This window comes from Pangasianodon hypophthalmus, chromosome 15, assembly GCF_027358585.1.
Source record: "Pangasianodon hypophthalmus isolate fPanHyp1 chromosome 15, fPanHyp1.pri, whole genome shotgun sequence".
Taxonomy (NCBI): Eukaryota; Metazoa; Chordata; class Actinopteri; order Siluriformes; family Pangasiidae; genus Pangasianodon; species Pangasianodon hypophthalmus.
In genome coordinates, this window is record NC_069724.1 from 10,010,122 (window position 1) to 10,139,904 (window position 129,783).

General features: G+C 36.9%; 9 protein-coding genes and 1 pseudogene across 12 annotated transcripts; 7 read left to right on the forward strand and 3 right to left on the reverse strand.

Moving 5' to 3' along the window:
- The first annotated feature begins 122 nt into the window (after window positions 1-122).
- Window positions 123-2,057, forward strand: defbl2 (defensin, beta-like 2). Its single transcript, XM_034311163.2, has 3 exons — window positions 123-1,238; window positions 1,822-1,933; window positions 2,036-2,057. The coding sequence occupies exons 1-3, from the start codon at window positions 1,181-1,183 to the stop codon at window positions 2,055-2,057; spliced, it is 192 nt and encodes a 63-aa protein (XP_034167054.1). The 5' UTR covers window positions 123-1,180.
- Window positions 2,058-12,461: 10,404 nt separating this feature from the next.
- On the forward strand, window positions 12,462-16,240 carry LOC113541441 (sodium- and chloride-dependent GABA transporter 3-like; annotated as a pseudogene).
- Window positions 16,241-22,176: 5,936 nt separating this feature from the next.
- On the forward strand, window positions 22,177-27,700 carry LOC113541442 (sodium- and chloride-dependent GABA transporter 2). Its single transcript, XM_026938403.3, has 14 exons — window positions 22,177-22,355; window positions 22,454-22,588; window positions 22,772-22,912; window positions 23,107-23,200; window positions 23,370-23,502; window positions 23,722-23,856; window positions 23,986-24,089; window positions 24,196-24,320; window positions 24,437-24,549; window positions 24,644-24,781; window positions 26,475-26,577; window positions 26,673-26,773; window positions 26,913-27,083; window positions 27,213-27,700. Exons 1-14 carry the CDS (start codon window positions 22,199-22,201, stop codon window positions 27,309-27,311), a joined length of 1,749 nt encoding a protein of 582 aa, XP_026794204.1. The 5' UTR covers window positions 22,177-22,198; the 3' UTR covers window positions 27,312-27,700.
- A 5,653-nt stretch (window positions 27,701-33,353) lies between these two features.
- On the forward strand, window positions 33,354-39,425 carry LOC113541443 (sodium- and chloride-dependent GABA transporter 3-like). Its single transcript, XM_034311158.2, has 14 exons — window positions 33,354-33,571; window positions 33,674-33,808; window positions 34,010-34,150; window positions 35,644-35,737; window positions 35,828-35,960; window positions 36,148-36,282; window positions 36,401-36,504; window positions 36,603-36,727; window positions 36,828-36,940; window positions 37,021-37,158; window positions 37,981-38,083; window positions 38,186-38,290; window positions 38,856-39,022; window positions 39,305-39,425. The coding sequence occupies exons 1-14, from the start codon at window positions 33,415-33,417 to the stop codon at window positions 39,404-39,406; spliced, it is 1,752 nt and encodes a 583-aa protein (XP_034167049.2). The 5' UTR covers window positions 33,354-33,414; the 3' UTR covers window positions 39,407-39,425.
- A 24-nt stretch (window positions 39,426-39,449) lies between these two features.
- LOC113541707 (sialidase-3) lies at window positions 39,450-45,370 on the reverse strand. The gene is made up of 3 exons (XM_026938837.3): window positions 45,196-45,370; window positions 42,317-42,566; window positions 39,450-42,233 (listed from the first exon to the last, which is right to left on the reverse strand). The coding sequence occupies exons 2-3, from the start codon at window positions 42,545-42,547 to the stop codon at window positions 41,292-41,294; spliced, it is 1,173 nt and encodes a 390-aa protein (XP_026794638.3). The 5' UTR covers window positions 42,548-42,566; window positions 45,196-45,370; the 3' UTR covers window positions 39,450-41,291.
- A 5,671-nt stretch (window positions 45,371-51,041) lies between these two features.
- wdr73 (WD repeat domain 73) lies at window positions 51,042-55,698 on the forward strand. Its single transcript, XM_026938737.3, has 8 exons — window positions 51,042-51,463; window positions 51,665-51,732; window positions 52,285-52,370; window positions 52,470-52,558; window positions 53,498-53,565; window positions 53,981-54,142; window positions 54,846-55,214; window positions 55,301-55,698. The coding sequence occupies exons 1-8, from the start codon at window positions 51,411-51,413 to the stop codon at window positions 55,540-55,542; spliced, it is 1,137 nt and encodes a 378-aa protein (XP_026794538.3). The 5' UTR covers window positions 51,042-51,410; the 3' UTR covers window positions 55,543-55,698.
- A 29-nt stretch (window positions 55,699-55,727) lies between these two features.
- Window positions 55,728-61,334, reverse strand: neu3.1 (sialidase 3 (membrane sialidase), tandem duplicate 1). 3 transcript variants are annotated; one of them, XM_053240398.1, is made up of 3 exons: window positions 59,558-61,162; window positions 57,496-57,731; window positions 55,728-57,412 (listed from the first exon to the last, which is right to left on the reverse strand). In XM_053240398.1, the coding sequence occupies exons 2-3, from the start codon at window positions 57,724-57,726 to the stop codon at window positions 56,462-56,464; spliced, it is 1,182 nt and encodes a 393-aa protein (XP_053096373.1). In that variant the 5' UTR covers window positions 57,727-57,731; window positions 59,558-61,162; the 3' UTR covers window positions 55,728-56,461. The 3 variants fall into 3 exon arrangements, with proteins under 3 accessions (XP_053096373.1, XP_053096372.1, XP_026794828.3); XM_053240397.1 differs by having other exon boundaries at window positions 55,729-57,412; window positions 59,215-61,162; XM_026939027.3 differs by lacking the exon at window positions 59,558-61,162 and adding an exon at window positions 61,186-61,334 and having other exon boundaries at window positions 55,730-57,412.
- Window positions 61,335-61,821: 487 nt separating this feature from the next.
- xrra1 (X-ray radiation resistance associated 1) lies at window positions 61,822-75,967 on the forward strand. Its single transcript, XM_053240009.1, has 18 exons — window positions 61,822-61,849; window positions 61,956-62,061; window positions 64,500-64,675; window positions 64,915-64,986; window positions 65,151-65,223; window positions 66,015-66,112; window positions 67,970-68,118; window positions 68,203-68,304; window positions 68,399-68,478; window positions 68,597-68,673; window positions 68,781-68,846; window positions 68,945-69,038; window positions 69,135-69,253; window positions 70,419-70,706; window positions 71,163-71,322; window positions 71,406-71,521; window positions 72,787-72,892; window positions 74,713-75,967. Exons 2-18 carry the CDS (start codon window positions 61,971-61,973, stop codon window positions 74,853-74,855), a joined length of 2,010 nt encoding a protein of 669 aa, XP_053095984.1. The 5' UTR covers window positions 61,822-61,849; window positions 61,956-61,970; the 3' UTR covers window positions 74,856-75,967.
- Window positions 75,968-77,598: 1,631 nt separating this feature from the next.
- Window positions 77,599-86,100, forward strand: chrdl2 (chordin-like 2). The gene is made up of 11 exons (XM_026938431.3): window positions 77,599-77,797; window positions 78,110-78,213; window positions 78,359-78,452; window positions 79,587-79,732; window positions 81,004-81,097; window positions 81,248-81,303; window positions 82,037-82,205; window positions 82,994-83,182; window positions 83,305-83,481; window positions 84,423-84,515; window positions 85,501-86,100. The coding sequence occupies exons 1-11, from the start codon at window positions 77,713-77,715 to the stop codon at window positions 85,632-85,634; spliced, it is 1,341 nt and encodes a 446-aa protein (XP_026794232.2). The 5' UTR covers window positions 77,599-77,712; the 3' UTR covers window positions 85,635-86,100.
- An 8,959-nt stretch (window positions 86,101-95,059) lies between these two features.
- Window positions 95,060-109,548, reverse strand: pold3 (polymerase (DNA-directed), delta 3, accessory subunit). 2 transcript variants are annotated; one of them, XM_026938449.3, is made up of 12 exons: window positions 109,500-109,548; window positions 106,558-106,613; window positions 106,364-106,466; window positions 106,159-106,198; window positions 105,141-105,273; window positions 102,980-103,235; window positions 99,830-99,902; window positions 99,574-99,748; window positions 99,247-99,356; window positions 99,042-99,127; window positions 97,808-97,883; window positions 95,060-95,590 (listed from the first exon to the last, which is right to left on the reverse strand). In XM_026938449.3, exons 3-12 carry the CDS (start codon window positions 106,463-106,465, stop codon window positions 95,373-95,375), a joined length of 1,269 nt encoding a protein of 422 aa, XP_026794250.3. In that variant the 5' UTR covers window position 106,466; window positions 106,558-106,613; window positions 109,500-109,548; the 3' UTR covers window positions 95,060-95,372. The 2 variants fall into 2 exon arrangements, with proteins under 2 accessions (XP_026794250.3, XP_026794249.3); XM_026938448.3 differs by lacking the exon at window positions 109,500-109,548 and adding an exon at window positions 108,712-108,865.
- Window positions 109,549-129,783: the final 20,235 nt, after the last annotated feature.

The following is a 129,783-nucleotide window of genomic DNA, read 5'->3' on the forward strand; positions in this document are numbered from 1 at the left end:
AGGTGAAGTGCCTGTTTTATTCAATCTATATCACAGCTTGGATAAATGATTAGCAATTCTGTCAGATCTTAGTCCAACCTTGGCATTAGGTGTTTAAATAGATCTCATAGCATTATGCTAAATTAAATATGGTGTGTTATTAATTAACCAGTGACCATGTATAAATGTTTTTTCCTGTACTGAAAGGATTAACATTCTGTTAGTATAATAAGCAATGGACAGTTCATTGTAAAATCTGATTAAAATCTGATTAAAACCCGTCATCAATGCATAACTAACTAACTAATAACTCTTTATTCACTATTTCAGTGGTTCCCTGGAGTCTCCTCTATAAGAGTTGCCAGAACGGTTCCTCAACACCAGCTCCTGGATGGTCCACACTTACTTTTAATTGGTACACTCTATCTGCTGGTCCGTGTCAGCTTTAAATTTGACCATACTTGGTTGCAGAGTTTCTCTGCATGTTCTCCCCGTGTCTCTGTAGGTGCCCCTACACCGTGTTATTGTTCTAGTCATTTTACCTCCCAAAGGATGCCAGTAGGTGGATTTACTAAGACAAACTGAATTCGATTTACTCAGATAAATTCACACCTCTAGGTGTGAAAGAGTGTGAACATGGTACCCTGTGAGGGATTGGTATTTAATTCCAAAGTGTATTCCCACATACTTAGAGTTCCTGGGATAGGCTCTGGATCCTGGACCCTTACCAGGATAAAGCAATTACTGAAAATGAGACAGAGTGAGTTACTTTTTATTTTCTTATTTGAGATATATCACCTGTGTTGGTCAATTTATGTGTAGTATGTTAGCAGTTATGTCTTGCAACACAAACACAGCCATAAGCATACATTATAAAATGCTGCTCAATGTTGCCTTCTCATCAATGGATTTAGTATAATTTAAAAGGAGTTAGGCCTGTAAGTCATCTCCATTATCTGGATGAAATTCTTCACAGTTTAGAAAGATAAACATGTTTTCTTTTAACATTTAATTTCACATGCTTTCAGTGCTTCCTTGAATGATACCACATTTTGTTTTCGAGACATGCTTCAAAAAAGCTTGTGCATGTCTGATTAGATAAGCTACCCTGGACTCCCCCCCAGTCCCCAACCAAAAACAATATAAATGCAGAATCACTTATAGCAGCAACACAGCCTGGAGAAGTTACCGAGCTCAAACCATGCGCAGACTGGACCTAATTCTGTTTCTGTTCTTACTGGTGATCTCAGCTGGCCATAGTAGGTATTGCGTAAAATGCAATGTCAGATGATTTGTGAGTATATACGTGTCCATGTGTGGGAAAGAAAAAAAATGTTGTGAATGTTTTACAATCTTGATCTGTCCATCTGACAGAAATCTTGATATGTTTAGCAGGAGGTTATATCTGATGACTGTGAATGAACACGACTCATCATTTATTATCATTATTAAGAGAAAAGAACATGTAGCTGCGTTTTCTTCTTTAAGCTAACAGATTAATAGATTTTTCTGGTAGATTCTGCTTCTTGGATGGCATTTTGCTTATGCTAGACTAACTTTAATACTAGCTCCATATAGCTCACTCACTCTTAAAAAAAAGAATATGGGTGTAAGAAGTATGAGTGTCATTCTCTAATTAATAAACAAAAGTAATTGATTGAAGGTGTGTAAGAGGAATAAATCACTTTAGAATGCACTATTATAGGAAAATAATCAACTTTGGGGACGTAACATTAACTCGCTTTGTGATTGGCCACATCACATCATCCCATCTTTATTTCTTTCATTGTAACAGCATGCACCCATGTATTTTATTCCTTACATAGTTTATCTCTTTGTCAGCTCATAAAGCTGAGTCACATAACCGGATGTGTGGCTACAGAGGACTCTGCCGGCGTGTGTGCTTCACCCGAGAGTACAACTCAGGTCATCATGGCTGTCCTCACAGATACAGGTAATGTCCAAATACCCTGAAGGCTTTGTGTTGTTCCTGAATGCTTGAATTATCACACTAAGCTTGAAAAGTCTGATTGTTTTTACCTATATCTCTTTGCAGATGCTGTGCTGTTCGATCTTAGCAAATACCAAAAAAAAAATATTGTGTGACAGAAAATCAACCACCAAAACAAACTGAAATTTAAGGAAGATTTTTGTACACAAAGTATTTGCAAATATAAAGAACATCACTTTGAAATCTGCATTAAATTGCTTGTCTCTGTTATGTGTGTAAGTACCATTTGGTCTTTCAAGGACCCAAAAATTGACTTAAAAACAAATATCACACAGTTTTAATGTAAATAAACAGGACATAAAAAGATTAGAACAACTCTACATAGAGAATAAAACACTAGGGGGCATGCTATTATAGGAAAATAATTAACGATGGGGTGATATGATACTTTCCAACACAAAGCAGAGTTTTGATTACCACCCTGAAGCTGATTATTTGCCAGTAATTTCATGTTTTAATTATTTGCTAATAATTTCATGCTTTTTTATCTGTTTATTATCAGTCTTAAATGATGTATAGTGTCCATTATACAAGGGAGTGTGTAAGTGTGTAGAAATGATAACATATTAGAATAATTACATCGATGTAAACGGCACTGCTGTCAGATTTCAATGGCTCTGTTTGAGCTTTTACAGTTTGTTTTGTTTCTTTGTGACTGATGGGCAGGTTAATACTTTATACACCATATTACATTTACGGTGTGTGATATATTTATTACAGACCAGTAAAAACTTTTAAAACATTTTAAACAATATTTACATTTAACAATGGATTGGACACAATAGATTAGAAATCTATTTTTCATTGTTTTTAAAGCAATTTGATAAAGGCTTATGACTAAATTTTGAGTCGAAGACAAATGTAAATAGTCAGGTTAAATAATATAAAAGGTAATTAATATAAATTAATCTCTAAATCAAAATATATTTTTTTATAACAAAAAAATAATTTAGAACATCGGAAAAGCAGTGAGGGGTGCTGCTTTTTGGGAATTTTAAGTTCTTAAAGTTGTGTTCTTTCATTGTGTTAATGTCTTCATTTATTCACTCAGGCTCATTCACACATAGGCTTTAGAGTCACGGCGGACTGGGTGTCTATTCCAAGATGGCGGGAGACAGGAATAAACAAACAAACAAACAAATAAATGATTGAAGTGGTCACATATATTTTTTTAATATTTAGTAAAATGACTGTAACAGTCTAACTGTGCTGTCAATTCACTGCCTCAAGTTACTGTATAATAAGTCAGATAATAATTCATAAATGAATGTTATAATTTACTGTGCAAATTCCAACATTTGGGGTATTATGTCAGATTAAAACAAAAGATAAATACCAAGACAGTTGAACTCAATTAGCTCATTAAAAATACCTGACAGTATTTAACCAATTTTCAGTATTTAACCAATTACCAAAAATTCAGATGTTGTTTTATCCTTTATCTTCAGTATAAAGCAGGAATATCACTAAATAAAGCACTAACAAGCTCCTAATGTTGTGAAATAACTGCTGTATTCACTACTTATATGCACATTTATTACTTATAAATGTAATACATGACCCTTATACTGAAGTGTTACAAGACTTCATTATAAGACAATGAATCATATTAATCAAGTGTGATTGATTAGAAATATCCTTCTTTCATTTAAAAGAGAGCTTCTGTGTGTATCTTCTTTACACATTTAATATAAGACACATGTTAAGACACATTTTAATCAATGATTCCTCAGAATATCTAGGGACATGATGTGTTTTCTGTACAGGGGTCCTGATAAACACGACTCACCAGCCTTCCTGAGGCGCCAGCAAAAGAGACATTAACATCAGCAAAGAGATTACAAAGCACAAACAAGTATGTTTAGATTTCTATAGTGATTAGAGACGGAGCGGCCAGCGAAGGCCGAGGGTCAGGATATTATAAAAGTTTTTTATAAGGAATTGGGTCAAGGAGAAGACAGGCGCATATAGATCTACACAACAGGAACAACAGTCTGAGAAGTGGGAAAAAAATCCATGGAGAGATATTTTGGTAACTCTCTGACCAATCTATTAGTATCAGTTAGTGCTTAGCACTGTTGCCTTGCACCTCCAGGGTTGGGGTTTGAATCCTACTTCTGCCTTGGATGCATGAATGAATGGATGAATGGATGGATGGATGGATTGATTTTATTTCTCATTTATTAACACATATTTTGTGTGAATCGTTGCATCATTTAAAAAAAATCTTTCTGGACAAGTTTATCACGTTTATTTATATCATTTACTTTTTGGGTCATTCAGGAATTCTTGCACTCTGTAAAACTGTGTTTTGCAGGAACAAACCATTTCTCTATGGATCCACTGATCCAATCCAATCCTGAGTATTTGTATAAGACCAGGATGGGACTGAGTTGCTAGATTTTTATACATGGGTGTGGACAAACCTGTTTTTTTTTTTTTTTTTTTTTTTTTGTCTGATGCTTTTATCCAAATCAATCTACAGTTGAGAATCCAACTGGGGTGCATTTCCCAATAATGATGAATATGAATAATGAACAACTTCATGAAGGACGTACATTATGTAGGAGCCTGTTTTGTGAGGGTTTTTCATAAGCCTTAGTTATCAGAGATTTAACAAGCAACTCCTTAGTACTTCTTTGTTGACTCCACCCCAACCAAGACTGCCAAAAAGCCATGAGTCAATGGCCTGTATTAGAGACACATTATTTCTTCATTCCAAATAATGTATTCATATTCAGTTTCATCCCTAAAATATAGTAAACCTTATAAAAAAAAAAAAATAATTTATTTATGATAGCATGTAATGATGTGGAAAAAGTCCCAGTTGGATCTTAGTTGGATCTGTTTCTCAAAACATAAACAGTGTAAAGCATGATGAATGATGAATAAATGGTAAAAGTGCAATCTGAACACTCTTCAGGCTCTCACGTTAATAAATGTGGCATTTATTTGTCCTGTGAACTTCAATTCTGTACTTTCAGAAAAAAAGGATACTACACTGTACCGTTCTTTGTCAAAGGGATGGTCCCCTTAATTGTTCACCTTTTGTACTTTCATCTTTTGACTACTAGTGTAGCTTTAAAGCTTAACACATGTACACACTGCCAGGCAAAAGGTTTTGAACATCTTTTATTTTACCCCTATATCTTGTTTAAATGACCTCATTTTAAATCCTCTGAAATTTGAAAATCTTACAAAGGAATAGATATCAGTGAATGAAAAAATGTTTATTATTATTTATTAATGTGTAGTGAATTGAGAAATTTTAGAATTTACCATTTTATCAGAACAATCTAGATCTAATGTAAAGGGAAAAGACCAAAACCCTTATCATTCTAATTTGGCAATGTAGGCACATTACATATTTATATTTTACAGTTAATGCTAACACTTTTATCTGCAGGTTTAAAGGTTTCATCCTCCGAGTATGTCTGCTTTTAGTAAAGCACTCACGTAGAGTTACGTTAGGATCTGAGAGTAAGCTGTTAATAAGTTCCACAAAGATTTGGCCTGTTGCAAAAGTAATGCTTCTGTAAGGAATAAAACATTTGGGAGTGTGGTGTTTTAGGGAAAAAAATCAAGAACGGGTGGTGTGATGTGGCCCGATGCAAAGTGGAGTTAATGTTACCATCTCAAAGTTGATTATTTTCCTATAACAGCTATATAATATCCCCAGTGGTTTTATTTCTCTTATAGCACAGCAGATTGCCAATGACCACTATTTTTTATTTATGAAAAAACAATGCATCACATTTTATCCATTAAAAGCTGTATTTACTGTAGTGGAACAGCCACAAAACAAGTTATCCTGCTATCACTTGTGTTATACTGTAGCAGCTATACAGTTGCACTTTCTATAAAATGTTAAATATACATCTCCTTACAGAAAAGTGCACAAGTCCATTTTGTAGTCCATTTATCAAATTGTTACTATAGAAACAATAACTTAGAGCATTAATATAAACCTGTGATTTGTTTCGCAGCTGGAACTATTGTCACAGCTGCTGTACTAGAAAATTAATCAACATTTTTGATCAAAGAATACTATACCACAGCACCACATATCTACATTTCAGGCTACACTGTATTTATTTCATTTAATTCCATGATTAATTCATCTTTTACTGTTTTGATCAGCAGGGTGTCTCTCTTTGTAACACACTAGCCCATTGAGTGCTTTTTGAGTCCAGCAGGTGGCACCGTGAATCAGTGATGTGCTCTGACAAAATGAAAAGACAAGAATGATATAAATAATAATAAATACAATATTATGTAGATAATATTATTAAATATTAAATTACACTTGAACAACCTTTTGAAAAATTCAATGTTTTAAACCTCCTGTCAGACATTATAAAACACTGAACTAGAGGTCGACCAATTGATTTATTGGCCCAGGCAAATAAATTCTTCTCTTTTTGTCCACCTCAGGAATCATGTACTGCCTTCAAATGCAATGAAACTCCTCACAGGAAGCACTGGCACTGAAGTTCCCACGAAACAAATGGTAAGGCTGAATTCTTAGCTCTCAAGGTGCTAATTAATTTAAGCCACCATTTATAAGATAAGCACTGTTTACTCTAGCTGCTATATAATTTGGTTGATTCCTGTTGTTTGGTGAGAAAACATGATTCTATTTCATCTAATTTAATGAGTTAATTGTTAATTGGATTAACATGGATTAACCTGAACTGTGTATGTGCTCTGTATGCAACCATGATCATTCAATTCATGCTGATTTCCTCATAAAAACTCCAAACTATTTGATTGTTGCTGGTGCATGAGGGATGTTTAGTGCAGTAGAAATGTTCAAAATGTGAGCAAATGTATGGTATTTTCATTTGTTTTTATATGGCCTATGTTATCTGTGGGGAAAAAAGAGAGACACTTACAAATATCAGCTTGGCAAAAACCCATATTGGTTGATTATTACACTCATCATGTGAAATTCAGGACATATTATTTGTGTGACACAGTGTTCAAATGCCAGACAGAAAATTGCTGCAAGAGAAGCCAAATGCATTTACATCTTGAAGTGTCAGCTTTGAATAATAATTTAACTGGCAAACTACCTCCTTATGGCACTTTTTTGGTGTTTATAAAAAAAAATGATTAGTAAAACATGGTAAACATGTATTTCTTGGGCTGTGAAAAAGCAGTTTAACCCCAGCAAATATATTATTTGTTCATTTGCAGGGCTGTTTGGTAAGAAGAAAAAGATTTAATATTTTAAATTTTATATAATATAAGAGAATTTTATATACATTTTATAAGAGAACAGTCAGGTGAATACACATGCGTAAGCATTCACAAATTTCTAGCTATAAGAGGTATACACAGTCACTTAGGGGCCCTGGTAAACAAGGGGGTGATTTAAGAATGTAAGATACTATATATATATATATATATATATATATATATATATATATATATACACATACAGGGGCAAGTAGGATGTCACTTTGGGTCCCCAGAGGTTCAGAAACCACCCTCACAGCCCTGCCTGGTTGTTTTTTGTTTGTTTGTTTGTTTGTTTTTTTGTCCAAACTGCCAAGAAGTTGAAAAGCCTTGATTTAAGCTACTGGAAAGTAAGACTTTCTTATCTTTCTCAATTCATATAGTATAATCCATAAAAACAGCTAAAAACACAAACCTGCAGATTTATGATGTTATACAAACAGTAAAAGACATTAAATAAGTCCCAATGTCCACTGGATTGGATAGATTTGTCTTGATTACATTACATTAACAACATTAATATGTTAATAAGATTAAATAAATCAGTGCTGAAATCATTAACTTTGCCCAAAATATATTTGAATAACCACAAAACATTTTGGACCATAAATCCAAAAATGTGTGCCTCAAATCCAAAACAAATTAGTGTTCAGCCACCAGCGACGCAAGCTGATACTAACTTAACTGGCAAGTTAGCATTAATGGTGGCCACTTCTACAAATGACACAGAAGGCCAATCTCCAACCAGTGATCCTGCTGTGACTTTTACCATGAAGCTGCTTTCTTTTTTTGGATTGCTTCCTGATTTTGTCCCTAATTTGTTTACAGGTATGGCCAATTCCAACCCATCAGGCTTCTCTCCCCATCACAAGACAGCTACCAACCAGGGAGGGCGAATGCTATCATGTGCATTGGAGGAAGCATATTTTCGAACTGTTACTCATGCAACGTCAGGGGGTGGCGTCCCATTTTATCTAGGCATTATATTTGTGAGTTTTTTAAAATTACACTTAAACAAGACCTTTTGAAAAAGCAATGCCACTTAAAGCAAGACCACATTGGGTTCCACTCCTGTCAGCCAAGAACAAGAATCTGAGGCTAGAACTATATATATATCAGGTGTTTTTGTGCTGCTACCACATGATTGGCTAAATGGATATCTGCATAAATGTGCAGGTGTACAGGTGTTCCTGTTAAAGTGCTCTGTGATTGTATGTAAATAAAAGGGTTCTGATGGCTTGGGGAAAGAAGCTCCTCCTTAGTCTCTCAGTCCCGGCTATGTGGTTGTGTAGGTGTTTACCAGACCACAGCCATCAGAATGGTTTGTGGTTAGGGTGTGTGGGATCCTTTAAAATCTTTCCTGCTCTGGTCCTGCACCACCTGGTGTAGATTTCCTGCAGGCTAGGCAGTACTAACCTGGTGATCCATTCAACTGACCTCGTGACCCTTTGCAGGGCTTTGCAGTCCTCAGCACTGCAGTTCCCATACCAGGTGGTGATGTTCCCAATGAGGATGCTCTCTGTAGTGGCAGTGAGGAAATGTTAAACTTCCACAGCTGACACAGATGGTAAAGATGCTGTTTCACCTTCTGTATTGTAGTAAAAGTGTGCAGAGTCCATGACAGGTCTCTCCACTGGGGTCCCGTTGATCGTAAGGGTTGTGTATGTCCTCCCTTTTTCCCTTTTGAAGTCCACAACTGGTTCCTTAGTCTAACCAGTTTAGGAACTGGTTGTTGGCCAGGCCCCACTGGGACAGCATTTCCACTTCATCCACATACTGTAGGCCTTCTCATCATTGTTACTGATCAGGCCTGCCACCACAGTCTCATCTGCAAACTTCATGATGGTGTTGGATTTGTGTGTGGTTACACAGTTGTGTGTACAGAGAGTACAGAGGAGGTCTTAAAACACAGCCTTGGGGAGCTCTAGTGTTGAGAGTGGGGGTGTTTTAGGTGAAGCCTTCTACTTACCTACCAAAATTGTGCACATCGGTATTCAGACCTCAGATCTAAGTAGAGCTTAAAGCAGTACTGTGAGCAAATCTTTGCCATCAGGCAACTCATGAAGGAAAGAATTCACAGTTTTCATTGCCGCTTTTGATTGTGTGCATTGACCAGCATTATTGATAACATTGAAAAATTGAACATGTCCCCAGGAAGAACATTTATGTCAGCTAGGTGGCGATGGGAAGAAATTGGCATCCACAGCCAAAATTCTATGAGAAGATTCTGTTCCCATCAATAGTTTGCGTTGCATATTAGATAATAGATTGCATATTAACTTTATTCTGATATTCAATGCCTCAAGATATACAGTATAACAATGCCAAGTTTCCTTAAATTTGAATGTGAACAATCAAAAGATGGCATTTGAGTTTTCTGAGATCTCAGACTGAGATGGTTATGGTAAAAGCAAATTGAAGAATGGGAGAAGTAGAGCAAATGACAGCTGCTGATAAAGATTTGAGTGAAAGAGGCCAATGGAGCAATAAAGTGGAGTTTCTCTTGGCTGTAGCAGGAAATATTATTAGTCTGGGCAACATCTGGAGATTCCCATACCTGTGTTTTAAAAATGGAGGAGGTAAAGTTTTGATGGAAGGCAAAGTGATTGCATTAAAGACATCTTAGCAGACATGTTTGATTGAATAATCTCCTGTAAAGATTGTTAAAATATTTTTTTCTTTGTGTAGGTGCATTATTGATACCTTACATTCTGTTTGTTGTGACATGCGGTGTGCCACTCTTTGTCCTGGACATTTGTATTGGCCAGTACACAAGGCAGAGTGCAGCAACATCCTGGGGAAGATTCTGTCCATTAGTGGAAGATAAACAATATATCATATTTACTCATCTTTGCTGTCAAAAATGCTCGAAAATGTATTAAGGTAATTTAAATAATTTGGTGATAGAATCAAAATTTTAGCTTAGTTACATTATAAAATGATTGCACTATGCATAAGCAAAGTTGTATTAATTACAGTTTTGTGAAATTTAAATTTTGCACTACCACTTTAACATTGGGTAATCTTGGCAGGTTTCGGTCATGGAGGCTATATATTTTCACTGTATAGCTGCATTAGCTACAATATCGCCCTGGCCTGGGCTCTTTTCTACCTCATCGCATCTTTAAGCTCCCAATTACCATGGATCGATTGTGGTAATCTCTGGAACATAGGTAGAATAAATGACTGAGAGATGCAATTGGACTAGAACTGGGTGCCCTTTCGATCAGGAATATAGTAAATGAATTCCTATCAAGCAAATTAAATGCATTTAATTGGAATGATCACCATAATAAACCTAGAGTACCTCCTAGATGCTAGCAACTGGAAAGGTCTTGTCAGATTGGTTTACTATATATTTGTACTATTAGAATTTCATGTTGTTCAACTTTCATGTTTGTCTCTTGCATTTTTCCACAATTTCCCCCAGTTTGGTCAGCTGCCAATTACCTACCCAACAGCTAGCTGTCCTCTATCACATGCCGGCTACCAACTGGGGAGGGTGAAGGCTCAGACATGCTTCTTCCAACATGAATGAAGCAAGCCAGCCACATCTTTCAGCATAACACACTTATAAGAAAGTGCTGTCTGCCGTCATTAACATATATGCAGAGACTGCAGAGGTGCGTGCGCTACTGAGGACCCGAGACTCCGCCTTCAGAGCAGGCGACAAGGTGGCCCTAAGAACAGCGAGGGCCAAACTGTCCCGGGCCATCAGAGAGGCAAAGCGCACACACGCTCAGAGAATCCACAGCCACTTCAAGGCCAGCGGAGACACACAGCGCATGTGGCAGGGCATCCAGGCCATCACCAACTACAGGATATACACACACACAACTGAGCATCCTCCATCCTCTCTGCAATTTTTTTGCAAGTTTTTGCACATGTTTATGCTGCTACATTATTCATTATATTATACTGCACATAGGCTGCTACTCTATGTTTACACTGTTTCAGCTACTTGTATTGTACTCTTGTAGTAGTTGCACTATTGTCACTAGGTTCACTTTAAACAGAACTGTGTACTGGTCGGCGCTGCACTGGGACTTACTGTGCCCACTGTCTGTCCCAGTAGTCATTGTACTGTCTTGTACTGTTTTGTGCTGTCTGCACTTGTGCACTTTATGTATAAATTATGTAGTCCCTTGTAGTTCTGTGTTGTTCTGTGTTTGTCTTATGTAGCACCTTGGTCCTGGAGAAACGTTTCATTTCACTATGTACTTGTATATGGCTGAAATGACAATAAACTCCACTTGAACTTGAACTTGATATGGGCCCATAAGTGTTGCTGTGATTGACAGGGCAGAAATAGTATGCCATCCCTCTCATCCAGACAGCATGGCCAATTTTGCCTTTATCCTTTCTGGCAACAGATGGCTGTGGCAATATCAGAGTCGAACACTCAATCACCTGAGGATGGGTTGCCACTTGTGCATTTGTGAGCCTTAAATTGTCTCTTGTTTTTATGTTACATAGTGTAACGTTTGAATACCTTTTTTTTTTTTTTTTCCGCTTCTTCAGTCCACAATTTATATCCACCTCAAACACAGCTATTAAAAAGGAGGGAGCTAGACCTAATATTTTGGACTAGTTTCAAGTCTTTTGTGTGGTTTTTTAGTTGTAATTAGCTTTTTGCTGAAACCTGTCCTTTAAAGCAGCAAGTTAAAGTAAAAAACCTTGCGTGACTATTAGTCTGAAGTTAGCAAGACGTCTAAAAACACCCCGAACAATTCATGTTCAAATTGCATATGTATTTGTTTAGGACGTTTCAAGTGAATTTAAAATATTGTTCAGAATACAGATTGCTTGACTTAATTCATTGCTTGGGCTCATGTTGCTGCTGCTTAATATGCTATGTTACTGTAAGGATTGGGGGAGGGTTCCAGTGAAGGAGGGAAAATGGCACTGGAGCCTCTAAGCCCAATAAGAATCTGTGAACATCGAACTCTCTCTCACATGCACTCAAAGTCTCTCACGTACTATCAAAGTCTCTTTCTCACACACTAAAAATCGGTCTCAGGGACGCTCGAAGTCTCTCTCACACACTGTCAAAGTCTCTCATACATTCAAAATCTGTCTCACGCACACACAAAATCTGTCTCCTGCACACTCAAAGCCTCTCTTTTGTGTCTTGTAAGTTAGGTTTGATGATGTGTGTAAATGATTTGGGTGTGTGAGAGAGGTTTGATGGTGTGTGTAAGAGGGTATGATAGTGTGTCAGAGAGGTTTGATGGCGTGCGTGAAAGGTTTGATGGTGTGTGTGAGAGAGAGAGAGTATGATAGTGTGTGAGAGAGGTGTGATAGTGTATGTGAGAGTGTATAATAATGTGTGAGAGACATAAAGTTTGAATTTTGTCTGTAATGGCCTCTCATAACATCAACTTAAGCAGCTGCATGAAGTGACACTGAATATGAGGAACTGTCCCTGCTAAATATTGACACAACTTTTGAATTTAAGTTGCTGATTAAGAGTACAACACATTGAAATTAGATGCTACAGATTGCATTTAAGGTATTAAACCTCTAATTGTCTGTCTTGGTCATTTATATCTTTCTCAGGAAGTGTATTTTACAGCCATCTTTCCATATGTAATGATGATAGTGCTGATGTTAAGAGGTCTAACTTTACCTGGTGCACTGCATGGTATCCAGTCTTACCTGTATCCACAACCCTCACGTCTCGCAGACCCACAGGTAGTGAAGTCATGGCAATTACTTTTCTAGTAGTTCAGACAAGAAATTGTATGTCAAAGTCCAGATTTGTCACAATGCATTAAAACATCTAAACTATAGATTTCCATCATCTGAATATCACATAGGTTTGGATTGATGCAGCAACGCAGATTTTCTTCTCCTACAGTTTGGCATCAGGTGTCCAAATTGTACTTGGAAGTTACAGTCATTACAAAAACAATAGCTTTAGGTGAGCTCCCAGCAAAGGAAAGACAATAATTTCAATGTTTTTAATGTCCACTTTTATTCTGAATATTAATCAGCCTTCTGATATTTGTATTGTCTTGTAGAGACAGCATTTGGCTGTGTGTGCTCAATAGCTGTACTAGTTTCTTAGCTGGATTTGTGGTCTTTTCTGTCCTTGGCTTCATGGCAGAGAAGCTGGAGGCTGATATTGAAGATGTAGCACTTCCAGGTGGTTTTAACAAGCACACATATTAGAAAATCTCCCAAATCACAATTATTATGTACCGTAACAAAATATAAAAATGTGAAAATCACAAAATCACATGTAAGTTTGTTTCCTTCTAAAAGTCCAGGTCTGGTGTTTATAACCTACCCTCAAGCAGTGGCAATGATGCCTCTGCCACAACCGTGGTCAGCCTGTTTCTTTATTATGTTTATTTTATTGGTCCTGCATACCCAGGTAATGCTGGAAGCTTATGAGATTTTATCTTTTAACTTTTACACTTTTGCATTTCAGTGGGAAAACAACATTACTTCTTTATTTATCTGCTTAGTTTGTTGGAATTGAGCTGTTCGTATCATCAATCACTGACATATTCCCCACTGTGCTGCGAAGGCTCTATAAGAGGGAGCTCTTCCTGTTATCTTCTGCACTGCCTGCTTCTGCTTTCAGATTTTTTTAACAAACCAGGTAGTAATATATAAGCTAATCCCAACTACAGCCACCCTGTAATGATGACATAAGCCTGGTATATAACTTTAGTTGCCACTTTATTATGTACACTTACCTTCTACCTACATTCATTTCATCAGGTAGACTTAGGTGCATCTTGTAGGTATAGAATAACTGACTGTACATTGTAAAAAATTGAGGGTAAATTTTAGTAATTTACTGGCAACAGGATTGCAACCATAAACAACCATAACCATAGACATATTTACAGTAAAGAAATGTAAAATCTTATGTAATATAAAATAATACATAATCTGGGGGGCACGGTGGCTTAGTGGTTAGGACATTCGCCTCGCACCTCGAGGTTTGAATCCTGCCTCCGACCCTGTGTGTGTGGAGTTTGCATGTTCTCCCCATGGTTCGGGAGTATCTTCCGGGTACTTGGTTTCCTTCCCCAGTCCAAAGACATGCATTGCAGGCTGATTGACATTTCCAAATTGCCCATAGTGTGTGAATGGGTGTGTGATTGTGCCCAGTGATGGTCCTCCAGAGTCCAGATGGATAGGCTCCAGGCTCCCCCCCTCCAACCCTGTGTAGGATAAGTGGTATAGCGAATGGATGGATAATACATAATCCAGTACATTTGCTAAATTGGCTGCTGCTTTTTTAAGAAGTGAATCACAATTGATGGAGGATCTTGGGTCTTGCTTAAGGACCCAACCATAGCAGTTTGACAGTGCTGGGATTTGAACACACAACTTTCTGCTCTGTAACTCAAAGCCTTAACAACTGAGCCAGCACAGCTAGCACAACTTGCTTGTATTGACTGAATTGACTGGTGGTGGTTGAATCAATGCAAGCTAGTGGCTCAGTTGTTAGAGCACACTCTCCAGGGGAATGTCTGGCTGGAGATGTCTAAGTGTATATGTAGAACAGGAATTTGTATGGAGGTAGAGGCGTATGGTAAGTGAAGACCAGACTAATGGCAATCCAAGTTACTATACCTTTGCTTGACCAGTACACTATAGGGATGTGGTTTTTCAAGCCTTGGGAGTCCTAATATGATTTTTTGCTAACAGATAACTCAGAGGGAAAGAGTGAACAGCCACATTCTCCATCATTAAGTTCCCAGCATTTCTTAATAGCCAATACTTGTTCTGGGAATAAAGAGTAGAGCCTTCCCTGGATGAAGGAGCAGAAGGCTCCTGGAGGATAGTCCCAGCAAGGTTTTATGGGTCTTTTGCATTGATCTGCAGGAAGGTGTGTGAAACCTTATTGGAGCTGGGGGATGTTCCATGAGATCTCTCATGCCATGTCAGTCAGTCCATCTAGGGTAAGATATGGGGTGTTGAAAGTGAGGGCAAACTCTACAGCTGAGTAAGCAACAGAGAAAATAGGGATACAGTTTATTTGAAGCATACCTGCTGTTGGATTCAGGTTTTTTTTTCTTAGTGTTGTTTTGAAGCAGGATGTTTAGTAGCCAGGGTGTTATCTTACTAGTGTAACTGCACAGATGTCAATTGCTACAACTGCATTTTTCATTTTTGAAAATTTGTTATTCTTCCTGTTCTTTCTCCACAGGGAGGAGTCTACATCTTCCAGCTAACTGATTATTATGGATTTAATGGTGCTTGTTCCTTCTTCGTGTGTCTAATTGAAACACTAGTAATTGGATGGATTTTTGGTATGTGTTATTGTCCATTTTGATACAAGTCTTTATAGATATGAATGTAATAAAAGTAAATCTCGCACTTTTTGAATTTCACTCAAATCAGGAGCTGAGCGCATGTCTGATATCATCGAGGACATGTGTGATAAGCGGCCCAGTGCATTCTTCAAATACTGCTGGTGTTATTTCACTCCACTGATGTGTCTTGTAAGTTATTCATCCTAACATATATGTATTGCCAATATACACATTTTATACTGGCAAAACTTCCATAGTGTATTATACTTCTTCCTACTTTTGCTCATTATAATCAAAAACATCTGTCAGTTTCTATCACTTACTCAACCTTTTCTTTGATTAAAGGGATCCTTAAATTTTACCTGGCAAAATATAAGCCCCTCATGTATAACAATGTTTACGTATATCCAAACTGGGCTTATGGTCTTGGATGGGTCATGAGCTTAATTTCCCCTTTGCTGGTCATTACATGGGGCTTGGTGAAGCTATACACTCACTCAGGAACACTAAAACAGGTAAGACAAGATAGTTAACGTATTTAACAGTTTTTTCATTGACATTTGGGTAGAACCTATCAGTTACATAATCCGTAGAATAAAATGTGTCAATTGTTGGTTTTCTTTCTAAACAGCATTTTAAAAGTCTGTGTACTCCAGATGACAAACTTCCTTTGACCTGAAAGCAACGAGCACAGCTGCAGATGAATGAGACTCCAATGGCAGAAATTTGATGACCACATATTTATCCCATAAAACAATAACATTCATATCAAAAATATTCATATAATACAATAACTCAAACATTTATTTACCCTTTATCTATCCTCTACACTCATTAGAAAACTTAGCTTGTAGATATACATTGAAGATCAATTCATAGGTATACGTATTATTACTGACTGTAGCCCCTGTGTCCTTATGCACAATTTTTCAGTTCCATCCTACCCTCTCCTTCAATATTATAGGAGGTACACCAATGTTAACTAGCAAATAAAGATGGTACCTGCTCAAAAACACAGCCCTATGTTTTTAATGATATTTCTCTGGTCTATGTTGGGCCCTATTTTCTTTTATTTCTCTCAATTCATATTGTTCAATCCACAAAAATTAAACACAAACCTACAGGATTGTTTTGTTTTGTATGGGTTTGTCTTGAATATTTAAACAAGATGAAACTATTGGTGAAAATCATTAATTCAACCTACATTATGTTATTTTGACATCATTAGATCAAGATCTCAACTCTTCTTTGTTTTTTCTTTTATACGTAGTTATCAAGCTTTACTATATAACACTCAGTAAGGAAAAGCTTTAACCAGATTAGTTAACAAGTAGTCTCTAACAGTCAGTGAACTTTCGTGTAATTTCAGCATTTTACTAAAATCTGATAAGATGTACCTTTATTGATCCCCCGTAGGGGAAATTTAGGTTGACACAGCAGCACAAGTAGGAGGAGTAATATCAAAGAAAAGAATTTCCATAAATACCCATACATCAGAAGTAGTATAAAATAAAAATAATAGAAATAATAGAAACAAATTGGTAACTATGTAGGAGTGGTGACTATGTAGGGTCTGTAGTTCTACATGCTTAATTCAGCTCCTTAAACACAGCTCCATTAACTAGCCAGTGCCTAATCTGTAACAATTACAGATTATAATTAAATGCACATGATATTATACAATTCATGAAATTTTCTACAGAGTTACATGTAGGGTTAAAGAATAAATGTGTACCTCAGTAGCCACTGTAGCTAAACTATATGGCCAAAAGTTTGTGTGCACCTGACCATCACACCCATTGCCATGCTGGAAGAGGTTTGGGCTAAGCCCCTTATTTCCAGTGAAGAGAACTGTAATGCTCCAGCATACAAAGACATCCTAGACAACTGTGTGCTTCCATCTTTGTGGGTAAAGTTTGGGAAAGGCTTACATATTGGTGGGATAGTCAGGTGTCCACATACTTTTGGCCATATAGCATAGCTATCTGATTATAAACAGCTTACATTTATAAAGTAGAAATCAGTTAATTAATTTATAATATAAGAATAAAATGACATGTTGTGTTGAAATGGGAAACTAATCAACAACAGAATGTTGTAATGTCGCCCAACATAAAGTGGAATTACGGTTACCATCCTAAAGTTGATTGTTTTCCTGCATGTCCTGAAATGTTTTATTCCTCTTATACCGCCAATGATTACAATTTTTTATTTGTTAAAGAATAACATGTCATTTATATGCATTTATATATAAAGGGATATAAATTATGTTATTCTTTGACTGCAAAGCAAGTTAGTTCCCACTGTCACATTGTTACGTTTTAACAGCTATAAACAGTTGTTTTCAAAGATTTCAGAATTTAACAGCATTGTGGTATAATGGTAATGGTCAGTGTGCAAGGTTGCTGCTGAGATACAGCCTCACTTCCTTTTTGGCAGCTTTGCCATCTGCTATGTTGGCACATTATGAGCAAACTGTTTGGAATATCAAGATTCTTTTGCTAATTTCTGTCCACATTGGTCTGAAGATGTTGTCTGCCAAATTTGGTATTGATTGGAAATAATTTGTTGGAGGCGTAGCTAAAAAAACATTTTTTACAAAGATGGTCGACTCAGAGTACACTTGAATTTCAGATGTTGGTGTGTGTTCACTTCAGCGTACTCCAGGGAATTACAGGAAACATGAACTGTGAATTTAGCCCAAATTCTTCAAATGATATAAGGAACAAAAATGAAAGTTGTTACAGTTCTTGACTACAAGGTGGCGCAGTCACGAAACTTCTTGGGTACATTTGGGGTGTCGTATGGAAGATACTTATCAAGTTTCGTGATATTACGTTAATGCATTGCTGAGATACACCCTCACGTCCTGTTTTTTGCATTTTCCTGATACCATGTTCCATTAAATTTCCACCACCTGTATGCTGTCACAATTGATTCAGCTAAGCTTTCAGAAGATGAAAATAAATAAACTGGGTCAAAATCACTGTTTCCATATTGAGCTATGAGATGGCAGGAGAACTATCCATCTAAGTGAAATAAATGTTGAAGGTCATCAGTGCCAAATTTTTACCTGCAATCCCAATTTTAAATAAAGCTGCAGGCAGAGATTAAAGGACCAAACATTTTTCTGCCACCACCCCTTAGGGACAGATCAAAACCCTAAGCCATTTTGCCTTTTTACTTTTATATCTAGCATTTGTTCCCAATAAGATATACTAAATCTGATGGCAATACGTAAAGCTATTGCTAAGATATTGCCACACTTCCTGTTTTCAGTAGCCCTTCCAAGTTACAAATGAAGTTTTACTAATTTATGAATTATAGTGCCCTCTAGTGTCATGGAAAAGAGGAGACGTGGAAAAGGTGTTTTTGAAAAAAATTCAAAATGACAGAAAATTCAGTATAAAATAAATTAACATCATGTGATACATTAAACTTGGCATAATGCAAAGAATTAGAGAAAGGTGAAATAGAGTTTCTATGACATTACATAGACGTTGTAGGTCTGAGTTTGCTCTGTTGCTAGAAAAACTGCTGATAGAAAAAAAATCACATTTACCTTACATGTTCCTTTTTGAACAAATCATTATTTAGCTTATTATTTATATTTTTGAACAAAGTAACAAATGCATAGGAACATTCAAACAAATTCAGTATTAAAAATTAGCTGCTAAATATCTAATTCCATTCCAAATTCAGTATTAAAAATTAGCTGCTAAATATCTAATTCCATTCCAAATCTATGACTCTGTTCATTTGAACCATTGCCACACCTCATTCCAATACAGTGGCAGCAGACTGAGGAATGATCATAAAAATGCACACTCTGGCAGCTTTATTTCCTTTTGCAGCAATAGATGTGTTTTGATCAATTTAAGATATGTTCATAGGAACATAGTGATTGAAGTATGTTTGGATCTTGTATCTGCTACCATCGCTGGCAGCAACTTCGTTCTTTTAAATAATAAGAGTGGTGGCACACTCCAGCTTCACATACAAAATGGGTACAGCTGTGTAGAATATTGACTAGCTTTTGATGTCATCACTTTATTCTAAAAAAGTACATGTACACTGTTGGCTTACATAACAAGACTGCGATTGGAACTCATGTGGGCCCTACATGGACATGCTGGCTAAGATACCCGGAGGTTGTGCTGCTGTAGCCTTGGGAGGCTGTGGATGATGGAGAATTTGGTGATGTGGTGACTAGAACAAGTGAGATATAGGGGTATTTCTTCCAAATGGTTGTCCATCCATGGCCTAAACATGAAAAGGGAGTGGTTGTAGCTCTATCTGGTTTTCCTTGGTCCCTGAAGTTCAGGGAAGTCCCTGTCAAGCAGTGCTGAAACAATAGTTTGGGTGTCTGAATGATGGTGAATGACTCATGATAAATGGTGTATCTGGAAGAGGTTGTGCTGTTTCAGTGTATCAGTGTGTGGTCACCGGAGGGGCATGTCAGACACTGGCGATGTTATGTGTTGATGCACCGCTGTTACTGTTGATGCTCCTGCATTATTCTGCCCTGAACAAAAACATGTTTAATATTCACCACAATGTCAGGCAATCAACAAACAGGCTGAAATAGGGAAATAAGAACCAATGTGAATAGGCAAACAGAGGTCAAAATCTGGAAAAGCTATCAAAGAACAACCTTACTGTCTATGTTCTCTACATGGACAAAATTTCCTGCTAAGCTCATTGGATAAACTATTTCTGATATCTCGATGGGCAACATTTATTTGCACAAATCCAGCATGTGTTAGAAATGCATATTATGCTAAGTCCTAGTTGTTGTTCCTAGTCTCAAGATTCCATAATGTCTTCATTATTTGATTAGGAGAGTTCCAGTTTCCTAATCGCTCACTTGTTCGTCACTGTGATCTTTGGTTTGCTACAGATTTTGACTGTAAGTCTTAGCAGGTCTGGGATATGTAACAATGATTACTGAAATCAAAATTTTTTAACAATCAATAATTTATGTTTGAGGTATTTTTGATAAAATACTTATGCTGTTATACTTATGCCAAGGGGAAAAGACATACATCCAATGATGTGGCACCAATATGGATTTTTTTAAATCAGATGTCATGCCATGTAACAGGTTTTTCCAGGACAGACTAATATTTATAACTAAAAACCTATTTCCAAGCCCAATCTAGGTTTATTTTAAATTTATATTAATTATATTGTTCTACCTCATGACCATTCAAGTACCCAAAAGAAATAAAACAGTGATGTTAGTGTTGAGAAGTACTTAGAAGTAATTGGCTTTATTGTGCATCAAGAAGCAAGATTATTCTCCTACCAATATTAAGTTGCCTAGCAATTCTGAAGATCATAGGCATTGTTCAAGTGCACATTCCCCCTGTACTCTTACCTACTGAACAAGGTTGAGATGATTCAAAAGATGAGTTCCACACACAGCTTCAAGACGCACTAGATTCAATGCCATAGTAAAATCTGATCACCTTTGTGTGAAACGTCAACACTTACAAAGGCGACAATCAGATTGATTGGAAAGGAACACTGAGAAAATGTGGGTTTGACAAAATCAACAATAATGGTCAACAACTGCTGTCATATGCAGCATCCTGGTAGTAGGGAATAGTCTGTTCCAGCACCCATACAAACACCAGCTCATATTTTAGATTACATTTTGATCAGTTGTGGCTATTGGTCAATGTTCAAGGACGTACATTTCCAACTGTGGATGTGTTCATTATATGATCTGTGCAACAGTCTAGCTTCGATTATAGCACACAAAGTGCAACACATCTCTATCAGCAAACATTAATTCGTCACATCTGAGGGTTCCAGGATGCAAGCAGGATTTCCATATCACATAAAAAAATTAGTTCACAGCACTTGCACAGTTCAATAATGTGGAAATATCAGAAATCATCCTAGAATGTACCAAGCCCTTGTGTCCAGCCATCAATCACCAAATGCAGCTATGGATCTTTAATGAATGTTTTAACCTGATGGACTAATGAAAGGGAGATTATGAGTGGTATAGACAGCTAAATCATGGAGTTCACCAGAGGATGAAGCAGAACAAAAACTCTTCCAAGAACTGTACAACCACTAACCACCATCAAGAAAGGAAGAGAAAACCATTGAATTCATTGTTTTCATCGCATTTCAGCCTTTAATTTGTGTGCACTGGACAACATTATGGAAATCATTGAAAAATTTAGCAATGTGCTAGAAAGTCATCCATCTTAGTCTTCCTCTAAGCAATATGCAGTGGAGCAGTAGGATGAAAATCACGTTGTAAATGATCTGATGTTTACTACCGGCAGTGCCATATTCGTTGAGACCAGTGCTGATGCCACAGCCATCTACAACATCGCACGCATCGGTGCAGACAAGACCAAGGTCCTGTCAACTGAATGATTGAAGAACACTGCCCACATTGTTGGAGTCCAAATAAAAAGATTGAGATGTTCAAATAATTAGGCTCACTGGTCCATGAGAAGATTATGTTCCCAGCAATAGATGAATGCAAATAAATTTTAGTCTGATAGGCAGTGCCACAAGACATATAACAATTCCAAGCGCATTTCCATAAATTTGAATGTGAATAATGCAAATGCAAGTGTTACATGGAGGGTTTAAGATAGGATGGCATATGAGTTTTCTGAGATCTCAGACTCAGACATTTCCAGTAAAAGCAAGTTAAAGAATGGGAGAAGCAGACCAAAGGACAGCTGCTGATAAAGATATAAGCAAACGAGGTCAATGGAGCAATAAAGTGGAGTTTCTATTAGCTGTAGCAGGAAATATTATTGGTCTGGGCAACGTCTGGAGATTCCCATACCTGTGTTTCAAAAATGGAGGAGGTAAAGAAAGAAATACCAGCAGCCATCTCCTGTGAAGAATTTTAGAGAGTATTTGTTCTTGAAGAATCATGCCTTGTTTGTGTGACTTGACTGTGCAGGTGCATTCCTGATACCTTATATTCTGTTTGCTGTAACATGCGGTGTGCCGCTCTTTGTCTTGAACATTTGTATCGGCCAGTACACAAAGCAGAGTGCAGCAACATCCTGGGGAAAACTCTGTCCATTAGCAGGAGGTAATTACTCTATTGCATATACACACTGATACTGCCAAAATACAGGTAAATTCATTATTGTAATAGAAATAATATTGCAATAAAGAATAAGCCAGATAGGTTACATAAGCAAAATTGTAGTAATTTCAGTTTAGTGAAATTTGAATTCAGGACTGCCAGTTTAATGTTGCCTATTAATTTCAGGTTTTGGTCATGGAGGATGTGTGTTTGCATTGTACTTCTGCCTTAGCTACAATATCATCCTGGCTTGGGCTCTTTTCTACCTCATTGCGTCTTTTAGTTCCCAGTTACCATGGATTAGTTGTGGTAATCTCTGGAACACAGGTACAGTAAATGGCTGATAGATATAATGTGACAATGACTCAGTGCTTTATAGATTGTACATAAATGCGTCAGAATAAACCTAGTGGATAACAAAAGGAGAGTGAATCATATTATAATTGAGACCGACACTTTAATATGTAATTATGTACTCTGTGCATTGCCGCCTGTTATGTTTCTCTCTATGTACCTCATAGTCAATTGTGCAGAGCTCATGTCAAACCAGAACAATATGACTGCCAACAGGACTCAAAGAAATTTCAGTATTTCTGCTGTCATCGAATTTTGGGAGTATGTCCACAGAAGCACCATTTCAAAAAAAAAATATATATATACATATATATATATACATATATATATATATATATATATATATATATATATATATATATATATATATATATATATATAATGTTCTATTTTTACCTACTCCACTAACCCTTCCTCTGCTGAAAACCAGGGGGCGAGTGCTGACTGTCTCTCCAGGTATTGAGATACTGGGTAAATTGAACTGGGAGATTTTGCTCTGTTTACTGGCTAGTTGGGTGGCCTGTTACTTCTGCATCTGGAAAGGGGTCAAGTCAACTGGAAAGGTCTTGTCAGATTTATTTTGTTTTATATTTGCACTAGCAGTTTTCAAATACACATAGAATTTTGTGGAAATTTATAGAAATCTATGTAGAAACCTTATTGCATGTCAATTTGGACATTACAAATGAAAAGTAAACATTGTATTATAAATAATAAACTAATTGTAATATGTAATTCTAATTATAATATGCTTTTTTTTTTTTAAAAAAAATCTTTCTCAGGCAGTATATTTTACAGCCATCTTTCCATATGTAATGATGTTCGTGCTGATGTTAAGAGGTCTAACGTTACCTGGTGCACTGCATGGTATCAAGTATTACCTGTATCCACAACCCTCCCGTCTCGCAGACCCACAGGTAGTGAATACATGACTTTCAGGTTATCTGTCAGCAGTTGGGACAAGAGAGAATATGACAAAATCCAGATTGGTCACATGTGCATTAAAATATCTAAAAATGTGTTCTTTTTTACTGAATGTCACCCAGGTTTGGATTGATGCAGGAACGCAAATATTCTTCTCCTACAGTCTGGGAGCTGGTACCCTAACTGTTCTTGCAAGTTACAGTCCTTACAAAAATAACTGCTATAGGTGAGACCCCAAGAAGGAGATAACTGCAAAGCATGTCATGTCCACTTTTATGCTGTAGTAGACTCCTGATTGTATTAATTAGACTCCTGCTTATATTGTCTTGTAGAGATGGTATTTGGCTGTGTGTGCTCAACAGCTGTACTAGTTTTGTTGCTGGATTTGTGGTCTTTTCTGTCCTTGGCTTCATGGCAGAGAAGTTGGGTGCTGATATTGAAGATGTAGCACTGCCAGGTGGTTTTTAACATGTAAACATATTACAGAATCTCTAAAATCACATTTATGTACCTGAACAAAATATAAAAATATTAAAATCACCAAATTATATGTAATTTTCTTTCTTTTTAAAGGTCCAGGTCTGGCATTTATAACCTACCCTCAGGCAGTAGCCATGATGCCACTGCCACAACTGTGGTCAGTCTGTTTCTTTATCATGTTGATTTTATTGGTCCTGGATACAAAGGTAATGGAGGATGCTGTTGTACTTTTGGCTTTTAGCTTCTATACATTTGCATTACAGTGTGAAAACAACAAATGAATATTTTATGTCTGCTTAGTTTGTTGGAATTGAGGTGGTCATTACCTCAATAATAGACATATTCCCGACTATGCTGCAGAAGCCCTACAGTAGAGAACTTGTCCTGCTATTCTTCTGCAGTGCCTGCTTCTCCTTTCAGATTCTTTTAACAACACAGGTAATAACACACAATGTGATCCCAAAAATAGCTACAGTACTTAATTTTAAAACTACAGTGTAGTCTAACAAGTACAGTGTGCCTCATAAAGTGACCAGTAAATGTACAGTGTATAAAATTAAGCATTACTGCTGTGACTACATTCATACCAACACACTACCATGGCAGTGTCACAGCTATGCTTCCCATGAATGCTCCCTTTCCGTTAATGGATAGGGAGGATACTTCAGTGTATATTTTGGTTTGTTTGGTTTCCCTCATGTTGGTATAAAATAAGTATAAAACACTTTAATAGATGTATGTTATATAACCATGTCATCTTTGTAGATTATGATTTTTTAAATATTGTGCACAGAGCATATAAAGTGCTGTTTTGTTTAAGGTTCACTCATGCACAAGTAAAAAAAATCTAAAATTGAATTGAATGAGGTCTTTATGTGATGTGACGTGTGAATTGGCCTTTAGTATTCATCAATCTGGAATGTTACAGAACATTTTATTTAGCTAAGTTAATTTCTCTAGTTTAAACAGTGACTATGAAAAGTGCATGCATGCATGTTCATGCACTTACTAGGCAAATCCTTTATCTACATTAACTAGCCACATTAGTTACTTTAGATGGACTGGAGTGAGTAGGGTTTCAGTGGAGAAAAGAGGGTTTTGTTTCACTTCGGAAATGCGCTTCTGTACAACTGTAAGTAAAGTACATTTTTATATTCATTGTACCGGAAACACTTGTTTTCAATGACTGATAGCAGCTGGTGATCAAGAATAACACACTGGGTATGTGCTGTTATTTTCACTCACCTAGCATTGTTTGTAGACTTTTTTTTTCCTAGCCTGCTTCACTGGTTGCTGTTGTGTGCTGCTAGTATCACTAGTGAAATGCTAGGAGTGATACTTGTAAAGATTCATTGAAAGTCTGGGTTACAAGTTCAGGGAACTAGAATGAGGTGAGTATTCTGGGAAATGGTGTTTGTCTTGATACTGATGCATATGTGACAACTGGTTCCTGTGATGACTATGATGTGACTGTGGCTTAGCAGAGCATATGCATAGCAGCAAACGAACTACATTCAATATATTTTTACATACAAACTTTAGATACATGTAGTATCCTACAAAATGGCCAACAAGTATAGATACAAGGTAGGTGCAGCTAACAAAGCCTCTAATGGTAGATCTACAAATTACTTCTATTTTTCATTGCAAAATTAACCATTTATGACAAAGAAAGGGACAAAGAAAACAACACATTATTTGAAGAGTACTGACACTGGGCCTTCGTAACATTCATAAACACTGCATAAATAATTTGCAATAAGCAGTAGTGATTTATTGTAAGGCTTTTGTCAAAACATGAGATCACAGAAATGTGTTTATGAATTTTATTGCTTTGTTTTTACACAGAGAGAGAAGAGAGAGGACCCTACACTTACCACTGATTATTTGGCTGGTTTTTTTTTTAACTTAGAAGTTATTATTTTGTCTTTCAGTTTAGACACTTAAAATCTTAAATCTCACCTCACCAGTTTTGACATTCCTTTCATAAATTCTCCAGCATATAAGAGTTATGCAGTAACTATAAGTAATAAATGTTATAAAAGACCTATGTAAGTACCATTCAGATAAAATGTTTACGAAAATAGTTGCGTTTTGAAAATTCATCAAATTCCCTGTTCTTTCTCCACAGGGAGGAGTCTACATTTTCCATCTAATTGATTATTATGGATTTAATGGTGCTTGCTACTTCTTCATGTGCTTGATTGAAACACTAGTAATTGGATGGATTTTTGGTATGTGTTAGTGTCTGTTTTCCTACAAGCCTTTACCTACCAGATATGACTGTAATATAGTAAATATATCTCTTTTGGGATATCACTCCAATCAGGAGCTGATCGCATGATTGATGTAATTGAGGACATGTGTGATAAGCGTCCCAGTGCATTCTTCACATACTGCTGGCGTTATTTTACCCCACTGATGTGCCTTGTGAGTTATTCATCCTAACATTTGCCCAGGGTATATTGGCAAGACCTCTGCAGTGTATTAAATTTTTCTTTCTCTTTCTTCCATCCACACAATAATCAGTCACTTTCTCTCACTTACTCAACCTTTTTTTTGCCTTTAGGGAGCTTTCATTTTATGCATTGTGAAGTATCGACCTCTCATGTATAATAATGTTTACGTATATCCGACCTGGACTTGTGTTCTTGGATGGCTCATGACTTTATTTTCCCCAATGCTGGTCATTACATGGGGTTTGGTGAAGTTATACACCCACTCAGGGTCACTAAAACAGGTGAGGCAAGATTAGAGATAATAGATATTTTGCCATTGACATTTTATCTGTGTGTGTGTGTTAGAACTTACTGGCTGCATAACAAGCATAAAATGAAATGTAACATCTGTTGTTTTTCTTTCTAACCAGCGGTTTAAAAGCCTGTGTACTCCAGATGAAAATCTCCCTCTCGCCCGAAAGCAAAGAGCACAGCTGCAGATCAGTGAGACTCTAATGGGAGGAATTTGATGAGCACACATTCATCAATGGCTCCATTCCAATAAGAAAATATTATCCTTTTAAAAATATTATGCATGTAAAAATACACTTAGTCAAAAGTTTATTTAGGGGGACATGGTGGCACAGGAGGTAGCTTTGCAGCTCACAGCTCACAGCTCTTGGGTCTCGGGTTAAATCCTGAACTCGGGTTATTGTCTGTGCAGAGTTTTTGTGCATGTTCTCCCCATATTCGTGTGGGATCTCTCAGAGATCTCCAGTTTCTTCCCACTGGAGGACTAACTACAAAAATTTGCCCCATGTGTGAATGAGTGTGTGACTATGTGTGTACACTTTACCCCGCAATGAACGTGTGAGCAGGTGTTAAGTAGTGTCTTTAATAGAGAATGCTAATAATACTATTTAAAGCAGAAGTTAATAAATTCCTTTTAATTATATTTCTCTATGGCTTTATTATGGTCATATTTTCTGTTGTTTCTCTCAGTTTATACTGTATGGTTCACAAAAAAAAAGAAAACTAGAGAATCATTATATATATATATATATATATATATATATATATATATATATATATATATATATATATATATATACGACATTTCTTGGTAATGGCCTTCTACACACCCCAGTTTAAATGGCAGGTTTTTGTAATGTAAAAAATGAAACCAAGATAAATAGTGTCAGAACTTTTTCCACCCTCAGTGTGAAATTACAACATATAAAAAGTAAGTGAAAATAATCAGGCCTACAACCTGATCGGCACTGAACCTGGCATTGCAGGTGGCAAATCCACAAGATTGCTCCATGTCACCAATTCAGGCTGAGCTCAACCAGGTAATGTGGGTGGCCCAGTCACCAGACGCTTGCCTACAGACACGACCCCCAGCCTGGTTCCTGCCTCAGTTTTGCAGACGATGCTCGCTGTTTACAGTTCAATCTACATCCCTGTCCTCATTTATAATTACAAACTGTGCCGTGATAGAAAGTGTAATGTTGCAAGTACAGGTAGCAGAAATAAGGGTTCTCAGCAGGGTTGCTGGGCTTAATCAGCTCAACAATCCAGGAGAGCTTTAGAGCTGTATCAGACGCGTGTCACTGGACAGAAACCCCAGGGCAGACCCTCACTGGTACTGATACTGATATGGTACAGATAATCTTGAGAATTTAGTCTAGTGTGTCATAGTGATATAAGAACTAGACGTCATACCTTTTTTCCTCCTGTCAATACAGTAAGCTCCAAGGCATGTATTTTCAAAGTCCTCCCACTTCTGGGCCACAGGGCCACCCCCGGGCAATAAACAGAGGTGAGGAGATCACACACTGCTTACTTGGCAAATGTATTTAAAGATTTATTGATTAATTGACTGTCTTAATTGTACACCCACAAGCTAGCACCTGCTGTACAGCCACTCTGTTCTCCTCTCAAGCAGAACATTTTAATTGAAGTCACAGCTCTCTTTCTCTTAGATTTTTTCTCTGTTTCTCACTGCCACACACACACACACACACACACACACACACACACACTCTTCTGGTTTAAAAGATTTTATGTTTTTTTAATGTTGTTTTAATAAAATGTTTTTCCCCTGCTGGGAAAAGGCATACAATCTGCACACCATTAAAATTATCATGTTGGTTACTGATTGTGATCACACACACACATACATGCACGCGCACACACACACACACACACACACACTAACATTAACCTTATTAACCACAAGGAAACATTTTAGATCTTGATTTTTTTTTATTAAAAGCTGCCAAATGTCCCAAAAGATCAAACCTGTCAGATATTCCTATCATTGTGGGGACATTTGGTCTCCACCAAGCTATAAAAACATGCCTTCCCTCACACACATGCACACACATCACACATCCATCAGAGCATTCTTTGTGCTTTTCCTCTATAGCAGGGCCGTTAGCTCTTGAGTCACATTTACAGATTGTCATTTGCATACGACTCTGTGCCCTTGTTCTTCATGACGAGAGGAAGTGGAGGCTCTGTGTGTGTAGCAGCCTGAGGAGCTTACAGGCTTTAATGCCTCGGAGAACTGAAGATAATGCACAGGAGGAGAATGTGGCAGGCGTGTGTCATACTGCAGCAAATGCATTAACCTCTGTTAGTGCCAGACTAGTAAAGAAGATGCATCTCTCTCTCTCTCTCTCCACTCTTTGAAAAACGAGTCTTCAATGGTTCATTAGCTTGCAACAATGGGTTCTACTTTGAAATCTTTTGTTGTAGGGATCTACTTAGAACCTTTAAGCATTCCCCCATTCCCCACAGGGACAACCGAAGAACGCTTACATTGCTGGATGTGAAGGGGAGATGGTGGGAACTGGAATAAACATGATACACTGATGCTGCATTTTTGCTTTGCTGGTTCTCTTTATCTCTCCCTGTAGACTGCAGTGGAGAGCAGCTTTACTGGAGAGAGCTGCTTCTGTGTGTCAGCTAAGAGTGTAGAATACATTCATGTACTCACTCACTAGAGGAATTAAAATGCAGCATGTGTTTTTTTTTTATTTTACTTGAAACCCTACATCTCATAAATCAAATGTCTGTGTGTTGTGATTAGAGCTTGTATCATTCATTACTCACTCTTTCTCCTTGTATTTCTTGTATCATTCATTACTCACTCTTTCTCCTTGTATTTTCTTTCCTCACACACTCTATCTCTGTCCCATGATTTTATCTAGGTGTAAGGACCTGTTGAACAGGCAGTGTTTTAACTAACTGTGAGACAATGTAACATTATAAAACACTCAGTATGCAAAATTCAGGACACTGCTGCATAACAGTGTTTCTCAGAAAATAGCCACAAGAGAACCCCAGAGCATTTACTCCTCAAAGTGTAACAGCTTTGAGGAATAATTTAGCTGTCAAATTACCTCAGACAATCTACCTCCTTATGACACTTTTCTTTTTTTGTTTTTTGGTGTTTTTACATGTTCACTTGTTTTTCTTGGGTTGTGAAAATGCAGTTTATTCTCAAGAAGTGGATTATCTGTTGATTTTTTTAAGCTGGTGTTGGGTGAACAGGGAGGCACGATGGAGCAGCATGTGGCCACCTCACAGCTCCAGGAACCCAGGTTTGAGCCTGTGCTTGGGTTACTGTCAGTGCAGAGTTTCTGTGCATGTTCTCCTTATGTCCATGTGGGTTTCGTCTCACCTAGGCAGATTGGCTAAGATAAATTGCCCCTAGATGTAAATGAATGTATGAATGTGTGTGCGCATGGTGCCCTGAGATGGACTGGCATCCCGTCCACAGTATACATCCTTCCTCATGCCCAGTGTTCCCAGGATAGGCCCCTCACATCACCGCAACTCTGACAAGGATAAAGCGGTTACTGAAAGCGAGTAAATGAGTGTTTGGTAAGAGAAAAAAAGTTTTATTTGATATAATATATATATATATATATATATATATATATATATATATATATATATATATTCCAAACTCCGTTTTATATTAACAAATTTTATATAGATGAGTGAATGCACAGTAATGTCTTCAGAAAGAAAGAAAAATAAGCCTCTTCCAAGCAATATACAATGGCTCAAGCAGCTTCATGAGCATTCCAAATGATATGTCTGAAGGGGGTTTTGCATCCAGTTTGCCAGGCTGTACTACGTCTACAATACAGAGATCTAAGCCATCATGAGGAAACATTCAAAGGAAGGTGAGGAGTTCACTATAATGAAAACCATTTCATAAGCGATCTGATGTTTATTGCTGACAGTGCCATATTTGCTGAGTCCAATTGTGAAGTCACAAACATTCTCTACAACTTTGCACACCTCATTGCAGACCAGCAAACCACATCTAAAGAGTTCAAATCAAAAAGAATAAAGGTGTTCAAATATCTGGGGTCACTGGTCCAGGAGAAGAAAGTGGCATCCACAGCCAAAATTCTGTGAGAAGATTCTGTTCTCTGCAATAGTTGAATGCAAATTAACTTTAGTCTGATAGGCAATGCCTCGGGACATGTAAAAATGCCAAGTGCATTTCCTTAAATTTGAATATAAACAATGCAATTGCTACCAAGTAAAATACAGTCCCCTCCGAAAGTATTGGAACAACAAGGCCACATTTGGATTTGAGATCAAAAGATATGATTGCTCAGAATTTCAGCTTTAATGTCCTGATATTTACATCTAGATGTGTTATACAACTTAGAACACATTCTTCCTGTGATGAAAATTATTGGAATTGACATGTGTTTCTTGTTGTCCAGGTGTGCCCTGTTAGATTGGTTGTTTAAACAATTAATGATTCTGAATGTGGTTTGGTTTGAACCCTGGGTTTTGCCTGTAAAGACTGCATTTGTTGTTAAAAAGGATAAACCAACATGGAGACCAGAGAGCTGTCTATGGGAGAAGAGCAGAGAAAAGAGTGTAAATCAATCAGAGCCTTTACACAAGCTTTGGGCATAGCCAATACAACAATTGGGAATGTCCTACATCAAACAGGTCGGCCAAAGAAAACAACAGCAGCTGATGACAGAAACATTGTGACAGCTGTGAAGAGAAAGTTATTGGATGGCTAATGACATAATTTTCCCCAGGGCTTGTCATGGTGATTGGTGTTAAGAGAAAATAATCATTGATAGGGTTGTTTATTCCTCTTTTACCAGAGCAATTTGCCAAGGATTACAATTTTCTTTTTATTTATTGAAGAACAACACGCTATACTTTGTATCTGTTTGTAATCACATATAATGTTTAATGTAGAACATCCATGAAACAGGTTAGTTCCTGTTATAACTTACATTGTAACAGATCTAAACAGTAATTCCCTCACCAGCATCTCTTTTTGTTCTCTATCTTGATTTTTTTTTTTTCAAAACAAAAAAATGGAGCTTGTTAAAAAAAAAAAAAAGCTTAAAATTAAATAAACATCTCCTTACAGAAAACTTCACCATTAGAACCACTGTACTTTTTTATAATCCATTATTAGGCTTAAATTATGTGGCATGTCCACCATACAAGTCCCTGTGTAAGTAGTTACTATAGAAACAATAGTGTATATGTACAAACTAAATATTAAACTATTAAATATTACATTTTTACCTTATCAGTTTAATTTACACCAAAAATCTTGACAAACCTTATTAGCTGGGACAGTAAACCCAAACCACTTGGGACCTGATGCACGTTTAATTAAAGCATTGGTTCCCCTTTTTTTCTTTTTTTTTTTTTTTGTTCTTTATTTATTGTTTTCCTCTTTGCTCTTTTTGATTCTTGGATGCCATCTGTTGATCCACCTCTTCTATATTGAACACATTTGGTTTAGCTGGTGAAGAAAAAATACTGTATAGAAATTTCCATATTCAGCTATGAGATAGCAGGAGAACAATCAAGAGTGAAGAAAATCTTGAATTTATTTTTTCTTTTACTTTACTCTGTGCAGTAACAGTTACTGAAAATTAAAAAGCTACATAGTGAAATTTTCCACTGAATAATGTGCACACCAAACTTAATGAAAAGTTTTTATACAAGTTTATTATTTCATTAGTTCATTACAAGAAAGAGAAAGCACCTGAAATACTCATATTTTGCCATGTTTGTATTTTTCTGAAGCAGATGTCAATGCACTGTAACTACCTTATCTTCCAAAAATCATAGGTCTTTCTGTCTGTTTTCTTTATCAAATCACCAACTGATGCATCTGGTAGTATCATGAACAGTTCCTGGTATTTTAAAACAAGAAGGTACTTACTACATATATTTACAGTTAAGGAACTTTTATTTAGCTAGCTCCCCTTCATTCCTGTATGTCTATGCATACTTATTTATTGATATTGTGCTTTTGATAAGTCATACATGTGTTACAACTGCATGTTACTTCACATCATTCTTAGGAGTTGCAGTCCCCAGCTCTCATGAAGCTCCACATGCTATCTGTTTTTTCCTTTTGTTTTTGTTTTTTCTGTCTGTTTTTTATATTTTTGTTCCCAGACTGTGATTTGAATACTTTTTTGCATTGTCTGACAAATGATTTATTATATGTATTATAATATTGCATGTGTTTCTCAGGAAGCCAGCTTTTATTGTTCAAACAAAGCAAGGCATTTAGATTTTCTAGAGGTCTGTGACTGAGTCGAGTGAAGAATGGAAGAATCAGAGACCAGGACAGCTGGAAATAAAGAGCTGAGTGAAAGAGGGCAATGGAGCAATAAAGTGGAGTTTCTACTGGCTGTGGCAGGAAATATTGTTGGTCTGGGCAACGTCTGGAGATTCCCGTATCTGTGTTTCAAAAATGGAGGAGGTAAAGACCTGAAGGAAGGCAAAATGATCTAAGCAATGAGGCAACATGACTTTTTTAATGTGCCTTGTTTGTGTAACTTGTTTGTGTAACTTGTTTGTGTAGGTGCATTCTTGATACCTTACATTCTGTTTGCTGTGACTTGCGGTGTGCCGCTCTTTTTGCTGGACATTTGTATCGGCCAGTACACAAAACAGAGTCCAGCTGCATTCTGGGGAAGACTCTGTCCATTAGCAGAAGGTAATTAATTTATTGCGTTTATCCACTTATTCTGCAAAGAATGCAGGTAGAATCATTACTAATATAAATAATAGTAATTGGCGAAAAAGAATACGCCTGGCCTCCATCAACCAATAAACATCAGCTTAGTTACAGGTTTTTGACTTTACACAGAAGGATTTGCTAATGTAGTATGACTTTAAAATGATCTGCTTTTGGCAGGTTTTGGTCATGGAGGCTGTGTAATTTCACTGTACAGCTGCATTTCCTACAATATTCTCCTGGCCTGGGCTCTTTTCTACTTCATTATGTCTTTGAGCTCCCAGTTACCATGGATCACTTGTGGTAATTTTTGGAACACAGGTACAATAAAAGGCTTATTGATGTACATAGACTGAGAGTGGATGTTTTATAGATTAGAAATATGTGTGGTGGCCTGGGAAAACCTTTTGACATTTTATAAATTTTAGGCATTGCAATCTCCTGGGGTCGTATTTATAATGTAGAACAAGTTAAATGTTTGTGCATAAGAGCCACCAGTATGCACAAGAACATTGGTGTTTATTGTATTGTGCTTAGGCACAGCTGTACGCAATAGCCATTGATAAATCCCACACATTGCCACACTCAATTAACATAAAGAGACTCCCCCAAATCACCATATATAGTAAGCAACTTCATTTTAAAAAGCCCAGTAACTGGCTCATGGCACTGCTTGTTGTGGACAATAAAATAAAGATTCTGTGGCATGAAGCAGAGTAAAACCACTACGATTTATTTAGCACTTTTACAAGCTGTGGTGCCTAAAACACGTTCCTCCCTCCGCAAAGCTGCTTGAGCCAAATCTGTAAGCAAGGCATCATTCCAATCAGTCTTTAGATGTGTCTTTACAGTTTTTACTTTACACTTTGTCTGTCATCTGTCTGCATCTGATTGTGAGCACCAAAATCAGTAATTCCTGATATGATAGACAGTAAGAGGGATGGAAGTTGCTCATAATCTGTTTACCCACTATTAGACTTTTTTTTACCAATAGGCATTCCGGCAAACACATGGTCAGGAAATATACACACATGCTCATGCATGCATGCTCATAAGCAAAACCTGATAAATCACATTCTATGTAAAGAAATGTTTGTATGCATGATTTATGAACAAAACTATATGTATGCATGGTTGATAGACCAGGTCTCATGAAGCGCCACAGTCAGTCTGTTAGCGAACACTTTTAGTCCCAGAATCAGATACTTTATTTCAATGTCTTGAAGATGATGCCACATAATAAGCAGATATTGAAGGTGTTACATAGGAAAACAGCTTTTCTGTTTAAACATTGGTAGACATTTAGGTTTTCTGGTGGTCTATGACTGAGTCGAATGAAGAATGGGAGAATCAGAGCAAAGGTACAGCTGAAAAATAAAGAGCTGAGTGAAAGAGGTCAATGGAGCAATAAAGTGGAGTTTCTGGCAGCAAATTTTTTATGTATATATACTGTATTTTCCTGAGAATTGAGACAACCGTCTTGACCATTCAGGAAAACTCCAACTGCCCAAAGCCAGTTTCTACAGCCAGGTTCTAGTCTGTCTGAGACTGTCCATCACATGCCTGCCACCCAACAGACATAGAATAGGATGGCTCCACATTGCCATTTCAGCTGAGCCCAGCTGTTTTAGGTGTGTAACTGGTAACCATTGAAGGGTTTTCCCAGATCATGAACACCGTAATAAACCTATTGCACGTTCTAGCTGATAAAAAAAGAACAGTGAATCTCGTTGTCATTCAGAACAATGGTTTAATATGTAATGATGTACTTTATGGTTTGCCTCCTGTTTTATTCCTCTCTCTCTACCTATTAGTGAACTGTGTGGAACTCACGTCAAACCAGATCAATATGATTCCCAACAGCACTCAAGGAAATTTCAGTATTTCTTCTGTCATTGAATTCTGGGAGTATGTTCATAAAAAACACTGTTTAAAAATAATTACAGTCTATCATATAGATTTATCAACTTCACTAACATTTCTTCTGCTGATCACCAGGAGACGAGTGCTGAATATCTCTCCAGGTATTGAGATACTGGGTAATTTGAACTGGGAGCTTTTTCTCTGTTTACTGGCTAGTTGGGTGGCCTGTTACTTCTGCATCTGGAAAGGGGTCAAGTCTACTGGAAAGGTCAGATTTTGGTCTCCTGAATATGTGAACAAATTATTCTTCAAACTCACACAATAAGAATTATTTAGCATGATAATTAGCTGAATAATATATAAAGTAAATGATAAAAGGATAAAATAAAAAATTTTGGCATATAAACATCTTTGTAAAAGTGTGACCGTAACCTATATGATATATATTTTCTCAGGCAGTGTATTTTACAGCCATCTTTCCATATTTGATGTTGTTCTTGCTGCTGTTAAGAGGTCTAACTTTACCTGGTGCGCTGACTGGTATAAAGTATTACCTGTATCCACAACCCTCACGCCTCACAGACCCACAGGTAGTGGAGTCATGACTGTCAAATTATTTTTGTCCATAGTTGAGACAAGACACATATGATGAAATCCAGATTGGTCACATCTGCATCTAAACTTCTGCTTTATTTGAATGTCACATAGGTTTGGATTGATGCAGGGACTCAGATTTTCTTCTCCTACAATTTGGCAACTGGTAGCTTAGCTGCTCTTGGAAGTTACAATAGTTACAAAACCAACTGCTATAGGTGAGCACCCAGCAAAAAGAGATAATGATTGCAATGTTTGCATGTCTTGTTTATGCTGAATAATAACTAAATTCATGTATGTTTGTTTTGCCTTGTAGATACAGCATTTGGCTGTGTGTGCTCAATAGCTGCACTAGTTTCGTAGCTGGATTTGTGGTCTTTTCTGTTCTTGGGTTCATGGCAGAGAAGTTGGGAGTTGACATTGAAGGCGTAGCACAGCCAGGTGGTTTGCACACCTATTGCAAAATCTCCAAAATCACATTTATTATAGCAAAAACATAAAAATAAACACCCAAAAATATACAGCTTGTTTCTTTCTAAAGGTCCAGGTCTGGCATTTATAACCTACCCTCAGGCAGTAGCCATGATGCCACTGCCACAACTGTGGTCAGCCTGTTTCTTTATCATGTTGATTTTATTGGGCCTGGATACACAGGTAATGTAGGAAGTTGTCAAGGTTTTGGCTTTGGGTTTTGCGTGGCATTGTAAAAAAGTACCTCTTTTACATCTGTTTAGTTTGTTGGACTTGAGCTGATAACATCCTCTGCAATTGATATGTTCCCAACTGTGCTGCGGAGGCCTTACAGGAGGGAGCTCTTCCTCTTATTCTTCTGCACTGCCTGCTTCTGCTTTCAGATTCTAATGACAACCCAGGTAATAATACACACATGGTACACATGTACCTGATATATATACAATGATTTGCCAGTTTATTAGGTACACATACCTTGTGCTTATTCTCATTGACCATTTTACAATTTGTACCATGTACAAAAGGCATGAAAAGATGGTGAGTCACAGTAAACCACATGCTTAATCCTCTGGAGGGCCCTAAATAGACCTATGAATTGCAGGCTGAGCTTATGGAAGAACAGGTGGAGATTTAGGTCCCTTGTATGGAGCTGCACCCAGTCCATTGGTGGGAATCTGGCATGATCGCTATGGTAAAGGTTCAAAAACTGCTTTTGTCATTTGAAGACATTTGCATCCTTTCAGCCCTGCAGAACCAGTAAACCACAGGTGGATTGACTATTTGCATAGGGTTCCATGGGAATAGCAGGGATTGATATCCCAGGACACAGGGGCTGAGAGCTGTGGAAGACTGGCAGGGGAGTTTTGAGGATATTCTGCCAAATGGAGAATGTGAGCCCACTCGTTGTGGCAGTGACTCTGCAAAAACCTTCTGAATTACTCGAAGTTGTCTTCCAAGCGGATTGTGGATACTGTCTACTGTCTACATGTAATAGGTGTAAATGATAAAACCTGATTAAAAATGTGTATAGTTACATAATAATCTCTGTAGTTGTACCAAGTATAGTGTTAGGTACTATAGGTACTATAGGGTACCTAATAAACTGGCAAAGTTTTTCATTTACAAATTACTGTAATCTAATTGTAATTCTTTTTGAATTGTTTTATCAAGATGTGTCTAATGCACAGAGATCATGTTTTCATTTTATATTGTTCTTTTCCTAGGGAGGAGTCTACGTCTTCCAACTTATTGATTATTATGGAAGTAGTGGAGCTTGCTTACTTTTTATGTGTCTGATTGAAACTCTAGTAATTGGCTGGATTTTTGGTATGTGTTATTTTTATTTCATACAAATCTTCTTTTATATACTATGTATACAATAAACATAATGTAGTAAACACTCCTTATTTTGAACGTCACTCAAATCAGGAGCTGATCGTATGTTTGATGTCATTGAAGACATGTGTAATAAACCACCGAGTGCATTCTTCAAATACTGCTGGCGTTATTTCACACCACTGATGTGCCTTGTAAGTTATTTATCTTACATCTTACGCATATTCTAATATATTTTTGAAAGGAGTCTCTGGTGTCTGTGTTTTGTCAGAGATAAAGCTGTAACTTTAATTTCTTTGGACACAAAATTAAGAGAAGAAAAAAAGAGGCTGGTAAAAAAAAGTGTGGAAAAAAAAAACTGCCTCTCTTATAATACATCATCTCATTATAACTATATAATGTAACAGTATCTAAAATGTTTTGCAGCTATTCCACAACATTCACTGTGATCAGTCAATAAAAACTATGTGTTGTTCTTACAAATACAAAAATGTTAGCATTGGCAAACTGCTGTGGTATAAGGGGAAACAGTTCAGAATTTGCTCTTATAAGAAAATAGTCAACTGCAGGGTGGTAACAGTAACTCTGTTTCCTGTTGAGCCACATCACACCACCCTGTCGGTTGATTCTTTTCCTCAACAGCATGTTTTATTCCTTACTTATGCACACTGTGTATCAGCAAAACCTTCAGAATGCATTATAGTTCTTGATCATCATCATCAGTTTATCTTGCTTACTCAACCTTTCCCTTGCTTTTAGTGAGCTTTCATTTTTTACCTGGCAAAATATAAGCCTCTCATGTATAACAATGTTTATGTATATCCAAACTGGGCCTATGGTCTTGGATGGCTCATGACCACATTTTCCCCTGTTCTGGTCATTACGTGGGGTTTGGTGAAGCTATACACCCACTCAGGGTCACTAAAACAGGTAAGGAAAATTATACTAAGTAGCCTCACCCTTAACATAGATAGATAGATGGATAGATAGATAGATAGATGGATAGATAGATGGATAGATGGATAGATAGATAGATAGATAGATAGATAGATAGATAGACTTTATTGATCCCATGAGGGAAATTCTTGTGTTCTATGAAATTCTAACATATTTCATAGTTGATATTTTCTCTCATTTGATCTGTATCTTTGTATAACATACTGGTTGCGTAACAAGTGTAGAATAAAATCTCTTGTTTTTCTTTCTGAGCAGCGTTTTAAAAGTCTGTGTACTCCAGATGACAAACTCCCGATGACCCGAATGCAAAGAGCACAGCTGCAGATCAGTGAGACTCTAATGGCGGGAATTTGTTGACCACACATTCATCAATGGCTCCAATCCATACACAAGAAATTATACACATAGAAATATACTGAGTTGTCATTTTATTAGGTACCAATACATTGTAGCTGCACTCATTACTGCACTCATTATAATTACTTTATGTAGCCCATGTGTTGTTCCCACTCTAATCCATCCATCGGTGAAAAGGGACCACCATTTACATTTACATTTACAGCATTTAACAGATACACTTTTCCAGAGCAACATACAGAAGTGCTCTGTGTGCTGTACTCTGTACTCCAGCATACAATAATGTCTATCAAAAACATATCCTCATGCTAGTTAAATAGTTTGGGGGCTAAGATTACCATCAAGCTTAAACCCTGTTGGTGAAGATAACCATCCAGACTCAGGTCCCTCTTTTCACCATTTCCCTCTTAAGATATGGTTCAGAAACGATCCATGAGCTTTCGCTGTGTCGAGGTCAGACCAGGGACCAATACACAGGAATCATTATGATAACAGAAAGAGGAATTCAATTCACAAAGCAGGAATTCAGTGTCACAAAGCAGAAATCCAGCTATAAAATTTAAATTAAAATTTTCAATGTATCCCTAATGAGCAAGCCAGAGACGACAGCGGCAAGGAAAAACTCCCTGAGACAACAAAAGGAAGAAACTTTGAGAGCCACCAGACTCAAAAGGGAACCCATCTTCTTCTGGGTGACACCGGAAAGCGTGATTATAAATAATTTCTCTTTATAACTGTATACTATAGTCAAATAATGCTGTGTTAACATGAACTAGAGTATGAGCATGATTAGAGTTTTAAATTTAAGTCTATCATATCAAACTGAAGTTATCAACTGTTCAAGCTCCTCTCCATGGTCTAGTCCCAGAAATAGTCCATAAGCTGCAGGCAAAGCAACCCGCAAACAGGAAGCAGAGGCATGATGACATATCGCCTCAGTGGTATCGGTAGTGAAGACAGTGACGTTGACCATTCTTGGCCAAAATCCACAATACTAGAGGTTCTGAATTAACTGTTTATGTATTTGCTTTAAACTCCACAAAGAACTGAATATGTCCATTTACAATCCTTTTCCATGTAATCCAAGATAAACTTATACACATTAGTGTAACCACAGCAAGAAGCAGTCAGCAGGGGGCTATCATAGGATGAAGGGAAGCATTTATAATTCTGCTGTCTGTTTTCCTGTTATAGGCCTCTGATTTTCACATGATCCAAGCTCCAATACAAGCTGGGGCAAATTAATTTCATTCTTGATGTCAATTCAGTTTTGGTCACTTTTTGGTCACTGGAGTGCAAGAAAGAAAACGAAAAGTTAGTCTCAAGAAATCATTTTTCAAATGTCCATTTTAAATAGAAAGCAAAAAGAGGAAATCACATCCTGTATCATTCTGCTTAGAAATATCAGTTAAATGCACTGGACCAGTATTTCTGCACCAGTCATGTTGGTCAGCAGGAATCATGATGTAACTCCGCATGAGTAGAATGTATGCAAAGATTCGGCTTGTGAAATTTAAGCAGATTTCAACATTTATGTTGTGATTATTCTAGCATTTAAGGCATTCATAAATAGATTATCCACCTCCTCCCTTTAAAATTTGATCATTTAGATAGTAATGCTCAAAATCCTAATATCAGGTGTCACCCAGAAGTGTCTGGTTCCTCTCACAGTTACTTCCTCATGTCATGCCAGGGAGTTTTTCTTTGCCAGTGTCACCTCTAGTTTGCTCTTTAAGGATCTACATCCATATCTGGATTTCTGTAAAGCTGCTCAGTCTATTGCTAAAAGTGCTATACAAATTGAATTTAACCAAGATAGGAATTTTATTCTGATTTAGGTGCTGATTTTTTAACATCCAGATTAATACCATGCATGTACATATAGCTACTGATTGTTCATGATATCACAGAGGGAAAACTCCACAAAGGCTACTTCTTCAAGTTCACTCTTCTTCCCACACTCCATGAGGCAAGCAAAGCGATCGGGCTCCTCGCATGCAGTCAGATCTGAGTATCCATTGGGGCCGTGATGGATGATCCATGGCTTGCTCCATCCAGAAGCACTAAGAGGAGACTTATTCAGATAAACCCCAAGATCCTTTCTCTTCATTCTGTCAGTTGGATGAGAATAAAGTAGCCAGTTCTCAGTGTCTGATGTTAAGTTCTTTTGTTCCTTAGGTGCAGCAAAGCTTACCACACTACCCTGGCAGCCATAACCAGATTCTACCAGGTTCTGTGGAAATCGAAATGTACCAAAAGCCGCTCCACCGCTTTCGCTCAGACTCTCAACTCTACAACCTCTAGTGCTTCTTGCGTTGCAGTATAAGTGACTCCTGCTCTCTTTGTCAATGATCTCTGCCATCACACACTCACAAGATTCAGTACTTACTCTTTCTCCGAACTGCCATGTGGTCCCACAGTCATCACTATAGAATGCGAAAGCCTGGGACGTCGCATGTGGTGGGCAGTTATCATCTTTCATGCTCATGTAATAAACATAAGCAGGAATGATGAGTCTGCCAGTCTTCATTTGAATGCCGTGCCCAGGTCCAACAGCAAACGTGGCCCAATTTCCAATCTCATGTCCAATCACACTTTCTGTCAAGTCTGTCGTGCTGCTCCAATTCTGCCCTCTGTCCTTGCTAGTGACATAACACAGCCGAGCCTTGTTCTTACCTGTGCAAATCTGGTGATTCTCAGTGGTCTTACCCAACACACAGATAAAGAACAGAAAGAGAGTCTTAGATTCTTTCTCATACACCGCACACGGGTTCATGGTGCGATGTCCTGGCAAACAAGCTGTGCTAAGCTCCTGAACAGGTGACCACTGAAAAGAAAAATTTGCATTTCTATGAAAATGAGAGTAAAATGTTAAAACATAACAAGGAGTGTTTGCACCAGCACATTTACCTGAATGGACCCATTCTGCCGTGTTCCCCTCCTCATGAACAGGAGAGTGGCATCATGATCATGGCATGATGTTCGCTTCTCAGCAAAAGCAAGAAAGGTTTGGGCGTCATTAATGCAGATTAGAGCTGGGATTCTGTAATTTACACCACTTAGCTCTGCTCTGAACAAAGGTGTTTTCAGTGGGTGTGCTTGGAGTGTGTGGGAATTGCTTCCTGATGTTCTGTTTTCCATTTCTCAAAATTTTCTTTATCTGGAAACACAGATAAGAATCAGACTCAAGCGTAGTGACTTTCCTACTGCTGAGTCACCTAATTTTTATATTCATAAACACATTCATGAGGAAATTATACATTTACTGATTATATATCCTTTATCTGTTTAATCAGTTTCTGGTCAAGTTGTTTATTCCCAGCGTTTACATGGAGGAGGTTGGGAGGTGTTGCAGTGTATTCTGATATAATCACTTATAAATCTAAGTTAGAAACTGGACTATTCATTTATATGGGGCACTAGGGGGAGGTGCCCCCTAGTTTTAGATATTGATACAAAAAGGTTTACATGCAGGAAAGTAGAAATGGGTGATTCAGCTTTTGACACAAAGTCAGTTTAAGCACAAAATGAGACCGCATCTGTGTCTATTAAAATGGGGTCTATTAGCCCCGAATATAACTCATGTTTTGAAATGTTCCCATTTTGAGGACACCATAATAAAAAAAAACATATTCTGTGACTTATAATCATTTAGACAGACAGAAAACAAGTTTGTCTTTATGTCTGCCAAATTTCATGTGGCTGGGAATAATACTTCTGGAGATATTAAATCCTAAACAAAGCTTCCCAAAATATAAAAAAATATTATGAAAATATTATATTTTTCACGGAAGTGAAAAAAATATGATGTTAAAATACAGCCAGAATACTTTACAGACTTTGGTTTTAGGTTACATGCAACAAATAATTAAAGAATGAAAAAAATCTTAGAGATGCAGCAACAACCCTATCTGAACTGACACAGAATGACCCAAATTTTTACATTCTTTCTTAATATTCTAGGGAAAAGATAGGAAAAAGACGTTACATGCAGCAATTAAAAAAAAAAGTGTGCATCTAAACCTATTGCCAATCGTAACTATAAGAGATGAGTGGAAGCTTTTTCCACAGTGGTTACTGTAAACCCTGTATACGCAAGCTCCAGTTTCTACCTTGATGGGATTGACAGCCATGCTGTTTGAAGTGCTTCCTTTGGACAAAAAGGGACCAGGCAAAAATCTTTTGGTTGTATCCCTAATAAATACATTTTTCAGTTGTATTTTATTTTTGTAGCAGCACACTCTAATGTTAAAATGCATAAAGTCTGGCAAATCTGCATGCCCAAACAGCACTAGCCTTACCAAACCTCGGTGAACATGATGCACCGGTTTCTTTGCCTCCTTTTTATGTTACATTCTAAATGTGCCATTCATGTGCTATTGACTAGAAATACACAAATGTCTGAATATGAAACTAACTCATACTTCAGAGAAATACCACTACATTACCAAGCCAGGTCATTTGGTGAAACAAACCAGCTTTTCCTAATAAATATACTATAGGGTGGCACGGTGATATAGCAGGTAGCTTTACTTGCTCACAGCTAGGGGGCCCCCAGTTCTAGCTATGTAGAATTTTACATTCTACACTATGTAGAATTCTCACTGCAGTTTAGCGACCACCACTGTACACTGAATGAGAGCTCACATCTCACAGTGCTGAAACGCTACTTAAAATCAATGCCTTGTCTGCTGTGCTCTAAATCACAATCATGTGTAAAAATCATTCTGAAACACGTTCGGTGTGGGCAGTTATGAAAACAGGAATTACATTCGGTGGGATTCAGACATACAGAAAATATAATATTAATGTTGCTGTCTTTTTTGACAGTTACATTAAAAATTATTAAAATAACGTTAATAATAGGGGAAAATTGCACCCCTATTATAAAATCTGATTTACTCTTCTGTTTCTGTTTCTACATTTTAAAAAAATACTATAAAGAGCAGTAAACATTAATAAATGAAACAAAGTCAATATTTGGTGTGATGATCCTTCACTTTAAAAAAAAAAAATAGTAGTCTCAGGTACAGTGTGTGCAGTTTTATAAGGAAATGAGCTGTAAGTGTTACTGAGCATCTTGCAGAAGCAGACACAGTTCTTCTGGAGACTTTGACTGTCACACTTACTTCTTATTTCTGCAGCAAAACCCAGAAACCTTCATTATGTTTTTTGTCTGAAAAGTGGTCTCTTATGTAATCTGCTGCTTTCTTTACTGACATACAAACATTTTCCTGTAACATTTAATTTTGTGCTGGCAAACTAATGTTTGGAAATCTAAAATGTTTTTGTACTGAATCAATAATATAGAAGTCATAAAATAAAAATCTATAACAAAGTTTGTACTAAAAAAATAGGGTGCATAAGACTTTTGCACAGTACTGTGAGTATATATATATGTGTGTGTGTATATGTGTGTGTGTACACACCATCCAGTTTATTAGGAACACCTGTACAACTGCATATTCATGGAGTTATCTAATAAGCATGAATCTATAGTGGAACCTGCAGAGGTGGTGAATACAGCCCTGATACAGCACTGCACATTACAGTACATACCCTGCCATTTTAAGTGGTAGCAACACAATGCTATGTGTCACTGTCAGCTGAACGGTGCTATAGTTTTATTGCACTATTACACTTCTGACTGTAGTGTCACTCCTGCAGTAATAATCTAACTTTGTAACTTCTAGTACAATTTGCTAACTTTGTAACTTCGGTAATTGCATAGTGCACTTTTCTTCATATTATGTACCTTAGCTGTGAGAGAGTAAACAATTCTGCTTTACCTAATTATGGATTTCGGTTCAGTTTTCGCCTCTGCTGCACTTTCAAACCGACTCGCGGTGAGAACTTTAGCTAAAAGTTATTCCTGTGGACCGTTTCTTCACTGCCGTTAGGCTGCTGCACTTCGGAAAAGCTCACTCACGGTATTTACGCTTCGGAATATGTGTGCGCGTGTGCTTTACGCTTTACGGTAGGTCGTTAGCGAGGGGGCGAAAATGGGGGGAGAGGAAATGAGGCTCGGTCTTTTGGCTTCATTAAACACATCCTTTCGAGAAAAAAAAACGGTCTCAGTATAAGAAAATGGTAGACGTATAATATATAATATTTGTGCTTATTACACAGATAGATTTATTAACGAAAACATGCAGAGGTTAAACGAATAAAAAAAATAATAAAGTTAGCAGTGGCGTGTCTAGAGCAACTGTAGAGGCGGAGTGGGGGGAGGGGCGCTAATAAATACTGATAAATAAATAAATACTAATAAATACTAGTAAAAGTCACCGTCTCAGTATATAGTAATGCAGGTATTTCTATTAACATTATTTCAAAGGTCATTGTTTACCCAAAAAAATAAATAAATAAATAAATAAAACCCTCATCTGACATCACATACGAGAAGTTCCTGGCATGATTGCAATAATGATATGTAAATAATGTTTTCTAAATACCCGTTTTATCATTATTATTATTATTATTAAAAATGTACCTCTCCGAGCACTTAGAAACACTATATTAATACTGGATAAGGCCTCCCTTTGCTCTCTAAACAGCCTCAGTTCTTCATGGCATGGATTCTGGTCCATGTTGACATGCAGTTCCTGCAGATATTGACATCCCAAAGGTGTTCTAATGGATTCAGATCTGGTGACTGGGAAGGACACTGAAGAACACTGAACTCACTGTCATGTTCATGAAACCAGTTTGAGACAACTTTTGCTTTGTGACATGGTGCATTATCATGCTGGAAGTAGCCATTAAAAGATGGGTAAATTGTGGTCATGAAGGGATGCACACGGTCAGCAACAATACTCAAACATGTTGTGGCATTCAAGCAATGATTGATTGGTATTAACGGGCCCAAAGTGTGCCAAGAAAACATTCCCCACACCATTACACCACCTCCACCAGCCTGGACTGGTGACACAAGGCAGGTTTTGTCCATGGATTCATCCTGTTGGCACCAAATTCTGTCCCTACCATCAGTGTGCCTCAGCAGAAATCAGGATTCATCAAACCAGGCTATGTTTTTGCAGTCTTCAACACAGTGAGCCTCCTCCCTTGGTTGACAGGAGTTTCTTTATTGCACCATTCTGAATAAAGTCTAGAGACTGCTGAAAACCCTTATTATTAGCATAACAATTTTTTTGTAATAGAATAATAGGAATATTTTAGTGTTGATGACATGTTGATGAAATGTTACATTAAACAGGAAAACAATTATGCATCTTTTTATACTTCTTGCAGCAGCTATATATACTACAACTCCCAGACATCTTTTGTCATTGTCGCTAAAAGACAAGTCTACAACAACCTGCTTCAGTGCTGGTAATGTACATTATATAGGCTAGTAGATTATATATTTGTAGTATGTACCATATGTTGATGGCTGATATTAAATTAGCCCTTTTCATTTTTTTTCCTCAGATACCAGGTATTTAGACTAAAAATGGCTGGTTTGGGAGTTTATAAACTGGACAGCGGAGAGATTTCCTATGAATTGGTTTCCAATAAGGTCATTTCATCAGAGTAAAGAAGATACAGGCATAGACACTATTCTATTATGTTATGCTATTTTGTACAAATATGAAAAGTATTATTGCAAGTGTAAGAATATGGAACCTAGTTATATCTCACAGTGTTTGCAGGATAGGTCAGGAAAGGTCAGAGTTGCCAATTGGCTTATTAGTTCGAAGGAATTTGGACAAAATACCAACACCACTACAAAAATTTATATCATCATGAGTTTGATTTTATTATATGTGCACCAACTGCAGAAATAAACAAACACTGCATGGCTTACTTTAGTACTTTACTTTACTTTAAAGTAGTTAATGCATGCTCAAAATAGCACCATAGACTAATTTGCATACTCACTGAATCACCATTGCTATATTCATTTCAAAATGTGTTACAAAAAATGAAACTTTTCAGGAGAATAGAATAGAACAACAGAGGTTCACATTAGTGAGTCTCATTATACATAAATTTACACAAACTCAGGAGTTCTTGGAGGAAACAAATATTTTTCCAAATCAGCAGATCTTCATGAATACCAAATTTCTTGAGTAAATGCTCCTATGAATAATGTATGAATAAATCTGTTCCTATCCATCTTGATAAATGAAGCCCATTGCTTTTGTCACTAATAGAATAGAGAACAGGATTCTCTATACAGAATAGAAAATAATAGATTATAACATATTTCTTATAAAAAGAAGTCTTTTTGGTCATGGCACCACAAACAATTATAAATTAGTGTTGCACTAACTATTTATGTATTTGCAACATACAATAATTCCTATCAAGAACATGGACAAAATGAAGTGCTGGTAGCTTATCAATCACTGCATTTACATGCACATCAAATTCCATTTAAGATCTATATTCGAATTGCAGCCATATTCCAAATATGATGTTTATATGCGTACGGGCATTGGAATACTCCTGTATACATGGTTGCTGTAAGTATGCCTGAGTATGCATTCCTAAATACCTAGTCTACAGCTAAGCATCTGTAAGCACCCATAATTCCTTGCAGACTGAGCATGCGCATATGTCTCCTTTTGGTGGATTTTCTGAATAAGGTGTTCACACACAATGAATTTCCGATTAAAACAGGCAAATGCCAGGGGTGGGAATTGGAATTTGGGGAATAAGAATATTGTCTTAACCTGAATCAGGCAATGGATTGCAGCGTTTATATGACTCAAGACTAAATAGAATATTGCCAAATTCCGATTATTGTCTGAATATTGATGTGCATGTAAACGTAGCCACTGTCTTTATCTGAAAAAATAGATAAGAATCAGAATCAGATGTTACGAATGCTGCGCCACCTTAATTTTTTTGTATATTGACAAACACACATGCTGGTAAAATGATCATTTTACTGATTACTGAATATAACCTTTGTATAGTGTTAGAGAAAAATTAATAGATCATACTTTTATATTTTCAAGTCAATCATACTTTTATCTTCTTACTATCACTTTGAGTTAGTTGAGTGACCTTCTCCTTACACTTGATTCCAATAGGTTCTAAAGGGCTGCTGACCTTTGTGTCAGCCTAAAGAGGTGCACCACTACTTATGTGTGTATGAAGATATGAAAGTAGAACCAAGCACTACACAATGAGTTCTAACTTCTGGTCCAGGCTAGGAAAAGAGTTTTATTCTTTAAGCAGGACTAGGCATTGTTAACTGTGTTATAGTGATTGGTTGTTGAGAATAATGGTGATCAGTGATTGGGAGCAATGGTGAACAGTGATTGGACATTGGAAAACAATGGTGAACAGTTATTGGTCATTGGGAAACAATGGTGAACAGTTATTGGTCATTGGGAAACAATTGTGAACAGTGATTGGTCATTGGGAAACAATGGTGAACAGTGATTGGACGTTGGGAATACAGATTCACATAAATCAACTCAGTCAGGTTTTACACACTGCAGCTGACTGTGAGTCCACTGAACCTTTTTTCTCAACTTGTATAACCAGCAACTGTAATGTGATCTTACTGTTGATAACATCTGCTCAAAAAGTCCCTAGATTCTGGAAACACTTTAAATAAACAGTTTTTGGTGAGACTGACTGCCAGCTTTTGTTCATTATCCGTCACAGTGTCTAAAATACACTCCACATTGTCAGGTCCACTTGATCATACAGGCCACTTTGTAGGTGTACAGTGACTGTCTGTATAAACTATGCTTTCTCACTGATTAAAATTTGAACTGATTATGTAGTGTACTTCTCTTATTCTTCTTTAGATGGCTCTGCATTGTGTGGACAGACTGTCTGATCTCTGCTCTGTGGACATAAGTGAAAGAAGCTGGCGTCAGTAGGACTGATGGCTTATTATTAACTGCATCACTCTTTCAAACACACGCTGTTTTGAGTTGCAGTTTCTTTGTTTATAACAAGCCTCATCATCAGTTTCTTTCTCACTTTCTCTGACCTGATTTGTTTGGACAGGTTACTCTAGAAGGTTTGGAAGAATTTGACAGTGTTGCTTACATGAATGCTTCTGACAACTATTTAACCCTAGGTAATATGCTTTCACTTTTCATATCATGATGATTGCTAAAATATAATCACTTTTACACTATTATCACAATATTGTAAGGAATTGTAAGGAATAAAACATTTGGGGGCATACCATTATAGGAAAATAATCAACAACAGACTGGAGTACAATGTTTTATTTATTAAAGAATGCTATATCATTCTTTTTGTTCATTTCTACTTACATTTTAAGTTGTGGAATGTCTGCAAATCAAGTTAGTTTCTGTTATCACATATTATAGCAGGTATAAACAGTCTTTAACTTACATTCTCTTGAAGTTTATAAGAGAGAAAACACAGCTTGTTACCTAGAAACCACAAAGCAGAAAGGCCTCTGTCCTGAAGCCTTTCTTGTGTCAGAAAAGTTACAGCTGTACCTCTGACTGTTACAAAGCTGTGACACTGGAGACTTCTTCCATAAATGTTAAATAAATATCTCCCCACAGCAACCTTCACCATATCAGCGATTAGATGTTAGTCTTCATTAAATAACATGTCATTAACATGTAAATTCAATTAAATTTAATTCAGTTTTATTTATGTAGCACTATTAACAATGGACACTGTCACAAAGCAACTTTATTGAAATGGATCAACATGGATCAGCTTTTTAGAATGTATATTTATGGCCATGTTTGTGTTGCGTGGGATAACTGCTAAAATACCACACATAAACTGACCAACACAGGTGATATGTGAGCCTTAACCACTGAGCCACCACAACTAACTCAACTAGCTTGCATTGATTTAATCACTTCTACCACTGTATTAACTCACACTAAAAGATTGCATTGAATCAATGCAAGCTAGTTGTGGTGGCTCAGTTGTTAAAGCTTTGAGTTACAGCGCAGAAGGTCATGTGTTTAAAGCCCAGCACTGCAACACTGTTATGGTTGGGTTGTTGAAACAGATGCTTAACCTTTAGCTCAGTTATATCCTACATCAGCTGTAATTCACTATCTTAAAAAGCCCTAGCCAAATGAGCACATGTACTGGATTATGTGTTATTTTATACTATGTAAGATATTACAGTACTTTACTGTAAATATGTTTACAGTTGTTTAGTGTAAAAAATGTACAGTACTTTATTGGCAACATTATTGTCAGGGGCACTGTGGTGCACACACATTTCTGATGGATGGACATTTTCCACTCCTTAATCCCTCTTTCCTTCTCCCAAACTTTGCAGCATATTTTACAGTAGAACTGGTTCTGTGCATCATAGACACACTGTATATGATGCACAGAATCTGTTCTTTTGTAAGATATGCTGCAAAGTTTGGGAGAAGGAAAGGTTTTTTTGTTTGTTTGTTTGTTTTTTGTTTTTGTGGAGTTTTTTTTTTTTCATTTATAGCAAATAATTGGAATTTATTCATAGTCATAAATTCCAATTATTTGCTATAATACAAGAATATGGCAGCCGCAGAGGTCTTTTAAAACTAGTACAACACATGCACCCTTGATAGCCAGTGAATTATTCAGCTTTTATTGTTTTCTTCAGCAGGTAACAGCGCCAACCGGCCTTTGTAAACCCAAATGAAGCAAAAGTTCAACCTGTTTCATGCAAAAAAAACACCTATGGATTGTTTTTAATGTGCAGCAGGTGGCAGCATACAGCACCGTGATCGGAAAAGCGCGTCAAATTTTAAGCAACGAAGAAGAGCTTCCGGAACTCAGCCTCCATTTCACTCCATACATCGCCTTATTCCATAGATGAGTTAAGTGCGCTATGTAGGGAATAAGGTAATAGCGTATACTCCTTATATAGTGCACTTTACATCCTGTAGACAACCATTTGGAATTGAATCCGTGTTTAAGCTATACTGCAGTACTGTCTCTATTCGTTTGTTATATTTATTTAGAGAGAGAGAGAGAGAGAGAGAGAGACAATTATATAGTTAAGATCCTCTAGAAACAGTAGAAATCTCTTGATAATAACATGCATATGTCATCTGATGAAGCCGAAGACTGGTTTATGCAGTCATTAACCCTGTAAGTCATCAAGAGTTTTTCAAAACTGTGCATAAATGAATCAAATAAGCATGAAGTAAGCATCAGGTATCTGAGTTAAACATGATGCTTGGTAATGTTCAGAATTATTTTGACCATAAACCTAATGAGATTCCTGGGGTTTGTAAAAAAGATGGTTTCATTCAGCTTAGGGACTCATTATGTCTGTTCTCTCTCTTGCAGCTACAAAGACCTGCATGTATTTCAGCTCGAGCATCCAACCAAAACCATTGAGTGGACTGATGAAAAAAGTAAAGTATTGCTTTTCATGTAAAGTTAGTTTAACAGACTAGAGCCACTATCCTCTGGATTCCTGTACCTTATAACATCATAAGATATTTGTAATCTTTAACATACCCAGTTTGTACATGAAACATGTACATGCATATGGAGGTAGAGTATAAAAATGAATTAAGCTGTTATAGGAAAATAATCAATGATTGAGTGTTGTGTTGTGTTATGATGCGGCATTACTGTTACCACCCCGAAGTTGATTACTTTCCTATAACAGCATGTTACACACAGTTACACATTTTTTAAATCAGTTATGTGGACTATCCTCCATACAAGTCACTGTGTAAGGTGTTACTATAGAAACAATAACATTAGAAGGAGCACATTAATATTTGTAGTGCAGCTGCACTACTTGTGACATTTTCTGAGCAATCAGATTTGTGTATTCAGCAGTATTGTGGTACACGAGAGAACTCATAACTGAGCATACGGTAAATATGTTTATAGATTTTTTTTGTTGGAACTGTATGTGTTTTGTCTGAACTGTATGGATGCTTTTTCTGTTGCAGGTATTTGTGTTGCAGGCTACTCTTCAGAGAAGAATGAAATTTTAGAGCTGCTGTTGCCTTTGAAATTGTATGCAAAAGGGAACCAGGTGAGTCAATAACTAGACAAATTTCTATGTGTGTTATCAAAACTACAAACCCAATACAGCAGCTCAACCCAATACAATTTTCGTCTTAAATGTGCAAAGGGCCTCTGTCCAGAGCGGGACTTTAAAGTGCAGCATGGCGGATTCAGTGATGAGCCGGTTGAGTGCCTGAGACACATCTTCGGTAAACGGTAGGCTTACTGCCTCGCTTGGGCTACCTTCAGTAGAATCTTGCTAATGCCTTAACATTCTTTTTAAACTGATTTGCTAATTCATTTTGCTGTATTAGTGGGCAGGCAATACAGAGGCTTGTGCAGATATTTTGTAGCTCAGGACTGGAATTTTACACTGAAGAATATAACATCAGAAAATAGAACTTTTTATGCTTCCACCACCAAGTCCTTCCATGTGTCCATCATTCTAGTTAGTGCGACATCTCAAGAAAAAAATGATTGAATGTTTGTAGGATTTATATGGAAATATGAAAGTAATCAGCAGATGAACTGATTAGATTTTGGAATTGATTCAAACAGGGTCAAGGTCACAGCAAGGTCAGATGTCTGAAATAGTTTTTCTTGAATAGGTTCTTTCCTGTTTTAAGTATATTTTAAGGGTATTTCTAGCATATAAATTAGGAATAAGAAGGACTAGACTTGTGGCGTTAGTATCTCCCGACAAAAAGGAAAAAGGCCAAAAATTTTGACCAAAGAGCATAATAAACACGTCTACACTGAAGTGTCGATTCTAAAACTTTACAAATATTTTAAATAGCAATGAAAATTAGACAGTGAATAGAAACGCTTCTTAGCTGGCAGTAGAGCAACAGGGGAAAATGCCAGCCTTGTGGATATTAGACACCTGATCTGTAAAACAATTATATCAAAAATGTTATGTTCCCCCATCCCCCCTGCTGGGATATAAAAATGTGCAAATCAGCTGAATTGTTGTCTTTATGTAGATTTTAATCTAGCTGTGACAATAAGAGACTTTTTTTAAATTGTACGACAGGCTCATATGCCCTTTTCTTTTCCTGAAAGAATAGTGATATTATGACTATACATTTCCCTACATATAATCAGAAATAAGTGTTCCAGAAGCATCACCATTTAACTGTGATCTTTTATTTGCAGATGTGTGGTGACTAGCGGGCGCCACAATTCCAAACTCCAGGTTTGGGACATTGGAGAAGATAATAGTGGTATTTATTCAGATTATTTCAGCACTTCATTTGACTTAAAAAATACATAGTAGTGCAGTTCCCTTTTACTGTGTGTTGCCTAATTGTTAATGCCTTTCTGTTGCTATGCAAGCAGTTTGACTTTCAATCCTTGCAGATACTTTTTTTTCCAAATGGCAGTCATCTTCAGAATTGGCACCCATGGGAAAGATGCCTATATATTTTTATATATTATATATTATTATTATAATAAGATTAGATTTCTCTCATCTTCAGTGTTAAATTAAGCTAATTAACTACAAAAACATTTTTCATAACCTTTTTTTTTTTTTTTTTTTTTTTTTTTAAACCTGTCTTCACCAATGGTGCCAATAATTCTGGAGCTGACTGTATTTTTGGCAAATCACACTAAAACTTTGCCACCTTTGGCATCCAGATATTATCAAGAGGACAGGAGTTATAAACTGCAGTCACACATCAGCCACGGGCAGAAAACTTGCTTCTGGTTTCACCGAGGATCCTTCTGTTCTTCACGGCTCCACAATACGTGACGTTCAGCAGGCTGATGTAGCCTCAGGGAAAATGCTGTATGCAGTAGGTAATGATGAAGTGTGTCTTCTGCTTTATTTTTCTTTCATTTTCTGTCTAAACCATTGGTCAACTGGCAGACTAAAGTCTGGATGCAGACCCAGCAAAGTATTTCAGTGGGCCGAACTGAGCACTTACTAATAAATACCATAGCAGAGCCAATAAACATATATAAAAAAAAGCAACTCCAGTTTTCTAAACATGAACCAGTTTGGGTTCTGTAGTAGATCCTCCTTTTCCATTTACTAAATCACATGCATTTATGTAAATGATTTAGTTGAAGGCAGCTCACTAAACCAGAGACTAGCTACAGAGCTAGAGCTATTAGGTGAGAAAGGGAATAGTTTTTGCAAATATTTTGACCTTTGTGGTCTGATTAGTGAACTGATGATTGAAAAAATTGAGGAAAATAGAATGGTTGAAGACAAACATACAGAAGTGTGTGTTTATTCCCCGCATCAAATTCAAATGAGAGGTCTCATCTGTTCAGAGTTCAGTCAAAAGTGGTCACATCAAGCACCACTACAAAACAAACCGATCATTTCAAAATGTCTTATTTATAACCAATATCATTCATTAATTGGTTAAGCAGGTAACTGTTACTGCTATTCACTCATTAATTGCTTATCCATACTATTGTATGTGTAGAATTTTATGCAAGTGGACCTTTACAAATTTTGTTCTAAACTGAAATTCTATTTTGTTGTTCATAGAAACAGATTCACTGGATGTAGTGAGTGGTCTGCAGTTTGTGAATGCCAATACATTTGCCATTTGCGCAACTAATGGCACTCTGTATATGGGAGACTCAAGAGATCCAAAGATCAATCATTATGCTCTCTCAGAGAGTACGACTGGCTCACATTGGGCTTTTGGATTGAGGACAGTTGGGCCACAGTGTGACCCTGCCTTGTGCACTGTAGCAAGGCTTTCCTCCTCTGGTCAGGTAATTGTGTCTGATCTCCGAAATCCGAGCACTCCAATCGGACAAGCTCAGCTTAATCTGCAGCCAGATGATCCCAGCAGCGAGTTTCTGACGGTCACATGGGCTCCTGCTCTGGATAACCATCTCGCTGTTTCAGGTACGTCATATTCTTGTATCTTCCATTCTAACCTCAGGTCTTTGTTTGGAGAAATGGACTGACCATGTTGATGTCTTAATTTTAAGGATTTGACGGATCAGTGCACATCTTTGACACAAGAAGCTGGAGCACTGAGTCACAGATGCCTCAGCCCATTTTTGTGCATCGGGGTCACGACTTATGTGAAGAAAAGGCTGATGCCACTCTTGTGGTCACTACTCATGTTTGGCATCTATGGCGACCAAGAACCTTGCTCTCTGCAGCTTCAGATGGATCTATTCATGTTTGGGACTGGGTAGATAAAGATAATGAGAGCATAGAAAAATGACAAAAGATAATCTGATTCCTTTTTTTTTTATTTAAAGGCCAGGGATTTTTCAAATTATAGTTGAAACCTGTTTAACTAAAATATTTCTGTAGTTATTTTTTATTGTTAAAGAGAACTAGAAAAATGTATTTAACATATCATTGGCAATGATGAATAATAGTAAAAAAAAAAAAAAAAAAAAAAAAAGTTTGCTCAGTATGCCATTGGAAGAAAATCTTATTGTTTTGCTCACCCCCACTCCTAATCACTGGCTACATTCACATGCTGATTTGTTGTCAACCCAAAATGATTTTTTTTTTCAGTCCAGTAACTATATCTGAAAGGCTAATTACGTCTACTGGGTTCAAACTTTTACGTGACCACCAGCACCGAGAGCCAGTCAAACTGAAGCCTTCAATGTTCTGAGACATGTGGCCAGAAAAGTGTACAAATGATATCAGATGCATCATAGCCTCTGGGTGGAATGTCACATGCTGAGACTAGGAAGGAGACACTAGACATTTATTCCTTTTTATGCCAATTTTCCTAGGCCTCTGTCACATACCAGCTACAATTAATCAAAAAAGAAGATAAATGAATTTCACTTTTTTTGGCAATTGAATATTTTTGGTTACAGTATAAACACAGAAGTCCTGTATTTAAGCCAGAGTTTTCAGTTGTATCAGTATTACTGTGGACATTGCCAAGTGTAACTATAGCTAACATTAGTTTAGGATGTTTGCAGTTTTCCATTTCCTCAAAAAGCCCTGTCACCTCTGTCTTGCTCATTAGGAATCTAAATCTCCATCTGGATTTGTGACCATGTCTGTTGTTAAAAGCACTATACAAATAGAATTATAATGAACTATGATAGGAATTTATTCTGATTTAGATATACATGATGATTTTTCTAAGATTATTAATAAGCATGTAAACATAGCTACTGATTGTTCATGATATCACGGAGAGAAAACTCCACAAAGGCTATTTCTTCAAGTTCACTCTTCTTCCCACATTCCATGAGGCAAGCAAAGCGATTGGGCTCCTCACACGGAGACAGATCTGAGTATCCACTGGGGCCGTGATGGATGATCCATGGTTTGCTCCATCCAGAAGCAGTAAGAGGAGATTTATTCAAATACACCCCAAGAGCCTTTCTCTTCATTCTGTCAGTTGGATGGGTATAAAGGAGCCAAGTCTTTGTATTTGGTGTTAAACAGTGGTCTTGTTCCTCAGGGGCAGCAAAGCTCACCACACTACCCTGGCAGCCACGAGAGGGCTCTACTAGCTTCTGTGCAAAATGAGGTCGATCAAAAGCTGCTCCACTGCTCTCGCTCAAAGCCTCAACTCTATGACCTTTAGTGCTTCGTGCATTGCAGTACAGCTCACTCTTGGACTCCTGGCCTACAATCTCTGCCATCTCACACTCGCAAGACTCGGTACTTAATCTTTCTCCAAAGTACCACGTCGTCCCACAATCTTCACTATAGAATGCAAAAGCATGGGATTTTACATAAAGTGGAAAATGACAGGGGAAACATCGACAATGAATATAATAGACATAAGCAGGAATGATGAGTCTGCCAGTCTTCATTTGAATGCCGTGCCCAGGTCCAACAGCAAACGTGGCCCAATTTCCAATCTCATGTCCAATCACACTTTCTGTCAAGTCTGTCGTGCTGCTCCAATTCTGCCCTCTGTCCTTGCTAGTGACATAACACAGCCGAGCCTTGTTCTTACCTGTGCAAATCTGGTGATTCTCAGTGGTCTTACCCAACACACAGATAAAGAACAGAAAGAGTGTCTTAGATTCTTTCTCATACACCGGACACGGGTTCATGGTGCGATGTCTTGGCAAACAAGCTGTGCTAAGCTCCTGAACAGGTGACCACTGAAAAGAAAAATTAGCATATCTATGACATGTCTTTGCCAAATGAAAGTGAAACAATCAATCAGTGTTTGCACTAGCATCACCTGAATGGACCCATTCTGCCGTGTTCCCCTCCTCATGACCAGGAGAGTGGCGTCCTGATCACGTGATGATGTTCTTTTCTCAGCAAAAGCAAGAAAAGTTTGGCCATCATTAATGTAGATTAGAGCTGGGATTCTGTATGTTATACCTCTTTTCTCTTTTCTGAACAAAGTTGTTTTTGGTGGTTCTGCTTGGAGTACTTGGGAATAACCTCTCAGTGTCCTGTTTTCCATTTCTCCTGGAAACAGATAAGAATCAAATGTTATAACTTTCCATTGCTGAACAGTCTTGTGTTTAAACTCACAAATACACACTGGTAAAATGATCATTTTACTGATTATATAATCTTTGTATGGTTAATTGATTTCTGGTCAAAGAGTTAAATCCCAGCACTTCAGCTTAAGCCCTAAAAATATAATATACAAAGCAATGAGCAACTGACTAATTTTCAGTAACTACTTCTCCTGGTCAAAGTCTTAATAGATCTGGAGCCCATCCCAGTAACACTGGGCATGAGGTGGGAATACACGCTGGATGGGACCAGGAGCATTGCTAGGGTTGGAAGAGATAAGGTGATTAGCCCCCTCAGAACAAGACCACTCCCCCTCGCTCCCTGACCCAGAGATTAATGTTCAAAACGGTAAAATTATTTTATGAATGATTAGCAGATACCACACCAATACCTATGGTATTCTGCATTTATTGCATTCTGAACACAGTAAACAAACTCACACTTGTTTCCCAGTACTCTACTTGTCTGTACTGGTTATTACCTTCTTTCTTCTTCTTGTCTCTCTAGTCTGTCTGCCCTCTTACATATTAATATTAATATATAATATTCTTCTTGTTTTCATTTTTCTCACTTTTGACTGTCTCTTCCTCTTGCTCATCCTCCCTTACTTTGTGGCTGTTCTCCTGTCTTGCCTTTCTACTGTATCTCTCTTTTCTCTCCGTTCATGTAGCTTTATATGTTCTTTGTCTCTCTTCTCGTCTGTTTTTTTGTCTCAAGTTCATTTCTCATTGTCTGTGTTTTATATCTTCTTCTTGTTTGTCTTTAAGTCCTGAAATGTGATTTGATATGTAACGCCCCCTGCCCTCCTAGGATTTGCTTCTCCCGAGTTCTGTTAGGGTGGAGCACCAGGTTCAGGTAATGTCTCTTGACGAAAATATTAAAGTTATTACTCCTTTCTAGTATTAATATTAATTATGAGCTAAACTATTCTTTTCCTTTTTGTAACAGAATCAGATGGATGCTCTCAGCAGACCTACATGAACGGATTTCACACGCCAGGTAAGTATAGGTAAGTATCAAAATTACAAAAATTATTTATTAACACATAGATAGATAGATAGATAGATAGATAGATAGATAGAAAGTATGAAAGGAGAAAAACAAAAGAAACTATTCACTATGTATGACAGTGTCACATGGATCAAAACCCCCAATAAAGAGAGATGTTCATCTTCAGGTGTCTCTGTGTGACTTATTTCAAATACTAATCAATTAATAAACACACTAACTAATTACTTTATATGACTCTTTTTAATAAAAGGTCAATACCCTCTGTAAAGGGTGAAATGTGTATCACAGACTATGTACCGGGTGATTAAAAGTGCAAATAAGACAAATACAAGAGTTTACGAAAGCATTCAGATTTCAAACAACTCTACAACTAATGACTTGTACACACACACACACACACAGACACGCATACACACACCAACACCAGCGATGCAGGCCTGAGACGTTGCTAGGGTGCGACTGCAGCCTCCTCTGAATCGCTGTCTCCTCTCCCTCGGAGCCAGAGGAACTCTCGATCGCGAGGAGATCAGGGCTCTACCTGGGATCTGTCCTCCAATGATGTCAGTGATGTCCTCCTCCGAACCACGCCCACTCACTCCCGTCTCTCTCTCTCTCTGCAGTTCATCCGCCGTTAACCGTAATAACCAACTTTCCGTTCAAACATAAACAAACACGGCAAGTGCCGTCTCGCGCGACACTAAATCTCACAAACTCACATAAAATACTCAAAATAAACACCTAAATGTATTAAAAACACTCACACAGTGAATTCCAAAGTGAAAACACCCAGCATACAAACAAAATAACTTCACTAAAGAGTTTTTTTCAACGGAGGAAAACTTGCGGAACCGTTCTCCTCCGCCGCTTCACCTGTTCTTCCCTTGAATGATAAATCAACCATCCAATCAGAATCCTCCTTCCAGTATGGGAGGCGGGACCACAACTTTTACAGCTAATCAGATAGGAATAGCTTTGCTCAACCATATCAGTATACAAACATTATAATAAGGGGTTCTCACTCTTAAAGAGACAGTTACATACAAACTCAAACCTTGTCCTGTTGAAACATGTACATAGATATTAATCAAAGATACTGTCAATCAGTAATATCTTTAGTAACCCATATTTACCCAGGGTTACATATATTATGGTGTAAGCTGTTAGCTTATATGACGCATACTGCAAGCAATGTGCTACAAGGCTACAAACATATTCATTAGGACAAAGTGATGAATTAACTGAGGTGTAGCAAGCTAGCCAACCAATCTCTGATTTAACTATTAATTATAGCTTGCTCAAGTAGGAACAACTGATTTGGCCAGCACTAGATACCACCACAGTAACAGATGTTATCAGACATTTGCCTATGGCTATATCAAATCTAGATAAAATAGCTAGCTAGTAAGTTAGCTAGATAGTCATTTACAGCAACACCGCTCTGAATAATGTAAGTGTATTTATACATTTATGACGTATATTTTATTGATTCAAGTTATTTAATTTCGCCAAAACTACAAACTTAAAAAGTGACATTGTAAACTGTGAAGAGTTATTAAGCTTAGAAGTTAGAATTAAATTCTCAATTTCGCTGAACAGTTGTATTATTGTTAATAATGCCTGCTGTTTAACGCGGTTGTTGAAACCTGCAGACTGACAGCAGCACCCCCTGGCGGCCAGAACAGGAACTGTTCCACAGCAGGCTGATTAAATACCTGACCCATAAAGCCAGGGCTTCAGAAGTGCAGGGAGCCGAATGAACGTGTGAGGAGAGGAGTAAGTGGTAATCTACCACACGGACAGACGACTTTCTAGTACTGGGAGAACAAATTAAAACTCATAAAACCTATTTTATTTGTGAAGTGAACCGTGTTCAATCTACAAAAAGGTCAGGGGCTTTTGACAATACCCTGGATGGGACGCAAATCCATAAGGGCCACCATGCACACACACACACACACACATTCATTCACACCTAGGAGCAATTTATCTTAGCCAATCTATCCACCTAATGTTTTTAGGAGGAGGAGGAAACCCACGCAGACAGGGGGAGAACATGCACACAATCTCCACCAAGACAGTAACCTAAGCCCAGGATCGAACCTGCGACCCTGGGACCCTGGAGCTGTTCACTCAGTTCACTGTGACAGCTCTAAAAATTCAGCAAGGAAAACTAGTCTACAATAAAGTTACACTATACAGCCAAAAATGTCTGGACCCCTGACCATCACATCCATATGTGCTTGCTGAACATCCCATTCCAGATTTATTTCCCCTCTCTGCTGTCTTCTGGGTTTCCACTAGATTTCAGCTCGGGTAAGACAGATCCATAAGAAAACCCCTGCTAACTTTAGCTGTGAGAGAGTGACAGAGTGAAATAATTCTCTTTTACCTGCTTGTGGACTTTGGTTCCGTGTTTAGCGCGACTGCACTGCACGGTCCCCCGGACTGCCTGCTCGCGAGGGTTTGTGTGAACGCTGCTTTCTGTGCGCTGCGTCCCTGCGCGCTAACGGACAGGATCTTTGGACTGCGTGCGTTAATCGTTGACCGACTGCATTATGGGAAATGTTGTCATTCCAACAAACCCGGCGGCATGTCTTTGAATTAGTTTAACGCTTTTCTGTGAAAATGTGACACAGATGTTTTTAGTGTTGATAATACGATCTTGATTTTTCTACAAAATAGTCAAAACAGTATGAAAGTTTTCTACATTTCCTGAAGCAACCATGCAATCTACTACAACTCCCAGTTTTCTTCCGCGTGAACGAAGCTTCTCACTTTAACTGAGTGTGGACGTCACCCGATTGCATTATGGGAAATGTAGTCATCTAAAGAAAATGACGTCATTTCTTTGAACTAGCTTAAAGATTTTCTGAAAAAGAATAACAGGAATGTTTTAGTGTTGATGGCATGTTGATGAAATGTTACACTATACAGGAAAATGTTATAATTTTTTTTTGCAATTCTAGCAGCAACTGTGTAATATACTACAACTCCCAGATATCTTTTGTGTTTGTCGCTAGGAGACCAGTCTACAACAATCTGCTTCAGTGCTGGTAATGTACATTATATAGGCTAGTAGATTATATATTTGCAGAATGTAGCATATGTTGGTGGTTGATGTTGGATTAGTCCTTTTCATAGTTTTTTTGTTTTTCTCAGGTATTTAGACTAAAAATGGCTGGTTTGGGAGTCTACAAACTGGACAACGGAGAAAGTTTTCCTACGAATTGTTTTCCTATAAGGTCATTTCATCAGAGTAAAGAAGGTATAGGCATAGACACTCTTCTATTATATTATGCTATTTTGTACAAATATGAACAGTATTAGTGCAAGTGTAAGAATATGGAACCTAGTTATATCTCACAGTGTTTACAGGTTAGGTCAGGAAAAGGTCAGAGATGCCAATTGGCTTATTAGTTCATGATACTGAAGGGATTTTGGTAAAATACACTGAAAATTGGGGGGGAAATAAAAAAAAAAAAAAAATGGAATATGTGGTCGGTCAGATTTAAGAAAAGATATTACATATAGTTTGCATAAAATATTTCTCATCAAATTTCTCATCAAAATGTGATTTCATTGTTTGTACTATTCAAATAAGTTTGTAATTACTAGTTTATATAGCTTAAATGTGAGCAATTCTAATAGTATTAACAGCAGTGCAGCGGTAATGTGGCTGTTGCAGATCACCAGCGACTGGGGTTCAAGTCTCAGTTACATGATCAATTCATGTTGGATGTACAAAAACAAGTGGTGTTCATGTGACTCAATCCCAATCGTTTGGAAACAATGTACGCACTTAAGTAAATTCAGCAAGCCTTTTTTTCAGTGTATCCACACCACAACAAAAATTTAAATCATCATCAGTTTGATATTATATCCGCACATTGCACAAGAGACGAACGCTGCATGGCTTATTTTAAGAATAACTAACAGACCTTCATGAATAGCAAATTTCTTGTGTAAGTGCACCTACGAATGATTTACGAATAAATCAATTCATATCCATTTTGATAAATGAAGCCCATCGTTTTTGTCACTAATAGAATAGAGAACAGAATTCTCTATCAGAATAGAAAATAATAGATTATAACTTACTTGTTATAGACAGAAGTCGTCTTTGGTCATGGCACTACAAACAATTTATTCATTTACAAAATAGTGCTGTGCCAACTATTTATGGATTTGCAACATACAATAATTTCCATCAAGCACATGGACAAAATGAAGTGCTGGTAGTGAGTTCTACTTGGAGTATACGTTAAGTTGAGTGACTTTCTCCTTATACCTGATTCCAGTAAATTCTAGAGGGCTGCTGACCTTTGTGTGAGAGTAGAGTGGTGTACTAATACTTATGTGTGTATGAAGTTATGAAATGTAGAACCTAGCACTACACAGCAGTTCCTAAAGTCTGGTCCAGACTAGGCATTGTTACCTTAAGACCTGATATGGAATTATCAGTTAGGATTTGGCAAGCGGATGTGCCTGGGGTGGTGGCTAAGTAGGGTTAAGACTTATAAAGACCAGTAATAGAATATCGTTGGTGTAAGGGCTGGTGACCCCGAATGGGAATGGAACACTGGTCATGGTGTTAATGACCCAACAATGTAACCACTGAACAGGCTAGGCTGAACAGGCTAGGCTGGACTCAACTGCAGCGAAACTCCAAGAGACAGAGCTGGAATATAACAGAAAAATTCTTTTATTCAGAAAGATTCACCAAAAGGGCAATTCTTTATTTCTGACATAAAGAAGTCGTCTTTGATCATTGCACATCAAACTAATTATTGAGTTATTTTAAAAATTTTATATAATTATAATTAAAACAAATAGAATTTCTATCAGGAATGCTAAAAAATAAAACTGGTAGTGAATAGTCTGGAAATAGACACGAAGATGGAGGAAGTCACTTGTATTACTGTAAATATCAACAAAAAAGATTTTTAAAAAAGAAGTGTGTGGGTGGGTCAGACGATCAGACGATCAATGGCGATCACTGATCGGTTACTAGGAACAATGGTGATCAATGATTACAAATAATGATGATCAGTGATTAGTCATTGGAAACAATGATGATCAGTGATTGGTCATTGGGAACAACGGTGAACAGTGATTGGTCATTGGAAGCAATGACGATTAGTGATTGGTCATTGGGAACAACAGTGAACACTGATTGGTCATTGGAAGCAATGATGATTACTGATTGGTCATTGGGAACAACGGTCAACAGTGATTGGTCATTGGAAACAATGATGATCAGTGATTGGTCATTGGAAACAATGATGATCAGTGATTGGTCATTGGGAACAACAGTGAACAGTGATTGGTCATTGGAAACAATGATGATCAGTGATTGGTCATTGGGAACAACGGTCAACAGTGATTGGTCATTGGGAACACAAATTCACAGAAATGCAACTCAGTCAGGCTTTACACACTACAGCTGGTTGGGAGTCAAATGAACCTGCTTTCTCAACTTGTATAATCAGCAACTGTAATGTGATCTGGAGGACCGTATCAAGTGTACAACTGTTACTGGAATCAGCTCAGAAAGTCACTAGATTTGTTGCTAGGCTCTTTTTTGAAAAGTCGCTAAAGAGGCCTAAAAGTCACCCAAAAAAGAGTCATTAATTTGGAAACACTGTTTGCCACCCACATGGGCAAGCCCCTTGTTGAGAAGTTATTCTTGTTTTCTCTTTAAAGGAGCAGGGCATTGGTTAATTGCCCACAGAGGAAGTGTGGAGGACCGACACAAGATCCTAAAGCAGCCAATATCAGAAGAACACTTTCGCACAGGACCGTCGGATCAGTCTGAGTGTGAAAGTCTTGCGCAAAGGAAACAAAAAAGTTCTGGAAACACTTTAAATGGACACATTTTGGTGAGAAAGACTGCCAGTTTTTGTTCATTATTCATCACATTATTCATCTAAAATACACTCCACATTTTCAGGTCCACTTATCATCCAGGTCACTTTTAGGAGTACAGTGACTGACTGTATGTGATGTGTACTGGATTAAAATGGCTAATGTTTGTACAATCTATGCTTTTATTGCATAGTCTATACACTGTTTAAAATTTGAACTGAATATGAAGTGTACTTCTCTTATTCGTCTCCAGATGGCTCTGCATTGTGTGGACAAACCGTCTGATCTCTGCTCTGTGGACATAAGTGAAAGAAAGCTGGAGTCGGTAGGACTGATGACTTGTCATTCACTGCATCTCTTTGGCTTTCACACACACGCTGTTGTGATTCGCAGTTTCTTTCTTTATAACAAGCCTCATTATCAGATCCAAAAAGATTTGGCTTTCTTAAATTTTGATTCCTCTGATCTAATTCATCCTTGTTTGGACAGGTTACATTAGAAGGTTTGGAGGAATTTGACAGTGTTGCTTATGTGAATGCTTCTGACAACTATTTAACCCTAGGTAATATGCTTTCACTTTTCATATCATGATGATTGCTAAAATATAATCACATTTTACACTATTTCACAATAATGAAAAAACATAATCAACAACAGACTGGAGTGATGAGGTCAAACATTACTTTCCTATAACAGCACGTTCTGAAGCACGTTCTACTTGTGTTGTTGCTAACTTCAGTTATTTGGCTCAGTGGAGTTTTGAAGGAATTGTTTTCTATCTGTCTCCTGTTGCTCTTCTTGCTGGTGCAGATCAGATCTTCTTCTGTATATTCTATTTTGAACATGTATGGTTGGATCTCAATACACAACTCAAAAAAAAAAAATCTGATCTGATGCATCATTCTGTAGCTTGAGTAATCCATTCACTTAATCATTTACAATAATTTACTTACAAAGCAAAGTGATTGCTTATTAGCAGTAGCAAGCTAGCTGTCTCACTTCCCTGAACATACTGTTATCTAATGAGCAAGGAAAAGCTCCCAGAGACAACAACTGGAAGAGAGGAACCACTCTCAAAAGGGAACTCTTCCTCATCCGAGTGACACCGGATAGTATGATTATAAAAAAATAATAATAATTTTTAAAAACTAGGAACAAAGAACAACACAGAGCACAGGCCATATGAGCTGATTTCAGATCAGATTTCAATCCAGCTAACCTGGGACACATTTGATTACAAGTGGAAATGCATGTGGCAAAAAAAAAAAAAAAAACAATCAACTGACATGAAATAACCAGATGTAAACTTGGCCATTGATCAAAACTGATCTGGTCTTTGTGTGATATTTTTAGAGGCTTTTAGCAGGTTTCCTGCACTGAGGGAGCTGGAGTTGTCTTTGAATGGCCTCAGCACAGTGGAAGTTAATGCTGTAGATTTTCCTAGATTAGAGGTAGGTCTTATGCATGGAATAAATGCTACTGAAATCAGAATCTGCCATGGTTAACACGAATGACATGAATTGCTGGTCTGAATAGGTTTATGTTGCATGGTGCTGGATGATAAGCCAAACTTTTTTAATGAAAATGTTGTTGTTGTTTTTTTTTTCCTGGTGCAGCTAGCATGATCTTGCAGGTTGGTTGCTTAGCGCAGGGGTTCTCAAACTTTTTGCAGCCAGAAACCCCTTTAACTCTAAAATAACTTTCAATAGCCCCCATAATCACAATCCAACTATTCCAATATTAGACTCCTTTTTAAATGACACAATATTTACAGACTTATTTATTTTTAATTGGTTATTGCGGTTTGGATTAAAACCCATTTAGCCAGTCATATAGGCTAATAATTATAAGAACCCTATTATAAGCATAATAACTTTGATAATAATGGATTGTGTTTAGCATTATTGTAACGAAGTAAAAAATATTTAAAATGGATAGTTTCGGTTCTAAAATTTGATTGGCTGAGCAGTGTTTCAAACCATTGTAAAATCCTTGATATACACACCACATTCACAATAAATGAATTCTGTATTAATGCAGCAGCTTTTAAACCTATAAAACCATTGTTCTTCAACCAAAAAGTCATTGTTCTGTCCATCCATCAGTCAGCCTTCCCCTATCATGTGACAGCTACCAACCTGGGACAGGTGAAGGCCTCACATTTCCCCTGAAACATGTAAAGCTAGCCAACTGCATCTTTTCTAACGGCTACTCAGGGCAGGATAACACACTAACTATCTGCACTTCTCAGTATACATGGACTTCACTCTAGTGTTGCTGTGATTAAGTACAACATCACTCCACCCAGAGAGCAAAGCCAATTTTGCTCCCATGGCTCCTGGCCACAGATGGCTGTGGCATTGTTGGTGTAAGGGGTGGTGACCCCGAACGGGAATGGAACACTGGTCATGGTGTTAAAGACCCAACAATGTAACCACTGAACAGGCTAAGCTGAACAGGCTAGGCTGGACTCAACTGCAGCGAAACTCCAAGAGACAGAGCTGGAATATAACAGAAAAATTCTTTTATTCAGAAAGATTCACCAAAAGGGCAAACAGACACAAAAAACAATCCAACCATAAATCAGCTGAATGTTAAGTCCAAAAAACAAGCAAAAAGGCACAAAGAGGCCAAAAAATAATAAAAGATTCCAAAAAGGCAAAAAACATAAAAGATGCCAAAAGTAAAAAAAAAAAAAAAAAAGGAGACAGCAAAAGATAAAGCACTTAGTGGCAAAGGCAAAAAAACAACAACCAGTGGCTAGGTACTCATATGAGGAACATGAAGACACAGCAGTGAACAAAGAAAGATGAGGTATAGTCTTGCAAATCGGGCAGGTGAAAACTATAACAAAGGTTAACAGGCAAGTGGAAAAAAAGGACAACACAAAGGCAGAATTTCTCCATCTAGTGACCAGAGTCTATACAGTCAAAAATCCTATAAACAGTTAGGATTCAATAAGGCCAACACCAATTATGTTGCTTAGCAACCAAAGCTTACTGTTGGCATATTATATTGCATGATGGAAGAATTGTTTATTATTAATGGTTATTAATAATGAATTTCATTATTTATTGATCACTGTATTTTGGCTGCTGGTGTATAAAAGCCATGCTTACGTAACCCCTTGACCACTTTGAGAACCACCGGCTGAGAAACAGCGTGCATTACAATGGTCATGCTAGTGAGTAGCTAAGCTACTCTAAGCTTTTTTTTTAATAGGCTGTGCTAAAAATAAAGAATAAGATATTCCCCTAAATTGTTTCCAGCAAGTTTCTGATAATTTTATTGTTTTTTTCTTGCACTAGGTCCTGGACCTGTCCTATAATAATTTATCAAGTGATGGTATATTAGCCATTGGCCTTCTACCAAGATTAAAGGTCCTCCATCTGACTGGAAATGATCTGCAGACACTTCCGCCTTATATGGCTGGCCCTAATACTCCCCATGGTGATCTGTACGTGTTGTTTATTACAGTCTACTGCTTTGTATTTAATGTCATATTTACACAATAAAACACTGACATACTTCATTTCAACAGGGTTCCCGAGTCCAGCGAATTGTTTCAGACTCTTGAAGTGTTGATGCTGGATCATAATAAACTGTCTTCTTGTGTCTTTAGAAGTCTTTCAAATCTAAAAAGGTTAGTTATTTCCATCACAATCATGCTGGGAATGTATTGTTTGCATTCCAGCTATTTTCACAGAAAGATGTCTTCATTTTTGCACTGATTTCAGGCTTCAACACTTAAATTTAGAAGGAAACTCCATCTCTGAAGTCCCTTATCTTCAGTCGATGCCACTGCAACAGGTGCCAGGTGCTTCAGATCTGGAAATAGTGGTCACCACAAAAGATAACATCGTGTTCAGTTAAATAATACTCCACTGGAAGACCTTAACTTTGCATTAATTCTTTTTTTTTTTTCCCCCACTCAGGCTGCTCTGATTCTGATTCCCGAGTGAACCAACAGAAGCATTTTAATATAGAGACTGATATGGAATCACCACAACTGGTATTAATATTATTGTACATTATATAATAACATACGTATATACATTATATAAGAAATCTATTTCATTTTAAGTAGAATTTCTGCTTCTGACTTGACTAAATTTTTAGGAGAATGAGGAAGATTTCTGTCCACCATTTCCAGAGCTTCGATATCTGAATCTGGCTAACAATAAGGTCTGTTTACCATCTGCTTCCAGCTGTGACAGTTTTAGTGTATAAAAAAAAGCAGTGGTTTAAGAGGAGTGGCAATTATTTATTTCATATTTTCCCAGATATTTGAAGAAGAGGCATTATTGGCTGTGGCATTATTTCCTTTGCTCAGCGAGCTTGTTGTCCACTCAAACCCACTGACTACAAAGAGGAGTGGTAAGCTCTCTATGTGTGCAGCTTTGTGTTTTTTTTTTTTGTCATGGTCATACTCAAATTTCTTAATGTTTTTTTCCTACTACTTTTATGTTTTAGGTGACCCACCAATTTTGACCTGGTTTCTTCAAGACAGACTTGGTATTAAAATAAGACATAAGAAGTCAGCAGATATTGTAAAACCACATGTTGTGCTCCCTGTCAACCCTAAAAGAAAGGTTATTTATCCATTTATGGATCTAATATTGTTTATTTTCATTATGCCAGGGCTCTGATGAATTCTCAAATCTGAATGGTCAGATGTTACTGGTTGATTGTGTATAACAGCAGGGCTGAAAGCTGCAAATCACAGGTTTATATTAATGTACTTGTTCTAATTTATTATCGTTTCTGTAGTAACAGCTTACACAGGGACTTGTATGGCAGGCAGTCCTTGTAATCTAAGACTAAGACTACAGATTTAAAAAAATTGTTATTTAACTAATCATCGATGAGTTTTCTGTGAGGTGACTTTATTTAATATTTATGTAAGTAGTCTCCAGTGTCAGTGGTTCGTATCAGTCAGATGTAAAGCTGTAACTTTAAGTTTTCCGTCATGGGAAAGTCTTCAGGACAGAGGACTTTGCCCTTTCCAGTTCCTCTGTAGCATGGCAAGCAAGTTTCTGTGTTATTCAAGGGAGAGAATAATGTAAGTTATAACAGAAACTAATTTATTCCACAGTCCACAGCATTAAATGTAACTGTAAAGAGATAAAAAGCTTGATGTGTCATTCTTTTAAAAATGTAGTTGTTGGCAAATTTTTGCAGTACAAAAGGAATAAGACTTTATGAAGTGCTGTTATTGTAAAATAATCAACTTCAAGGTGGTAACAGTAACTGTTCACCCTGTGGAACTGCAATATTACCACATGTCTCGGAGGCCTGAAGTCATAACATGGCTCCTCAGCTCTCCATGGAACTTTACTGCCACTTCTTTTTGCACTAATGTTCAATGTATGATTCAACTTTGACATGGTACCATGCATAGACTCATGATTAGTTTCTGTGTCAAATGACAGGATAGAGGAAACGTACTGGCTTAAACTTCCTAAATAATAATGCGTTCAGTTGCATCTTCAGCAATTTAAGGAGTATGCTTCTGAAAAGACTGGGGAGACTGAGGAGAAAACATTGCAAGCTTCATTTGAAAGTAGTGTTTTATCTGGAATTCAGACTTAACACAGAATAGGGCAGGTACATGTTTATTGCTTGAATCTGCCATGAATTACTTGAATACTGCAAGTTGAATCTGCCAATCATTAATCAAGTGACAGAACTTGATAAGTAGTTATAAGTGTAAATTAACCTCAGTGTTACATTGATCTTTTCCTCTTACAAATGCAGGTAAAAACTAAAATCCCAAAGGTGCTAAAGGCTTCCTTGGTCACAGCAGCCTTGTGTGCTTCAGAAATCCCTTCTACAGACAGAGGTACTGAACAAAATAACATACATCAGCCATCAGATTCGAAGTCCACTGACACACTGCTCCCCAGCTCCTCGCAAATCAACACTGAGGAGATGGAGAAGGAGAAAGTTGTCACTGCTTCCAGTGTATCAGAGCCTTTGGAAAGGGAAAATTCTGAAATCCACAGTGAGAGTCAGCAAAATGAAGAACCGTTCTTTGTAACAGAGGTATTTTATTTTAATTATACTATTACAGGAAATTGAACAGCAGAAACAGTTGATGTATGAGCAGAAGTATTTAATCACCTAATTAATTAAGATTAAAGCTTAATTGTGGGGAAGTGGTAGCTCAGTGGTTAAGCTGTTGGACTTCTGATCAGAAGGTTGAGAGTTCAAATCCCAGCACTACCAAGCTGCTACCACTGGCCCCTTGAGTAAGGCCCTTAACCCTCAACTGCTCAGTTGTGTAAATGAGATAATTGTAAGTTGCTCTGGATAAGATCATCTGCCAAATGCCATAAATGTAAATGTTAACTATATGGCAGATCAGGCAGAATGTTCCACCTAGGCTTGTTAACATCACACCCAATTTAATTCTCCATCACTATTTGATTTTTGGGTATATCAGTCTGAATTTCAAAAATTTCCACTACTGCTACTCTTATTTTCTTTACAATTCCCCAGGTAAATGAGTTGCTTGAACCTGAGAATCAGGACAGAACAGAGCAGATAGCAGACATCACTCATCTTGGGAGAAATGATGCAAAACAATACCCAGAGAAACTCCTTGGTTATGAAGCCCTATTAGATGATAATCTGGACTTAGACATGCCCAAGCCTGTTGGTAAGTGATGGCTTTATTAATCTGTGATGGTAAGGTAATATTTAAGGAGGTAATATTTATGGCTTTTTTTTATGGTTTGTCAGGAATCCAGCAGACCGTGAGCGTTCTGGAGTACACGCTGAAGAACCTGCTTGTGTACAGAGATTCCAAAGCAAATCTTGATCGTCTACAGAAACCATATAAAGAACAACCAAAAAGAGTAAAACTTTATATTCTTTAACTTTAGATTCCTGCACGTATTCAGTCTGGCACTGGCCGAATGTTGTGATTGCCTCACACAGTGAATGTCCTTCTTTGATCAAGTTGTTGCATAGTTGGTGAAATGGACTTAACCAATTCAGTTTGTAATCAGATACTGTCATAATGTTTGGAATATTTAAATATACTAATAAAAAGATATTAATAAGAAACTTTTTAGCTAACAGACCAGAAGTGACTCAATTAATCAGAGATAATTTCCCCACCAATGACCTTTACCTCAGGTGATGAGACAGACTGATGTGATAATGCAGATAATCAAAGTGAGAACCCTTACAATTTCCCATTGTAAACTTATAATTCTTTAAAAATTTGACAGTAATGGTGTTTCTCCATAAGTAGATTAGGTTATAAATGCAGAAGTAGGTGGGGGCCTTTCAGTGGAATTGGAATGAAATCTTTAAATAATCTCTCTCGTCACCCTTGGGGCTAACCAGACTTTAAAAGAACTTTAGTAAATTTCCTTTACTAAATAATACACCAATTTCAGTTCAGGAAAGTCTGTAGTTTTCAGAACTATGTGTAATAGTAAATGTCAAAATTGAACCATGTGAACAGTTTTCCTGCACCACCCATATTCAGGAGCTCTGCACAGGTCTGCACAGTTAAATCAGATGTCACTGATCACAGAAATCACCCAATTCAGATAGACTCCATCCCTCCAGGATGAAGTTGGCCGTCTTGTGCTGCAGCATATGACTTGTTTTTGCAGGATTTGCTCTTGTCTGGTCTGGTTTCTTCAAAATCTTGATTTACCAGAACTTGGCTCAATGGTGCCATCCAGGGGTTAAAGTGAAAGGGAGCTCAATGGAGATTAGCTCCTCCATCTTCAGTTTATGTGAAATCAAGCTGGGTTGAGCTCAGGTGCTTGATAATTTGATGAAAATATAGACCATAGCATGGCATTATGGTGATAATAATGATGATATAATATAAAGTTCATTTGACATTACTTTCCATGGTTTGAGGTGCTGGTGTGATGACTTAGATATTCAGTTTGAATGATGCGCAAGTCTTTCTAAGCTTCCCCTTTAGTGCACAACTAAAGAAGCAAACTTCAGACACCAAACATGTGTTGGCTGATTGACTACTATAGTCAGCTGTTAAATAAAAAGTGTTATGAATAATCAGTGCAACTAGCATTAATGATTTAAGGTTTTTTGCTTGCTTGTTTGTTCTGACAAAGTAAAATTATTCTTTTTCCAGACAAGGAATTTGCTTCCTGCAAAACCACAAAAACGGAAAGGAGAGAAAGTTAAAGAAATTCTCACAGAAATGAAGGAAAGGAAAACAATAAGTGAAGTCCCTTTGGGTAAGCTTCAGTATTTCTTCAGTATCTTTAGTTTACCTGAAGAATCGGATTACTTTTAAACTCCTGTTGCCAGTTAATTGTTTTGTTTGCAGGCTGGGGTTTAGGCATTTTGCATACATTGGATTGAATATAACTATTTATACCACAGTATTGTTGAATTCTTAATTTTGATTGGACAGATGGTGTTGACTAATTTTCTATAACAGCAGCAATTGCACAATCATTGGCCAATACAACAATTTGAAATGTCCTGAAAAAGATAGAAAGCACTGGTGTACTAACAACCAGACATAGCGCAGGTCAGCCAAGGAAAACAACAGCAGTTGATGACAGAAATGACATTGAGAGAGCTGTGAAGAAAAACCCAAAAACAATAGTCAGCCAGGCAGTGACATCACCAACTACCTCCACAGAAGTGAGACACCCCCCCAAACAAACAACGAGTTTATTCTAAAATGAATAAAACATTTTAATTGCTGGCAAATTCCTGTGGTATAAGCAGAATAAAACACTTCTGGATGTACTGTCATAGGAAAATAATCAACTTTAGGGTAGTAAAAGTAACTCAACTTCACATCAGGTTGCATCACGCCAACTTATCGTTGATTGTTTTTCTATAACAGCATGCCCCCCAAGTTTTTATTCTTTACTTACTGGTGGTTCTTGCAGTCATATTTCCATCTCTGGCTTATGAAATTTCAACACAAAGCTGCCACTTCTTTTCTGAAACCCACTGTAATGGAGAAATGATCTGTTCTTCTATCTATAATTATCTGTTCTGCTCTGTTCATCAAAGCTCTTCAACAAAGCTCTTTCATCTCTGTTCTAATCACTGGAGTGCATTTATAGGCATGGCGCCTGCTCTGACTAAAAAATAAACATGTCTTCTTACTTTGTGTTTTGAATGTTAAGGGTATAACCTCTGTTAGCTAATGTTTGTTGCATCAAGGAGAAGTGTTATGACTTGATCTGTCTCCAGCTTAATCAGAAAACAACTGAAAGAAACTGTAGTAGAAGCCTGGAAAATCATCACAATAGAAGAATGTAACAGTTTGGTGATTTCTGTAGGTTGCCAGCATGGGATGTGCAACCAAATATTAAGTCTTAGTCTTAAAGTAAATTACAGTAAATATCTGTTCCAGTACTTTTGCTCACGTAAAAATTGGGTGGTCTGACAAGAAAGGTGCCATGTTCTAAGTTGTTTAACACATCTAGATGTAAATCTCAGGAAATGAAAGCTGAATTTCTGATCTATTGTCTTATATTTATATTTTGATCTCAAACCCAAATGTCTTCAGTGTATAGTAAAAACAAATTAGCCTTGCCGTTCCAGTACTATCTGAGGGGACTGTAATTTGTTGAGTCAGAACATTTATGCTCCACGTTGTTGAATATTTATCTTGTTGCACCATCGGGCCTGGTCAGTTAAGGTTACACAAATGTAATCATGGCAGATCTGGAGACTGAACATGATTCAATAATAAATATGCTTGAGTCAGAGATGATCTGTTGGAACTCTTGAGAAATAGGTTTACTGGAAAGTGCTCTGTTTGGCATTGCAGCTGTTCTTTTATTATCTCATCACTTATCAGAGCAGTCAGTGTATGATGGACTAAGCTGGATTCATGGTGCACAGTTGTTATTACTATTTTGCTACGCTGAGAGCATTAGACATGTTGGACATCAGTACTTACAAGAAAACAAGGGAACAGTTATGACAAAGTTGTTGATTTTAGACCTTATTTTATATAAACTAATGTGATCATATACAGAATTTATATTTGTTATTTATTATTCTTGTTGTCCATTTCTTTACACAGAGAAAGTTCTTCAAGGCAAAGATATATACAAGAATGAATATGAAAAGGCACTGATATTATTGAAAGATATGAAGAGCAAGTACAAGATGATCCACTTGAAATCAATGGAGCAAGCAGCACAAATTGAGAGCGACTATCATTAAAAGGAACAATGGGGGAAAAAATCTACTAAAATAAATCAAAAGTTTAATCAGGGATCCATAAAACCATTTCTTTGCCTTTTATGTGTATTTTGTCGGTCCAACAACTTCTTTTTTTTCAAATTCATTTATACCACAGCGCTGTTGAATTCTTGATCTGATAGATACACCTTGGTATCACAAGGTGTTGATTTATTTTCTGTAACAGCAGACAATAGTGACAGATGCAAAGCAAATCATTTTCTCTTAATGTGCTCTTTCTAATACATTATCTTGTCTATAGTAATAACTCCACATAAACAAATTAAAAAAATGTGTGTAATTGTTGATACTGTGATGTTTTCTGTGAGCAGACATTTATTTAACAGTTTTAGGAGGTCTCTAGTGTCAGTACTTCATAACACTTAGGTGTAAAGCTGTAACTTTATGTTTTACTCCATTGAAAAGTAGCTTTAAGTTTTCTGACAGAATATTCTTCAAAGCAGGCTGCTTTTCATTTTGTGGTTTGTTGATAACATGACAAGCTGCATTTTTTTTTTGTCTAATTAACTTCAAGAGAGAAGGAAAAAGACCCTGGTAACAGCAAAACTCTTATATATTTATAGCTGCTATAATGTGATAGCAGCAACTTGTTTCACAGATGTTCCACAACATCAAATGTAACTATAAATGGATAAAATGTATGATATGTCTTTATACAATGAATAAAACATTTTAATTGCTGGCAAACTGCTGTGGTATAAGCAGAATAAAACACTTCTGGATGTACTGTCATAGGAAAATAATCAACTTTAGGGTGGTAAAATTAACTCAACTTCACATCAGGTTGCATCACACCAAGTTATTGTTGATTGTTTTTCTATAACAGCATCCCCCCAAGTTTTTATTCTTTCTTACTGGTGGTTCTTGCAGTCATATTTCCATCTCTGACTTTTGAAATTTCAACACAAAGCTGCCACTTCTGTTCTGAAACCCACTGTAATGGAGAAATGATCTGTTCTTCTATCTATAATTATCTGTTCTGCTCTGTTCATCAAAGCTCTTCAACAAAGCTCTTTCATCTCTATTCTAATCACTGGAGTGCATTTATAGGCATGGCGCCTGCTCTGACTAAAAAAAATAAACATGTCTTCTTACTTTGTGTTTTGAGTGTTAAGTGTATAACCTCTGTTAGCTAATGTTTGTTGCATCAAGGAGAAGTGTTATGACTTGATCTGTCTCCAGCTTAATCAAGGGCTCAGCGAGCGCAAATACATTCAAAGACAAAAAAAGATGCCTAGATTTTGGCTAGTGAGAAAGTTTTTTCTTTTGAGGACACAGAAAAGTTGACTTGAGGCTATATATAAGATTTTGAACTTAATATAGACCAAAATAGGACATCTCTTTTCTTTAGCGCTCATTTTTGTTCTGATTTTATTATGTATTGGTTTGTGGGGTGTGAGAGAGGAACACCAAGCATAAAAAGTAAGGCAGACTATATTAGTGAGATATATGAGATTTTATATACAGTCATAGGATAAATAGGAACACCTTTACCACTCATACACCACTGGGTCTTTTTTGAGTCTTTAACTATCTACTGGTGAGCCCGTGCCAGTTGTAACTTCCTGTTCTTAGATTCCAGGAGAGGAACCCAATGTTGTTGTAGCCTATCCACCTCAAGGTTCAGAAAAGCATTCTGAGATGTTTCTGAGACGCTTTGTCGCTCATTGCTTTTCTGAACCATGAGTTGGATGGGCTACAACAACATTGGACAAAGCATTCTGAGATGCTTTTATGCTTAACACGTTTGTAAAGAGTTGATATCTGTGTTACCATAGCCTTCCTGTCAGCTTGAACCAGTCTTTGACTCTGACCTCTCTCATCGACAGGGTCTTTCCACCCACAGAACTGCTGCTCACTGAGTGGTTTTTGTTTGAGTGTTTGTTTGTTTGTTTGTTTTTCACCCTATTCTATAGAAACCCTACAGACTAACACAAAACAGCTTGGCACCAACACCCATGCCACAAAGTCTACTCACTTATATTGTACTCTTGTACTCTTTGCACTATTCTCACTGGATTCACTTTCTAACAGAACTGCGTACTGGTCGGCGCTGCACTGGGACTTCCTGTGCCCATTGTCTGTCCCAGTAGTCGTTGTACTGTCTTGTGCTGCCTGCACATGTTTGCACTTGTGCACTTTATGTATAAATTTATGTAGTCCCTTGTAGTTCTGTGTTGTGCCGTGTTCGTCTTATGTAGCACCTTGGTCCTGGAGAAACGTTTCACTCTGTACTAACTGGCTGTATATGGTTGAAATGACAGTAAACCCCACTTCACTTGACTTGACTTGACTTGACTTGACTTGACTTGGCTTGAAAGTCACTGAGATCACATTTCATCATTCTGATGTAGCTCAGTGGTTAAGACGTTGGACTCCTGATCAGAATGTTGTGTGATCAAACCTCAGCACTGCCACGCTCTCACTGCTGGGCCCTTGAGCGAGGCCCTCAGCTGTATAAATGAGGTACAATGTAAGCCACTCTGGATAAAGGTGACTGCCAAATGATGTGATATGATTTCAATCTATTGCATTTTCAATTGACTTATTAATCCATAGGACTCAAGTGAAATTAAAAATAGCAATTAAAATCATATTTTTAAGCAGATTTTCTTGATGCCTAGTTTAACCCATGGTACTTGTGTAAAGCAGGCTGTTTTCCTGTAGGGGGCGCTTTTCTATAAACCCTGGGAGTGTTGTCGGATTGCAGTAGTCTCTCCAGTAGTCACTGCTGTCGCAGTTACTGAGTGAAGAGAAAGAAGTTAAGGATATTGACTTTGCCTGTTGACTGGAATTAGCTGAGATTAGGAAGAGAAGAATGGCATACCTGAAGCAAGTCTTTCTTTTAGCTGCTATGCGCTGGTTTGTGTGGTGTGAGACAGAAGCAGCACAAAGCCGAAAAAGTAAGTGTCAGACGGTACATTAGGGAGAATGGTGAGATGTTACTCTCTGTGGGCTGCTTGTGAAACATCAGAGCTGGGGTTAAGTTTCAGAGTGTCATGAGGAATTGGCTCTTTCACTGTATTTATGTCGGAAATATTCCTGGCGACTTTATCAAGCTCTTTTTGTCACCTTATCATGAAAGGCGCACTTTTTTATTATGGTAATTATGATAAAAGTCATCACTGACGGGTAGGCTGTGGTCCTCAGTGCTGAATCGTCAGTGCTGAGTTTCAGTGCTATGTCTGAGCTGATTTTGTGTCTCGTGTGTGCAGTGTTGTGCACGTTTAAGGAGAAGACCTACAGCCCAGGAGACAGCTGGCATCCTTATCTAGAGCCGTTTGGCTTCATGTTCTGCATGCGCTGTTCTTGCACTGAAGTATGTACTGTACTCCCAATTAGCTGCACTGAATACTTCTTAAAATTGATATACTTTGTGAGTGTGTGTGTGTGTAAGTAAGATGGATTAGATTTGTCTCCATATTCTTTCTGTCTGTCTCTCATGCATCTCTGATCCTTCCAAGTCTGGTCATGTGAAATGTAACCCCATCAAATGCCCAGCTCTGCGCTGTGACAATCCAGTGACCGACTCACAACAGTGCTGCCCACGCTGTGCAGGTATACACACACACACACACACACACACACAAACAAACAAACAAAATCTATCTATCTATCTATCTATCTATCTAACTATCGATAGATAGATAGATAGATAGACTAATATCTGTTTAGCTATATAGATGTGAAACAAACTTTTAACATAAAATACAAGAGACAATGTATTATCAGATTACAAAAGAAGTATCTATCTATCTGCCTGTCTATCTATCTATGTACTGGTTAACTACCTATAGACAGACTATCTGTTTATCTATATAGATGTGTGAAACAAACTTTAATATAAAATACAGTCAGATTAGTAATAAAAGTGAAGATGACTTCATAACTTGTGGCATACTGCTCATTAATATCTATCTATCCATCGATCAATCGATAGATAGATAGACTGATATCCGTTTAGCTATATAGATGTGAAACAAACTTTTAACATAAAATACAAGAGACAATGTATTATCAGATTACAAAAAAAGTATCTATCTATCTATCTGTCTGTCTGTCTGGCTGGCTGGCTGTCTGGCTGTCATCTATCTATCTATCTATCTATCTATCTATTAGCTGGTTAACTCTTTATAGACAGACATATAGATAAATAGACAGACAGACAAATAAAATGCAAGAGACAATGTATAAAATTCAGATTACTAATAAAACTGAAGAAAATGCTGTAACTGCTCATTAATATCTATCTGTCTATCTGTGATAGACGGTTTTCAGCAATGCTGCCTGGATAAACAGTGAGACTCTCTTCATGTCGCGTGCAGCACAGACGCCATTAGGATTTTTATAGGAGTCGTCTGAATGCCTTTAATATTATTCATGTGACATGGTTAGTTTTATGTGACGCCTCATCTCAGCTGGCTCTGTCATTTTATGGTTCGTATCTCAGTAGTGACAAGTTATACTCACTGTGTGTACAAATGCTGCAACTCTGAACTGATTATCAGGCAGAGGAGGAAATTAATGAGCAGTACATTACAAGTTACAGAGTCTTCTTCACTTTTATTAGTAATCTGATTTTCTGCCTGTCTATCTGTCTCTAGATAGTTAACCAGTAAATGAATGGATGAATAGATAGATAGATCTTCATGTATCTATTAATGTTCTATGTACCGCTGTATCCTGGCACAGATGAGCAGAGGTCCCCTGCAGGTTTGAGGGCTCCCGTTAAAACCTGTCGTTACAATGGAACCACTTACCAAATGGGCGAGACGTTCACTAATCACGATCTGTTCCCATCCCGACAGTCCAACCAGTGTGTTATGTGCACATGCTCTGTGAGTGATTGCATGTTTTACAATGCTTTTTTCCCAACATTCCTTTTATGTATGTAAAACACATCCTTGCCTTTGCTTTTATATTTTAAAAACCAGACTGATTTTTTAAATGTTAAAACATAAAAGTTGTGACCCATCTGCAATACCATCAGTTACAACTGCAAGCATGCCATGATTATATTATCTCATTATCCCATTAATATAAGATTCTGTCTGGTACTTTGGTCAAAAATAAGTTAACTACATAAATCTCATGACTAGGGGATACCTGTGGTGTTATTATTATTGTTTTTTTTTAAGTTTTTGATGCAATATGTGAAGAACAAACCATTCTGTGCTGTTATAGGAAACTAATCCTATAATATTAACATAATTAAAATAATAATGATAATGTTATAGGAAAAAAGTGATGGGGCGGTCCAACGAAAAGTGGAATTTGTGTGACTGCCCTGATGTTGAATATTTTGTCTATAACAGCACCTCGCAAAGCATTTTATTCTTCTCATACCACAGCAGTTTGAATTTTTTTATTTCATAATATTTATGTTACATTTAACATATTTAACATATTAAATTTTAACATAAACATAAACATGTTACATTTAACATATTTAACATATGAAATTTAACATAAACATTAAATGTAACAAACAAGTTTTTTCCTTGTAATCACTTTCATTATCATTTTCATTATTCACCAGCTATAAACAGTCATTCCCACAGCAGCCTCCTTTTTCTCTCTCGCTCTTATTAAGTTAATAAGACAAAAAATGCAGCTTATCATATTACTGAGAAAGTGCGAAGTTGTCTGTCCTCAAGACTTTCCTCGGGGGAAACTTACAATTACAGCCTTACAATCTGACTGTTACAAAGCACTAGCACAGGAGGCTCCTTCCATAAATGTTAAATAAATCTCTCCTTACAGAAAAATTCACCATATCAAAAATTACATATGCTTTTTTTTTAATCCATTTATGTAGAGTGCCCACCATATAAGTCCCTATGTAAGTTGTTACTGTAGAAATTATAACTTATTAGGACGCGTGTTTGTAGCTCTTGTTGAGCTGTAGATTTGAATTGTTGGATGTAGTTTTCAGTACTTTAGAGTTTTGCTAGCTGGAATTGAAATTTTGATGCTCCAGCAGCTCTTTACACAGAGAGGGTTTATAATACTAAGATCAGGATGTAATACAGTAAAATGAGGATTAAATCAGTTTACTTTAGTGTGTCTATATTGTCACTTGTCTCTTTTTTCTTTCTTGGCCTTCGAGGGTGGAAATATTTTTTGTGCACTGAAAACCTGTCAGCCCATCACATGCTCTTCACCCATCTCTGTTCCAGATACATGCTGCTTTATTTGCAAAGGTGATCATTATTATGATTAAGTTGTGTTCATTTAATTCATATTAAACATGTCTTATTTATTGATTTTCTGTAAATTTGGCACATTAGTACTTGCAGTTTTCAAGCAGATTTAAGGAGGCAATGTGACTCTTGTTTCTCTGACATGATCAGAGGGTCCACCTGACAATTCATATGACGATGGAGGACAGCAACTGAACCGAGGAGTAGTACGTATTCTTCTTATTTACTAATAGTGCATCATTATTTATACGTCATAAATTATCCATAGTGTAGTATGTGTTGAGTTGATTCCAGGCCAATCAATTACCAGAAAAAATGGATATCAACCCCTATCATTTATCATTTAGCTATTAATCAGCTCTGCGTAGCCTGCTGCTCTGCTGTATCATTTCTCAGTGAAATTTAAGACTATACATACGTCACAGCGTGCATACAGTAGAGCAGGGGTCTTCAATCTTATCTACAAAGAGCCAGGTTGAGCCACACCTGATTTCACTTGTTTAATCAGTTCAGCTTAGTCTCCAATCAACTATCAAGTGTGCCTCCAATTTGGCTGACATGAAAACTTGCAGCCACACAAGGCTTTTGCAGATAAGATTGAAGAACCCTGCAGTAGAGAGTCAGCCTGAATGATTTTAAATATAAGAGATGAATGGATGGATGGATGGATGGTTGGGAATGAAAGCAAGAACAACCATAAAACAATGATTTTAGCTATGCAGTGGTGTAAAGATTTAAATGAGAGAATAAAAGTTCAAATTCTTGTGTCCAAAGAAGACACAAGAATTTCTTCAAAGAAATGTTTTGAACATTTTGAAGCACATTCAATTTTGTTAAATTTAGCTGTCCTGTGATGGGGAGACTCAGTTAGAAATTGGTCTAACTGATCAGTCATTTACAAAGACCCAACAGCTTCTCTTTTATCTCCTCAAACCGAAGAGGCATTCTGTGGATCAGTGCACTGGAGAGCAGGTGAAGAACCGGGCCACACGAGTCACACCGGCCGCACTTAGAGGCTCACCAAGAGGCCTTAACCTACAAACACTGCACCTTAAAGGAGCGGCTGATACCACAGTGAAGATCCTCTTACAGCGCAAACACCAGAGAGGTGAGCTCCACAAGATCTCTAGCTGAAACAGTAAGTAGGGTCTGCGGAGTCTAGGATTGCAGAACATAGAATATGTGTCTTTGACGTCATTAGTGGAAATGTGGACATGGTTTCTCAGCCAGGTAGCTAGCATTAGCTAACATTACATTCTGAGAAAACTTATGATTAAACTACATTTGAGGTCCAATTGCTTACTCTGAAATGCTTGATGGTTATGAGTTTAAGTTCATATATAGGCTTCAGTAGACATAATTAGTCACAAAGCAGCATTATGGAAATCTCTATGTAGATTTTAGATTTAGATCTCTTATGAGCAAGCAAGAGGAGACAGAGGCAAATAAAAACTCTAAAACAACATGAAGAAGAAACCTTGAGAAGAATCAGACTCAAAAGGGAACATACTGTATCTTTATTTACTGTATCATCATTACTCGTCTACAACTGTATGCTATAAAATTGAATAGTACTAAGTGCGAAAGGCTATTCAGTATGAGCAGACTATAAATAAGCATCCTGGGATGAGCGCAGGACAGTGGTTTATGATTACAGTAAGAGTTCTTAGGTACAAATCTCCATTATATATGTGAGATTATCCACTGAAGACAAAGTGAGTGAACCTTAAAGACGTGCCCTCATGAAAGACCCACATCAAGTTAGCTAACATTGTGGTCTTTTCAATTAGACTTATACGTGAATGTGCCGTTTTTGAAAAATACAAACATGCTGCAGAGCATACTGCAGTCAAAATATTTTTGGAGCCAATACTTTCTCACAGTTGTTTGTCTAAGCTTGCACGTACAGTGGGAAGACCTACTCCCATGGTGACGTGTGGCACCCTGTGCTGGGGAAAGTTCTGGAGTGCATCCTGTGCACCTGTAGAGATGGCCTTCAGGAGTGCAGACGCCTCACCTGCCCCAACCAGTACCCATGCAAACACCCCATTAAGATAGATGGAAAATGCTGTAAAGTTTGCCCAGGTAGCATAACACACCTTCAATTTATCGTCCATCTGCCACTTTCATGGTAAATCCTACAGTATATGTCCCTGGGTGTTTTACATATTGACATTTCTTTGTATTTTTTTTTCCATATCTGACAGAGAGTAAGACTGAGAACAATAGGACGGAGTGTTATCTGGGACAGGACAATAACAGTCTTCTGGTATATAAAGTTGAATCTTCATCTTCTGCTCATGTGGAAGACACGGTGCGAAAAATCGCCATTGAGAGACAAGGAGCCACTGAGGTTGAGGTGCAAGTATGGAAAACAGTAGACGGTAAAGAATATGAACACTTACCACTCCGACTAGCACAGTGTAGCTGAATGCTGTAATGCTATGGGGTCAGCCATAATGTACAACTTGGCACAATTTGATATCACTCTACCACCTAGCCACCGTCTCCCAGAGATTAAAGCCAGAATTGCAGATAAAAACTCTAAGTAATGTAGATTATAATATAGTTCCAATATATTTTTACATTTATCTGCTGTCTTACGATATTGTTTATTTAAAATTGAGATTATGAACCTTAGTGATGTAATTTGAAGCAATTATGTGAAGATTTGGACATGTACAGAACCAGAAAAGTTTTTGGCTGAGACAGACCCAGTTTCTGTTTGGTCATTTCTTGCCTCTTGTATCTGTATCGTGTTCTGATAGAATTTTAAAATGGGTCTCCATTCACTAAATCTGATTGCTGGATTACATGCTAGTACTCAAATTTGCTCCTCAAATGATGTTCCTCGGGTTTAGTTGTTTTATTAACAGCATCAAATATTTTCCTGCCGTTTTTGATATTCCTAACATTTGGAAAGGCACCAAGGTTAATGGAGCGTGTGCATCAGCTACTCGCAGGGGTTTTGGTATCAGTTGTGCCTTGGATAGACTGATGTATTTACATTTATAACGTGAAATGCATCTCAGACCTTGGGTGCATTTACACTTTTATTTCTGTGTGGATAGTCCAAGTGTAAAGAAGGTCATAGACTTATGTTACTGGTTAGCTACATTAACCTCGTAACTATAATGCAATAATAAAGGAGTAAATGAATACACCAAACATGTCTTACATGGCTAATTGACTAGAGGGAGAAATTGTGTACATTTCACTGAACTATTCCTTTAATAGTATTATTCGTTTGTAACTATTCCTTTACATAAATTAGAGACTACAGTAAAAACTAGAAGCTAAAGTAACCGATTTTTAATATTTCTAGGGGTACTGCATTTGATGGAAACTGGTGATGTTCAAAAAAAGGACCTTATAGAGCATCCAGAGAATTATATTCTACTGACTACGTTAGATGAGGGTGAGTTTTCGTCTGATTTTCCTCCGTTCTTCTTTATTATGTTAATGCTGTATTTGGTGTATTCATGTGTGAAAAAATGTCATGTACTTTGAAACATAATACAGATAAAGCTAAGAGATAAGAAATGGTTTACAAGGGGAATCATTTAAGTACATGCAGATGAACTGCATGTACAAGTACATAGTGAACGTGTATGAAACGTGTAATAAAGTGGAACATTTCGGGCTTATTCGGGGCACCTGCAGGTCAGGGCAGTAACAACAAACATTTTTTGCTTAAAATGTGAAGATCTAATGTTATTTCCTATTTATTTGGTTATTGTCTCAGTAAGCAAGCTTGTTGCAAAGCTTTGTCTTAGATTATTTAATGTTAGACCAATCAAATTCTCAGTTCTGGTTGGTCAGAAAGTCTTGATTAATTATCTTTAACAGCAATTTTAAGAGCAATGCTATCTGTCAGGCAAACCACAGATTTAGATTAATGCATTCATTTTATTGAGTTATCATTTCTATAGTAGCAACTTACACATGGATTTGTATGGCGGTTGCTCCACATAAGCGAAGTTAAAAAACAACAACAACAACAACAACAAAAGTCTGTAATTGTTTGAAGTGTTCTCTGAGGAGACATTTTTGGAAAGAGTCCCCAGTGTCAGAGCTTAGTAACAGTCAGTGTTTTTTTTTTTTTTTTTTTGCAGTTTCTTGGATGGATAACATGGATAACTTTTTGATAACAGGAACTAATTTCCATTAAATATATATATAACATTAAATATAACTTTAAATGAATAAAATGTATGATGTGTATTTCAATATATAAAACATTTAATAAATTGTAATTGTAAAAGAAATTGAGGTAATTGGAATAAAACGCTTCAGGACATGTTGTTGTTTGAAAATAATTAACTACAGGGTGATATCAGTAACTCACTTCATCACAACCCTTGATTAATGTTATAGTGTGTGTATATATTTTTTTCACTCAGATGCTTGGAGAAAGTTTAAAGAGGAAGAAGACAAGGAGAAAGACTTCAGTAGGAACAGGACCTGTGAAGATGGCATTAAGGAGGTAGTGAAGTACTTAAACCCCGATCAGCTGGACATTCTTTGCACGTCTTAGTCCTCCGAGTGTCCTCTCTGCTCTGGAACAGTGTATCAGCTCAGCGTCCAACACCTCTTTTATTATCAGAACACAAAACAGAACACACACAATGTGTTTTAGTGGAAAACAGATACAGACAGAAGAACTTTGCTGTCCCATGTGAGATGTAGCTTTTGTAGAGGCCTTGAACTGGAGTGAAGTCAATAGTGTGGTCTTGTCAAAATACAGAAGGGAAAGTAAACACATACAGATGTCTCAGTTCTGAAGCAAGAAAGGGAAGTATGGAAATATTACTTTTTATTAAGGAAAAACTTGTGGATGTGATTCAAACAAAGCAATCACTGTATGTGTACAGTTATTAAAGAGAAGTGTAAGTAGGAATGTAAGCAGATTATTGGCCAGGATGCTTTCATAAAGTTGATGTAGGCCACATTTTTATCACTGTCATTAGTTATAAACCCATTAAATAATTTTAATACTAAAATGAATGTTAATATTTATTGTAATTAAAAAGAGATATCATTTTGACTGAAATGGAAACATGTATTAATGAATGGTCAATAAGTACATTATGCCTGTATGCACAGTACTTTTTTTTTTTACCATGGTAGAGAAATTAAATGTGAGAACGTCTGACCAGAGGCAAGTGTTCTTACATAAGCTGTTCTGGCTGGACAATGAACCATTGAAGGCACTTCAGGATTTTTAGGATTTGTGGCTCTCCTCTAAAATTTTGGCCTGTGCTACAGTGTTATAGTTTGTTTTCTCAAGGGTTGTGGTAGTCTAACAGCATGAGTGCAACAAGAGAGCTCTGTTAATTTGATATAAATGTAGGTCAGATTTTTCCAAGAATACAGAACAGGACAGGCCTTGTTAAGACATATGGCTGTCTTATTTGAACCATGCAATCACTAATAAATCTAGTAATCGTAAAGTTTACCAAATGAGCAGACTTTTAGCCACCTGTTGTGGCACATCACAGTACAGTGCAATTTTCATGGTAGAGGCAACTGACATGATTTCAATAACAAATTCCCAGAGGATTGTTAGTTTAATGGAGATGTCGTCCTGCAGCCAAGGCGAGGACGTGGCCTGTCAGCTGCTTGTCGACATCCTTGTTCGGGTCACCAGGTGGAGGATAATCCATTCTTGTTCACAGTGAACTGGGCCTGGCCACGGACCCAGACTGGAGAAGTTCAAAGAGTAATATCCACTTTCCCTTTTCTCTGAACCCCAAAAGCCCACTTTTCCTCCCTCCCTGAGCACAATGAGTCATTGTCCTGGACTCACACATAGTGCCAGACAGCGCTGCTCATCTCTCACTGAAGGCCTGACAAAATATTTTGCAACAGAAGCCCTTCAGTTGAAGACCTTAATGGTCACACAATGAAACTGTGAATTATTTTTACTGGCTGTTGGATCTGGCACTTTCTGGCAATTTGTTTTCTCTAGAGTGACTCAGAGGGAGAGTCTGTGTGCCAGGGGCGGCTGGTATAAATAGGCTAGCAGGGCTAAGCACCCCTAAGCCCCCACCGATTATAAAAAATAAAAAAGACATCAATTTAAGGTTTTATTTTTGACATCCACAGCAGATGTGGATTAACAGATATTTGCTGTTACCAAATATCTTAAGGTGGATTATTTTGGACTTTTGTGGAATCGAGCACAACAGTACCACCAGCAGTTGTAAGATGGTATGAAGAAGCAAAGCTACAGCTGATCCCTTTCTAGCCCAGACTGTAGATCCATGCAGCTTATAAGTGACGGTCATGTCAGGCGATTATACAAAGAAGAACTCTCCCTAGATTTGATCTCCATTTGTGCTGATATATTTCAGCCCGCTTCTCTGACACATCTGTAACACATCATCAGCACTGATTGAGAATGCGCATGTGAAATTCTGTCACGGGTGTAATGAATGTGGACAAGCTTATTTAATCTATTATCCTTTTTTCACCTGAAATGCCTTTGGAGGAGAAACTAAAAGTAGATAGACTAAGCACACATTACACAAGCAGTACAATTTACACAAAAGAACATATGACAGAACTGGAAGTTTAGTGTTTTTTTTAGTTTCAACAAACTTTTCTGTTTACTATGTTTGGTATTCAGAGGAAACGCAGCATGAAGCCAGTAGGGCATTAAGGACATGAAACATTTACCAAATTTTGAAATCACAAAAGCAGCTGTCTAATCTGCTTTTGTGTGTGTGTGTGTGTGTGTGTATTAGTTTGCCTCACATAATTCTTATTATGCCATCGATGTAACCTCATGATATAATGCAATGCTCAACCCTAACACTTTTGGTTTTCGAGCTAGTGTGTGTATTTAATACATTGTGTTTAATTCATACATTGGTTAAAAAAAAAAAGAAAGAAAGAAACCCTAATGCCCGATAAGGAATGAATCTAATATTACACATATTTAGTTTGATGAGTTTGGAACGTTCTGCCACAAGTTCAACACTTGCTGCTGGAGCACAAACTTGATTTTAAGCATTGCCATCTTTGGCATCTGCATGGGCTTTTCATCGCTGGATGGAGGTTGGTTTTGAATTCCCTCTAAATAGCATTTGGCCAATTCCGCTATGCATGCTTAGTCTTGGCTCTGGCAATTTGAACAGCTGGGGGCAGTCAGTGGGTATAAATCAAGCAGAAGGGTCAGTTCTCTGTGTGAGTGTTCCTACTCAGGCTTACTACCAGTGTTATAGCCATCTTAAAGCCTTAAATCTACATGGAGAAAGGTTTTTAGTTGCACCTTAACATCTGAGTGTGGGAAATGTCTTCTGTGTTTTAAGACATTACTGCAGAAAAGGAATTGTTCAGTTATCTCAGTTAAACCTCATACAGTGGAGTCAAAAATATCAAAGATGTGCTCGTCAGGACGAAAATAAATTATCCGTTCAACAATATTTACAGTCCTGCAGCATGCAGGCTCAACACAGTCATTAAATCAACACACAAGCTGTTTATTGTGTCTTCATGCTATAAAAATGAAGGATTTCTCCTTTCCAGTGGTGAGACATTCAACAGCAGCAGACCTAACAATATTGACATCTTTGTTGCTATAGCAATGATATAGAGAGGAAACCTAAAGGTAAAAAAAACAATATATGTGACACTAATCTGCAGATACTGCTTTATCCTGGTCAGGGCTGCACTGGAGCCTATCCCAGAAGCACTGGGTGCAAGGTGGGAGTACACACTGGATAGGATGCCAATCCTTCAAAGAACACCACACTCATTCACACTTAGGGGCAATTAAGTATAACTAATCCAACTACTGGCATGTTTTTGTGAGTAGGGAACCAAGAGGAAGTCCACACAGCCTGTAACCCGAGCTCTGGGCAGAACCGGGGACCCTGGTGCTGTGAGGCGGCAACGCTACCCACTGCGCCACCTTACTGCCCAATTAACAAAGGTCTAACAAAAGTCTAACAAAAGTCTGACAAAGGTCTGACAAAGTCCTTTCAAGACCCTCTTGAAAATGATTCATGAGCAATGTGGGTTTTAGACACACCTTTTTCATACATATTGCACTTTTCACATGTTCTGCATGTGTTTTTATTTTCTAATGTGATTTTCTCATGGGTAATTTATTTTCACATGTGGGGCATGGGGATTTATTTTTCAGACGTGATTTTCTCATATGAATAATTCTTCTTCACACATGATCCCATGCGTTTACTTGAGTTCACATGCAATTACACAGTGAAATGCACCTTCACATGTGATCACATATGACTCACATAATCACATGCAAAAATATTATGATCACTTGAAATATATGTGATTTTTCCATAAGGGTAACAACACTCTGTGTTTCATCAAGGGTTTCAAGCAGAATCCTTTTAGGAAGCTAAGAACTACTGACTATCTGAAAACAGAAGAGCTTTTTTTTTCTAAGAGTGTATGGTGCTGTGTTTAAGAAAACTGTGAATAAGAATGTCAAAATTCTGGCCCTGAGCTGCTGAACTCTGTAGTGCCTCACAGACATCGAGGAACTGAAGCATTGCAAATCAATTAGATGGCCTTCTGACTCAAAGGGCGCCAAACCGGGGCTATAAGGCAATTAACTCTAATGTGTTTGCTTTTATAGCCGATTAAGGTGTTCAAGGAACCCTCAGATGAATGCCATCAAAATACTTCTGAAATCTTTTAAGAGTGCTGTTTTGGTTACGTTCCCTCACTCTGCTTCATTAAGTCGGGCCCTGATCGTTTCCGCTGGTGATCAGATTCCTGCCAAGGAAGTACAGACGGTAGCGAGCTACATGTCAGGAACACTTCAGAGTGACCCCCACTGTTAGAGGGTCACAGAAGAACACTCAAATTTAATAAAGTGATGGAGAAAAAGGGGAACATTTGGTTGAATATATAAAAAAGTGCTGTCAGTTGTACTGCAAATTAGTGGCTTAATTGTACTAAAATGAGTACAATTCATTTGTTTAGCCTCTGCGAGGAAAAGTGTGGAAAACCAGCCTACAGTTTCCACATAAATGTCATATCAAAAGGATTATGATGAATGGAAATCCCACTAACACTGACACATTGATGAACGAGAACCGAAGTGTTTGAGGTGCAATCAGAACTTGCATGCACAGTGTTTGATGATATTCATAAACCATCTAAAAACTTCACTTCTTGATCCAAAATGGTAAAGTACCTCTGACCTTCTGATTTGCAAAGATTATTCCAGATGTGGAGATCCAACACCCTCCCACGCACACCCCAAAATAGCTCCCAGAATCCTAGAAGAAGTAAGATATGCTCCCACATTTCCAAGCCATGTCATACATATTTTCCAATTTGGACAGAGAGAAATCTTCCTCAAGCCACATATGATTATATCACAAAGTCAGAATACCATGTGTAAAAAAAATCTGTTTTCAATCAGTATACAATAATTTACTTCGCAGATTTGCTTGTATAGAATGAGAGGCAGATTTTAGGAATCGATCATAAATCAGTGTTGTATTAATAGTGGTTTATTAATGTTTTATTATGAAACACTTTTATTTTATTAGTGTTTTATTATCATTTTGTTGGTGTTAAGAAAAGCACTGCTCTCTAATTTAAAAAAAAAGCATTTTGGAGCAAGCAAGTTCAGTTTTTTAAATATGAAACATGGATTAATTGTTTTATGAGGTTATGTAATGGAGAAACAATCATTTTTTAAATTACAGTTAATAAAATTACACTGTAGTTAATTTCAAAAGAGAAAAAAGAGAGGCTGGTGAGGCTGGTTTATAGCTACTATAATGTACCTGATGACAGGGACTAACTTAATTTGCTGATGTTCTGCAACATTAAATGTAACTCTAAATGGATAAAAACTGTGACATGTTCTTTAAAAATATTGTTAGCAGTGACAAATTGCTGTGGTATAAGAGGAATACAACAAGAAAAGAGTCAACTACAGTGTGGTCACAGTAATAAAAGTGTTTTGTGTTGTTTTTCCTATAACAGTAGGCCCCAAGGGTTTATTCCTCACATAATCATCATCTTTATTTATATAGCAATTTATATTTTGATTTTGTTTTTTCAAAAGGCTTTAACTATAAAAGGTTAGATTAACAAAATAAAATAGTTAAAATAGTTATGGTAAAGGCACATTGATACACAAATCTGTAAAAAAAAAAAAAAAAAACATGAGGAATTAACTGTAAATATATGAGAATTATTACAAAACATGAAGAGTATAATAATTAGTATTAATATTTAATTTTGTAAAATACCCAAGTGGGGGCACAGTGGCTTAGTGGTTAGCACGTTTGCCTCGCACTGCCTTGTGCCCCAAGTCCCCTGGGATGGGTTCCAGGCTCCCCTGTGACCCTGTGTAGGATAAGCAGTATGGAGGATGGATAATACCCAGGAACTACAGACATGCCAAGATGCTAATTTAGGTTATATTTTGATCAAAATGGCATTGTAGCAAAATCTCCTGCAGTAATACACTTTCATATTTAATGGCTTTGCAGATAGCCTGAGGTCAGTTTGAACTGAATAATGTGGATTCACTTGATATATTTTTTAAAAATGCGTATTGATTTATTCCACCTGGGCTGAAAAATGCATTCCACATCTGTGTAGCTGGGCAAAAGGAAGAGAGCTGAGCTGAACTCAGACACTGGGCAAAAACGCTGGAACGAAACAAGAGAAAATTAATTTTATATATATATATATATATATATATATATATATATATATATATATATATATATATATATATATATAGATAGATAGATAGAGATATAGAGATATAGATAGATAGATAGATAGATAGATAGAGATATATAGAGATATAAACAATGCAGTTATGCATTTTGGACAAAATCTGATTAATTGCTTATGCATGTTATACAAATTTTTAGTGTATTGTTTTATCCATCTTTAAATCTGCTAACCATGTTAAACACTGTATAATTATTTTTATGCTTTCTTGACAGAATTAGCAAAAGATCTAGAAATTATAGGGATGCAATATAAGGAGGTCTCCTTGTTCGTCACACAGTACAGGTATCTTATGACAGGACTGTTTTTGACATATTGCTGTTTTGATTTCTAATTTCTAATTTAGGATCAGGAGATGAGAACCAGCTTGACCTGTGTGCAAGTACACCTTTGAACACAAACCTGGAAACAGTTAATCACGTTCGCACACCACAATGCCAAGTCACAAGCACTTTGAAGTAGCCCAGCTTATTTTTCCGACGATAGCCATGCAATTGAGCAACAGATTTTCTCTGAGACACAGAGGCACCTCGTGTTTTAAACAACGGTACAATGAGTGATCCAAAGCAGGCACCTCACGCATGTTACCTCTGCATGCAGCAGGGTTTTGGATAATGTAATGTAAGCTGTGGATGAGTGGATAAGCAGAGCAGTGATATACAGATCCATTAGAAAAAAGTCACATGAACACATTGACACATTTTTTTAGACACATTTAGACACATGTAGTGGGCTTTTCACATCTTTTAATTTTCACATATGATTTTTTTCATGTTTTATTTATTTTCACGTGTTAATTTTTCACATGTAGGGAATATAATTTCATTTTTCAGATTTTCTCATATTAATAATTCTTTTTCCCATGTGATCAGTGTTTACCTGACAACTTCCACATGCAATTTCAGTGCATAACATGGTGAAAAGCACCTGTTCGTGTGATCACATACGACCCACACCAAAACACGTGAAATGTATGTGATTTTTTTTTTGTCAAGGGTTGACTCAATTGGTGATCTCTTTCGTCCATTGTGACTCAACAGTGTAAACCAGATTATAAACAACAGATCATCATAATTCATCTGCTTTACTCTGGTCATGGTTCTCCGTAGCCGAGTATAAGTCAAGTTGGGGAATTACATAAAGCTTTCAACGCACCTTGGATAAACCTCGTAGGCTACAATACTGCCATGGTGCTAGGATATTAAATCTTCCAGTTGACTTTTTTTTTCTTTGTATCTGAAGTTTTTTTCGTCAAATATTTGCATTTATTTAGGCTATGCTAACAAGACCTGATTTAATTATATATGCATACTTTTTATATACACAATAAAACCAAAAAGCTAATCTGTGGATGTTTTTGGAATTAAAATGTTTATTTCTCTGTGAAGATGCTCTCTTGAGGAAGGCTTTACATGTTATATGCATGTTCACTTTCTTTGCAGCAGAGAAATATATCTCTGCTTTATAAGCTTTAGTTATTACTAATAATAAATTTTATTTTGGAAAGGCGTTTACAGTTTGTTGGAATGTATTTTTTATTATTATTATTTTATTTTATTATATTCATCAGTTATCAGCATTTTGAGATATTCCTATGTAACACCTTTTTAGGGATAAGAATGACCATGAATGCAGATCATCCGGAAACAGGTTTTAGTACTGAATATAGAAAAATATTTTGAAATTATTTTGAAATGATGTGTTTCCATTGCAGCTACTAAGGTTTATATGGTTTATAAAGTAAACTGACATGCATGTTATAATGATAAAAGATGACCGATCAAGTTGCATATACTGGCAGAAACAAGCTTTTCAGGGATATATAATATGATATTATATAATATAATATGCACAAAGTTGATAAATTTAAGATAAGGAGGTGGTCACAGACCACGTGGACAGAAACAGTGAAATAAACATGCTTCTCTTGAGTTTGTCATCGTTAGTTCTACAGTGTAGAAGGCATGTTATAGATGCAAATCTGAAAACTGACCACTATAATCATTTTTACCTAAAAGACCCAAAATGTGGTATTTGAACTCATACCCCTTACATTTTACATTTGGCATTTGCTTTTTTAATTTAAAACGACTATAACTGAGACAGGAAACAGTTAAGAAGTTGAGGGTTAAAGACCCAACATTGACAGCTTAGCAGTTCTGCGATTTGAACTCATAACCTGATCAGCAGGCCAAAGACTTAATCATTATACCATCACTGCTCCAAAGCTGATGTAGTTGTACTAGTGTTTTGGAGTTGTTTCAGTATCTCATATTTCCTCATATGCAGGGACATCTATACATTTTGGTTAAAAAAAGGACATCACAGACCTAAAAGTACTTGTAGCACCATTGTAGCACACACCAAGTATGTGTGTGATAGAAAGTCTGAACTGACCTTTTCAGTCTGTTGCCACTGCAACCCCATTAGGAAAAGTGGAAGGAAAATGGATGAAAGAAAAATAAAGGCTCTGTCTTGAAGCAGAATCACTTTTCTACCTCAGGTCTTAATTCAAAGAGAGAAGATTATTTCATTCACATCTGATTTGTGTATTTAATGCAAATAGTATTACTGTGGCAAACAATGATTTCTGAGGCAGTGTAGTTTATACAGTGCTAAAATGAAGGCTAGAAGCTTCCTATACTTAGCATCAGCATCGTAACTCCAGCACAAAACCTAAGAGTCTGGATGATTAACTACATTTGGTGTACATTTCATTTTTGGCTGAAGTGTTCTTTTAAAACGACATTAACCTTTAATAATCGCTGACTAAACTCTATAAAAATAAAGTTTAGTGACTGGCAGGGAGAAAAGAAGGTAGGGGGAAAGTTCTGGTTGGCATGAAAAGCTCAAATTCACATAAGTGGCAGCAGATCAGAGAGGCTTCATTACACATTTCCAGATTCATGCCATCTCAAACTGTCAGTTTTGTTTTAATAAATCACAACCCCCCCTGAAATGAGGCCAAGAACTGTGCCAGAGACTGACGTTATGTAGAAATGTGAAAAAGCTTTGGCAAGCACAAATTCTGCAAAAGGCAAATAAACCTCAGAAAAAGCAAGCTTTCTGAAGTAATTATATCATCTTTAGGAACTACACATGGCACAAAAATTCATCAATGAGTCCCACAAAGTACAGAAAAGAACTGAAGACGGGAGCATGAAAAGGATAGTGAGGATGAAGTGATTAGAAATAGAAGACAGTGTGACAAAGTTTATTGTTTATAGTAACGTTTTAATATTTGATATTCAGGAGGACAAAGAATGTCACAGTACTCAGAGATGTTCAGTGACCAGTGATGGATGATTTTAAGAATAATCCCAGAAGAAAATTTTTCACATATAGGCATTACAAACATATTCCCAGCATCTCAGTGGTTTCCTCTATAAAAGGACTAATGACCAAAACACCTGATAAGCTTTACAGGGACACCTACTGGTTTGTTACTGTACTGAAGTCCAGTACGATAAATATCCAGTCTTGGAAGATCACAGCGGTACCCAGACAGAAAGCCAAAATAAGAAGTTCATTTCTTTTGGAAAAAGCCTGCGATAGATGCTTGTTTTGTTGCTTTATTCACAGCAGCAGGAGCCTTCTTCTGACTTTTCTCTTTGACCTTTTTCTCCTCATCCGTCCTTACAAATGGCTGCTTGAGCGAGCTTGAATCCTCAGAATGCTGAGTGGCTGCCTTGGATTCGTCTTCACTCTCTGAGTAAGATTCACTCTCGTAGCCTTTCTCTGTCACTACGTTAAACACAGATGGAAACCCAGTTACACCACAGAGCAGTTGAATTCTTAATTCTGATGTTGATTAATTTTCTATAAAAGCAGCTCTGACACAGGGGTTGCTTCAACCAAAAATTTTCCATCATTTACCGAATTTTGAAAAAGCACTGATGGAAAAAAGGCCATTCTTCATTTTGATGAATATAAAATAAGGCATTCAATCTATCCATTCCAATCAATTTGTCTTCTGTCATAGACACAGAACATCAAAACTGCTCTAACAGCACTTTACCAGCACAAAATCCCTCTGCATGCTCGCATTTAGCACCACTGGCAACAGCAGAACTGCTCACTTCCACGTTTACGAATGAACAGTATGTAGTAGTGTTTCAAAACTTGTGAGATAGTAAACAATGGCAGCAAATACACCCAACAATCACTGCAGTATCCATAAATGCACAAATAATTCATGCAAACATCCATACTTTTTTTTTTTTTTTTTACTCATTTCCCGCTCATTTTCTTGTGAGAAAGAAATGGTTTTGTGCTAATTGCCGGGATAAGAGTGAGCATTTTACGAGGCAGCATGTACATCTGTAGCCAAAATTTCAACAAAAACCACCTAAATGACTGGCTGTAAACGCAAAAAACATGGGGCTACAGCCTCTCGATTTGAATGGAGAAATGAAATATCTGATCTGGCTAAATGTTTTTGGCAAACTCCAAATGCCAGCAATGTGTGTGACATGAACTCAGAAAAGGTAGCAGTGTGTAGGACCTGCTCCTGCTACAGAACACAACTATACAACTGTTTCTCCTCCAGAGACACATTAAAATACTATTAAGTGACGAGTTTTATCACACAATCATACATGCTCTGATTGCAGACAACACTAGCTTGCTAGTTTACTGCGACTTAAATGAACTAGCTAGCTAGTCAAGTGTGAAAAATTTAGCTAACTAGTTACTGGTTACCTTAATCCAGAATATACTGTTAATAGATGGTTCACATTCATTGTCACTCGTGCAAACGCATGTTTAAACAATGTTTAAAGTGGCAAAAAGTATGCTGATCTTCGTTACCAGATATGATGACACAGTCATTGTGTGAAAAATGTCTCAATTGTTAACTAGCAACTCTCAACTAGCAAATGAAAAAAAAAAAGTCTGACAAAAATAGACAATGGTGGAATTTTTACAGGCCTGTCTGTCAGTGTGACAGATTATTATTTCCTGCGATCTCTGTCTGGCATTATTGCAGCTGCCAATCATAGGTTTCTATTAAGTTTCTATTAAGTTTTCCACCACGAGAAAGTCTTCAGGACAGAGGAGATTTACGATTTCAAGCGTCTCAAGCGGGGCACAAACCAGGTAGGTTGTGTGCACCAATTCGTAGCGCTAGCGAAGTGGCGTAGCGCAGCATAGCGGGGAAAATTACACAAAATGGCCCTGTCGTTTGGCCGAGCTTGAAAGCAGTAAATATTTCCTTAATATTAAATATATTATACAGCCCTGAACCTCAATATTCACTTTTATAAACCTGAATCTCAATATTCACTTTTCTTGAACAAACCTCAATATTCACTTTTCCAAACATAAACCTCAACATTCACTTTTCTTGAACATAAACCTCAATATTCACTTTTCTAAACATAAACCTCAATATTTACTTTTCTTGAACATAAACCTCAATATTCACTTTTCTAAACATAAACCTCAATATTCACTTTTCTAAACATAAACCTCAATATTCACTTCTCTGAACCTTGAACCATTAAATTAATTAGACAGAGCAGCATGACGCCATTCTGCTGGCTTTCACAGAACTGTGTCCACGTGCGGAGTGAGGCAATTGGAGGGATTATAAAGAGGAATGACTGTTTATAACTGCTATAACGCAAGTGATAACAGGAGCTAACTTGCCTCACAGATGTTCCACAACATTAAATCTAACTATAGAGTTAAAAGTATGACATAATTCTTTAATAAATTAAAAATTCTCATTACCAAATTGCTGGTTTATAAGAGGAATAAACACTTTGGGACATGCTATTATAGGAAAATAATCAAGGTCAGGGTGGTAATAGCACCTTCACTTCATCACACCCCCCTGTTGATTATTTTCTTGTCACAGCATGCTCCCAAGTGTTTTATATTACAGTACTTGGTATGTAATTTTTGAGTTTCAGGTGATCTGTGAACTTACGAATACATTTAGAATGAACCGTTACGTACCCATACAGCCTTCACTGTCAATAAATGTGCGGGACTTTAATACCCGTCTCCTCTTCCTCGTCCTACCCTCAGAGCCCTGCAGTAAATAACAGAAGACACACATCAGCAATTCAGGGCATGTTATTTACACAGTTTTCAGACTATATCACAATAATAAATGATGGTTTGAGGAGAACCAGTTAAAGATAATAAACTGAGGGACAAATTACCCAAATACAACCACAGGGCTGCTCATTTAAAACACAAGAGACCTTTGTAGAGCTACATTTATAGAAATATATGGAAATAAATTTGGTTTTGTTATTAATTGAAACAAGGATGTCTTGTTATATTTAAGGTTACTGTACAGTCACATTAATGTAGCAGTGAGAGCCGAGTGCTGTCAAAAGTAGAAGAAAGTTTGTTTTCAGAAAAAATGTGAAGTAATATCAAGTGCTTCGTCACTCAACCAATCAGGAAGCAGCTTAGGGGGCAAATGAAAATAACTGAGATAGTAGGCAGAGACTGGTGTGGAAAAATGAAAGTTTCAGAATCAGTGATATTTCAGAGACATTAACTGATTTGCAAAGCTGTAACTTTACATAGTTTCCAGTGTTGTTAAGTTGCAAAGCACTTCTGCCTCCAAAGCCAAATAAAGGTATTTTTTTCTCATCACAGTTTGACTCATCATAGTTAGACATAGTTACTGCCATCATTGCTTACAAGAAAATCCTAGCAGGATTTGAAAAAAATAAATTTTACCACCAAAACTCAGTGGACAAGACAGATACATGCTAACAGGCATAAATAAAACATGTACTGGATAAAGTGATATTTAATTGTCATTTGCAGGAATGTATTATTTATAAGCAACCAGTCGAATGTATAAACTTACTTTATACAATTATTACAGAATTAAAACATGTCCAGTCTGCAGTCTGGTACATATAAGGCATTACACATAATATTTAAGTATATAAATGTATAATAGAATAAAATAGAATACACATGCAGACCTCTACGACCATAAAGGTCTTTATACTTTTCATTTTGACATGAAAAGGAAAATGTCAAGCAAATTAAACACTGTGTCTGCCTAAACAGGAACATGGCCCAGCTTCACTGTGCGAGTAGCTTTCTTATATGCAAGCACAATAAACTAACTAACAAATAAATAGTTTAATATTTATTCATCGTTTAATGCTTGTTCTAAAAAGAAACAAAAATGTGATCATTCAACATTTCAGATTCTTACTTGTGAAACAGGCTCCTTCTTATGCTTTTCATGCTTTTCAGGACTTGGTGTGTGCAGTTCAGGTGCAGGTGGAGAATCTGGAATTACTAAGGAGAGAGGATGAACGCTGTCAATCAGGCTGTTTGCACTGAAATAACTATTGGGAAATTTCCTGCAGGGGGAATTGTGTTTTAATTGCAGGTGGCAGCACATTTGTTTCACCTACCCTCATCATCACTGCTGTCAGGCTGAGGGTTTTTTATCCTCCGTCTCTTTTTCTTCTGACTCTCCACTCGCTCATCTTCACTGTCCGAATGCTCCAGACGCTTCGTTTTACTGTTTGCAGGTTGTTGTTGTTTTAAAGAAATATCATGGCAGTCACAACACTAATCAAAATGCTGCACCTATATCTATATGAACACATTTTAAAACAGTACAATAATAATAATGTCTAAATGACAACATTTTTTACCATATAATGAAAAATGCCTATATTGCCTGATGCTCTTAAATAAACCAGTTCATTCCAGAGAGTGAATATCTAAAAGCCTACCTCCGGGTCTCTTTGGAGTCATCTTTAATCACTTCAGCCTCCTTCGGTAATTCCTCCTTTATGTCCTGCTTCGGTTTGGAAGAAGTGCCTGACTGTTTTGTGCTCCCTACAGCTGATGATGTTGGACTCCCATCTGCCTTTTCTTTTATGCTTTTGTCTGGTTTATTAAGCTTTTCTGTACGTCACAGATTAAAAGGAGGTCAGTGATGGAAATGAGAGCTTGGTGACTCAGTTTAATAGTGATATTAATACTCACTGTCTGCTGATTTCCCAAAGAAATTGTTCAAAGTGCTAGCTTTGGAAAGCACCTTGGTTTTAGGTCCTTCAGCCTGAAATGGAAATGTTTATTATTACGAGAGGATTTTAGATTTGAATTCTGAATTCCATACAGTGCCTCACACAAGTAGAAACCTCCCTTGAACTTTTCCACATTTTGTAATGTTAACTGGAACTGAAATGGATTTATTTAGGATTGTTACCATTTGATTTATACAACATGTCTAACATTTTAAGATGTGAACTATTTTTTTCTGACACAATGGTTAATTAATCCAAAAATCCAAACATTTGTTGGGGTCAGTATTTGGTAAAACCACCTCTGGCTGCAATACAGCTGCAAGTCTTCTGGGATATGTTTCTATCAGCTTTGCACAGCTGATCCTGATATTTTCATCATTCTTCCTAGTAAAATTGCTCAATTAGACGGAGACCATTCTTGAACAGCATTTTTCATGTCTAGCCACAGACTGAGGTCTGGTTTAATTACACAGTGAATGTCATGCTTTGATAAGGTTTTTTGGATAGTTACATGATGTATCAAAACAGACAGAAGCCTAATCAATTCGGTTTGTAAACAGATACTGGCTGTTTAAATGTTTGTGATGCTGCTGCACTCTAGTCAGTCTGAAATATTTTGAGTAAAACCAGATTTTCAAATGCTAGAACTTTATTATTGGTAGAGATACATGCAAAAGAGAAGCTTTCAATATAGTAAAGACTGTAATGTTCTGAAGAATATATTTAAAAACTGTAAAAATTTCACCATGTTAAGGGTTTTCCCGGGTGAAAATCCCAGAACTGGTCAATTAGACAAACAGTGAAATTTTTCCCCCTCTTGTTTGCACATTCACTGTGAAAATGAATTGTGATGTATTGTGTGCTATATGCTTGGGTGCACATAGCAAGAGGCTAGACAGGAAAGCTCAGCTGTAGTCATGTGCACACTCACTGCCAGATGTCACTGATGTGTATATATTAACGCTTTGTAGTCAAGATAAACAGTTGGAAAAACATTTATTTTTACTTTTTGTAGTGTACATTTGTTAAGCTAAAGGAGCCATCAAGGAATAGCCGTGTGAGAGTTTCAGCTAGAACCTAAAACTGCTGCAGCTTTTCCATCAACTAAATCTAGACTGAAGCTAATAATAACCAAATGCCAAAAAATATGGCAATTACTTACTATTTTTGTCGAAAGTCTGGACTAAAACTAAATTCAAATTAGCCGTTAAAAAGAACACTACACTGGAGTTCTAATGTGACCAACACGTAAAATAAAATATGTAAAATGTATAACACATTGTTATCTATAAAAATGGACTAAAGGAAAAACATTGCAGAGCTAAAAACAGCCATAATTTCATACACAATGGATATATATAAAAAAAAATTTTAAAAAAAGTCTACACACCCATGTTAAAACGGCAGGTTTTTGTGAAGTAAAAGAATGACACCAAGATAAATCATGACAGATCTTTTCCTAACTTTGATGTGCAATTGCAAAGTACACAAATAAAGTGAAAAACTATCAGAAACTTTTTAGGGAAAAGAAAACAAAAACTTACAATAACATAGTTGCAAAAGTATACATACCCCTAAACTAATATTTTGTTGAAGCACCTTCTTATTTTATTACACCACTCAGTCTTTTTGGGTAAGAGTATCAGTGAGGCACATCTTGACTTGGCAATATATTCTCACTCTTTCTTGCAAAAATGTTCTAGATCCATCAAATTGTGAGGGCATCTCTTGTTCACAGGCCGCTTCATGTCACCCCTCAGATTTTTAGTTGGATTCAGGTCTGGGCTCTGGCTGGGCCATTCAAAACCATTAATCTTCTTTTGGTTAAGCCATTTCTTTGCTGATTTGGATGTATGCTTTGGGTCACTGTTGTGCTGAAAGGTGAAATTCCTTTTCATCCTCAGCTTAATAATAGACACCTGAATGTTTTGCACTAAAATCAGCTGGTATTTGTAGCTACTCATGATTCCCTCCACTTTGATAAAAGCCCCAGTTCTAGCTGAAGAAAAGCAGCCCTAAAGCATGATGCTGCCACCACCATGCTTCACCGTGGGTATGGTGTTCTTTTGGTGACGTGCTTTCTTTTTTTTTTTTGCACCAAACATACCTTTAGGAATTATGGAATTATTGTACCTTTTGGAATTGGTCTCATCATTTTGACCATACAACATTTTGCCACATGCTTGGGATGATTTTTTTTTTTTGTGAGAACAGGCTTCTGTCTAGCCACCCTACCCACAGCCCAGACATGTGAAGAACACGAGAGATTGCTGTCACATGCAGAGAGTAGTCAGTACTTGTTAGATATTCCTGCAGCTCCATTACTGTTGCTGTTGGTCTTTTGGCAGACTCTCTGGCAAGTTTCTGTCTTGTCCTTTTGTAAATTTTGGAGGAACATCTTGTTCTTGGTAATTTCACTGTTTTGCTCCATTTTCTCCACTTGTTGATGATGGCCTTCACAGTGTTCCATACTACATCTAATGTTTTGGAAATTTTTTGTACCCCTCTCCTGATTGATTCCTTTCGACAGTGGGACCCTGTACAGGCTTTTTTGCAGACCATGGCTTCAGCAGTCAGATGAAAACAAGATGTCAAGAAAATCCTACAGAAACAGCTGGTCTTTATTTGGGGTTAATCAGAATAATTTCGTTGATGACAGCTGCATGATAATTACTTTTGAACATGAGATTGAATGTGATTGGTTCATTGTGAACACAGCCACATCCCCAATTATGTGTGCACACTTAAGCAACAAGGTTATAGTAACTTTTTTTATTTTTCCCTTAAATGTTTTACACTTAATTTTTTTATGTTTTAACTTCACATTGAGGGTGGGAAAAGTTCAGACATGATTTATCTTGGTTTCATTTTTTTCATCACAAAAACTTACCATTATAACAGGTGTGTGTAAACTTTTTATATCTATTTATATATAAATATAGCTATATAAAATATTAATAACTTTCTTCCTTAGCACGATAGTTTGGTATCACTCTTCTCACAATACTGCTGAAGGCCAAACTGTACATGTGAAGTGATCTGGATAATAAAATGGTGTCTCTGAGCCAAATTATGTTTTGGGGCGAGTGTGCTATGACTGTTTACTTACAGGAGATGGATCATCTGTCTGCTCCATCTTCACCTCTTTGCTCTGCTCTTCACCTTTAGGAGCTACTTTACTTGAAAACATTCCCATGATGCCTTTCGGCTGTTTGGAGGTGGGTTTGGATGCAGGTGCTGTGTAGTTATTGATGACAGGTTTAGTGGCCTCTTTGTCAGCTGCAGTAGACATGACCTTTTCTTGAGCCCTCTCTGTCTCTGCTGTGGACATCTGTACAGCAGCGGCACAGCGAATCGCACTGTACCTATGAAAAGTGAAATACTCTGTTAGGAAAAAAAAAAAAAAAAAAGGCGGTCCTCTTTTCTATAAAATCAATATGACAGAGCTCCATTAATGCCTGTCAATTACACATGACAATTTAGGTTTTCCCTGTTAGTAGTACTTTTCTATTGACTAACCAGTATCAAATCCATCTGTCATTTTGTATAACCGAATAGAAAGGCTTGATTAGTTAATATTTAACCTGATTACAGAATGAGACTCAACCTAATAGTTTTTAGGTCTTTAAGTGTTCTAAGTGATTCAAATTTTTAAAAGTGACTCAAGATAAATATTTAAATCAGACAATCCTCATTACTAATGGATGTCCATACATAGATCTTTTGTGTTCTAAATAATTTTGATTAGGTAGTTTATGTTCTTCCACAACTGCACATGTGACATCATTTTCATGTACACTCACCAAGCACTTTATTAGGAACACCTGTACACCTATTCATTCATGCAATTATCTAATCAGGGAATCGTGTGGCAGCAGTGCAATGCATAAAATCATGCAGATACGGGCCAGCAGCCTCGGGTAATCTTCACGTCAACCATCAGAAAGGGGAAGAAATGTGATCTCAGTGGTTCTGACCTTGGGATGATTGTTGGTGCCAGACAGGCTGTTTTGAGTATTTCTATAACTGCTGACACAACAGCCTCTAGAGTTTACTCAGAGTGGTTCAATAAAGAAAAAACATCCAGTAAGAGGCAGTTCTGCAGACGGAAACGTCTTGTTGATGAGAGAAGTCAACGGAGAACAGCCAGACTGGTTTGAGCTGACAGAAAGGCTACAGTAACTCAGATAACCACTCCATACAATTGTGGTGAGCAGAAAAGCATCTCAGAATGCACAGCATATCAAACCTTGAATTCGATGGGCTACAACAGCAGAAAACCACTTCTATCAGCCAAGAACAGAAATCTAAGCAGTCGGCACAGGCTAACCGAAACTGGACAGTTGAAGACTGGAAAAATGTAGCCTGGTCTGACGAATCTCGAATTCTGCTGAGGCACACAAATGGTAGAGTCAGAATTTCGCGCCAACAGCATGAATCACTGGACCCAACCTGCCCTGTGTCTACACAATTTAGTCTTCGCCCTACCCTGTATTAGTACACTGTTCCTAATAAAGTGCTCTGTGAGTGTATATGTAAAATAGCAGACAGTAGACACTCACTGTTGTTTGGGAGATATAAAATGATCTGCCTTCAATTGCCTTAAATTGTTGGATAAGGTATTAAGGAGTCCGAGATACATCAGGTGATGCTACACTTGGGAAAATACTGAAAGGAAATAAACTGAAAATTTCCAGAAATACAAAAATAGGGAAATATTCTGTCTGTTCCAATCAAAACTAGCTTATACCAGCTGCCTTCGCAACACACCACTGGATAAAGGTGATGATTATAAAACGGAAGAAAAAAAAAAAAAAAACACTTAACTTTTGCTATACTCTGACCAATATGCCTAGACACAGAGTGTAAAGTAAGGAATAAAACACTTGGGGGTGTGCTGTAATAAGAAAATAATCAGTGACAGGGTGTCATGATGAAGCTGCGTTATTGTTACCACCCCGAAGTTTATTATTTCCATATAAAAGCACATCCTGAAATTTTTTTATTAAAGAAACACCACATCATAAATTTTTATCCACATATAGTTATGTTTCATGTTGTGAAACAGCTGCAAAACAAGTTAGTTCCTGTCATCACTTTTGTTATAACAGCTATAAACAGTCCAGCATTAACACTGGAGACTCCTTCTCTAAATGTTACATAAACATCTCTTACAGAATGAACTGTTTCTCTGTTTCAATAAGGTATTAGAACACCCACATTAAAATAAACCTGACCAATCAGAATCACAAAGTCATAAAGTTACATACTTGTTGCAGTTCTTAAGGTTCTCTTTCATAGCATCGTAGTCAGTACTGTAAAGTGGCGCACTGTCCTTCAGCTCAGCTTTCTGCACGCTGTACACATGCACGCTAATCGTCACATCCAGTTTGGATTTTACATCTGGAAAAAATTGAAGAATGAGGACACAAAGGAATCAGCTCACACATACAAAACAAAAGTTTCAACTCCAGTGCTGACACCAAGATCTAATGCTTAATATTTAATACCAGTGTGATAGAAAAAAAGAAAAAAACTAAACACAGAATCATTTAATCACTCAGTGCTTACGGCACAGAACATAAAAATATGTTAACTTAATATCTAAGATTTTTTTAATGAAGTCTTTTTTGCAGTCAATACAAAATTCTTCTAATACTCAAAAAAACTCAAATACCCAATGATATAATTTGGGCTTAGAATAATAATTAAATGGAAAATAACTCAGCCGCAAGGCAAATTATAGGCTTATTATCATTTCTATAGTTAAAAACGGGGACTTGTATGGGGGACATGCCACATAAACGGGTTAAAAAAGCAGCATATATAACTGCTGATATTTTGTAAGGTGGAATTTATTTATTATTTTTGGAAAGAGTCTCCAGTCTCAGCACTTTGTAACAGTCAGAGCTAAAGGTGTTCTTTGAGGTTTCCAATACAAGATTGCAGACAATGCATTTTTTTATTAACATCAAGAAAGGGAAAAAAGAGAGACTGGTGAGGGTTGTTTATAGCTGCTATAAAGTTAATTCTTATTATCACTCCACACATGTTTTGACAGTCCATAACATTAAGTGTAACTATAAATGGTTAAAAGTATTACTTTTTAATACATAAATAATTAAAAGTACTGCAGAATTAATAAAAAGCACTGAGCTTTCAGCATACACACGTGGTGGAAAACATCTAATGTTGACGTTTAGCATATTTAACTGTCATTCAGTACACATTTTAGTCCTCTTATAGTCACTGGTGTTTGAAAATAGTAGAAAATGTAAAGAAACATACCCTCAAGCTTGTCTTCACGCACTAGTGAAACCTTATGACACTAGAGGAAATGACAGAAAAATCATAAAATGTACTTCATTTGTGAAAGCACAAATATTAATGACCATGTATACTTTTTCATTGTTTACTATCAGCAATGTCTGTCCAAGATATCACATAATTCTGATAACTGTTAATTCAAACACAAAGGAATGTCCAAGCTCACCATGCTGCCGTTCTCCAAGCACTTTCCAGACACCAAGTAAGTTGCATGCAGAGTGTTTCCAGACCGCTCCTTCCGTCGCTGCTCTATGTAGTGATAAAGCATTCTGCAACAAATCCAACAAATTCAATCCAACAACAACAAGAAGAGTTAGCTGAAATTAAATGTTAAGATTGCCACCAGAGACAGAGACTTACTGTTTAGCCGTGTTAACATGGACACCAAGAGCAAGACTCAACCATTTATATGTGACCTGTTTGGACAAAATCAATATCATTGGGTTAATAATGACATATGAATAATGGGAAATGTGTGGGAAGATAACTGGACTGTATATTGTAATGGTTTAACATTAGCATTGTCAGTTTTAGAACCGACACCAAGTTTATTCACATTCAGCATACATTAGTACACTTTATATTGGGGGAAAAAAATCTTTACAGATTTTCCATGTTAAGTTTTCTTGTTAAAGGTCATTGTACAATTAAAGGGTATTACACCACAGCGCTACTAAATTCTCGATTCTGATTGGTCAGGTGTTGATTAATTTTCTATAACAGCACCTCTGACAGTAATGCAGCTGCAAATGACAAGTTTATGTTAATGCACTCACTCTAATGCATCATCATTTCTTTAGTATCTCATTCACAGGGACTTGTATAGTCGACACACCACATATTCTAAGATTAATAATAAAAGGATTAAAAACATGCTCTATTTTAACACGGATATGGCGATTCTTTCCATTAGGAGAGATTTATTTAATATTTTTGTAAGAGTCTTCAGTGTCAGCACAAGTTTTCCACCATGAGAAAGTCTTCATAACAGTGAACGTCGTGCTTCCTTAGCAAGCTGCATTTTTTTTTTCTCCTATTAACTTCAAGAAAGAGTAAAACAGATGCAGGTGGAGGAACAACTGTTTATATCTGCTATAATGTAAGTGATAACAGTAACTAACATGTTTCGCGGTCATTCCACAACATTAAATATAACGATAAATACTCCACCTGTACTAATGCACAGACTTGATGCTCATGAAGGTCATGTGATTGGCTGCAAATTGTATAATTGATGATGACTTACTGTGTATATGAATTTTATATACGGATTATACTATCAGGTTTAACTAATTTATTTCACTTACATACAGAAATTTAATTCCCATTTTGTGAAACATTTCACTTGTCATTTCATATTAATGACTTGGAAGAAAGCCAAAACATAAACAAATGAATAAATTAAGACAAGACTAGCCATTCAGTAAGTAATGGCACCCAAATTGTGAATATATTATATTAAAAAAAAAAATATATCATTGCCAAATTGCTGTGGTATAAGAGAAATAATACACTTTGGGACATGTAGTTATAGGAAAATAATTCCATGATCACACCACCATGTTGTTGATTATTTTCCTATAACAGCATGCATGTTCCTTATATGTTAAATATTACAAATGTTATATGCAGTAGGTGGCTCTTAAAATGAGTATTTTTCAGTGCAATACACAACAGCTTTCCAGAACAACTCCTAGGCTTAAAAAAAAGGTCAAATTTGTGTTCTTGTATTCACAACACAATGTAAAAAATTTCTCCCACAGTTACAGAAACACTACTAAGGCAAATAAGATCATTATCCATTCAGCTCCATTTTAATAGGAAAAGGCAAAACTGAGGAAACGGATATTCTACATGTACACAATGAGGATTGAAAAAAAAAATAATAATAATAAATCTCTAATAAATATTCACCAACAGCACTTAGCCCTATCCAGAGCCCAGAACTCCACAAGAATGCTTGCTTTCCTTACAGATGACTGCGCATGCGCACAGCTTCAGCATCCTCTTATCTCAGTTCTTATATATAAGATAGATATATGTATATTCTTACTATTCTGGGGCTATGGATTAAAACTGATTAAAACTATAATAATATATTAGGCACCCTAGAAGTGTTACATAACGGTGACGAATCAGAAAACAGAAGAAATATAGTAGTAACTTCCAAAAACACATGACACTAGTGAAAACCCAATCCCTGGGACTATTTCATGCAAAACACATGCAAGAACGTGGAAAACCTGCGCCACCGACTAGACATCTCAGTCAGTTATATCTGCATACGCAGAGAAGCTAGTAACGCCATTATTATTCAAAATTAAATACAATATTTCCCTCCGTGCAAATTTCAAATAAATAACCAAGATGAAGTATGACTTTCCTGTCAGATCTCATGGCTTTAACACACTTCACTGCAGTGCTAGCTAGCTTTCTCGAGTGTTAGGCTAATAAACGGAAGTTATCCCAAACGAAAAGCAATAATACGCCTAAAAAATACAATGTAGAACTTACAATTTTATTCTGATCGTTAACATATTCGTCAATGTTGTCTAAATAAAGATCATCCATCGTAGTGCAACGTTGACCACCCTGGGAACACACTCTTCCCTGTACGAAACAACGCGGGAACTTTATTTACTTCCGATCACGTGGGTTGTAGAGGGGAGACCAGTGTTGCCAGTTCCGTAGTAAACCCACGGACCAGAGAGTACACACTTTCAACTACTGCCTGTTTCTTTCCTTCTTCTTTTTTGCGTATTGCAGGCTGTGAATTTTTGTATACAGTATTTCTATCTATATAATAAAACATTCATTCATTCTTTATACATTACTGCTTTACTCTGATCAGGCTTGAGATGGATCTGGAGTCTGTCCCAGGGACACTGGGCACAAGGCTGGAATACACTCAGGGTGAGACATCAGTCAATAGGGCACTTAGCACACACATTCACAGCTAGGGTAGTAGTGTACATTTAGTGTAGCCAATCCACCCCAGTTCCTGGGAGGTGGGAAGAAACCAGGGAACGCAGAAGAAACACACAGACACTGGGAGAACATGTGACACTCCACACAGACAATAACCCAAGCTCAGGCTCAAACCAGAGAACACCAGGAAGAAACTCCTGCAGAAACACCAGTGTTGTCTCCTCAACTCTGGAGTTGTCTGTGTATAGTTTAAAAAAATAGATCATTACTAAAATTCAGAATGTACACATTGATTTTTTAAAATGTTTAGATTTTAAAATGTCAGATGAGTGACACTATGCAAAATGTTATAAAAAGTGTATTTTGAGGATTACCTAGGCCACAGGTTGCAGGTTCCCTGCCCTGCAGTACCCCCTGTCCTGCATATTTTAGTGTATTTCCTGCTCTAACGCACCCGGTTCAACTCAAACTGGACTGTTAATTAGCTAATTAGGTGAATCAGGTGTGTTGGGAGCAGGGAAATGTACAGGACAGGGAGCATTCCAGGCCCATGTTTGGGAACCTGTGGCCTAGGCTGAAAATCATTATATAATTAGTATAGCCTAAAATTGCCAGAGGGTTTAAGCAGTGTGCTTCATTTACATACATATTTAATCATATACTATATCATAAACTTGAAAATTATGGAAACATTATGATGGAATTTTGTTTGCAATGCTGGCTGTTTACTCAATCATATATAGGTGACCTCTTTGGACAATATATATATATATATATATATATATATATATATATATATATATATATATATATATATACAGTAGTCTACATCATTTAATCCATTTTTCAGGTGAAAAAATCCAGATCTTTTTAAAATATTTTTTTCCAAATTGATTTGAAAACTTACTTTTTTCTTGCTAAAGTGCTTTATATTATGCTTTATATATGGCATTATAATTAGAGGAAAAGCATGAAATGTTATATGTATTAGGGAGACACAAGATCCTGTGAAATGGCTTCATAATCCAAGAATACTGAACCACATGTCTTGACATTAAATATTAAAGTTTAAGACATTGTTTGTCTTCCATGAGCACATTTGGATGTAGAATGTAAAAAGGCAACTCACTAGCACATATTGTGATTTGATATTGTTCACTGTTTCAAAGTATATGTCGTGTTGACCATTCTATTACGTACACCGGGCCTGCCAAAAATGACACAACTCTTTATGCAAAATAAAGATTTTTTTTTTTTTTTTTTTGCTGATGCTTGGTCACAGGAGATAATTTATTACTATGATAAGACTTGAAGCCATAGTTTTTTGGTGTTGAGTAACATACTTATAAAATGTCCATCTATTTCTGTGTGTTTTCCAGGGCACGTGATATTCCAGTAAACAATCTGTTTAACTGAAAACTCTAAAATATTATTGTCCAACAGCTGGCGCTTATTTATTACTGTCATTTAGTTAAAGTTTGTGGGTTTTTTCCCATTGTCCATCTACCGAAAATTCACATCAACAGTATTCACGGTAAATGAAAATGGATTAAACACAACTCTGATTAATTAATGTGACACTAATTAAAGTGTTAAGAGGCTGTGAGGCTTATCAAAAAAATATAAAGAGTTATGAATGCAATATGACTCCAAAGCAATGTCATGCAGGTTTCCATGAGATTACATATCATCTTTCACATATCACATATCATTTTTTCACATATCAAGTATTTAATATTATACACAATGTAAAGGTTTTTTTGAATACTGGAACATTATTCAGACCTAATTCTGTATGTATGAAGCATGACCTATTAATAAATCAGCAATACCATATAACAATAATAGCAGCTGCTGAAAATGACAATTTGCACTCACACACACACATTTGGTTCATTTAAAAGGCTTGTTTATTGCAGATTTGGTTGTTATTAAATTCACATGATGGGTAGCACTTCAGGTACCACCCCCTTCTAATTTAATTTTCAGCAGTCATAGGAAATAAGACACACAGCATCTGGCAAGAAAAAAACCAAAACATAGTCACAGTACATAGTGACAGTGCAAAGAAATGGCAGTGTTACTTATGCCTAAAACATGATCTTTGTGATATGGATAATGTTTATAATGAATAGGACTATCATAAACATGATACTCACAAAAATCCCTTCCCACAGCCTAACGGTCCGAAGTAGAGTTCTGAAGGTAGACACGCTCCTTGTCTGCAAACTCCACTCAGGGCAGCACAGCTCCAGGGGAACGACAGAGCTTCATTTCCTTTAGCTTAAATCAAATGACATTCATTTTTACCCCTATGGACGTAGCACAAGTACGGAATAAAATACTTGATGGAGTGCTGTTATTGGAAAATAATCCACACTGGGGTGGTGTGATATGGCCCAACACAAAGTGGAGTTACTGTTACCAACGCACCGTGGATTAATTTCCTATAACTGCACATCTTGAAGTGTTTGATTCCTCTTACACCACAATGATTTTGCCAGCAATTACAATTTTTAATCTATTATTGAATGAAGCGTCTTGTTTTTATACATTTAATGTCTTGGAAGATCTGTGAGACATGTTAGATCCTGTTATCACTTACATTTTCACAGCTATTTCGTAGTTGATCCCTCACCAGCCTTTCTTTTTTCTCTCTCTTGATATAAGAAAATGCAGCTTGCCATGTTACTAAGACACTGTAATGCATAAACTCCTCTGTCTCCAGTGTTAGAAGCCATTACAAAGCTCTGACACCTATGACTCCTTACAGAAATGTTAAATAAACATCACATTATACGATTGATTATACGTTTGATTATACGTATACGTAATGATTATATATTTTTTGTTAAATTATCTGTTAACTTATTAGAATGAGTCTATTATGTAAACATATTATTTGTATTACAGCTGGAAATAATGTCAGCACTGCTGTTACAGGAAATTAATCCACAACTTCAGATTTAAGAACTCAACAATACTGGTGTAATTTAAATGATTGCATTCTTTTTATGATCTATGCTATGTCTGTACAGCGTCCTTGAGTACCCTGAAATATCCTTATAAATTAAATGCTATTATTATTATTATTTTTATTATTATTAGAAGTAGTAGTAGTAGTATCCACAGAAAAAGATATCCTGCTCCTTATTGTATTTCATTTGAATTTTTACCCACAGCTACACAAAGCTATGCAACATGAAGGATAGAAAAAAAAAAAAAAAATATATATATATATATATATATATATATATATATATATATATATATATATATAGACAGAGAGAGAGAGACAGACATAAACTTGTGTATTAAAGTAAAGCCAAAGCATGTTGACAAAACTTACAGTGCAGTGCTAAGACGACCAGCAGGATCAGAAGCAGTGCACACTGAGGTTTCATGCTTGCTCTTCATGTAGTAATACTTCAACTGGCCTAATATTCTGGTTAGTCTGTTTTATTTTCCCATATTTTGGAGGGAGGAGTGAATCTAATAAGGTGACTTCGAATCTGGATGACCAGGTCAGAATTGCATTATGCAGTTGCATGAATAGCAATGCTGTTCTTAATCACATTCATTAAGCCCACTGTGGGGGATTCATACCAATATGTCACATGACAGGGGCTGCAACAAATTATCATAGTGGCGAAAAGAGCTGATCTCAAACATATGCAGTGTAGTCACAATGGTTCTAATTTTCATGTAAGCATTTGCAAAATCTCAAAGATTCAGACAGTCCATTACAACAGATGACACATAGATTTTATTTGCACATATACAATTAGTAGATATACTTTCTTAAAGAAGAGAATGTTCAGGGAAACTTATTGGTGAGGCTTGAATCCTTGGGCTTTTGGTTCATTGCCAAAGTCTCTGACCTCTAAACTACTTCAAAAACAGGTTAGGAAAATTACTGAGTATCAGAAAAAAGTTTTATTGTGTTTTCACTGTTTGTGTGAAACTTTTTTTCTGGCAGTCAGTAATTATTATGCTCCACTTCTGCTTGGAACTTGTGCATTTGTGACTCAGTTTCTGCTGCTGCGGATGATCCCACATGGGTACCCTAGCAATCTGCACTTCCCAAAAACAGTTTATGTCTGAGTCTCATTTCTTCCATGCTTTAGTGTATAATCTCACCTGGAAAATGTAGATTTGTACCTAATAACTCTTGCTGTAATCATAAAGACTGTCCTGTGCTCATCCTAGTACTCTTATTCACAGCATGCTCATGCTAAGTGATGTTCACTTAAACCTGTATACAGTAATTATTTATAAATTCTCTACTGGGTGTCACCCAGAAGAGGACAGGTTCCCTTCTGAGTCTGGTTTCTCTCAAGCTTTCTTCCTGGTGTCATCTCAGGCAGTTTTTTTGCCTCTCATTAGGATCTAAATTTGTGTACGGATTTATCCAAAGCTGTCTGGTGACAATATCTGTTGTCATTTGTGTAAGTGCTATACAAATATAATTTAAATGATGTCAGTGAAATCAGCAATACAGCAGAAACACATGAGGCACTGCAATTCCTGAGAGTTTCTGGGGTAAAGCTCCACAGTGAATAGATGGCTAATGAGAGAAAGCAGGGACTCTATTGTTATTTTTAAAAAAGACCCTTAGCATTTGCAAGAATGTCTGCTAGGAATATCTTAGACATTTATTGCTCCCATGTGGGAAAAATTTTGATTGGCTTGCTTAATCTGCTCCTTTTAATGTGGGCACTTCAATTTGGCCACTTAAAACCCTATTCATTACTGAGCAAATAGTCCTACTTATTAAACTCGAAAATAGCCCTGTGCATGTGGTATTTATCCGTACACATAAGTTTGCAAGAACACAGCTGTTCACTACTTTATGGTCTGGCATCTTTTTTAGATTTTAAGCACACATATTTGCCATTTACAAGAGTTGCTTGCGAAAAGACCTCAAAACCACAGCAGCCCTGCAATGTTACTGTGTTGTCAAGTCTTTAGCCACAATTTACAGACAGATCTATGTTTTTACTTATTGTTCCTACCTGGATTGTCATTCAGCATTTTTGAAAGCCCCACATTAAATCATTTGTATTTACACAGTGATTTTAAGCTATATGGATATGGATTTTGTGGATTTGTTGTTTTAGTAATTATATTTAAAAATATTCAAGGGGACTTGCATGGCAGATACTTCACACAATCTAAGGCTAATAATAAATGTATTTAAAAACATGGTGGTTAACAAAGAAAAACTTAATCATCAGTGCGGAGAAGGTTTCTCTAAAGGGACAATTAGGTAACATTTATGGAATAAGTCTCAGATGTCAGTACTTTGTAACAGTCAATAAGTCTTCCAGACATGGGAGAATCTTCATGATGAGGACTTTGTGCTTTCTGGGTTCTCAGTCACATGACAAACTGTTTTGTCTTATTAACTCCAAGAGAGGAAAAAAAAAAAGCAAAGCTGGTGAACAAACAACCTTTTATTACAGCTGCTATAATTTAAGTAATAACAGGAACTAATTTGTCTCATGAATATTCCACAACTTTAAATCTATAAACAGTTAAAAAGCACAATGTGTCATTCATTAATTAATTAAGAAATTGTAATCAGCAATTGTAAATTGGCAAGTTGCTATGGGTATAAGAGGAATAACACACTTTGGCCCATGCTGCTATATGAAAATAATACGTTTCATGTCACACTACCCTGGCATGTATTATTTTTGTATAATAGCATAGTCTATCATGTGTTATTCCTTCCATAATATATATGTAAATCATTTCAATTTCAGTGCAAGAAAAACTAAATAGCATTGACTGTTGAATAATGAAGACTATATGTCTTTTCTATGGTATACTAGAAGAAGCTTTACAGCCAGAGTCCACCAGAGGGCATGACAGGATTATTTTTTTTAATCACATATTTATTTAGGTTTATATTTTTTGTTGTTTTTAATTTCTGCATTGTAAGTACTTTTCATCATGTACGTGCTTCATTAAACTAACTGCTTTGGTACTGACAGAAAGTGATAAACATATTATTTAATTAGTGATTTAATTATTAAATAAGATAGTACAAGGTGATACATCAACTTTGGTTATAGGTTTTCATTAATTAAAAAAAATCAAAATTATGCAAGGCCTTATCAGAAAATAAAATAAAACAGAACTCTATATGCAACACTATATAAAAGTCTGTCTAATATGTAATCAAGTTTTTATTATAAAGAGCTTGGGTAAACAGGTTCTTTAATTAATCATGTTTTTTTTTTATCTATTTAAAAGATTGTCTTTTGTTGATAAGTTTTATCATGTACTGAAGTGAAGACATAAAGTTAATCTCAGCACGTGAGTACTGTAACAGTTATTTTCAGGAACAGAAACATGTTAACCTTATGTCATATGCAATTATTAGTAACCTGATGACCCATAATATGATGATCAAAGAAGAGTCTTGGGATATTGTTTCCACGTATATAGTAACATATCATATTAATGAATATGGTGTAGACACCAGTCAAACAATATAGAAAGGAACAATTAATAATTTTATCACATTATATTATGTTTATCTTCTGTTTGTGCCTTTGAAAAATCCTCTTCCGCACCTCTGAAAGTTTAAGGCCGTACATAAGTGGATTGAGAAGAGGTGGGACAATAATAAATTCAGCCTGTGAAAAATAACGCAAAGGTCCTGGCAAGTCTTCAGACCCATAGCGAGTGAACAATGTGTCAAAAAGCAAAATAATGAAGAGTAATGAACAGTAAAGTTCATTAGTGATACAAAATGTGGCACACACATTTGCATGAACTTTGATCTCAAATAATTTTGCAAATAATTTTGCTTCCTATCATTTACTTATTGAAAGGACTCATTATAACCCTAATTATGCCCCTTCAATGTAATGAAATTCTCCTGCACTGTTCTAAAAAAAAATCAAAATTATGCAAGGCCTTATCAGAAAATAAAATAAAACCGAACTCTGTATGCAACACTATATAAAAGTATGTCCAATATGTAATCAAGATTTTATTATAAACAAGCAGGTCTGTGGGTACATACTGGTAGTGTGTTTGAGTGGCTTTTCTCCAACCATAACACATACTCTTCTTGGTTATTTGCATGATTAAACATGGCATGCTGCAAGATTTCTGCTTGTTCAGGCAGTGTCTCTTTGCTCTTGGGAAGTTAAATCCAGGCACCAAATATGAGATTGCTGCTTCAGCTCACTATGCGTTTTGCATGTTGGCACTGGCATCACCTAGCTGATGGAATTAAAACCTGATTCACAGTTGAATCTGACCCAAACACTGACCCCTGTCTGATTACCAGACACATGCTGCTATTTGGATGCTCCATTTGGATGCTGCCCTCAATTTGGCTTTAATGTGTAGTACCCATGTGTGGGTAAAGGAGGACTTGGGAGACAGGTGGCTTTTGACGGTGCTTCATGCTTCCTTCCTGCTTATTATATTCATGTTCACATTCAAGTTCAAGTTTGACGCGCGTGTGATGTGTGCTGTGTCAACTTCGTCTCTCTTTCTCTCTCTCTCTCTCTCTCTCTGACTTACTGCCACTACTGATAGGAAAACCTACACATACAGTAAATAGTCTGCCAGTAATAACACACATGTGGAAACAATCACACAGTATCTGCTGGTTCAACCCACCGCCACAGCTGATGCTTAACCACGATACCCCCACCACCTGACATAGGCTGCCATCCCTGATGCACCACAGGCCTTCCCTGATCAAGCAGGATCATACCACATACCAGTGAGTATCCAAGGGAGTACATATCAAGCCTTGGTGTACTCAGGTTGTCCCAGTGTGGGGCATTGGGAAAGGCATGATTGGTGACGGTGAGGTGTGTGCATTGGGATGTTCACAAGTATCTGCTGGTGCAAGTCATTATTCAATTCTGGGGACAATAGCATAGAGTAGAGGTGGCAGTTAGACCTTGCCCCACCCTTCCACCATTTTTTGGGATGAATTGGCCAGATTTTCAGATATTGGAAAGATTCGTGGATAGGTTCTGCCATAGCAAAGCACGGTATGGGATATGCACAGTGTTGACTGGGGAGGCAGTGCCTGGGCCATCTCCATCAGCTCCATGTCAGGGAGACACAGAGTGTGGGGAGGGCTCTACCCCTCTTGCTTTTCCATGCAGCTCATCATAATCCCATAGTTGGGAATTTAGGGCAGAATAAGAATCTAAACCATCCTATGGTTCTACTGGCTGGGCATGTACACAAGTACACAAGGTGTGATGCATATCATGAATGTCAGCTGGTGAATCTGCCGGAGACCCAAAAGCACTATGCACTACTATACACTAAGCACTACTACTGTGTGGTAGCTTGGTAGTTAAGATGCTGAACTACTGATCAGAAGGTCTTTATTTCAAATCCCAGCACTGTCAAGCTGCCACTGTTGAGCCCTTGAGCAAGGCCTGAACCCTCAACTGCTCAGTTGTATGAATGTGATAAACATAAGTAACGCTGGATAAGGGCGTCTGCCAAATGCAGTAAATATTGACAGCACCAATTAAACTGTAAAATATGTGAAATTTCTGTTTCCATGTACTCCTCATACCAATGGTATCAGGGACATTCATGGATAAGTTACTCTCTGTTCCACAATAGTTTCATTAAAATAGCTGTCTCTTCCTGAAATGCTATCACAGGTTTTGTGTTTATACACAGTTGCCTAGTAATAATTAGATCTTAGCAAGTTGTTCATCTTATCCCCATTGTCCCTTATGTTTTTATTTTCCAGATTCATTTTCAGCCCAGGGGGCTGGAGCCCACTTAACACTTCTAGGAAATAAAGTAACAAGTTAATGCAGTAGCCCTTCTTCAAGGCAGAGGCATTAGAAAATAATGTTCAGGGAAAATAATTACTTCCCTTGTGATGATTTCCTTAGACCTGCTGCAACGCTTTGCTTTAGACCCATATTTTGAAATTATTAAGTGATATAATTTATGGAAAACTAAAAAGTATGAGGCAGTTTTTTTGCAGCAAAAAAATTGATTTAATTTTATTAATTTTTCCCTTCGTTTGAGCAGTGTCCTGATGATATTTAACAAGCGGGATATAACAGTGAGTTCTGAAGGCAGTTAATGTCAAATGAGTCACAGTTTGTTTCTTTGACATTTCCTGTTTTTATTTATACCAAAAATACTCAAGATAGGCTGTGGCATTCAGTTCACTGATACATGCTGTTGTCGCTAGATTCTCATTGTACCTTTTACATGTAGCAGCAGAAATCGAGTTTCATCAGACCAGACAAAGCTTTTCCAATCTTAAATATGACCTGCTCCTGTTCTTGGCTAACAGGAGTGGAACCCTATTTGGTCTTCTACTGTTGTAGCACATCCACCAACAACAAGGTTTGACATGTTGTACCTTCTGAGATGCTTTTCTTGCAGTAAAGAACTACAGTAGCTTTATTATCCGTCTTAACAAGTCTGGTCACTGTCCTCTGACTTCTCTGCCCACAAAACTGCCACTTACTGGATGTTTTTGTTTTTCATCCCATTCCGTGTAAACTCAGAACCAGAATACTCAAACAACCATACCATGGTCAAAGTTCCTGAGATCACATTTCTCCAATTTCTGTTATTTGATATCAACATTAATGGAAGCCCTTGACCTGTATCTGCAGGTAATGCATTGCGCAGCTCTCACATGATTGGCTGATTGGATTATTGCATGAATGAGCAGTAGGTGTTTCTAAAAAAAGTGGTCGGTGAGTGTATATACACATTATATGAATCAACAGTTACCTAATCTGTTCTATGACTTCAGGGGTGTCCATGTTGGAAGTATATATTACTCACTCACTTTCTGTAACTGCTTTATCCTGATCAGGATAGTTTGTAGTGGATCCAGCACTTACTGGGTGTGAGGCAGGAATACAACTTGGATGGTACACCAGTCCATCATGCACACACACTCACAGCTTGGGGAAATTTATCTTCACCAATCCACCTCCTGGCTTTTTTTTTTTTGCCAAGCCACCTAGTAGGATGGTTTTGGCAGGTGGAACAAAACCAGAAAACCCAGAAGAAACCCACACAGGGAGAACATGCACAGATGCTCCACACAGACAGTCACTTGATGCCAATACCAAACTGAGGATCCTGCAGTTGTGAGACAGCAACATTACCTGCAACGCCACCACCTTGCTGAATTTAGTTTCATTCCTAGGTTCATTCATTCACTTCTTATGTTTATTCAACATTGCTATTATTTGTTTAATGACTTAATAGAAAGAATGGCAAATATTTGATAATCTGTCATTTTGACTGTCCATAGCCCTTGGTTTTGAAACATGTTTAACTATTGTTAAATCTCCTAATTAACAGCAGGAGGGGGTAAAATATCCAAAGGCATAAATGAAAAATGGGTGAAAGCAGAGTGACAATTATAGACGCAGAATGACAGCTGCTTGGAATGATAGTGGTTTCTAGTTATAATCACTATAAAATACAATTCAGGGAGTTATATAGTCAGGTAGTTCTATAACTACATTTCCTTCCAAGAGTTTTTTTTTTTTTGTGAAAAAAGGTGTAGCGCATTGAAATGTTTAGCGATATAGCTAAAAGCAAATTAACGATAAAGCTTCACAACTGTTAACTGTTAACTTTAGTGCATAAATTCTCTGTCAATTCTATGTTGCAAAAAAATAGTTTGGAAAAATGGCATTCACACAAAAACAAAAAAAATAAAAATGTGTCAGATGACAGAATTTAGTCATCTGTTGGGGTAAAAATAGGGATGTGTGTGCCAACCAGCACATCAAAAACCTGTGGCACGAGATCTGCCAAGGAATTATGGTATGTAATTTCACTGTCCTCTGCTATTGGCAGCCTGATGATATAATGCCGCATTCATTTTTCTTTAATAGCTGTGCACACAGCATATACACACAGATGGACGGTCATTTTATTAACCCCCGAAAGTTTCCCCCCCACTACTCTGTACTCGGCGCAGGATGCCAGCTTGAACAGGGCAATGGCAATCCACTTTCGGCTCAGAACCGGTGGCTGGTGGCAACCTGCAATGGGCGCAACATCAGGACCAATTAATTGGCACAACATCCCAAATGTGGGCCGTAACATTCTAAAATGTTGCAGCCAGAGACTTTCTGTGAAGCGTCTCTCCACCACTACCTCCCAAAACGCAAGGTCTCTCGCAGACTCATGGGATTCGTCTTATGATATTTCATACAATTGCAATTATTTGTGAAATTAAATTGACAATAAACTGGCCAATTTCACTTAATTCTCTCTATACTCTTCATTTAACAAAGATTTGAGGACATGTGGGATGCAAAAGGTACACAATATGCGATATACACAAAATTATGTATGGAAACGGCTCAAGAGCAGATTTTTTTTTGCGATACACCAAAACTGTATCGCAGCTGTGGGAAACAGCTAATTTCGCCAACTTTTTTAACGAATTTTCACTTTGTTGATAACAGAAAAGTGCAAAAGTTGATGGAAACTTGGCTTATGATAGCAATAAATTTGGCATGTTTGGCAAGTTTAAAACTTCGGACACATAAATATACAACTGTGTTATTGGAACATGGAGCCCGACTACTAGCTTGTGAGCCAGACTACTAGCTTTTAATAGAGTCTGGTATGTGTCTTCAATAAACAAGACCAAGTTCATTTGACTGGCTTTGCAAACCAAACATGTTAAGTCTCTGCTTCAAACAAATCATGAAAAAGACATTTTAAACCCAGTGACTGCATCAGTTAATTTTCCCACTGGATGGTTAGTTAATGAACTGCCCAGTTACTGCAGCTCAATTGTTTATTTCTATTTTGTTATTCAGTCAGTTGCATTTGGTTATTATTGAGTGAAGCCTCAATTTATATTCAATATAAATATTTATATTCCTGGTTGCAGCCCACTAGAAGAAGAAACATCACTAAGAGAAGATGTCGGAGACCAAACGGAGTCGGTACAGCAAAGTGTGGAAAGTTTAACGAAATTAAAAACAAAAAATGATTTCTTGTATAACACTTGCAAGACGGAACTGACATTTCATGGGAACACAACATGCAGGACACAACAGGAATAGTTTATCCAAAATTACAAGCTCTTTCATCAGTTACTCACCAAACTCATATGACTTACTTACTTCTGTGAAACACAATACAATTGACAGTGTCTGTCAGTCAGGCTTGGTGGTTAGCACATTTGCCTCCCAACTCCGGGGTTGGGGGTTCGATTGCCGCCTCTTCCCTGCGTGTTTGCTTGTTCTCCCCCCTGCGTTGGGGGTTTCCTCTGGGTACTCCAGATTCCTCCCCCAGTCCAAAAACATGCGTTGTAGGCTGACTGGCATCTCTAAATTGTCTGTAGTGTATGTGATTGTGCTTTGTGATGGGATGACACCCCCTCTAGGGTGTCATGTAACCTGGGATATGCTCTAGGCTCCCTGTGACCCTGTGTAGGATAAGTGGTACAGAAGATGCATGGGACTGTCATTTTGCTTGTCATCTCATTTTGTGTGCCAAGGAAGACAGTCATGGTGAATGCTTTATTTAACTGTTCATATAAAAGTAATGCCATAAATATGACTTGACAATAATTACGAGTATAAAAATGATGGATGCATGATTTGGTGGTCACAATGAAAAATACACATTTGAGTTAGCCATTTTAGATTTTTGTATGAACCATACTTCAACGTAAATGTTCTAAAAATATGTAAAACTCGAACATCTTATGTCACAGTAAAGCATTTAGTCCTAGTATTGTCCTGGTGGACATTAAACATAACATTTAAATACAAATAAACACTGAAAACATACATTAAATGTATAAGTCTGATAAATTAAATAATATGAAACTCATATTGAGCTGTTTTACTGATTATAAACAAAAACTGAGCAAAAAATAAACTTACAAATTAAACACAAAGCGGAAGGCCCCATCTTGGCCCATTCACTTGTATAGGATGACAGTGGTAATTACACAATTACACTTGGACAACGTGCAGGTTTACTTTTCATCCATAATTCACACCTTCTGCTCCAAATGGGTCCGTTTATAGTTTAAGTTTTTGGGCCTGCTGATTTCTTTTGTTTGTTTGTTTTTTTATTTGCCCTTATTGTTCATGCCATTTTCTAATTTCCAGTAATAATTTTGTAAACCCCATCTGTGTGGTTATTGTTGAAGGTACCTATATTAAGAGTGGTTGGTGGTCCCCTCCCTCAAAATATTTTGTAGCGGCCCCTTCTTTGAAAGAGAGGGGGAACGGTTACAAGGGAAAATGTTAGTGGCTTTCCTCAGGCGTAGCTTGTTATTTTCTTTGTCATCTCAAAAGCTCAAAATTCTAGATGTAGGATAAATTTTGATCCTATTCTTCAGAAGACCAAGAAATCCCTAAAAGACAGAGTTTTGTTATGTAAAGCTGACGGATTGTCAAGATTAGTCTATCCTGCCACTTCACTGTATGTTTCTAAGGAGATGTGTAAAGCGATTGACACCACTTTGTTTAGCTTTATTTGTAGAAACAAAACACATTATATTAGGAAATCTGTAGTAATGAATACTTACAAATTTGGTGGATTGAACTTTCTTGATTTCTGTACTCTAAATAGTAGCTTTAAAATTAATTGGATTTGACACTTCATTCTACACCCAAATTCTCTATGGAATATTATACCCAATTTTGTTTTCTCAAAACCGGGTGGTCTTAGGTTTCTCTTGATTTGTAATTACTAAATTGACAAAATTCTTCTGAACTTATCTTGCATTCACAAACAAATGTTGCTGGCCTGGTCTCTAATTTACAGACATAACCTTTCCCCCATAGATATTTAATTTGGAACCATTACAATATACTATTTAAAAATAAATCTTTATTTATTGAGAGATTGTTTTTAATAGGCATAATACAAGTCAGTCAGTTATTAAATCAAGAAGACATGATGAGTTTCTAGCTGTCCGTGGAATTCCAGTGACACCAAGGGAGTTCTCTACTGTCATGGATGCAATTCCCACAGGGATGACATTATTCAGAGCTAACATCCAGAACACTATTGTGCCCACTTCTGTTTCTGAATTACTTCATACCTCAGTATGAACAACTTTGTTCCCCTCCTAGAGTAATTAATGTTATTAAAAACCATTCTTTATTTATGTCAAAATGATATTGTCTCCGCTCCAAATTGTACAGGTTACTGGAAGAGTCTGAAGGATTTAGACTGGAAGGCCATCTGGACTTTACCAAATATTTACTGGAAAACAAAGTGAAGGAATTTACTTTTAAAATTTTGCACAGATACTACCCAGTAAATAATTTTCTTGTTAAATTTAAAAAAAAGGATAATAATTTGAACTTTTTTCTTTTTGTGATGCATCTGCTGAGACATTGTTTCATTGCACTCATGTGAGAAAACTTTGGAAAGATTTGGCTAGATTTATAATTGATAATATTAACCCCACTTTTTCTTTGTGTTTAGAAAATGTTTTATTTGGTCTTGCTAATGTCCCCTCAAACAAAACAAAAGAATATTATATTATTAATTTAATTTAAATTTTTGCTAAATATCATATAGATAAATGTAAATATACTAAAACCAAGCCTTTGGTTTTGATTCTTGATCAAGAGATTAAATTATATTTCAAGACTATTCTTCATTCCGTTAACAAGAAAGCTGTTAAGACAGTATATATATATATATATATATATATATATATATATATATATGTGTGTGATTCTTTAAACTTATTTCTATAAATGTTAGCCCACCCCCTGGCTACTTTTTTTTTGTATTATTGTAGTTCTGAATGTAATTTGACTGTGTCTTTGTCTGTTGTACATTATTGAAATTCAATAAATATAAAAAAAAATAAAAAATAAAACATAAGAACCATAAGCTTCACTCCCTTGTGGCTGGAGAATACAGCATTTACATTAACAACATAAAAGTGGCTCAGGAAAATAAATTCTTTTCAAATAAAAATAAATTCTCAAATCAAACAAAAATGTGACCTTAAAAATATTTAATGATGCTAAAAATCATTAAACAATATAAACAAGACAGTGAAATGCATTATGAATAGTAAATGATATAAATTATTCTGACATCAAACTAGAAAATGTATTCAGTCTTGTAGTTGAGTTCACACTCTACTGTGTGCCATATCTTGTCCTTTGGGGAACAGGTGTTAGAGTATGACAAATACGTTCGTTGATAAACATGTTTATTAACTGTCATTACTTTGGCCAACTTACCCATTCCCAAGGAGGCAATTTAAAGTAACCACTGATGGTCTCTGAGTACCAAGCAAGCAAATTGAGCCCTCAGTGGACAGGAGCAAGAGGCTAGGATGGCTTCAGACTACATCCATAATGACCTCCCTTGAGAATCACTGATATTGCAACACTGTTTGAACTGTGTGTACATAGTATCAACAACAACAGGAACCTTATCCGCACATTGAAGGCCTGCCATCTTTATGGCGGTACATGTTTTGTTTTGTTGTTTTTTTTATATGGCGCATAAGTGTGCCATGTTTATAATCTTAGTGTTATGAAGTTTTGTTCTTTTCTCAACAACTGTTACTCTCTTATAGTTAGAGCATTTACCATCTAATCATTAAAAACCCTCAATTACTGAGCAAAATCTATGACACAATATTACAGGTTATATGCGTAACCCATCAAATTCCTATAATACTAGACTACATGTAATGTCTATAATGCAAGTGATAAAATTTCTTGCAAAAAAAACTGATGTCTCATAAGCTTTGTCTATTAAAAAAATGTGGTGTTCAAAACAGTTTCATGAAATTTTTTTCTCACAGCTTTTCCTAGTGGTGTATTTTATTTTATTTTAGTTTAGTTTATGTCATTGTATTTTAGTTTATTTTACTCCATTGATGCACAGCTACAGTGGGATCCTATGGCACATCCAAATACACTGTGTTTTAATGGGAGGATAGATTAATGCTCATTTGACAGGCTTTTAATATGTCATTCTAGGTCCCACACATTCAATATGTGTTTTGGGTTTTGCATAGAAAAAAAACATTTCATGCTATCTTTGCTTGTCCAGCCCGGATGCATGGCTTCTCCCTATGTTGTTTGAGAGACCTCTCAAAGCGGCTGAACCTCACAACCAAGTGTCAGTCATTGAAACTGTAATGAACATGACTGACAGGACCTCAAACTTAAACATATTAGTGCCAGTCAGACTCAGAGTGCTCGGAGCTACAGTAGTGGTCAGTAGCCTAACATAACACATCTACAGTACATAACAGTTTTACACAAATAGTATAGCTCATTATTTTATCTTAGTAATTGTAAATATTGTAAATAAATTGTAAGTATAAAGTTATGTTTGATTATTTGCTTTTGTTTCAGGATTTTTTTATTGATTAATAGGTTTAGCTAGTTACCTGTCAATACTTCAGTGAAATTTATCTAGCTAGTTTGCAGCTTACCTGCTTTGTAGCACAACAGGGCAGACAGACTGATTTTGAAAAAGCTTTTGTTGCTTTTATTTTTGAGGAGAGACTGAGAATTAAAACAGGAGGCCAGACCAACAGCTGAAACAGATAAACCAGAATGCATACAGAAGCTTAGGAGTCCAGTCCGAGTGTAACAAGTACCAAATGTTAGTACAGTTGTGCTGCTTGTGTTTTAGACAACTACATAGAAGTGTCAGGAAAAACAGTGTTAGATTGATAAATAATTTGTCAAGCGCTATTGTAGTATTCAAACTATTAATGAAGTAATTGATGCTTGAATTATTTTTTGAGTTCAGACAAAATAACTCCAGTTGTGCCAGATGATGTTTGCAGTACTCCCATAATCAACAGGAAAAACCATCAACACTTACATACAGTATGTTGCAGTTACCTATTGAATGATTCTGTATCGACGCCCAAAAGATAATAATTGGACTTGTCAACACAAGAATGTCAACCGTATCATTATAAAACTGTCATTATAAAAGACATCGCCCGATTTCACACATTTCATGGTAAAGGTGAAGGAGCCTTATAAAGATCTCAACATTATTGAATAACATTAATATTCAGCTCAATTTTTTATGTCTTTGCTGAATTGGGATGGGTGTAATCATCCACCATCTTTAACTTGTTTTCATGCTGAAATAAATTATAGAGTTAAGCCAAATGAAAAAATAGCTTCTTATTTACCACGTATGTTCACTACAAACAGCATAATATAATGCTGTTGTAGTCCACTTTTCCCCAAATAAAATGGCATTTGCGGTTCAACCACACTTCTTTGTATTAGAAGGTAACTTGTTAGCCTAGAACACAGGTTCACACCCTTGGTCCTGGAGTATCCCCTGTTCTGCACTGATATAAGTAGTCCATGAATCAAAGGACAGCGAATCTCTTGGAAGGCAGCAAATACTACATACTATACAACCTGCCAACATCTTACCTAAAGATTGGAGAGACTGACACCGGACAGACGATCCTGAGGACCGTCAGAGAGTGAAGGGAGATATCTTGCTGTTTGACCCCAAGACCTGCTGTTACAGAAAATCCCAGACTTGTCAAGCATTGTGTTGACATTGCTAACCTTGTTAGCTTCACTTACTATGCTGCTCATGAGTTACTTACTTCTCTGTGTTGCTGCTAATGCTCTCTGTTTTTGGCAGCACTCACCTTTCATTTTTCCACTGGGGTTGGTTTTCCTCAGAGCCATCTGAGCTTGTGAGCATTCACATCCCCTGACCAGCGGGAGTGTGCATGCTTGCCAGTAACTTGTTTTAGTGGGTCTCCCTCATCATGCCACATACATTCCATGAGCCTACTAAGTTAGCTGGACTCACATACACCATACTGCATCTCTCCACTGGGTTGGGGGCACTCCTTAACCATTATCAACTTACACTTTTTTTTTTGGAATGCATTGGAGTACAGACTGTGGGGTAGGCCTTCTTGTCCAATATCCGTGCCTGACCTCACTACCGATTTTGTGGCTGAATGTGCACAAATCTCTACAGCCAAAATCCAAAATCTAGAGGAAAGCCTTAACAAAGAGTGGAGGCTCTTATAGCAGTAATGGGGAGACAAACTTCTTATTGCCGCTGGTTTTGGAATGGGATGTTCAACAAGCATATGATGTGATGATCAGTACATACAGTTCTTTTGCCCATATAGAATAGTTACATATTTGTTCTATGAACATCATTTAACTGCCAACTCTGATCCATCAAGAACTTGGCGAGAAGGTTCCAGGGACAGATGGCTGCATGAAACTAGTATTTATTGCATTCGGTAACTTTGTGACTATGTTGGTTCATCTTGGCATACATGTACATTCACGTAAGAATCCAGGTGATATTCATTACCATATATCCATTGTGCATACAACCACAGTCACATACATAACATACATGTTAATGATCTTAGTCATGCTAAGTTTTGTTCTCTTAATAAACATTACACAATCTGAGCATTTATACTATAACCATTATAAACCAGTATAAAGTAATAAGCAAAATATCATACCAATTAGGTAATATGTCCAGTCCATCAAATTCATATAATGCTAGGCAACATTAAGTTTCCACCAATTTTATATCCATAAAGAAAGTGATTAAATGAAAATGTGTTAAAAATGTTTTGGGAACATTTCTGTTATCAGCACATTTCCATTAAATAGATATTTTGCAATATGCTTTACACAATACATTTATTTCATGCAAGAACCTGCTGTCATATAATTTTTACCTTCATCTGGAAGATAATTCTATGTTCAACATGTTTCCCTCAAGACTTTCTTGTACATTTCAAACTTCTTCCTCATCTCTTTTCCCACCGGAGTGGTTTATGAGGCATGTGAAAAATTATGACACCAAATGACACTAAATTTGTGTGTCACTGCAGTGGTGTTCTGTGAAAACATTTTCACTGAAAATTTTATGCAAAAGGTTTGAATATTTCAATTCACCAGTCAAAAACAATGAGCCGGGCCCAGATTGGCCATCTAGAGATTCGAGAGATCCTGGTAGTCTGGCGTATCTTGCAACTGATATGGCCTGCTTATTTTTGCTTTTTACCACCTACAATGCCACCAAGTGGGTGGCAAATCCTGCAGTTCAAGACATTTTGGTGCATATAGTCAAACACAATTGGGGTAGAAATCATGAACCTCCTAGTGTTGCAACACTTTTTGTCATCATCAAGCAGAAAGCAATGTAGATGCACTGAGGAACGGACAAGAAGAGGGAAAGTGGAGCAGAGAGGGAAAGGTCACAAAAAAGAAAATCCTTCTAAGTGGATGCTGCAAAATGCAGGTCAGTCTGATCTGCAAACAGAAAGCTAAAATGTTCTATTGAAGCTGTATTAACTGCAATATCACTAGCAATTTAACCACATGAGAAAGATATGGAGGTAGGAGTGGTTGGAGTAGATAAATTAGATTTTCTCTCAGACTCTCAGTGACCGTTTCTCAGGGCTGTTTTCCTACTAGTCGCAGAGGTGCTCACGTTACAAGATTCAGCAATGAGAATATATCAAACATGTTTGAAAGTATCGGCGCACAAGCCATTGTTCTGTCCATGGATTGCCCTAATCTTTGACTGTTATGTTGCTTTGCAACCAAAACATATTGTTAACAGGCAGAAGAATTATTTATTGAATACTTGATTTTATCATATTATTTTTGTCCCCATTTTATAAAAGCAATAAGCCACTTAAGGGTGTTTGTTACTGTGATTTTTATCATGGATAAGAGGGTTTTAGGTACTTTGTGTTTCATCATGCCTAAGCACACCATTACCCTTGATAAAATCAGTGTAACACACACCTTCGATTGGCTCATTGCTTTAATATTAAACTGTAGAGCTGAACATATTTTCATTACAATTTGTTTTGAAATTCACTGGATATTTTTCAAGATGAAGCCTTTTTATTAGCAGTAATTGTTGACACATCCTCATATAGCTTAAGGCTATCTAGCTACCAGCTGTAACTTGTATCTGAAAATTGAAAGAAGTAACCAACATTAATAGTCAGTGGTTAATTAGTAGTTAGCTAGCTGTGACAGAAGGAAGGCTTTCACTTCACAATCAGCCATAACATTGAGTGACATTACAGGTACAGGGCAGACAGAAAGAAAACAAGAAGAACTCGATCCCAATGGTGTCAACAGGGATGCTTCTGCCACCAATTCTCGTCCTTTCAGACATTCCACTTTGCTGTGATCTTGACCCTGTTTGGATCAATTCCAATATCTAATCAGTCTATCTGCTTGTTACAATGATAATTCCATATAAATCCTACAAACATTCAACCACTTTTTCTTGAGATATTGTGCTAATGAGAATCACAGACAGATGGAGCATGGTGGTGTTGTGGCTTCTGTAAAATGCAGTACTGATGTCATGGGGATATCATGAGGAGCTGAGACCAATTTTAAAAGTATAGAATAGTAGTTCCTATTAGGAATGCATACAAAAGGAAAAAAGGTATTATTTTTCCAACATTTGTTTTATTGTTGTTACAAGTAATGCAACCAAGACGGCTTGTATCAATGGACTAACAGGTCTATTAAATTAAAAAAACTTATAAGTTTCATTTTTGGTGCCTACATCATCTTATATGAGAATAGCAAATGATTTAAAGAGGATTACTTTGTGTTTTTTTTTTTGTGTGAAACTAAG

Coding starts and splice junctions, on each gene's coding strand:
- neu3.1 (XM_053240398.1), bottom strand. CDS start 57,726: ATGGAAAACAGGACACTGAGAGGTTATTCCCAAGTACTCCAAGCAGAA. Junction 57,413..57,495: donor GGCAGAATGGGTCCATTCAG/GTGATGCTAGTG, acceptor TTTTCTTTTCAG/TGGTCACCTGTTCAGGAGCT.
- defbl2 (XM_034311163.2), top strand. CDS start 1,181: ATGCGCAGACTGGACCTAATTCTGTTTCTGTTCTTACTGGTGATCTCA. Junction 1,239..1,821: donor GGTGATCTCAGCTGGCCATA/GTAGGTATTGCG, acceptor TCTCTTTGTCAG/CTCATAAAGCTGAGTCACAT. Junction 1,934..2,035: donor GGCTGTCCTCACAGATACAG/GTAATGTCCAAA, acceptor ATCTCTTTGCAG/ATGCTGTGCTGTTCGATCTT.
- LOC113541442 (XM_026938403.3), top strand. CDS start 22,199: ATGGGAGAAGCAGACCAAAGGACAGCTGCTGATAAAGATATAAGCAAA. Junction 24,321..24,436: donor TGAAGATGTAGCACTGCCAG/GTGGTTTTTAAC, acceptor TTCTTTTTAAAG/GTCCAGGTCTGGCATTTATA. Junction 24,550..24,643: donor TATTGGTCCTGGATACAAAG/GTAATGGAGGAT, acceptor ATGTCTGCTTAG/TTTGTTGGAATTGAGGTGGT.
- LOC113541443 (XM_034311158.2), top strand. CDS start 33,415: ATGGAAGAATCAGAGACCAGGACAGCTGGAAATAAAGAGCTGAGTGAA. Junction 36,283..36,400: donor CACGCCTCACAGACCCACAG/GTAGTGGAGTCA, acceptor AATGTCACATAG/GTTTGGATTGATGCAGGGAC. Junction 39,023..39,304: donor ACTCAGGGTCACTAAAACAG/GTAAGGAAAATT, acceptor CTTTCTGAGCAG/CGTTTTAAAAGTCTGTGTAC.
- LOC113541707 (XM_026938837.3), bottom strand. CDS start 42,547: ATGGAAAACAGAACATCAGGAAGCAATTCCCACACACTCCAAGCACAC. Junction 42,234..42,316: donor GGCAGAATGGGTCCATTCAG/GTAAATGTGCTG, acceptor TTTTCTTTTCAG/TGGTCACCTGTTCAGGAGCT.
- chrdl2 (XM_026938431.3), top strand. CDS start 77,713: ATGGCATACCTGAAGCAAGTCTTTCTTTTAGCTGCTATGCGCTGGTTT. Junction 77,798..78,109: donor AGCAGCACAAAGCCGAAAAA/GTAAGTGTCAGA, acceptor TCGTGTGTGCAG/TGTTGTGCACGTTTAAGGAG. Junction 81,304..82,036: donor AGCAACTGAACCGAGGAGTA/GTACGTATTCTT, acceptor CTCAAACCGAAG/AGGCATTCTGTGGATCAGTG.
- xrra1 (XM_053240009.1), top strand. CDS start 61,971: ATGGCTGGTTTGGGAGTCTACAAACTGGACAACGGAGAAAGTTTTCCT. Junction 66,113..67,969: donor TAGATTTTCCTAGATTAGAG/GTAGGTCTTATG, acceptor TTCTTGCACTAG/GTCCTGGACCTGTCCTATAA. Junction 68,674..68,780: donor ATATGGAATCACCACAACTG/GTATTAATATTA, acceptor CTAAATTTTTAG/GAGAATGAGGAAGATTTCTG.
- pold3 (XM_026938448.3), bottom strand. CDS start 108,768: ATGGATGATCTTTATTTAGACAACATTGACGAATATGTTAACGATCAG. Junction 103,236..105,140: donor AACCTTAAGAACTGCAACAA/GTATGTAACTTT, acceptor CACTTTTCATAG/GTACAGTGCGATTCGCTGTG. Junction 99,128..99,246: donor TGACAGCAGTGATGATGAGG/GTAGGTGAAACA, acceptor CTCTCTCCTTAG/TAATTCCAGATTCTCCACCT.
- wdr73 (XM_026938737.3), top strand. CDS start 51,411: ATGCATATGTCATCTGATGAAGCCGAAGACTGGTTTATGCAGTCATTA. Junction 51,733..52,284: donor TGAGTGGACTGATGAAAAAA/GTAAAGTATTGC, acceptor TTTCTGTTGCAG/GTATTTGTGTTGCAGGCTAC. Junction 52,559..53,497: donor AGACACATCTTCGGTAAACG/GTAGGCTTACTG, acceptor TTTTATTTGCAG/ATGTGTGGTGACTAGCGGGC.